Genomic DNA, 139,090 nt, shown 5'->3' with positions numbered 1-139,090 from the left:
TCTGATGTAAAAAGTAAATTAGAGTACTTTTGCAACTAGTATATGTTCCATTAGAGTAATTGAACAAATGCTTCATACACATAAATATGAAGGAAATCTATCAGAACAATCCACTCATTCAGAATGCTGGATAATTGCCCAAGTTTAAAAAAGGTACTCCCACAAAATGCTCATAAGTCTTGATAGAACAATCACATATTCTAATAAAGCAGTCATGTGTGTGTTATAAAGTTACAGAAAAGTTCTTGCACAAAAAAGTTTTTTTTTGCACTAGCTACATCTTTGAATTACTAGCCAGCAATCACTTAGTGGCTCACTACTTTAATACTGTAGCTATTGGCTATCAACTAATTGAATATATTTTTGCACAAAAATAAAACAAATTATGGTATTATGCTTCCTAACTAGTGATGCACCCCTCCCAACCAAACTTTTCAGTGCTTCCTGGCACAAAAAGGTGATCAATGTGTAAACAATATGTACACCATGCAATAGTGTATACAATCAAACTTCCCCAAACTTTATTAAGAAGTAATGCAGTGGCTTCATAATCTGAATACATCAATGACAAAAGTGTTCATTCGAATAAATTTTTGGTTGGATATATAAATTCCATTCATTAAATCACACTAATAGATATACTTACATGTACTCTAACAGAATGTAGGCCAATTGACAAAACACTCTAGTAAAAAGGTCACTTCCACTCTGGTGACTGTTTGTTAATGTGTCCATGAGAAACTCTTATTGTTTGATTGGCCGCTATACTGTAGTAAGCTACTTACCAAGCTCTGGGTTCCTTAAACACATCAGTATGAATGTGCATCATCAGATCACCACCTGGTGCATACTCCATCACAAAACCAACATGAGACTGTGATCATTAGAAAATAAATAAAAAACATTTTTGATAGCAACCGTCTACCTCTGTCTGGAAACAAGAGTGGAGGTTAACCAAAAATGGATGCCTAACTGAATTGACAGTCTCAAAAATTCTCTTTTCTTGCATCAAACTACATAATACGAAACATCATTTACTATAATCTAAATTTAAAGGTCGTAATACCTGTCAACTTCATCTCGTCCAATGATGTCCACTTTCTTTAGTACTTTGATTGCCACTAGGTCTTTTGTCTTTTTATCTTCAGCTAATAACACCTACAATACAAATATCACCATGTTAATATACATATAGTATTAGTTTACATATAGTATTAGTTTAGAATAAAAATGATATTGCAGCTACAAAATGTAGTGTCTGGTACTAACAGGAGTACATCAAATCCTATAGACAAGGGGATGGCCGCAGGATCAAGGCTCCCTACAAGGATTTTTCTCCTTTCTGCAACTTTTCAATATAAGCAGGCTGTACGGCCTGGTGTCCCTACAGACATTCACAGCACGTGTGCTGCAAACTATAAAACAATCCAACACAAAAGTATAGGTAGCAAATGCAGCTGGGATTATAACTCGGCCATCCCCTTGGATTATAACCCAAGCTACGGATGGGGCTCCTCCTTCCAGTTACTCTGCTATACAGGTAAACGATTCTATTGCTCTGGAGAAATTCTTGCAATTGTTCTATTTTCTGTGATTTGAACTTTCTATAATACATTTGTTCACTGTTGTAGCATGTGAAATTTTATTTTTTTAATTTATTTATTAAGGCTTTACATCACAAGTGCTGAAGGTCTGTAGGACACCTGGTCCTACAGCCTGTTTAAAATGTCATGGATCACTTATTTATTAGAAGTTTTTGGTAGTAAAATAATATTATCTCTATTGTATCTGGTGGCTACTAGGCATACTAGACTTCTCAGATTGACATACCATAGTCTTTTACAAACGCACGACTGCTTTACCAGAGTTTTTGGCTCCTCTATAAGTGATAAAATGTGACTGGACGTTCTTGACAGTCCAGTCAGCAATCAAATGGTCAAATGGCTGAGGCATATGATCATCATTTGCCTACCCTACCTATATATGCTACAGGTATATTATGATGAAAACTATGAACTAAAATTGCCAACAAAAACAGTGCATCAAATAAGTAAAAACTTGAAATTCTTCTCACTAACTGGTGGTAGCTGGCACATGGAGAGACACACAACTAAAACATCCATCTTATTTCCCACTTTGCAGGTGATGAAAATTGCTTAACTAGTTGAGCTTGATTACGGTTTGTAAATTTGTACGAATACTTAAAATTACAAGAACACAATATCATAACTTCATGCTATGTAGCCTATTCACCTTTCCAAAGTGTCCTCTTCCCAACACAGCAATGTATGAGTAGTCTTCCATCCCCTTGATATGCGGTAACAAGCTGTGAAACAATAAATGAAATTTATAACATGTCTAAGTGAAACCTAAAACCTGGTCGAACACGCACGCACGCACGCACACACAAACACATGCGCATGCACAAACGAACACACGCACGCACGCACACACAATACACAACCAAGAGTCCATTCAACATGTGCTGTGATACCACTCTAGGCATCATTCATTTGTGTGGCTGGAAAGTTACAAACCTGTAGATCTAGTTAACACCAATACTATGTAGATGAGCCTTTGCTAAAGTACCTTTCACGAACTTAATTCTTAACACAGATGTAACACTGAAACCCGCAAAGAACTGGAAAGTGTGTTTACACAATATATATATAGACACGCATGGCAACATTAGGTGGGATAACTTAATTCTTGTAAAACTACACATTGATCGAAATTCTGTTCACTGAAGAAGGTAGACCAAAACTAGCCATGTAAAAACTTTTTGGTAAGGAAACACGCAAACCCTTTATAAAATGATCCGTAACTCAGATGGTGGTTCTTTCCACACGTTCCATTCACTTTGCCATTAAACTTTGTATCAGACCATATATGACTCACGTGAGTAAGCCCACAATCAAAATTAAACACATGGCAAGAATTTCAAAACATGGAGACGTGACTCTCTGTTGTTCATTACTTCATGACAAGTAAGACACTATAGTCAGAAACATTAAACAGTATATCATTACAGTGATATCATAACTATTGCACAAGTATCAGCGTTAACATCACTATGTATGGAGATTTCTATGATGTTTTCTAGATAGTGTCTTGCATAGGCAAATCATGAATTAAATTAAGAAAGTTTAGGGGAAGAGTCTAGTTTCACAACATTAAAACCATCTTAAAATTCATCCTTCATTGCTACAGTGTATATGAGTTGAAACAAAATTGTACACTGTATGCTAATACCTTCATTGTTGCTTTATACAAAAATGCATCTAGAATTTGTAATTTTATTAACCTGACTTACAGTGTATACAGTAGAAGTAGAGATGTCCTTCACAAATGGTTTCTACATGCATGCATGCACAAACACACGCAGCACGCACACACACTATATGCACACAGGTATGATACAGACAACGCAATACAGACCTGACTGGCACTGAAGGGAATATTTGCTCCTTTGAATAAGGAATGTGAGGAGCATGTTTGCCTGTTGGTGATGAAGCACTGGACACTTCAGTAATCTTCTCAAGGTCCATTTGACCTTCAACTGCCAGCTTGTATGAGGTAGATATTTGCGATGGTCTAAATTATAAAACAACAGATATTTAAACAAAGCAGTGTTGAAGGTTAATTACAAGGGAAGTCAACTCTCTCAGTATAGTGTATATATATGTTTGTGAGCTTCATTGACCTTTACAACAAAGTCATTAAAAGTATTAAGTTAGCTGCTTGACAATAAATCAGTGATACAAAACCACAAAACACCTGTAAATAATGTCACCCTACATCAAGGATATGACAAAAACTGGAAAACAGAATTGCTAGTGGATTGTACAAACCTAAGATGTTCCAATATAGCTTGCAGTACAGCAGTCCAGAAACAATAGTTCTGAGCACGATTACTGTATGATAGGAATTTTGATGAAAGGAAAAGCTGACAAATCCATGTTCATTTTAAATGTTAACAAAAACCACGATATCATACATGTAGATCTAAACACCCACTTTTGAAGAACTAATCTACTTACAATTGTTCGTTGATTACGAAGTTAACTTGTTTGTCAAATTTGTCAACTTAAAAAAAAAACACTTTCCTGTTGTATAGTACAATTAAAGCATGTTCGAGTCGATATCAAGCCATGTTTTTTTTTATAAAACACAAGTTGTCACCAATAGTAATATAATAGGTAAAAGTCATGAGATCACATGAATTTTATTTTCTATTTGTAGCAGTCAGCCTTGACAGCTGAGTCTGCTGTCATCAGCCCATCACCAGGAGGATGCAAGCATAAGACCCTACTTGTAGCGAATAATCTGAGGATCTTGAAGCTTGTACCTTAGCTTGTTCACAGTCATAATGTGATACGTGTACTTTTAATTGACTAGGAAAAGTATACTACAGTGCTTAGTATCAACTCAAGCACACTTTAGATTGTGTGCAGAGGTTAAAGGCTATTGTAGTAATAATTTTTTTTTGGGCAGCTATACAATAAGCTACTATGGTAAACAGACTTAAGCAAGTTTCTCCCAGTGTGTATGTGAGAGTGTTTTCCAGTTCGTTCCATTTTGTAATCATGTTCAGAGACTTTGCAATGCCTATGTTGCATGTAATATTGTTTTCGAGCTGCTATATGTATACTGTAAGCCATACTGGTAATTGACAGTTTCAGCTTGTCTGACCCAGTCTATTAGTGAGTCCATTTGTACATTAGTCACATCCACAAGAACAAAGCTTTTGTTTATCAATAATACCCTGCAAGCATACATGTACCTGTATAGAGGGAAACTTTGGCGGTTGGCAAATTTGGTGATTTGCTACAAATTCACTAAAGTTTAACCCTTTATTATCGAATGGCTAATATATTGCCATAACGAGTGCCCTTTATAGACGGAGCCATAACTCCTTTTTCCTAGGGGCTACGAAGCTGAAATTGCTACCAAACTGCTCAGAAGGACCGGGCGCTTCTAATGAAGTTTACCGTTCGGCGATAAGAAGAAGCATGGGCAAGTTATGGCACTTGTCAATATAAAATAGCGTATACAGAACAATAATACCTGTTTAAAACTCCATGTTCGCCTTCTCCCTGCTACTAGGAGGCTTTACTTAGAATTACTCCATTCCCCACGTGATAAGGATTCTAAAAATAAATAGTATGATGTCATCGCGTTGATTAGTAAGATGGCGGCGCCCATCTTTCAATGCCATGGCGATACGGAGAAGATACGCTTTCTTCGCTTCATAGCGCATGAGTTGTGTGTGTAATCTGTAAGTATTCTAGCTGTGTTGGTAGAAGAGAGATGGCTATCAAACGGTATATAGCTTGATGGGTTAATTAATAGGTGGGGTCCACTCGTACTGCACACAGTTCACACAAGCCATAAAAGTTTTCACACTTGCGGTTTTGTAAAAAAAACTTCGGTAATAAAGGGTTAACCCGTAGCGTCTGAGATTACAGTAGCATCTTTATAGCTAAAGATTGAGACTGAATTTGCCAAAGTTCATTATTCACCAAAGTTTCCCTCTATATGGTAATGCAACCAACACGTATATCCTTGTGACTTAGGTACAGGTAAAACAGTTATCTTCTAACCTCGGAGAAAACCTCTTGGGCGTTGTTTCAGTGCTAGAGTTGTTTCCTGATGTTTCAGGAAGTTCAAGAGATCCACTTAATGCATCCTAATAAAATACAACATATCACATAAATAAATTAAAAAAGAAAAGAAGTCATAGGAAGCATCACTTTACGTCTAAACAAGTTGATATTGTGTTACACGGATACACATGCATGCACATTTATCCCAAAACAATTTAAGCAGGAAATACTTATAGGGATTACATAAGGGAATGCATGCCCCTGATCCATTGAAAATGAACTCTATTAATGGACTGATTTAAAACACCAAGGGTACAAAAGCTGAAAAGGAGATACATGAAGATACCTATATACAATTAACACAGTAGGAAAGCCCCACACTGTGTTTGTTACATGAAGACCCCCAATGAACATCTATCATCTTAGAGTTTTTGTATACAGTTACAATACATCATTGATCACATTTATTATTAATTCCATAGCCACAACTATAACTGCATGAACACACTCTATTTTGAAGCATACTACAATTTCAACCAACATGTATCACATCGAAGCAATGAATCCTAGCCATGTACAAAACATTATAAGCTACCAGTTAAAAGCCATAGACACAGAAACCAACCAAGTATCCCACATGGAGCATTTTGAATGGCTATCTATTGGTGTGAAGCAAGTTCTAGCAAAACAAATGTTAAAATGGAATTTAAGGGAAAAAGGGATATACTTACTCCGGAAAATGTCTTAAGTACCTATTTACACCTCTACTTGATTTTTAGCTATCTGATTAGTAAAAACTGTCTTGCTGTTCCATTTAATGCACTCCATGTACACAAAACATCCCTAAGAGAACAATGTTATATACCTACACCTGTACTTCTTGCATGCTAAACACCTACCATTGCAGGACTCACGACTCACCTTTCCTCCAATACATACGGTGAATAATAAATAAGATGTACCCAAAACAAATTAAATAATGTAATGAAATCAAAATGGATCCAGACAGCAGTAATACGAATGTGCCTGATTTTAAAACAATTTTTAGTGGAAAACTTTGTTTGGACCAGGACAACCCCACTAACCATAGAAGTTACATATCGAAAACCACTTCCGCTATTTATAATTCTGTCAAGTATGGCTAGGTCTAAGGGTTGGAGGTTACTAGTGGTGAAATGGGATAGTCTACACTGTTAATGGCATCACACTGAAACCCTTTAAAGTCAATGCCCAATCACTGTATACAGGAATAACACATGTAAATGTATGCAAGACACCATAGACCCACTCACAGTGTGCATGCATACTTCAGTAAGGGCTCAAATAATGGATACCCGTTTATATATACAGGTACACATTAAGGCCAACAAAAGAAATTGTCACAAAACAAGTACAACAACAACAAAAACCAAAGTACATAAGTGGCATCAAAGTAGTAGTATACAGTAGTTCGTTTGTAATTATGTGCTTGGAGGAGATATTTGTGAACAGTTGAAGTATGCATAGCATGTGCAGGGTCACATAAGTTTTAAGCTGGATTTTTACTTCTAAAACAGATTTCTCTATACAACACCATACTGTACATGTACAGGAGTGGAGCATACATGCATCTAAGACAGTCACTACTGGGCCTATAGGGTTTCAATTGTTGGTATAGAGAGGCATCATTTGTAGGCATTACAACAAGTATACAGTACAACTGTGTATCAAAACCATACAAATACTATATACATGTATATGTAGCCATTCAATATAAGCTCATTAAGCTTACCTTAACATCATCAATTAATGAAGGACCAATTGAAGGAGGTGGCTGAGAATAATAATTATTAACAAACGTAGTTGTTTTAAGGTCCACTTCATCTGTATTCACATCCAGATCCTCAAGTCGGTATTGGTCATTCAATGGTGACATGCTCTGGTGGCTCAAATGGTTTGACAACTCTAAGTCGCCCGATGAATAATCTCTAGCATCGCCTGAAAAATCAGGTGGTGGTGGAATGATTATATCAGGGTCCACATTGAACTCTGGATTATCACTTAACATTTTTTCAGGTGTAAGCAATTCACCTGTGTCCATTTTTAGTGGGCCAGTAGATCTCCTTTTGCTGGACTCCAAATAACCCTGAATATTGGAGCCACTTAACTCATTCTCAATTGTAGGATCTTTATACAATGAACTGCGTGACGTCCGTTTATCATAAGGAATATCATCTCCATTAAGCACTTTGGGCAGGGAATGTGTTTGTGAAATGTTGGGCCCTGATTTTGATGAAGGTGATAGTGGCCTATTAGCATCAGATGAAAATCCGTGGTGCATATCATTTAAACTGTATCTTCGGGCCTTTCCATTTTCTTCTGCCCTCACAGAAGATTCAGACTGCAGTGGCATTGGTGAGAGTGTATCAGGGTGGTGAGGAGCTGCCTGTCGTACTAGTCTAGCCCATGTTACCACATCTGTCTGTATTTCAGTTGGTCTAAGAAAGTTACGTCCTATGTGACAGAAAAGAAAGTTATAACCAAGTGATCGCATTAAAAGCATTAAAGAGATGGCCATGGAGTTTTAGTCCTCTTCAACATCATAAAACTCACAAGTAAAGAACACAGTAATGTTACACAAAAGTGGACTATAATCTATAATGATAGTCTTACTTTTAAAGATTTTCTTTTGTCTTTTCAATTTGATCTTTGTGTTCCTGCGATCTGTTCGTGGCTTCTCATAAGACACCTAAGTGTGAACAAAACCATACCAATGCCATCCATTAGAAGACATATAATCCACCAGACAGACAGTGCCTTCAAATAGCCACTAAATCTAGTTTAACAATTAGTACCTCAAGTATCAATATTCCTTGTGGATCTAGTGGCAGACATAGTGTCTGCAATGCAACATCAAAGAAGTCTTCAACCTTTAGATAAAGCAAGCCACATAAAGTGTTATTTTCTTTCCAATGTATCCCTATTTCCAGCTCACGACTCTAAAAAATCAACACAGAATTATGGAAGCAGCTATGATATATATTTGACAATATAATCAATATTAAACTAAGTAAAAATGAATAAATTTTAATAGAAGATGCAAATTAAAACAAACTCATTTAAATAGATCACAGTGTAGCTGTTGTCAATGAGAGAAAAGGGAGTCAGCAAAAATAGTAGGAAGTTTGGTACATGAGATATTATGGCTTAAAAATAATAAAATTACAAGGATACACATATGCTTAATAACTGTTGCTTGTCAGGCATTCGTTCTGAGATTGATGGCTATGTAGCTGACTATGCCATGTAGTAGAACAGAAGATACTACAGATTTAAAGTACACTGCTTGCTTGCAACCATCTTGCTTTTCAATCATTGCCTTGAACTTGATAATTAAATCAGTTACCTGGCTACACCATAAGAGGTGCATTATATAGAATTAAACATATCATAATGGACTATTGAGTACTAGTGTGGACTACTATTTTATGCATACAGTATACAAAAGCAAAGCTGTTTACACTGCATATATTGGCAGCTATACCCACACGTACAGTATTGTAGATTAAAGTACACATGTATGTGTGGAACTATAGCATGTAGCTCATACTTGATGGCTAACATTACAGGTTCTAGGTCACTTGGGCCCAGCATTTGTCATCTGTTGTACGGAAGGAAATACAGTACCATCGGACTAACTTCGTCCTTTGTGTCCTCGCTTCTACCACAAAGGTACTGATTTGTGGGTAGCACAACAATGGCTCTGTGTGTTTGGTTGTATGATTGACAAGGGAATTGCACTATATCTCCTAAAAGTGAGGAGATACCATTCTGTGATGAACAAAACACAGCTGAAAATGAAACAAAATGGCTGCTTTGCTTGCTAATATTTGAGTAGTTGCATAATTTATATGGCTAGTGTTGCATCTCTGGTACTACTGTATTAGAGTGGTTTACTTTCAAAACTGAAAAAAAATGCAGAAAGAGCAAAATCTTAATTTCAGAAATTGTAATTCAAAGAGTGCCTATATTAGTCCAGGTGGATTCAAATATAGAACTTTATGCCAAAATTACTGAGACAGTATGTGAGCAATTTACCAAAAACTGACTTAGTATTAGATTATGGACAATGTACAATCATTATAGGTAACTTAAAGTTAATAGGCCGAGGGCCTTTCAGTCTGTCCATATCCAATTAGACTTACATGTACTAATGGAGTAATCCCTAACTCCTATGCACTGAAAAGAAGCTTAGTCTCGAGTGAAGCAAATTCTTATTAGCCGCCAGCTCAGTTATATCTCTGCTAGAATAGGCTATTCTGAATCAGCTGACTATTGATGATACAGTACTGTTTAACCTATGCAATCACTAATGCTGAGTTAAATTCAAAGCAACTATGAGCGAATATACGTCCATGCCAAATATTTGATCATGTGAAGGCTCATTACATTTAATTATGGAAATTATTATGAGCAGCAGATCTTGGGAATTCATTTTTGGTAAGGGACTTTTTCAAAATATCCAAAATAAAAGTTAACTGTTATACAGTACAGTGTACGAGTTCACTAATGATGATACTATGTTACAAAAAGTAAACAAATTATATAAGTGTAAAAACTTTACAGGAACCTGGGGTCATTAAAAATAAGGCTATTGACACTGATCAGCCAACAAACAAACAAACAAAAAAAAAAAAAAAAAAAAACTAATACAAAAACGTACATGGAAAACAAACTAAATCAGATCCACCATCATTAGTCCAGGATCTCTACCACCTAGCTGCCGCTGCCAGCTATCCAGCTTCCCTTTTATAAAAGTGAGTGAAGTACCAACTTTCCCCCACTGTCCCTCATTTTCTACCCATGTGAATGTGAGTCAAGAAGGTGTTATAAAAAAAGAGAACCATATGAAGAAGAAAACACGGTTAAACCTGACCCTGAGGTTTGCTTGCTAATCATAACTAAGGCTGCAGCACATGTTGCTGTCAGACCTTCAGTGCTTGCCACTGTAAAGTGTTACTAATAAAAAAATAATATTTCACTGTCTGTATGAAGGTGAGCTTTAGGCAAGTTTGGTTTAAGGGGTACAGGAGGGCCGATTACCAAAACCTTTCCTTACTAGTGTGCTTGATATGAGTTGTGAATAGCTGTGGTGCTTATTGATGATGGTCAGTGTCATTTACTACATTAAAATGAAGAGTGCTGAAACAAGGGAGATCATCACAGGGTGTGCCCCTACTTTAGTCAACATGGCTATGTCAGGAGATATTAATTATTTTATAATCCCAATTGAGCAGACTTATCTGGAATTACATGTACGCCACACAACAAAAAAAATCGATTGATGTTGCGTTTTGCTTTGATAATGTTATAAAATCCAAAGGATGCATCACTGCCTACGATCATTACTGGGGGGCATACAGAAACATAGCTCACTAGTATTGTAACAACTGTGCCAGAGCCACCACAAGAGTTTCAACCTTTCTAGTTCTTTCAGCTCCACAGAAACAAACAAACAATGCAGGCAAATGTCAGCAATCCCCAACACAAAGAAACCAAGAGCGATGTGTACGCTAATATCACGCTCAGTCCTGTGTCACTAAAACACAGAAACATATACATGAACAGGTTACTGCAGGCACTAGTTTGCACTTTTGACTCGGGTAACAATGCAACAGTTGGGTTATATGAAAACCAGCCTCTAACAAGTACGATTGTGTGTAAGGCACATTAAATGCAAACACATGTCATCTCTGTGTACACAGTGTGTACACTGTACATCTAGAATTTTTACGTTCGGTTTAGCCGACAGTACATTTACTATCTCCATTATGTAATTACTACTGTACAGGTTGCAGAAGCTGCACACCAATAGTTCACTATAGGAAACTCAAACTCCTCCCCTCACTGTAATGGCCAACTATGACATCACATTTGTAATTGCACATTAGGCTATAAAATTCTTACATTTGTGAACATTTCTTAATGCACTAAGTATAATTCCTAAGACAACAAGTTGAGTTGAGGTTGTGCTACTTCTAAAAACCAGGTGTCCAGTAAATACTATCCCTTGAATTAACTCTTTGTAAATTAAATTAACCACACAGCATGCTACAGCTTTGTTTCTCACCTTGCTTTGTAACAAAACATGCAGTACAGTAAATAAATGCATTTCATAATTCACCAAATATTTTGTAATTCATTAAGTTGCTATGCATCACTAAGGAAGCGTAACTCGAGCAAACCTACAAATTACGCACAGAAATATCTTCATAACTGTTTTATAGTTTATCTTTAGTGTTTTCATACGTAAATTCTCTACACAAAGCCCATATTTTTGTTTGAGTACAAAGGAGATACGTCCCCTTTTAATTCTAGAAGATATGTCATTCCTGGTAGCTTACCAGGTCTGTTACATTGTTTTTCAGTCATTATATGCCTTTACAAGCACGTAGGCTAGCCCCAATAGACTGTTCAACTGGTTTCATTACCAACCATACCCCTTCAAGTAAACACGATGAAAAAAGAAAGTTGGGCTTTAATATTCATTGAATGAAGGTTTGCTCAAAGCCTGTTTGCTCACGTGCTGGACAGACACGCACACACACGGTTTTTGCCAAACCAATTTCAGTAAACCAGCCGTGCACCTAGTTAAAAATAATTTTTGACCTTCATCCAGTATTAAAAAAACAACAACACTTACTGGAAATACAATACACAAATTTACCAATGTAAATACTATAATTTAAATGAGTCAACGATTACATCAAATGCCAGATCTTACATCACCTACCCCACCATAACTTACACCATGTTGTGAATACAGAAAAGGTCTTGTCATGTAAATAATAATTGGTTATAGTGGGGTGACCACTTTTTTCGTCATTTAGGCTTCCATATACTTGATAACATGATTCACAAATGAGGTTGGTCAAAGCATCATTAAACATCTTAAAAAAAGTTAGCCCATTTAGTTTCAACACCTCAGTGTTGATAGAGTATTCTAATTTACAAATTACAGGTTGTATGGCAGCCCATTATTGTCTGTCACCCAACACTTTGCATGGCTTTCCTAGCTAAGAAACAAAAGCCACATCATGGATGTGACAAGCACTTCAAAATATCAATACCAAGTCTACTTGGATTCACAATCACACATATCTATATGTCAGAGTGACAAATATGTTTATTGGAACAACATTTTAAAAATTCATGGATAAAAATTAATAAAGTATAGTTGCCTATGGAATTCATAATTCTGAGTTATGCAGTTGCATCATGGTAGTACATAGCTACTTATGTGCTTGGTTTGATGATATGGGTAATCCTCAAAGTAGGTTTGGCATATGCGACTAAACCTGCCACATTCACAAATTTTACTCATTATTTAAAAACTATTGATACACAGAGTAAAAAAGAACAACATGTACCATTTCAATATGCAGTGAAACAAAGCTCAAATCAATAAAACTAGCTATATCAGAGTCACCAGTTTGTGCAGAGAGTCTATACAGTAAAGGGAACAACACTCTTGCTTACAACGTGAAAGAAAATAAAAGTTTGAAACTGTCATTTCTGCAATTTGTGCACACGAAAGGATATATGTAGGAAAAGCACTAAATACTTTGATGGATTCTCCTGTTCAATACACTGAGTCAATTACTGTCTTCACACCCTATTTCAGTAGTGAGTAAGACTGATTAATTAAGCACCTGTAATTAATATATTTACAGTATAGTTGCTGTACAAATCAAATTTTAATTAGCACAAAACTAAGACTTCGTATATGGATGGAATGATTGCTCAAGCTCATTCAGACTACACAATCTCAACATACATATATCTTCATACATCATTAGTTAATGGACTATATGCACGTATGCTTACTGTATATTACCAGTACTATCAACCCATTGTAAAGATTAATCAACCAGATAAAATCACTTAAGCTCATTAGAACCATTTAAATCAATGCACATAGAAATTACAAACACATACAGTAGCTAGTACATTACAGATTGACAGGATGTGTTGGTATTTTGCATACCTTGTCAAGATCTATTTTGAACTGCTGTTCCCAAGCTGCATTACTGGGTGGCTTCCAATCAGTATTGGCAACTTTTTTCTTATCTAGGCAGAGCACTGCACAAACCTCACCAGCATTTCCAGCTACAAACAAACATTATGAAATGTAATAGTTTTAAATTGCAAGTAAAAGTACATACACAGTACTGATTCATCTAATGACTCTTGCTTCACTAAACTACCGCTGCTACGTCCCTGTCTACTGTTTTTTCTTGACCCAATGGTATGACTAGTATAAGCCTGTGGGCTAAAGTCCCCACCGCTTTGGTGCCGATGAGACGATGGTAATGTCATAAAATTTTTAGCCACTCCAATAAATCCTATAGTTGCAGCACGTGGTCTAATGTCATGGTTAGGCGAAAGAGGATGATCAAAAGATGGTGAACCTGGTGGTAATCTTAGGTGTTGCAACTCTAGCAATCCTTCAACTCCAATTAGCTTCACATATAGAGCCCCAGTTAGAGCAGCAGGTCGTGGCATGACTGGCGGAGGTGGAATGGAAGACTCAGTAGGCTCCTCTTCTATATGATGGAACTCATTTAGCCGATTGTCTAATGACATCTGAAGTAACTTCAGCTTTTGCATAGAATCATCCATAGATTTCTGAGCCTATAAGAACACAAATAAAATACTTCACAGGTATAATAAACTAACCGTTTGCCAGCCTTTAGGATTGACCTTCATTATGTTCTTAGCTCCTTGTATTACACTAGATTCAACACTGATTCGATATCGTAGTGCATTTACTCGTGCTTCAGGAGACAAAATGCCGCTACCTTTATTTTCATTTTCACTTTCACCCTGCTCTGAAGCTGACTGAGTAACAGCCTGCCGAGCCTTTAATATTTGCATTCTTAAGACTTCTACTTTAATCTTGGAGTCACCCAACATCTTCTGGGCTTCGTTGTACAGCTTTCGGTCCCTAGAACTGTGAGTATACATTCTGATCATATTCTCAGCCCCTGCTTTAACTTTCATTTCAATGCTCAGCTGTTTCTCAAGTTGGTCAAGCTTAATCTGACTCACTCCCCTTCTCATAACTGGAGGAGACCCAGGACTCATTTCCATATCCTCATCTACAGCATCCAGAAAGAAAACATACGTACATTAGTGCAGTAATAATTTAAACAGTCTATTAGGCAAAGAATCTGCTATGCATATACACATATCAATAGGTAAGGGCAATACCATAGCAAATTATATAAATTGAATACAGCAAATCGGAGCCAAACCCATTTACAAAATACACATCTGGTCTTTAGAAATCTACAAATACAGTGCCTTGTAAACAAAGATAGTTAATACTATAAATATTGACATATCATACTTGACAGTGTGTGCAACATTAATTAGAACAATCTAATAACTATGGAAGCAGTTTTAACATATATGCAGAATTCCAACACAATACCTTCATCATCTGGTACTTGAGCTATTAGGTCTTGTAGCTTCAATCTCAAAAACTCTATCTTATCACTGCTCTCTTTAACTATATGCTCAGCCTGGGACTTGGATTTACGATCTTTAGCAGCCTTCAACAAGTTCTCTGCACCCTCTTTAATCTTCAGTTCACGACGTATCTCATGTTTGACACTGTCCTTAAGTGCTTCGATGTTAACATCAGTTGGCAATCCTTCTGCCATACTGCACTAGCCCGTCCCTAATACAAGACATCAATTGCACTATTACATCAACTATTCACTGGTACAAATATATGTAGCTTGATTCAAATCATTCACATTCTATCTATGGCAACCATCTAGCAACCACTTCATGAAATTATGAAAGGAAATCACATGAAAATTGATGATAACAGGAAGTATACTTATAAGGGAATCATCTAGCACAAAATTATTTACATATTTGTCTTATCAGGAAGTATACCATGGTGAAGTATGCAATAAGAATAATCCCATTAGAAAATTATTCCATTAAAACAATACACATTCCAATAAAGCCAGTGATATACAGGAACACTTAGTTTAGTAACTGAAGGATACTGATACAGCTGATTATAAAATGCTAATAGACAGTGCAAGGGGATTACTGCATTTGTATGCCACCATCATAGCAACCAATAAACACAGTGCTCCTAAAATGGTTGGATGATTTCTGACAAGGATTCTAACAAAATGTCTACGACTTTTACAAGTTCTCTTTCACACCAAAAATAAATAGATGCCATTACAATAAAATCACCCATAAATAAACTAAATCTATAGTAATTACCCTTCCAAATAATTGTCTATGTCGTACACCACCTCATCAACAGGATGCAATAAAAGCTTTGAGTTCAATCACACAACTGAACTACCATTTTGTACACAACCTTCTTTGCAGAAACAATATAAAAGTAAGATCAGTAAGAACATGTTACACCTTCACAAAGGAAGCCCACCAATCACATAATGACATTTTGATTGAACACCCCATATGATTCTACACTGGTGATTATACTGGTTATCAATAACATAGTATATTGTTAAAAGTCAAACACAATACAATTGAATTACTATTGTTAGTAGTGCCTGTTTGATTGCAGACACTTAAGGAGCCAAGCAATAGAGAAGAGCTTCCTTTAATTCAAGTCCTTTATAAGCCATAGGGGGCATGCTAAGCGCTTAACTACAAAGAAAAAAAAGCCATTCAACTTCTGATTTCCATAAATAAAACATTCGATGGCGACAGAAAATCGGTAATTTTAGACGCTGTGGTACGCTAGATTACACGTAAGCGACAGGTTGACAAATATTTATAGTCGCACCTTCACAGTTACTAAGCATTCAAATTAGTTCATGAGCTTGCATTACAGTAAGGAGATAAAAACCCACTTAGATCTTTGACAACAAATGCTGTGTATGATATAGTGAATGAACTGTATCGAACAACTCCCCCATGCCGCACACCAAACACACACAGACGCGATAAATGGCTACTTTCCCCCATACGCCTAACGTAATGTGCAATACATGTGTACCAAATTACTACCATTACTCACCGATTAGGGCAATGCCAGTAGATGAAACGAAAAACGGCGGCCAGTTGGCGAATAAATTCGGTTACACAACAATAACGAAATTAAATCACTCCTCTATCTAGAATGCCTTAGTTGAGACAGCTAATTAGCATAAAAACTTGACTTCCAGTCGTTTCACCTAATAAAACAGATGACACCTACTGAGATACACTCCATTAAAAGAACTGTCGACCGCCCGTTCTTAAAAAATATAAGATTCAGAGTATACGATGATATACGATTTGTAATTTATTGGGTAAAAATGGGCGTTTTATTTACAGAAGAGCAGTGTTAGAAGAAGAGGTTGGATGCTCGCTAGAAGAAGTATTTTATCCTGTTTGTTATATTTGTATTTATAGTATAGTAAGCCTTATTAGAGGGGCGTTACAAAGAGTAACAATATGTGATAATTCTAAACAATGCACTCCGAGTTGCACCCTGTTGTTGATTGGAGTGAAATGTACTATTGATATTTTTCTTGTAGATGCTTGGTTGTCTTAAGAGACACGTGCTATTCAGACTATTTATAATGTTTATATCTTTATTTGTGGTCTCCCTTGTGGTAGTCTGGCATAGTACACCAGTTGCTGATGCCAGTATGGTAGGTGAACCACATGGTATTAGCCAAGAGACTATTGATGAGTTGACTACACTCAGAGAAAAAGTGAAAAACTTGGAGTTGAAGTACAATGCTCTTAAACAAGAAACACTACTAAAGAAGCCAGAAGTGATAGAGAAACACACTAGCCTCATCAGTAAATTGCAGAATGAAACACCTGAGGTTTTGCCACCCAATAAGGTGGTGTCTGATATGGATTTAAATCAGCCAGATACAAACGTTGTAGATGATTCACACACTCTACAAGATCAAGAAAAAGATGTTGGAATTACTGTGTCAAATACTAAATTTAAAAGAGGTCCACCACTAAAACTACAGCACACAGAACGCCAGAAGGCAGTTGTTGCAGCTTTTAAACATGCTTGGAAGGGATATAAAGATTATGCTTGGGGTTATGATGAATTGAAACCATTGAGTAAGAGAGAAAGTACTTGGTTCAATCTTGGACTAACGTTAGTTGATTCTTTGGATACAATGTGGCTGATGGGTTTAGAGACAGAGTTTAAAGAGGCCAGAGACTGGGTAGCCAAGGATTTAATCATAGAACAAGATCGTGATGTGAACCTTTTTGAGACCACCATCCGAGTACTGGGTGGATTACTAAGTGCTTATCACTTAACAGAAGATCAAGTCTTCTTGGATAAAGCTGTGTGTTATGAGAATATATCTACTTGTGCATTTCATATTGCATTGGTTGTATTTGTTATAGAAGCTACTTGGTGATCGTCTCCTTCCTGCATTTCAGTCTCAATCAGGTGTACCTTTCTCTGATGTCAATCCTCGCACTGGAAGAGCTCATCCGCCACGGTGGGGCTCAGATAGTTCAGTCTCTGAAGTGACCACTATACAACTAGAATTTCGTGACCTAACTCATATCACTGGAGATGCCAAATATCAAGTGAATTATGTAATAGTGTTAACATAATGACTGTAATGATTTAATTGGTGCCCAGGAAACTGTGGATAAGGTGTTGAAAAAAGTACAAGAACAGCCCAAGACAGACAATCTGGTACCACTCTATATTAATGCACAGTCTGGACGTTTGAGGCCAGGAGTTCTAACATTTGGTGCTAGGGCTGATAGTTATTATGAGTACCTTCTGAAGCAATGGCTACAGTCAGGAAAGAAGGAAAACAAGTACATAGATGGCATTGCTTGAAATATTGATCACTAGTTGTTTTGTATGTCTTAGATTCCGTGACTGGTATTTGTCATCTATGGATGGAATGAAAAGACACCTGCTCCGCCAATCTGAACCAAGCAAGCTTAGTTTTGTTGGAGAAGAAGTAAATGGACGTTTTAATCCAAAAATGGTAGGTTTCCAATTATATATGTCCAGCTTTTTCATTGTTCTTTATCAGGATCACTTAGTATGTTACCTTGCTGGTACTTTGGCAATAGGAGCTCACAATGGGGCACCTGAAGACCATCTTAAGATAGCCAAGGACTTGGCCTATACTTGTTATCAGATGTACGAACGAATGGCAACTGGTTTGAGCCCAGAAATAGTCTACTTTAACATGATCCCTGGCTTAGGTGGTCAAGATATAACTGTTAAGGTAAACTTTTTGTTAAATGTATTTTCTTTTTATTCTGTGGTTTTAGCCAGCAGATACTCATAATTTACTACGACCAGAGACAGTAGAGTCACTATTTATTTTGAACTGCTTAACCAATGATTCCATCTACAAGGAATGGGGTTGGAATATATTTGAAGCATTTGAAAAATATACCAAGGTGTCTTATGGAGGCTATTCTTCCATAGGAAATGTTCAGGACACTTCTAACACACGAATGAGAGACAAAATGGAAAGCTTCTTCTTAGGTGAAACTTTAAAATATTTATTTCTACTTTTTTCAGATGACTGCTCTATTTTACCTTTGGATCAATGGGTGTTCAATACTGAAGCACATCCATTACCCATTTGGACTACTAAATGATTATACATGTTTATTTAGTAATTCAATTAACATTTAATGAAAAAATCAACACATGGTAGCAAAAAATAATCAAAAATATCAGTTAATTCACAATCTCTGGCATGGCATCCCTTGTACTAGAGCCAAATGTCTTAGCAAACTTGAACTTTTGTCCTGGAATTTGGGTGCTAAGTAAAAATATATGAGACATTTGGTTACCTTACCTGGTATGTGTCCAGTGTAATGTGGTATCAGTCCAGTACTTTTGGGATATATTGCATACTGATCCATCGGTGCTGTTTTCTCTCTTTCAGGAGGTTCCAGGGTGAATGATTTCTGCTGTGTTTCTTGCATACGCATCCCATCTTCAGCAAATTCAATAAGGGCTCTCTTTGTATTGATAGGATATCCTTGCCCAAAGTATTTCTCTGATCTAGGCACAAATCCCATATACCCTGACATGAAATATTTGTTAGGGTGCCCATGAGGCAGTGCAAACGGTGATACTGAGTGCTTTTTGGCATAGGCAGGTAGGAATGGTGCTGCCTTATTAGCAATTGGTATCAAGGGTGTTGTGTTTTGGGCTGTGGTGAAATTTTGCCTATCAGAATCATTTGTCTGATGACGTGACAGAGTCTGCAATTCGTTGATCTTTGATTGATACAATTGTTGATCATTTTCAAAACTACTAATTGCGTATCTTGATGACTCAGCATATCTGTCTCCAAAATAATTTTGTCCTTTAGGAATGAAACCTGTTGGCATGATTTTATGGTTATACACTTGACAACAACCAAACTTTACAAATGCGAACCTGTGTATCCAGGCATCATCTGAAGTGTGTACTTTTGGTCTCCCCAGCTACGATTGCTTTGCAGCAAAGCACTGGCTTCTGCGAATCCATCTGGTGGCTGGTGAGATTGCAGATGTCTTGGTGGCCACGTATCACTTAACACAGGTTTAACAGATTTTCGGACTGTGTCGTCACAGAGCAGGTCGTGTGTATGACGACCAAACGTGTTACCAATGCGATATTTGAACTGTGGAACATAACCAGCGTACCTGTACAAAATGTAAAGTATTTAAATACAGCATTTAGCTACTATGAACAGTATTGATCACACTATGGAAAGTGTTAATCTTACCCTGGGGTGTGGTAGGGATCGGGCGTCATTAAAAACGATTTTCTTGGCTTCTCCATGCTTCGGATAACTAGTTAAGGGGATGTGATTCACAGTTGCTATATCCCAGCTAAAGTGAAATAAACAGAAGCCGCCCAAAGCCGAAGTGACCGAGATCACTGTTACTAAGGGTAACTGGCTTGCGTCACGTGATCGAAAACGTGATTACGCGCAATAGACGTTTCGCCGTCGTACAGTAGATTCCGAGATAGATTCAAAACACTACAATTTCTTGATTTTCCTATTCGCTATTTCCTCCTTGTGCAGTGTTGATAAAACCAAGGCCGAGGATGATTGAAGAGTGTAATTTAGGACTAGTCTAGCAGGGCCTCGAGCAGGTTGGATCTAGGGGTGAAAAATAGATGCTAAAATACTGCAATTTGGCATATTTCTATAATTTTATATACTAGCTGTAAAAGCCGATGTTTTAAATAACAATTTCTCATCCGTTTTTACAAGGGAAGATATAACAGAATTTCCTCGCATTGAAGGGGAACTTGTACCAGATATTCCACTATTAACTGACATTGAAGTTGATGGTGTTAAAAACCTGTTAGAAAATCTTGATCCCCATAAATCACTTGGACCAGATAACATATCCTCAAGGTTTTTGAAAGAAACTGCCGTTCATATTGTCCTCTCACTCACTTTTATCTTTCAAGCCTCGATCAGTCAAGGTATTGTTCCTTCCGAGTGGAAAAAAGCCAATGTTGTACCTGTTTATAAGAAAGGCAGTCACACAAACCCAGGAAACTATCGACCCATATCCTTGACAAGTATTTGTTGCAAGACACTTGAGCACATAATTTACTCATCAATTTTCTCCCACCTTCGACAAATATAATGTATTGTGTGAAACCAACATGGATTTCGATCCAAGCGATCATGTGAATCACAATTACTGGGGGTAGTGAATGACTTTAGCAAGGCCTTGGATGCCGGGGAGCAAGTTGATGCACTATTCATCGACTTTGCTAAAGCCTTTGACAAGGTGCCACATGAACGACTCTGTCAGAAACTTTTGCACTATGGCATTACAGGAAAGCTATTAGATTGGATTAAAAATTTCTTGTTTGATCGATCTCGTGGTTAATGGATACTGTAGTGATCCTTGTCCTGTTTTATCTGGAGTACCACAAGGTACTGTTTTAGCACCCCTGCTGTTTCTACTGTTTATTAATGACATTGCACAAAACATCAACTGTACCATTAGGCTCTATGCAGATGACATCTTGATATACACAACCATATACTCTCTGTCTGACTGTCAACGTTTACAAGGAGATTTACACACTCTACAAAACTGGGCAAAGATATAGCAGATGAAGTTTAACCCTTCCAAATGCTCCCATCTTATCATTTCCAATAAACATCACATTCTTCACTATAACTATCATCTTTGTGACCAACCAATTCAAAGAGTTTCACAAGCCAAATACTTAGGTGTAACATTTGATGAACATCTAAATTGGAAACATCACATTGCCAGTATTTGTAATAAAGCTAATGCAGCCAAGTCCTTCCTGAAGAGAAACGTTAATTATTGCCCAACAAATTTCAAAGCTAATTGTTATAAGTCCTTTGTAAGACCAATCCTAGAGTACGCATCCACTGTATGGTCACCACACCTACAATGTGATATTCAACAATTAGATAAGATCCAACGTAGTTATGTATTTAATGATTATTCTTGGAATAGTAGTGTTACTAATATGCTTTCTAATCTCAAATGGCCTACTCTAGATCAACGTCGTACCTACAACAAACTAGTGATGTTTTTTAAACTTGTTGAAGGAATTATAGAGATCCCAACCCTACAACTTACACCACACTCACATCAATCACCAAGGGACACCACAAATGATACAGAATTCCACAAGCCAGAACTAACCTATTCCTACACTCCCTTCTACCATCAACAATCAAATTTTGGAACAATCTACCCAATCATTTAGTAACTATATCATCCTTAGACATTTTAAAAGAGCAATTGACTGATTATTTAATGATGTAATTATACCTAATATATCTGTGTGTTTGTACTCTAATTGAGTTTACACAGTAATAAATATAATATAATAATAATATACTGCCTTTACTATAGGTATGGCTCTCTGCAGCATTTGTTAATGGAAAGGTTTGTGTAGCTAGGTTCAGACAACCAAGTACATGATGCACCTGACCCTCTTACAATTGCACACTAAACAATAGGTGCATGTTAGAATAATAATGTTGAAACTGGAAAATTTGAATGATACGAGATTGAATCTGAGCCATCCATAATAACTACACAAGTAGATAAATCAAGCCTAGTAAACACACAGTTTCATTGTATGTATAGGTACAGGTAGATTTGAAAAAATCCATAACAGAATAAACTTATGCTTCCATTGAATGTTCTATTAGAGTAGTTAGGTGACTGCTCTATTAGAGTATCTCGGTCTTGTACAACTTCCATGCTGATCCGTGTCCTTGTTGCATAACTGGGCCCTTAACATAAATCCACTGATCATAATACCTTGGAAAAATGTTTATAAGGTGGATTTAGGAGCATTTGTATTATTAATGATCATATAATTATGCTAAGACAAAATTTCATTATAATACTCAGCATAATTATTGATTAAGTAAAGCCTAAAAGTGAAGGGGGAGGGGGAGCTTCAGCCTCCCCCCACTGGATCCGCCCCTGTCTAGCAAGGGCGAGAAAAACTAAGGTGTGTGGACTATTATGATATTAAAATGCACTTGTCAATGTCAAGCCACACTCCTGTGGGGTCCCAACCGGGGATTACCCCCCACCCCTAAGGCTGGTAAGGCAAATTATAAAGCCCGTATCTCATGTGCATATTTGACAAACTTCTTCCAGAATGGTCAGTGGCAGATCTAGGCTTTTTAAAAGGGGATTTCTGAAAGTTGATATAGCTGAATAAAGCAATAATGACATTTCTCCAGAGACTCTGAGATCAGATTTTAGGCTACTTTTAGTTAGCAATTATAATAAATCCAATGCTTTAAGCTGTAAATACTATAGCTAACTATAGGGCAAAGATGGTGACTACAATTGCAAGCTATAGCTTTGATTGCTCTATTACAGTAGTTACTTGACTGCTCTATTAGAGCATATTATCAATCGTTTTTAATACAGTGGGAAATGAAAAGTGAAGTGTTGCTGGCGGTTTAATGGATATAAATGGTGTTAGTTAAGTACAACATGTATGCTACTGAAATACAGTGGTATAGCTATAGTTGTTTGCCATGACATATTGTCAGTGTACAACCGACAATGTTTATGTATTTAGATTGCCACTAAGCTAAATTTAAAAGGGGTTCTGTCGAAATCCCAGAAACCCATCTAGATCTGCCACTGATGGTATAACATTGATAGATGCATAATCATTCTACCATAGATATACTAACCCCAGGTACTAGTACATGCTATGAGTGACATATGCAACAAATTGGTCAACCCACATTGGTCATGACAGCGCAGATGTTTCTGCTTGAGACCATAAAAAAATATATACCCCAGGTACCTGCTCTGTGATGATGTGTTAGGCATGAATTATGTATTGCAGAACTTGCAGTTTACCGTATTTCATTGATGCTAAAGATGCTCACTATGTATGTCATGCTTGCATGTCTGATAGCAATTTTGGATTACATGCATGGTTTGCATTATAGTTAGGCTATTATTGGAGACTCACTGAAGTATTTGCAAGTGTAGCATAATTTACAATTATGATTTGGAAATCCCAGGCCTGGGTGCAGCAGCATTGCTTGCTCCTCAGCCACTCCACTCCATCATAAAACCAGAATTCATATATTACTTTAGAATTACTTGTACACTATAGAGTTAGCTAATCTCCCCCCTGGATCCTTCCTAAACCATTGAACGTGAACAACCCACATCAACTGCAACATTACAAACTGTATGCAAAGGAGAGCAAAACTGATGTCTGGGATGCATTGCCTATACATCCACACTGGAACAGTTAGTACACAGTTAAGGAACTGTGCCTGCTTGCTACAGTGCTTTTGGATGCTACATAATTAGTAATGGATAGGAGGTTGGCTACCTGAACAAAATCGGATAGCCATAAAACTTATCACAAGATATGACTGCTATATTGGGATATTCAGCATCTTCTTGATTGTATTATTAGGATATCTGACTGCTCTATTAAGGTAAATTGGTAACGCAATATTATATTTTCCATGTTTTAATAGAATTTATCACGGGAAACTATACAAGCAATCATTTCTCCTCCTGCATACCTGCTTCCTCTCAAGTACTACTACTGAACGCCATCTACACGTGGCAATTGTCATGAGAGCAGACCACTCTTTTTCTTATGTATGTAATGATAACCTTTGACAGGTTTTCAATTCCCACTGAGGTACCAGGAATTGAAGCAGCTCAGGCATCAGAAGTGGGCGCAGGCATGTTATGTCAAGTATATACCACCAGACTTAATAGGTCATACAAAATTATTCATTAAATACCATCTATCAAAATTGTTTTTATAGTGACTATGAAATTCCCAAAATAAATTTTAAGAGTATGTTTGATACCGTTTCTTCAAAATTCCGGAACCAGCAAACCACACTGTTGGACTTGATGACCCAATTTAATTTCCAGCCAATCTGTGAACAATGGGGTGGTGTGATAGCTAACTCAGCAAAATCGTAGTTGAAACAACATATAAAAATTGTTTCTTTATTTTCTGACCTATCAACCCCATCAATTATTAGCTAATTGGCTAAAAACCTGAGCCAGCCAAAAGCTAATAATAATAATGGGATCAATCACTGTACTGTAATCATGCTAGGGACCTGTGAGAAGAGTTAATGCAGAGAGTCACTATGTGCACACAAAACTGATTACCAGACCCATTTGATCCTACAGGAACGCAGTGTAGCTAAGCATGCACCTTGGCAATTTCAAAGGAGCCACTAAAGTTAGCTGGGATCTGCATACAAGTTAGGTGTTTTGCTTTAGTAGAGTCCAAGTGTCAGATTAGCAACAAGGAATGGTATACTTTAGCTAGTGGAAAGCTATAGCTTTCAATGAAATTTGAGTCTATATAGCTAGCACTGAATTCGAAAAAGTTACAATCACAATGTATGGCCGCTACTCGAGCTTATATATATATATATATATATCTTTATGATTGTAAAACTCACAAATTTGAGTATAAAAACAATGTCTTTAGCTTTTACAGGCATTTTCTTTAATCATTTCTACTGTTCTCAAAATAGTCTCTTCCTCTGTTAGTTTGGTAGTAGGTTTTCCGTTACCAATTTTCTCCCGAAGAGTAGCCAGTAATAACTTCTTTTCCGCATTTCGTCTTCTTTCTTTTAAATTCTTGATCGCTTTGACAACCCCTGCTAAAGTGGAAATGCAGAACGTGCATTAATTGCAGCTAGCTAATACGTTACTGATACTTTTATTATCTTTATACTCCGGCTCAGCGGTCTCCGTCATCCTCGCCGCCATCACATTCACCAAATTGATCTAAATTTTGACCCCAAATTATTCTCGGGTGATCTTTTTTTGTACGTAGTTCGGTAGGCAGAGGGAAAAAAGACACCTCCCACAAAAAAAATTGAATATTCAAAATCCGTCTGAATCGATGAGCATGATGAGGGGCTCATCAGACTTACATCAGAGGTTAAATTTATTTAGGCTATTTTTCTTATTGTCAATCTGAGCGGCGTGGTGCCCTAGGTGGTGCGAACTCGCTCGGGAAGGCTACGATCAACGGAGGCTACTCGGGCTGCTACACGTAGCCGAGCATGTCGCGGCCTCAAATAAGTCATGGTTAGCTATTTGTGTGCGGCTGTGAAATATGCTGCAAAATTCAGTTTGGTAATCGCCCGCGAAAATGACGCCATACTTAGCTCACGTGGATATCCAGAGAGCACTAATTAAAAGACTATGACGATCGAGATGACAATGCGAAACTTAATCTGAATTCATTGCCATGGGTTATGTTACTATCGAAGAAGGCGAACAGGCGCTGCTGTATAATGCGCAAGGGCAAGGACAGTTGATATTGGGGCCGAGAAGAGTAAGTAAATATTGCCGTATTTTTAATACAGTATTTATAAATAGAGTAGCTAGTGGCTCGAGTAGTGGTGGTAGTTATAAAACACTTCAACAAAGCGTTGCTGTCGGAACTGCAACTCTGGTATTTCACACTACTAATAGGGAAAGGTGTACCCATAAACTACCCTACCTTGTGGTGGTATGTACAGTATGATCTTTTTTTTGTGTGTGTAGGTGTGTGTATAGAGCGTTTGTATACCCATGGTAACGTAATTGATGCCATGTTCTTGTACCAAGCTGGAACTTTTATCAGCTGATTCGGGCCAGAAACTAAGGCCAGACAAACTTGATTAATGAGCGATATCCGCAATGACGTTATGATTACAAAATTTGGTGTCATAATTGACAAAATGGCCGTGTTAGTGTGGGGGCTTTAGAGACTAGCACACAGTATTCGAAATGAATGTTGTCTGTAGTGTTTTTACACATGGAACCATGAGATAATAAAGGTAAGAAGTAGTATACATACCATGACAGTACAAAACGCGCTTCAATTAGGAAAGCATGCCAAAAATTTTTAGATTCGGACACGACTAGGCTTATTTGTATTGCATTATATACTATATGCCTCACCTTCGCCCTTTTTCGAATTTTATAAACGCTATCATAGGGAAACACTATCTTGCCCAATACATCCCTGTACAAAATTCCCACACTACAGCAGCCGTTTTGTTTTGTGACATCATACATATACATGAAACGTCATTGCGGATATCGCTCATTGTTTCTCATCCCCGCCCTCACCCCTTTTTACCCTACCTCCTCTAATTTCATTATTACTGTCATCAATCACGTGCACACGTACTTTGATGCTAAGAAGGCTGGCTATCATTTAGTAGCACAGCAAATGTCATTTGCACCTTAGAAACAGTGGTAAAACGTAAGAAGTACAGCATAGTTCTTAAAAGGCTTTAGCTAAACTTTATAGTAACAGACAGATTGATTTGGGATATTTTCTTTAATGAATAATGAAAAATGACCCCGCCTGCATGGAAATCCAAATTTTTGTGGATGAGAAATAAGTAATCAAGTTTGCCTGGCCTAAGTCAATTATCAATAAGTAGGTGTAGATGACAAGAATGATACTTAGAAAAGATACCAGGCATAGGAGATCCATACTGTATCTGCAGTTTCATAGGGAAGGAAAATGCGTATTGATTCAATAGGCCGGGTTACGGGCTCCAAACTGGCTAAAACGACAGGAAATATATAGTACAGGATTATACCTACCACCACAGAACCGTACAGCCATTCCAACTTCAGCCAGAGCTCCATTAAAGTCTCAGTACCCCTCGTATGGCTTGCCACTCAACGTACAAAACAGAGCCAGCAAAAGCAGACCACTTGACTTTTGACAATAAATATGGTACATTCGAACTTCATGTATAAAAACCAACCAGAGTTCAGTGGTTTGGTTTCACTAGCTGCTTTTCCAAGCTGAGTGGTAAGCTAGACATACGAGTGGTATGGGACAGTGATGGAGCTCTGGCTCAAGTTGAATGTTAGTGGATGTGGCTGTATGGTTCTGTGGTGGTGGATATAATCCTGTACTATAGGTTTACTGTCGTTTTAACCAGTTTGGAGTCGTGAATAGCCCGTAACCTGGCCTAATCGATCAATACGTATTTCCCTTCCCTACAAAACTACCCTTTTGGGATACAGTACGGATCTTCTACGCCTGGTATCTTTTCTAAATATCTTTCCTGTCACCTATACCTAAATCACTCACTTATTGACTTAGTTTCTGGTCTGATTTAGCTGATAGAAGTTCCAGCTTGGTACAAGAACATGGCATCGATTATGTTACCATGGATATGCAAATGCACTATTATGAGACATGGAGTATTATGAGACGCTATACTATAGTATGTACAAGTTGAGCTGGATTCTGAAAAATGGATTTTTTCTCAAGAGAGTTAACATTTCAGCCAATCAGATGAGTAGTGGTGACAGCAAAGGTGTCAACGACAGACACGTATGGTTTGGTTTGGTTTTAGCACTATTTCTGAGGTGCAAGTGACAGTAAAATGATATAGCCAGCCTTCTTAGCATCTAAATATGTGTGCACGTAATTGATAACAGCAATAATGAAATCAGAGGTGGTGGGGTAAAAAAGGGATACTGGCGGGGATGAGAAATAATTAAGTTTGCCTGGCTTAAGTGGAAAGGGTAGCAGGAACACTGTAGACAGCTAATCTGAATAGCTCCTCAATATACTGTAACTAAATCCAGCTGCAGACGTATTTTTATCAGTTTCTCCTTCTAGAAGAATCTTCTTGGCAAGAGATAGCCCGGGGAATGTTAAACGTTGATCTTCTTTATTTAATAGTATGTATGTAGTTAATTTTTTTTAAACTGTATTTCCTTGCCATACCCACTTGTGGGGTAATTTCACCCAATCTGTGGCTGTGTGTGTGTGCCCGAGGACTTTACGGAGTTATATTATCCCCTTATTAGATTTGTGGTTGACTATCTATGATAGGTATTATCATCCTTTACTCCTAAATCTCCAGGATTTAACCTTTTTAAGCCATGTGACTCATATACAGAGATGAAGCTTATATGATTGGTATTTCCCTCATGTGGCTGCATACCATCTTTTTTTTATTGCATACCTCACACTATAAAATCCTTTGGCTTTCTAAGCTGCTTTATTGCTCATTTTAAGATGTCTTGATAGCTTGATTCGATTTTTATCACGCAAAATGGTTCTACGTACAGTATAGGACCATTAGTAGTGGCTACCTCTTGACCAAGTAAGACATGACATTTTGTATAGGGCAAAGTGTGTAATAATTCTTCCGGTATGGTGTGGTAAAGGACTGTCATTGTTAACGCACCTCTACCTACGTTCTCCAGGTACAAAAGTTCCCACCCCTGGGGACAACGTAGAGTCCAAATCCCTACTATCATGGGATCATGAACAGTTTCCCACAAAAAGTATTGCCCAGAAACCAGCCTTACACTTCATGGTACCTTGGCAGTATTGGAGAGGTATAACTAGTACCTTCTGTGCAATCTGAAATGCTTCTACAGTGAAACCTAACTTAGTGGCCACCTCAGTAATGAGGCCACCTCATTATAGTAGCCAGGTCCAGCAAGTCCAAACGTATTTTCCATTATGTTACGTTTATTTAATTTTCATTAATAGGGCCACCTCATTATAAAGGCCAGTGGCCACATACCACTGGACCAAACTGGTAAAACTAATACAATGTTCCCTCAGTAAAGAGGCCAGCTGAGCAGGCAGTCAAGGTATCACTGCAAAAGTTGCTGCTCTTACAGTAAGTGCACATTTTAACTACTGAAAGCAGTACCCATTATTCTGGCAGTATACTTCATGCTTTTCCAGCCATTATGTCTCAAGCATTGCTGGAATGATTGGTACATCGTATGCTCCTACCTTTCTCTGTGATAAACTCTACTTAGTGTGTTTAGTTAGATCAATTGTATACTGATGTTACAGTTGCTGGTTTGTTGAAAACCTCAATAATAAGGCCATTTTGTTTTATGGCTGCATTAATAAGGTTTTCGGTAATAGAGCCACCTCAGTAATAGGGCCACTTATCATGGGTCCCATAGGTGGCCCTATTAACGAAGTTTTACTGTAATAGGTTGTGCTACAATTTATAAATAAATAAAAAACTTATTATTGAGTGGACAGGTACACTAGTGGATATTTATAAAAACTAAATTTCCACTAGTGTATCCATCAGCAACCTCATTAAAAAAAAAAGTCATTAGGCTTTTCTTGTATATACTCACCTGGGCCTAAATATATAGTAATATCAAAGAGGTGAACATGTGTTCATCCCCCAATGGTTATGTACTACTGGAAAAGCAAGTTAATACATTGTAAACATATTTGCATGCCTGGCCAGTCCTGGCATGCTAAATGTATGGAATATTTTTATTAAAGCCTCATAACTCGTTCTTACTCTATCAAAGCTCTTTTTTGATAAACAGGTATCAAAGTGCTTTCAGTTCCACTGTTTAAAGAGCTTCACAGTAATACCAACTAAGGCTCAGGGATCACCAGCAATATGGCCATGCTAGTTGAAAATGCTCCTACCCTAGCAGTGACTTATTTTTGGTGCCACCTGCTGCCCGACCTGGGATAGGTGGGGTGTGATATAGGCTCACATGGTTGCTTGTTAACATGTGGTACTGACATACCTAAAGGGTTGCCACATGATTGCATGCATCCATTAATCCCCCTGATATAATTGTATGATCTGTCAGTATTATAGGGTTGAAGCAAATACTGCAAATGCTCGGGTAATCGTTACAGATTTTGGTACTCGATTAGTACAATTGGTACTCGAGTACTCGTTATATCACATGACATGATATATTTGTCATTGTGTCATGACACCCTTGCATGAAGACTAGAGTTTGGTGTGCTCATTAGTTGTTTTTTAATATACAGTGCAGTGACCATCAACTGTAAAAACATGTTACATAGGTATGACTACAAGTAGCTACTACTAGCTAGTATTTGTGAGTACTTGTTCAAGAGGGTACTCATATGCTAAAAATTCATGATTGTTTCAGCCCTAATATTAACCACTTTCAAACAGGGTTTTCGTAATATGGCTTGCCAAATAATGTTAATTAATGAACTTTTTAGATCATTGTCATATGTGTGTAATCATGATCACTGTATGTTTATGATGCATAACAATGGTATTGAGGAGTGCCACTGTAATTCACAGGTGTACGTGTGGGGCAATCAAAGGCTTGAACGACTACACCGCTATGTTGCCAGCCAGATGGAGTACTTGGTTGTTAAGGATCGTAATGGCCAAGTGGAGCATGTTCCAGGGTATGTTACAGTTGTGATGTGTACATGATTATTACTGTATAGTAGGGATCATTGAGGTTTGGGCTTTCCTGGCCAAAAATATCACCCTAAAACCAGTCTTACTTTCCTTCTTGACAGCTTGCCAGTATTAATGGTTAGGTACGGTATAATCAAAATCAAACTCATAAATAATTCCCAACAGTTCCATCCAGTTGCTATGGATTATTATATATAACTAATTTTCTACGACTAACTATAACTGATACCTCCAGCCAAGCATAACTCGACTATGCTTAATGCTACAGGATCACTACTGTATTTGACATTGTATGTCCTTATCATCGCCTGCTGCAGCAGCTACAATGGATGCATCATGGACTTACTTTTGTCCTCCTTTGTGTCCCATTTCTTTCTCCATTGCTGTGATTTGTGGGCAGTTAGTGCACAATGGTTTTTTTTGTGACTAGAGTAGCATGGAAATCATCCTTTGTGTCCATAGTGACTGGATTGATTAGGTCCTTCTCACACTGTTCTTCGTTTGGCTGGAACATAGTTGAAACAAAGCAGAATGGCCACTTCACTTTCAGTAATTGATAGTTAGTACGGTGCATGTTTAGGCTGAAAAAGCTTTTTAATACTACTGCTACAACAACAGCAAAAAACCCTGTCCTCAGTAATAGCAATCAGCCATTTGTGCATCCTATAGTCGGTTCAATTCCTCTGAATCATGTGAAACCAGTAATGTCAAAATGATGTTCTCCCAACAGTTTTTGTAGTAAACAAGCAGGCTTCATGTAAACCTTGTCTAGCTACTGTATATTGTGTGCCAGATCTTATATGCATTGGGATAAATAGTTTTTAAAAGCATCGATCATAGCTCTCTTGCTCTCTTCCTTGTATTAAAAATGCCAAGTGACAAGCAGCTGAAGTGGATGGGAACTGAGTATAGCAAAAATTGCAAAGGTTTGAAATAACCAAACCTTGATATTTTTCCCTTGAAAATTCCGATTGTGGCAATGATAGGCTCAAAACAATGTGAAAACGACTTTTACTAGAGTTAATAATGTTCAGCGAATAATTCTAGTTCCAGGTCCCTAGAACAGAACTTAGAAATTCATTCAAAGGAAATGACATTTCCAAGATCTGCAGCAAAAAAATGCTTTTCACCATGAAAGCACAGTCCTTGACTTCCCGCTTTTAAGTAAGGAAATGTTCAAGGAAGCACCAACAAAAGATATGTAAAGAATTTTGTTTGCCTGCCTGTCATTCCTGACTAGAGGCTAAATGACACACACAACCTCCATTTTATGAAACAATAACAGACTCACTCGTGGCATTTTAAGGTTCTGATATTCACCACATTTTTAGCACATGGATGATCTGTCTGTGAATACATGTACTGTTCTGCTTTAGGCCTCATGAGTTGTATCTCAATCCAATGGAGGTAGAGTCTATTTCAGTGAAACAAGCTACCCAACTTGATGCCAATCACTCGCTGGTTGTCTACAAACAACACGATGAGCATATTGAGAGGAGGATAGTGAATGGACCCACTGTGTTTATACCTGGACCACATGAATGGTATAGTTTGGTACACTTATGCTAAGAAAACTCAGATCTTAACTTACACATTTTTAAAGATTGTGCCTTCTGAATTTTATAAAGGTTTTAATAATAATGGGAAAGTCAAAATAATCTTGTGGTATGTAAGTTGTTGTGTTGTTCATAGGTTACATGAATTCATCTGGCATGGTTCTGATATAGCTGATCCAGCACACTGGACACCCAGGGCAAACAAGTTCACCAAGTTACCTCATGTGCCTAGCCAGTTTTACTACAATGTAAGTCATCATATGTTCATGTATATGTTTTTCATGGTCTTATGTAGGTAAAAGATGTCCGTACCAATGACGATACGCTTATTACAGTAAAACTGATGGTATTTTATGAATTATGTGATATTGAAACTATGGTAGGTGCATGCTGTAATACAACCATTTTATTGTGTTATGTGTAGCTAAACTACACGCATGATCCCATCGCTGATTTTCTTAAGTAAGTGTGTAGGTAATTCTATCAGTATATACTATACAAATTGTCTTGCTTCAGTGCTGCAACATCTGATATGATTGCATTTGCTTCCCAAATGACGTATCAGGAATTTCTCAACCAGTCACATCAACTGAGTAAACTTGAGTCTTACCCACAATTGACATCACGCTCTGAGAGGATTGGCTTTAAGGCGTCCAAAGTTGTCTACAGAGGATACCAGGCATCCAGTGCATTACAGGTGGGTAATAGGTGATGGACAGTTTGAAAATAGACATACCACATGTTTCCAATTTCAATTTTTCTACAAACTTTTAAAATTTTGTTCTCGTATCACAGGGTAAAGTGACGTATACAATTTGGAGGTGAATAGTATTGCTATTTTATATATCATTCACTGTGTCTTGTGTAAGGATGTTGACCTTGTTAACCTATACTAGGCAGTTTACTAAAATTGTTTCATTAACATAGGCTGTTCTTGTCATGTTCCACCTGACAACTTTACTGTCTTGTAGTGTAGCAAATTGAATGTGTTGTGTACATGTATAGGTACAATCACAGCATAACAATAGTGCAGCTGGAACTTGGAGACAGTTTTGCAAAGTGCTTTGGTGATAGTAGAGACCTTGTACAGGAAGTGTTTCAGCCTCATTAGTAACACAAAATTAAAAATACACTGTACAGTATATCATTAGTAGTAACAAAACTTGTTACTGGATTTACTAAAACACAACTAGTTATTTAACTTATCAGATATACAGTATATTTACTGTGTACAATATTAGAAATACACTTGCTGTAAATGGTGAAGTTAATATACAGAGCAATGGGAATCTTTACTAAACATAGCCACAACCAATTACTCTTGCAGCTGCCTCCTGTTTTGTTTTTTGTTGGGCCAGGTGCAAACAATTAAATTTAGGTGTAGAGAGATTAATTTTGTCACAATATGTGTTGTGAGGTGACCCCATTTTGTAATGTGAAGAACAATTGAATTTTCTCTAATAGAACACACATATACATTAAAGAACCAAATAATCTAATTGAGCAGTCACCTTCGCGGTAGATGAAACAAGTACAAAGGAAAATTAGGAATTTTAAGTTCAATTAGGGATCATAGAAGTGAAACAAGAGAGCTTTATCTACACCTAAAGTTATACTAGTGGACATTTGATCATACGTAGTTATGACTGGTGAATCCATGCATACACCTGTACCACATCAAAAGAAAGAATATCTTATTGATTAGTCTAAATGCATGCCCAAACTATCAATTGCTGAATAATTGAAGTGGCTATTGCACTTCGTTTTCAGCTTGTTATGCCTGTTACGCAACATTACAAAACAAAGAACAGCACGGGAAGTACCTCTGCAATCAACCCAGTCACTACAGAAAATATGGACAATTCCTGTTACAAACATAGGGAAGCCATCCTATACTATGGCAAATTGATTGACACCTTGAGCTAGAAATGGGACACAAAGGAGGGCAAAGGTAAGTTGATGATGAGTGCATTGTACATACTGTGGTATGCCAAAAAGCATCTGTTGGGCTAAATCAAGTCTGTAGCTTTAGTGGTTATTGAGTTACACTTGTCTGAAGAAAGATAAACTTCATAGCAACCTATTGGAAGCTGTACTGAAGACACTTTTGGGCTTGGTTATTCCTAACCAATACACTATGAAGGTATTGTGAAGCTGGTTTCTGGTCATTTTTTTTGTGAGAAAGTGCAAAACTAATATACAGTACCACTGTACTGTGTGGTGCTACACAACAATTAATTCTTTTATAAGTGCTACAATAATTCAGTAGATACTTCAGAAGATAAGGTCTATTTGTGTTGATCCATTTACTTATGCTCAATGTAATGCACAGAACACTCATGATGGTGCGATCATGAAGCGTATACAACTAAAACTAAGTGCTGAGACTGAAGAGCAGGAACAGATGTTAGCAGAATTTAAACTCAAGAGGGAAATGCAGAGGGGAAAACTTAGTAAGAATACTTGATTTAGTAATTATATACACTATATAAATTAATTCTACAGAGCAGGAAGCAGAGCGTAAGATACAGGAGTATAGTCAGAAGATAGAAGAGTTAAGTCGAGGTCATGATCTTGAGCTGGAGTCCATAGTCCATGAATCACAGTTAAAGCAAGATGATGCAGAGGTGAGTTGGGCATTTTCATTATTTGAATACGGTGCCACCACTTCCACAACAAGTGATATGGCCGAGCCATTGGGGATTTTGCTGGAATAAATTAACTCCATTGTAACTATTATCTCCTTGCATCAGGTTTACAAGCTTGTAGCATATCACATCACCAGCTTCAAGATTAACAGCTTACTGTATCCACTGTCTTAACACATTGCTAGGAGATTTTGGGCATGTCTATAGATAACAGAATACAGTTTGGAAATACTAATTATTATTGTGGTCTAGACAAGCTAGGTGACTGATATCATGATGGTGTTTGTAGGGTACTAGTTGTCAAATTAATAGTCACACATGGTCTTTTGTTGAATTCACCTCTAAACTCACATATAAATACTCTAATAGAACAACCACATACTCTTAGAACATTAATATTTTACTTGTTTATACACTACACAAAAAGCATAGATTTGCTGATTTAGGGGCACTTGGCATTTGCATTGGATTCCAAATACTACTGTAACTGAAATTCCATTTATTATTTATTCAGAAAAATCCCCATGAATCTGTGATATTGTTTTGCTGCACCTACCATTAAAGCCTGCAGTATGTCAAGTAAAATACACACTATATGTAGCTGTACTAGTGTATATGCAACTACTGGGCATCTAAAGAGTGTGTAAGGCCAGTATATGTAAACCACCATCTGTTCTCAAAACTCTAATCCCTTTCATGGTACTGTACAAAATGACATCAACTTTTTCAAATAAATAGTCAAATCCTTTCGCTAGCACGGAAGGTATGGAAATTGAAAAAATGATTTTCTGTACCCTGGAGACATTATGTACAGTAACTGTGCAAGCCCATAATATTGCATTACCAATGCACTTGTGTTCAGTACCTGTGACTTGGAAAGTACAGTAATACGGATTTGTTGTGAACTGTGATTTCATTTTTAGACTGAAATTGAGCTACAGTCTAAGAAAGCTGAAAATGAACACACTGTGGATTATTTCAAGCACTTGAAGAATCAACTAGATGTGGACATGACCCGATATCTTGTACACCTTCAGCCAGTCTATAAGCCACAAAAGGAAATTTATGTGGGGCCACTACAAGACATGAATAACTAATGCACTGCTCAACACTCCAGTGTGTCAGTATGTACATGTATGTGTGTGGGTGAAATACCAGAACTGCAAGTTTACATAAATTTATTTTTATAGTAAAGTGTAATTTCACACAAAATTTTTTTGCACACACTGAATTTATCTGTTCTCAGTGTTTCTTTTTTTCATTAAATTTGTCATGTATTTCATCAATGTTGGTATCAACAGTACACAGCTGTTGGTATGGCTTGTACCAAGCTGTAGAGAACCTCAGGATACACTGCAGATGAGTGCCTCGTAGAGTGTTTAAGACACTTGCAATTCTAGGTTTGCTGACTCTTCTTGAGTTGTTCTTACCAGTCGCCAGGTAGATGGTGACTTTAAATGAAGTACTGCCCTCTTGGAAACTTGTGAACTCAACCAAGTCTGGAGTCAATTTGTAAGGTAGAAATATTGACCTAAACATTACAACAAATTATGCAATTAAAATTGATTTAGTGTTCAGATAACCAAAATGTTCAGGCCCTGTTCAAATACTCTAATAGAACATACATCTTAGACAAAAAAATACTCTAATAGAGCAATCAACTCTTCTGTTTGGATAATCGAGGGAGCGCTGTACTTTTAAATTGTCATTATAATTAAAAGTTGTTTCTTAAGATGCAGAGGAGGTTGGACATGCACACGTGAGCGCATACATATTGTATTGAAAGTTTAACCAAGTGTTCACGAAAGTTTTCACAAATACCATTCGAGAGTACTTCAAGTTTAGTCTATTCAGCCGGTCAACCCCACTACTCCAGGCGCGTAAATCGCTCTTGAAATCTATGGGGATCACGTGTGTAGCGTTTGCTGGGTGGAATCCATGTGTAATACTATAGGGACGCCTTATGTACGTGTATTTAAGCACAATAATTGTTGAAGAAAGCAATGTGCATGCTAACAAAACCTCTCAGGATATTGAAAAAGATTAGCGGACACCACTAGTTTAGCCTCACAGAGAATCGAAAGAGAATAAGAAAGTCGCACACCCGCCTTGCAATAAGAATTTGCTGTTCATCTTAAGAAGCACAAGGTAATGTGGTGTGGATATTGCTAAACATTTCTTCTATCACTAACTCCTCGTCACATATTAGAAATATGCAATTAACAGTAATAAATTTCAGAAGCGCTTGTATTGTGTCCAACCTCCTCTGATGCACATGTATAGCAAAAATAGGGAAAACTGGCCTTATCACCTGGGACAGCAGGTTTCATTTGATGAATTTTCAATGCCAAAATCAACCAGAAATTAATAGTCTGCAGCTGCTTTTGCTGGCTGCATTTTCCAGGCCCAGTAGCTAAGATAGCAGTCTAAGGCATGGGGTTGACTGGATCTGGCTGTATAGCTGTGGTGTTGGATATCAGTACTGGTGGTTTTGAGCCCTAGTATACAACTTGGTCAATATGATATCCATCTCACTTCTATTTTAAAACCAACCATTTCCCCACCATTTTATACATTTAACCCCATGAAAAAGCTATCTAAAATGGCAGGAAACTAGGCTGTTCGCTACTTTTGCAGTGGATATGCTGGAAGGTAAGGATAGTTTGAAAATTTGGTACATGTAGCTTGATCAACCACTGGAAAGCTACACAACTATGAAAACACATAATATTACAAAGAGGCAATAAAATACCCAGGGACAGACACAAAATAATGATCTGAGGCCTCTGATTTACAAGGATGTACATGAATCATTCATTACTCAACCCTTACCTGGCTAGGGAAACTGGGAATGATCCAAAATTTCTCTCAACTTTCTCCCAGAATGAACCACCTCCAACATCCATTTGTAGATAAGATGGCTTTTGCATTTCTTCAGGCTTAGTTCCAACAACAGAAATTATTAAACCGTGGTCTTCAAACTCTTTTCCACCACCTTTGATTGTGAAAGAATTAACCTAGATGAAAAGTTTATGTAATTCTAAAAGTAACCTCACACTACAAATGAAACAGTTCTATTCAGATACCTTTTGATAGTGAAAGCAACTGATGCACAATACGATATCTATATATGTATTGTCTATAGTATGTTCACGTTGAGCTGAATCCTGAAAAACGGCTAAAAATTAAAAGTGGATTTTTTCTCAACAGAGTTAACATTTCAGCCAACCAGATGATTATTGGTAACAGCAAAGGTGTCAACAACAGACATGTACGGTTTGGCTCCATTACAAGTTCGGGAAAGGGCTGTATTGGACACTGTACTTATATGGCTTCCCATAGGAAATGTATTGTGAAAATTTTGATTGACCGTAAATACTATGTCTAACATTTGAACAAGATTTTGAAATATTTTTAGCGGGTCAAGCAGTACTACAAATGAGCCAAATTTCAAGATTGTGTGTAATTGCATCCATGAGTTATTAAATGTTTTTGAGGGTTCAGCTCAACGTGAACATACTATAATGGTAGAATGAATTCACAATGAGATTCATACAACCAAATTTAGTCCTAGTATAAACATGAGAAGTCCATAAAAATGGCATCAATGTGTGTGAATATACATGACTATTAGACAATGTTACATAAATACCTTCACTTTTCCAACTGATTGTTTATCAAACGCCTCCAGTATATTTGTTACTATATATAACATCATCAACAATACAATAACAACTAAGGTGAGACCTATTAACACTGGACCAGAAAGTGCAATGAAGCCACTCACTGCAGCTGATGACCAAAACACATAGTTAAAAACAACAGTGACAGTAGAACTGGACAGTTGAGGTGATATTTTGTACTTATGAACAAATTCCCAATGTGTATAATCACTCAGAACATGATGGACAATATCTGGTGTTAGCTGATTGAAAAGGTTGTTAATAGACATTTCATATTGCTGATACTGCACAGCTAGAAATATTACCCCTAGTCCCATTGCTACAAGAACAACTGGAAACATTAGTGAATGTTTGAACACTCTATAAGCCAACCAAGTAAGGTAGAAGAAAAAGTACAACACACAAATTGTGAGTAAAGATTTTGACTGTAGTGGAATAGATATTAGTACCAGAATCATGACCACTAGGACACCAACATTTCGTGATTTAGAATATAACCAGTGCAGCAACCACACACATATTATGCAACAACAATAGTAAATTAGCTGTGAGTGAAGCATGGAACTAAAGGCAATGCCAAATACTGAAGCTGCCGTCAACAGTAAAAGAAGTGGGAGCGAATGATTTATGTTGTACAAGTATTTCTGTGGTACATAACATAAAATGACAGGGATGCCAGCTAATCCAGCCATGACAAACAGTCCTTCTTGCAGTAACAGGAGGAACAGGGAAAGGAACACGCTGATTATGAATCGGTAGCAAAAGAAGTAAGGGTTATCTGAAAGTGGTATGTGTAGATGGAAACAGGCTACACCAGCAGAACAAACGAGGGCAAATAAGTTTCTCAAGTCAAACGATACAAACCACACTTCCACAAAATTGGGGCTGAGTAGTTTAGCCAAGCTAATTAGATACCCAAGATTTGTGAATAGTTGAATTAGAAAATATATTTCTCCACGCTGGTAAAATTTTGCAGCATTGATGTTGAAAGCTACAACACCAACTATAGCACCGATAACTTGTAACCAAGTAGCAGTCTTCAGTGACTGTGATAACAGGACACAAGCCAGTACAGCCTTTAGCATCCACAAAGATGTTGACTGTGCACTTTTGGTATAAAATACCCCAGCTGTGGATAAGCACATTCCAATCACTCCAAACCACTGAAAGGTCATTCTATCAAGTTCACCTCCTACTATAACCAAGCAAGCATTTACTATCAGTTGAACTGAATGGAGTATCTCTTCATTTGGAAATTCAAGCATTAGTGGAAACCAGAATGGAATTATCCCAAATATATACAACCAGAAACCAAAGTCCGGGTGGCTTCCCAGAGTAAGTTCTGTTACAAACCCTGCAATGATCGTAGCCAATCCAAACAACAAAGAAACCCAGCGTCTAGTTTGGTACAAATTTGAGATATATTGTGGAAGTAAGGGAGTTAAATCCATTGACAGAAACCACAAACTGAATGATACAGGAGCAAGTATAAATGGAAATCGAACAAATTTAATATACGCTAATCCAACAATAACTGTAGCAACTTCCATTAATACCCAGCCAGCCCGAACGTATACTCTGAAGTCTTGAAACACCCCTGGGTCTTTTCCTTTTGGCCACCAGCCAAGTCCTCTCTCAAAACTATAAACTGCAAACGGAACTAGTGAAACACTGATACAGCACAACCTAGAATGTCAAAAAACACTTTTCATAAACAATTTAAACCACTTATGTCAAACTCACAGTCCTCCAGCCATTTCATACTCTTCATTATTCCACAGCAAAACACCAGTACCACCAGCACTAGCTGACATGATGCCTATTATTAAAAACAAGGTAATTCCAGATAGTTTCTCCCATGCCAATGTCATGAACAAGGTTGCAGCTCCCATCACCAATAACCCACCACCAAAATAGAGAACATTCAACAAAGTCAGACGATTGTAGAGTTTCATAAACACCCCAGGTTTAGCAGCAGAAATATCTTTAGGAGGCTCTCTTGGTGCCACATCGTCCAAAGGTAAACCTAAACTGACGGCTAAATCTTGTAGCTTCACTAATTGTTGCTTTGATATTATTCCATCCGCTTTCGCTATCTGTAAATACTCCCGCAGCGAAGTGTTGGCTTTGTCTCTTTCTGGTTCATTCTGTGCAATCACAGCACTTGCGCACAAAATGAAGAGAATTAACACAAACAGCATCTTCATCTCAAGTTGAGACGGAACTGCGGAAGCACTGAACTCTGACCTATACCATAGTTCTGTGACCAACCGCACGAAATAGCGGCGCGCCTCTGAATAGCTGTGTCTGAGCGCATAGACCGGTGTCTATAATCTATGGTCAGCAGTAACTGAGGGATATGCTGGCCCCGATTAAAGTCTTCTATAACTACACATTACTAGCTAAATACCCATGAAAATTATTACATATCACTGATGAATTTCAAGGCCCATTAAAATGGCCGGTGTAATGCCCATTTTTTGGCCATACCACTGAACAGATAGAAATATAGGAAATATTTACACATTACTGAGAACCTTCCTGGACATCTTTAAATGACAAGTTGTGGTGCATGCAATAGACTCATGGTACTGAAACTTGTGCTAAGATTGATCAGACATGTGGTACTGGTGTTCTTGTAAAAGCATAGGTGAAGTCCTACCAAAGCATTTAAATTAGCTGTTTTTATTTGAAGGCATATAGCTACATGACATGTAGCACTTTGCATGGGGAGATCAAAGGAATTTACATATTTGATCAGGGGGTTATAATAACCACTAGCATATTATGATTATGATTAAAGTATCTGGTAAAGGCACAGCCTGTATACCAGAAGGCCTTATAAAGGCCTAAGATGTTTATATTAACTGCACTAAGTATGTTTGAAAAGTAGGAGAAAGAAGAAAAAATCCATGACTGGACCTGGGCAGCCTCGAACCTGCAGCCATCCGATTATGGCTGACAAGAAGACTGCACAAAAGCTTGTTGTGTACACAGTACACACAAACAGTTGATGTTGACTCATTAGATTACCACATGCACAATGTGACAGATCTAACATTCAGCCATTGTATTTGCAAATGCCTATAATTGGCTACTCAACTATGATGGTCAGTTTGGCCATTGATATTAAAAATCTTATAGTTTGGGAGAACATCAAAATCCATCATGATTATACCAACTTATTGAATTTCTCAACTCATAACAACAGGCTGGTTCAAGAAATTTGAGTATTCATAATTCATCTTGTAGGAAAGTGGTGATGGATCAAGAAACCGGAATTGTATATATAGTTGCAAATCAGTAGCTAGCTGACAAGAAAAGTAGCTCTATGGTATGCTAAACTTGTATTGCTTTACTAATTCCCTGTATGGATATTGGTAAAATGCATGGGTACTGTGATTATATAGTGTGCATGAGGGTGTGTGTGCGCGCGCGCGTGTGTGTGTGTGTGTGTGTGTGTGTGTGTGTGTGTGTGTGTGCGTGCGTGCGTGCATGCGTGTGTGTGTGTGTGTGTGTGTGTGTGTGTGTGTGTGAATTTGAGTTATAATGTGTGTGAGGATATGTGATGGAAAGTATATAACTCGAACGTGTGTGAGATGCTAAGTATTGTCAATATCAAAAGATATGCTACATGCATGCAGGTATGATTAAACAAATCATAACTCATTTGTATGAAAGCAGTTCACCTAATGTAACACACATCTCTATCTCCCAAATTATCGCAATGGAACACTTTGGGACCAAGAGTTGTAGACTTTTTACCAGAAAATTTAGTGAGAATTTTTTTGTACATAAGTGCATGAGGCACAAGAGTAGAGTGACTAGCTCTAATTAAATTTGACTCTTCTAATATCTCAGTTTTGCAGTTCTAAGTCCTTCTCAATGCCTTCCTTTAACAGGGATAGTTCCTTAGTTGCTTCGAAACATGGGTGATTAACAAGGTAAGTCTGCATGTGATTAACAGACCCCATAATTAGCTGTTAAATGCAAAAAAAATGGTTGCCATGGTTTATAAATTACTGCTGACAATGTCATGGTACGTATCTCTGGGGTTAAATTGCATCTGTGTAAGTCAGTAGTAGAACAGTCATCAGATTTTCTTGCTTACCAAATGTAACCACTAATATAATTCATCAAGTTTTCTTTCTACACAAAATGGAAATGTTATACATGCACCATCATGTCTGGACTGTCAGCAAGTACTAGAAACCCAGGGAGAAATGCAATTCAAGATTCCTGCAATACTGCAAGTGACTTGCAAGAATCTCGCAAGAAAAGGAACATTTTCTGTGCAAGTGCAAACTTGTAAGTCTTGCACATCATTTCTCCCTGCATGTGAAAGATTCTTACCAATGTGGTAACGTCTTCAACTTTTCTTGCCTCAAGATGTGTTGCCTTCTCTTCAGCAGTTTCCAATTCTAATTTCTATGGGACAAAAGCACTTGTCATGCATATTGTATCACATTATCTGTGTATAAATGGGATCCATGATGCATCTGTGCACTAATGGACTGTCACAAAAATATTGTAATTAGCTATATGAGATTTTTATATTAAATCTAAAGAGAGCATACACACATAATAATAGCAATGATAAACACTGCATCTGTAGCAGGCCATCCTGCTTCAGCACCTCTCACTCTGATGTCTAATGGGTTATAGACGACCCTACATCAGTAAAGACACCAAAAAAAATCCAGAAAGATAACCATGTTGGAAGATTAGCTTTGACAATTAGTTTCAAGTATCTGCAGTCTATATACGTAGTACTATTGAATGCCACAGTTGCTCTTACTACCTCAAAGTACTGAGCACATCATAACGGTAACCAAGAATATAATATAATATCAAAGTGCATGCATGGTGTAACTGCATGATAACCTACGTACAAGCTTTTCAATTTGTGTATCTCTTTGGATAAGTAGCTTACGGAGATCTTGGATAGTCTGTTGTAATACTGCAGTCTCTGAAGTACTGAGTGTAGGTGGCTTTTCTACAGTACAAATGACATTAAAACATGTGGTATACACAGTAATGAGTACACATGCACTAACAGTGGATAAGGTGTAAAACTGTAACAGAATGATCTGCTTTGCATGTAAAGATAGTATGTGATCCATGGCATCACTTACGCTACTGGAGTTAAACCTATGAAAGACCCCGTAAAAAGTGAAGGTTTGCTTTCATTGGTGGTCATGAAAATGCAGTGAAAAGTATTTTCACATATGTTTTCTTTGACTTTCTATTGCATGGCTTTCATTCAAAGCATTTTCATCAAGTTTTCATCCATTTTCATGATGAATATCCTTTGAAGATGCACATTTTTATGACCATGCACCAATGAAAGTTTACATAGGATTTTTGTTGGTTTAGTGCAAAGGGTTAACATTGCGTTTAGTGCATTCCAGAAAATAGCGCTTTGTTTTTGATTTTGTACCCTGGACAACACTGAAGTCAATATTTCACTCAATGTCCAGTATTATAATAAAATAAACAAAATTTCAGCCAGGAAATAGTAAGCTAAGTATTATCCATGGAAGAATACTTTTAGATGGCTTTATTACAGTGTGTGCAACAAATGAAATTTGACTGTTTTCTTATTACAAATCTGATTATCTCAACTCTTAGCAAATCTTTTTACATACATGTGTGTGTATGTGTGTGTGTGTGTTTGTGTGTGTGTGTGTTTGTGTGTGTGTGTGTGCGTGTGTGTGTGTTTGTGTGTGTGTGTGTTTGTGTGTGTGTGTGTGCGTGTGTGTGTATGTGTGTGTGTGTGCGGTGTTTGTGTGTGTGTGCACTGATAGGGTATGAAGATCTTTTTTTTTTTTCAAAAACCCCAAGTGAACTGGGGTTTTTCAAAATACGAAGATCTGGTCTCTAACTGGCTTAGCTAATGGGGGAATTTTATAGGGTTTATAGATGGTTCATTTTGAGATTGGATATTACATTGTTGTCACATAATGTTAAAGTTAGTGCGGAAGACTGTACATGTCTTTATTGAATAGCTGAAGAAATCAAAGCTCACACTGCATCTCCTTACCTAAAGTTAAACTTGGACCACAGTGGGAAAACATGCAGCGATTTCCCATGAGAACTATTAATCCCGAATACCACAGCCATCCATCTTATTACATATACAAAAGATGAATACGACCTGACATTCTGAAAAATTTAAAAGTTGAAATACCACACGCAAGCAAGTTTTAACATAACAAAAAAATGATGAATTCACACTTCAGATTTGACAAGTTGATGAAAGTCAAGAAATTGTAGATAAAACATGTACTTTTAATTAAGATGCTTATGGGTATTTGACAAATTTATTTAGCTAAGTCAAATTCATCAAATTTTTCTTACATCAAAATTTCCTTGCGTAGATGGTAGCTAACAGAATTACAATAACACTTATGGAATTTTATGAAGGAAGAGTGAAAGATATTAAAGGGAAAAATGTTGAACCATCTTTCAAATTCCATGCACAATAATGATTTATATCATATTGCCTACCCCTTGGTACACAAACTCTGCATAAATAACAAGTAACTTTCAAGGTATGTATATATCTACACTTAATTGATTTAATGATTTTTAACACTGAAATAATAAACACTATAATTATGTACAGTAAGTAAAAAGTTCATTCTGCAAAAAAGCTTGCATGAAACATAATGTATTGAGCGTATTCTTGATCACTGGATATATATGCATAATAGCCTACATGTCTGGCTTTTCAATAAAATTTGGACGGACACAATGTCCTCACAACAAAAGAAGGTTGGACATAATTAATTTATTCAATTTCTTGCAAAGTATCAGTTATATGTGAGCTTTTGAGAATTAATTATATGCATAACCATCTACAGTGATAGACCATTGTACAAAGTTGCACACTAGAGACAATTTTGACAAACTGACTACTTACCCGTTCAATGGATTGTTGTGATGAGCTACATATATAGTAGTAAAAAATATGTACACTGTAAGATAATTTCTTTGAGCATCTTACAATCACACTTCATGCACATTAGCACACACACACACACACACACACACACACACACTTGCACAAGTAAGCAGTTATTGGTTAATGCTAATTTCTGCAGTCAGTACCCTTACTTCATCATCGGGTATCCAAAAACCATCACTGGTCACTTGTGCCTAACATTACTTTCTTGACCGAACCGAGTTCAAAGTCAAGTGTTACAAGAACATTTGTACCAGAAGGATAAATATCACTCAATGGATATGGTAGGAACTAAGGAAAAAACAATAGTTCTTCTTAAATCAGGGGTAGATAAGTACTGAGAATGCTTCTGTGTAAATGTTTATTTGAGTCCAAATAGAGATCCTTAACATGCTGGCTTGTTAAACTCTCGTTTCCTTACTTTTTCCAGCGATCTGTATTCCTTCCATGTTTTAATTTTTAAAAATGATTTTTACACTAGTTTGTTTCCTTTTTATGCTAACATCTCTAAATTTACCATCCTTGCAATACAGAGGTGACATGATTTTTACCTACTAACTTTTACACAATTGCAATCAGTTTGACATAGACGCATCCACCCTTGTCCATCCAGCAACATATAACAGCACAAGGGGCCACAACTTTAAATTATATAAACCGTTTTCAGTATACATACTCAGCCACAGTGGATACATGTGCATAATATCAATGCAATTGTGATGTAGATCACAGTAAGGGGGCACAATTTCATTATTAATTTTTGCATAATTTTGGCAAGGCTAAAATACCATTCTCCTATTAGTGAGCAATTAAGTATCGTAATTAGCTTTTTTTTTCATCATAAAATAACTTTTTGCATGCAAAATTTGTATGAAAATTTCTTGCACAAAATTTTTTTATAAAAGATTGAACTACTCTAATAGAGCAGTCATTTACATAAACCATACAAAAATATTTACACAAAAAGTTTTTGCATGAAAATACAGTAGTGTCTGGGATAGTTTCAGAAGTTCTTTCTTGATTCCTGAAAGAGTACTTCTATAGCAAATTAAGATGATATGTATCTTTTGCAAATGACATGCCACACATCATACTGGTGTCCAATCTCATGGTATCCCATCATATTAGATTTGCTTGAAATTATCAGTCAGTAGTGTAACAAGTGTGCCGGCATCCACTGAACTGTTCTCCAAAACTGTAAGAGCATTTACCAAGCCCTGAAGGTCTAACTAGACTTTAAACCTCTTTACTCTATAGATGGCACATCATGAGAATCATCATTATTAGTTCAATGTATTTTGCCTCGTCCTGTAGTGTTTCTGCTAAATAAACAGGATGGATACTGTCAGAAGAATGTTTTCCTGCCAGCATTTACCAAGCCCTGATGATCTAACTAGACTTTATACCTCTTTACTCTATAGATAGGTACATCATGAGAAACATCATTACTAGTTCAATGTGTTTTGCCTCTTCCTGTAGCGCTTCTGCTAAATAAACAGGATGGATACTGACAGAAGAATGTTTTCCTGCCAGCATTTACCAAGCCCTGATGGTCTAACTAGACTTTATACCTCCTTACTGTAGCACTTCTGCTAAATAAATAAGATGGATACTGACAGAAGAATGTTTCCTGCCAGTGTATCTTTAATAAAAGCATTGATACTGATGACCACAAACAATGGACATGCACAGACCCAGCTGTATATGCTACTGGAAATCCTGTTTTAAAAATCCTGGCTATATACATCTCTGAGGAAGGTTCCATAGCTACAGTATAAAATAGTTGTCAAAGCATGTATTATTGTGTATCAACACCCTGCACTCATATTATGATTTTGATGGTATAGCTGGTTTACCTCCTGGGTATATACTAGGCACATATATGGCCCTGCAACCATATAATTTCTTGACCACAGATTTATTGCTGAGAGAATTCTAGGAAATACTAATATGGAAACCCATCTGTCTTTCAGGAATGCGGTCATTAATAAGAACCAGGAATTGTAATTGCAAATGGCTGACAAGAAGAGTAAGTCTTAAGTTAAGAGTTAAATAATACTGTACAGTATATAAAAAAATTGTGATCAAATCTATATATTTACTAAACTTGTATTGTTTTTGCCATACAGCAAGCACACCAAATTCCCTGGTAGGACATTGGTATAATGAACTAGGTTCTGTAATGGAAATTTATGATAGTAGTGATGAGGGTGTGTTAGAAGGCAGATACAATTCAAATGTGGGAGATGCTAAGTGTTGGTATACATTAAGAGGTAAGCATTGAAATTTGTGTTGTTTTGATTACAATTAACTGAACATAAAATTGTGGTAGTTGGCAGTTCACATGATATATATAGGATTGTGCTCCCACTTTGAAACCCTACCACAATATATATGTTACTTCTTTATAGGCACATATGACAAAAACGGTTCAGAGAGTGGTGGAACTATAGGCTGGGCTGTTACATATAACAACTTGGAAAAAGGAAATTCTTATTCTACTTGTACTTGGTCTGGTCAGAGGCAACTTGATAACAACAATCCAGTCATCCTTACCACATGGCTGTTAACCAAACAGACTGAGGCTACTAAGAACTGGGAGTCTACCTATGTCAACCAAGATTTCTTTCATAGGTGGCTGCCGAGGGATGAAAAGATACGGGCAACACTAACTGCTCAGAATTTCAAGGAATATACTTGTACAAAATCAGACTAATTTTGGAATTGATTCATTTGTAAAATTTATTCATTAGGTATAAAATTTATTCATTAAGCCATATACGTTTGTATAGTGCTAGGGACTTTCAACTGATCTACATAATATGACTGTATTTAAATTGCTATAATCTGTAACCAGTCAATGTACACAGAAATGTAATGCATCATGAGCTTTCTATCTGTAGGTAAGGTTCCAGTGCTAATCTTCCCTCAGTTATCAGTGCTTCAGTGGTGACTAACAATGGATGAGATAGCCCATGGGAGACCATCAAGTATCTCTTTGCCTGCAAGCATAGTAATAATTACATATATGTGTATATACATATAAACATTAAGTATAAGGAAAATTAGAAATTTAATATTTGAATAGGGATCATAGAAATAAAAAAACAAAAACAAGCAAGAACCTGCAGCTATACAAGTGGACACTTACCATATAATGGGGAATTTTCAAACGGTTAAATTTTCATTTAATAAAAAATTATCAGAAATAGCTAGCTAGCTAGAACAATGTTACATCTTAGAAATGATTTATAATCAAGGAAGTATAAATAAAGTTTGAGTGTGTTTGTTTTAATTAACTAGCTATAGACCTCAGTATAAATAGGCATTGCATGGCTACAGGAAGGCAAACACAATTCAACTTTGTGATCGTGAGTAACACCATGAGTCATGAAGCCTTACCTAGCTCAGAGAAAATAGTCCCTAGCCTGAGTGAAAACAGCTGGAAAGGATAAGAAAGCCAACTAGTCGTGGCTCTATCTGCAGACCATTTGGATTAACATTAAGTCCAAACAACACGGTTCAAGCTAGCTATATGTACGAAGGAGGAAGGGTAACTAGACGTGATTCTACCAAAGCCAGATGGGCATTTATCAATACTTAACTGAACAATCAAAGTAACATACAATCAAAACACTAAGGTGTGGTGTGGTAAAGAGAATCCATTAAACAATTTTTTTCGAAATTTACAATCAAGCTATCTTTTTCAAAAATTTAATCTTTCGCTATACGGTAATTCCTACTTCAGTCAAAGTAGGACACCAGCATAGTTGCAGGTGTAGATGACCTCCCTTATCAGTTTCTTTGCTTTATTTCCATGCAAATAGTGTAAGACTCATGAAATATGAATTATATAGCTATATACTGTATTTATAATTACAAGTGTTCTGATGCAAATCTGTACAGCATGTAGTAACATTAGAAGCTTAAGTCACTATGGAAATTGCAACTAGCCATGCACCTTGACTATCAATTATTGAGAAGTGCAGCCATTTTGCTGTATTTTCAGGTACGTTCTACTTTTTATTCAGTGTTACAAACAAACAAGAAGGACTTCTGCAGTCAATCCAGTCACTATGGAGACAATAGCACAAATGCACGTCTTGGGCCAAAGCAATGTTGAACAGTGAATAGTCAAGTCCCATAGTTATGATTGACTGAAGGCATCACTTAGCTAAGTTTCCATACAAACTTGTTGAAAAGTTTGGGGTTGTTCTAAAGGCATTTTGGGCTTCAATACTGTCAAGCTGTTGTAAAAGGCTGTTTTTTGGATGGGAAAGAAGTATAAACCTCTGTGATCCCTATAATGTACGATGATTTGTAGAAATTTACACACTAGGGTTAAAACTTGGTCAGCATTGCTGACCCGCTGACCAGGATGGCAATACATATCAGCTAAAACAGAGGCATATGTCAGGAACATAACTTTTGTGAGTACAACTACCAAGGAATTCAGTCTATACTACTTTTTATTCCTTTTATCCCTGAAATAGGGATTTAATGTCTACTAGAATAAAATTCCTTGTATTTATTTGTTTACTTTTTTGTGGTGAACCCATGCATACAGTATTACAAATGAAGAACACTACGAGAAGGACATCTACAATCAATCCAGTCACAATGGAAAACTAGGAAGAATTACAAACATAGCACAGGGAAGCCATCATACAGTGCCTTGTGCTATCAGCCAAGATAAATGGGACAAAAAGGAGGACACAGATATAGCCTATGAAGCATGCATTGTACACACTGCAGTAAGCCAAGGCATCCATCAGGCTGAAGTGATATCGAACAGTGAAAAATCAAGCCTGTACAGTACAATAGTACTGTTTGTATATTTAATCATGAAGGTATGGAATTTTCTGGACAAAAATATTCAGCCTTACATGGCACTATTGCAGTTTGTTTGAAGGTGTCCATCACACAGTCAGTAGTAAATTCCACTAAATATTTAAAACTGTCAAGCTGTTATGATTAAAAAAAGTGAGGCTGGTTTCTGGGTAATATTTTTGGGCAAGAAAGCCCAAACCTCACTGGACAGGACTGATGCTCCAGTAAAGGAACTGTAGTAACCTAGATGACTGCATACTTGTCAAGTAAAGTAATACCACATTTCTAGCTGGAGTAAGCAAGAAAATTTCTTGTTCAGCTGAGAATGATCAATGCTGGCTCCATCCTAGTATATACTTTTTGGTACACACATCCTAACCTGATAGAGTGTTTCAATTGCTCCTCTTGGTTTTTCAGTTATAAGCAGCTGTATTTTACCAACTTTCATCAGATGTACACCCTTCAATGGATGATATGTTGGAAGGTACATGCTAAAATGAATCAATAAACACACTTGAAACTCAGTTATAGTATAATATTCAAGAAAGATTATCAGAAACTAAACTACATAGTTATAATGGGTGGCATGTAGTAACAGAGTTAGAGCATTTTAAACACAGCGCACACAATTCAAAATTGTTACTTACTCATATGCTTCTGTCAGTACTTTACTGTAGTCAACTGCATCCTGCCAACACCGAGACTCTGTGAAACAGAACTGTATCCTATTAATGAAGTAAGAAATGGTCCTTACCAATACAGGAATCCATAAGATATTCCAATGTTTTCACTGTAGCAATATTCAGCCTGTATAACACAGGATTTTGCATGCTAAGTGATTCTTTACACAACTTCTTCATTGTCTCCCAGTGTATAACTCCTAGTTAAGGACACACCACTACTATCTGTACTTAACCAAGGAGCCCAACACACTACAAGAAACTCTTAAGTACACAGAAAATTAGATAGAGGGAAGTTGCTTTAGTGAAGAAATACTACTTTTATCTGGGAATTGATCTATTCTGAATGCTATGTAATCTGCTCCATATTATAGGATATGTTCTGCTCTTGACGGTAATTTGCCATCTTGTGTAAGTCCCTACAAGCAGACTGGTATTTCTCATCAGCTAGAGCACTATCTGTCAACTCATGACAGGAACAATCCTTGTGGATAATCCCTTGAGATGGCAGTATAGGTTGTGAACAGTTTGGACAGGTATAACTTTCCAACAAATCATCCAAGGACTCCTGAAAATAAATAGCATTCTTCGGTTTACACAAGTAAAGCTTCACCTGGCTGTTATTGTCAGATTGACACCTAGTACATGAGCATCTAAAACCATAAGGGTGAATTAAAGAGTCTCTTCGCGCTTGTCTGGTGTCCAATAAGTCTATATAGCTGATCAGCAACTAAGGAAAAATATACTATAAGGTTAAAAGGGAACAGGACATTTATTACAAGCACACAAAGCATATGTTGTACATGTACTGTACCTTTATCTCCTAAATTTCATTACAGAATGTTCAGGAAACAAGATTTTTGGCCTATTTTTGCTACAATAAAGAAGCTGAGGTCTCCATTACATCCTCTCTTTGAAGAGTTTACTAAAGAGGTTTTAATGTAAGAGTATTGCTTTCCATATGCACATGTGTCCTCATTCATGTGTCTCCACTAGTGTGCTGGTATTAGGCTTACCTCTTGACCATCAAAAATGTCTTCTATGACCCTGACATACAGTGTACAGCCATCATAGCAGATTGTACAGTTTGGTACACAGGAATGATTCAGTAATGATGGTCTGTAATAAAGATAGAGGTATTTTACAAATATTTCTTGCTTTTAAATTACGGTAAAGTTTAAGTAACAAACATTGAATGATACTGTATCTCTAACTTTGAACATTAACTCACACCAAGTACATGGCTGCTCCTATTGATTTTAACTCTCCATTGTGTACAGTGAAGGTATTACAAGAGATCTAAAATTAGTTGGTTAAATATAGCACTTCACACATGTACAGTGACTTACCTTGCAGAAGACATCCATTGCAAAGCTGAATGGAAAGTCTATTGGCTCTCCTAGTAATAAATGTGCACCCTTAACCATGTAAGAGTGACTCTCAAGTTTGGTAACGTCAGAGTCTGAAATGTGAACTCGTTATAAGGAGCATACAATACACAGAATAGACTGACAAGCACACAGTGTCTATACCTGACCACAATTTTGGTATCGTCTGTATGTTAAAACTGCAATATGGCAACAATTTAAAAAATCCATTGTAAAGGATCACAAGATGCAAGCAGGGATACGTGACCGAAGAAAGGTTCAGAATGCATTGGAACATTTAGAGGGTGTGGCTTGTGACTGTGTTCGTATGTTTAATGGCTGTATTGACTTTAAATGTTATTCTTTAAATCAATATAAACAGAGTGAAAACGTGTTCTCAACAAGGGTCACTTAATGGAGAGTGTTGAGCCAGTTCTTCCCCAGCTGGCGATGACAACCCTTACAACTTTGGAGGTCACACCGAGATATTCTGTGAGCTGTGGAGTACCAGGAGAATCACTGGATGGCAGTTATCACTGGATTCCAGAGAAACTGAATGGCAAACAAAGTGCTTGCGTCATGTGCGGTGGAGAGCTGAAGGACGAAGCACTTCAGTGTGACCTCTGCAATGTGTGGGAACATTTGAGATGCATTAAGGTATGCAACAGACTCTTTCATGAATGTTACAGTGCATTAACACAGTCGGTGAGCATGTCACTACTTTTTGCGTGCATGAAGTGTAGGTACAAGAGTATCCTAGCTACACCCATGCATACAACTGTAGTTGACAATTTGACAAGTGGCAAGCGCAAGTTGCCTCAGGAATAAGGACAGAAGATGATTTGTTACCAAAGAGTGTCAGCACAGTTACTAGTGGGAACAGTGAAGTTCTAAGGGGCCGATTGTTTGGACCCACCAGTGAGCCCCTGTTCACAGATAATACTGTTCCCACGCATTTTTCTGCAGCATGTCTGTACCCCACATTAGTATTAGCAATGTTTCCAATCGTAACCACGTGTGGAACAGTATTGTGGCCAGTTACAGGAGTCACTATGGGATTCATATGGAGCCAAGAACAGCCTACCTCTGCTGCCACGAGTTACAATATGGTGATTTTTACTCAGTACAAGGTTTGTTGGAAGCTATGAAAGACTACCAACAAATAGCTCCAGACCAGTTATCAAATAACAACATGATTTTCATTCTCTGGAATAAGAGCTCCAAAAGGAGGTTGGTGAGATCAATAATTGGTCATTGCAAGAATTACTACATTGTCTGTTGAGAGCGGAGACAAGAGTAGCTGAACATGAGTACCGCAATACTCAAATTGTACAAAAGATGATGGTATATTACAGTAAAGGACAGACTGAGACTCAAGGCAACTGAAACGCTAAGACCCAGGAGAAGAGTCAGGCTGAATCTGAGAACAGAAGGGTGAACGTAAATCTAACAAGAAATGAGGATTAAGTGCTACAAATGTCACAAAGAAGGTCAGACTCACACACTTGTAGCAAGGCTATGAAGCTAATATCATAGGCATAGGAAGTGGTTTAGGTTCACTCCGTGAGGAGTGGTCGTCTGACTCAATTCCGTGGATTAGAAATTCTTGACAGTTTTAGGTACAGCCACTGTAGGTGAGACACCACTGTAGGTGAGAAGGTTGGAGCTAAGCTATCTGGACCAACATAATAAGATAGACATTGAAGTAGAGGGAGTAAATACTTGGGCTTTGTTGGACAGTGGGTCTCTGAATTGTTATCTTTGACAGAGTAACACAATGGAGCAATTGGAAAGAAAGAGACTGTGATGTGGAAGCCCAGCCTGTGGGTGCCTCTGGTTAAGAACTTGGAGCAGGGTCCATTGTGGCAGTTCATATTATTGTTGAGCAAATGGGGCAGGGAATTGTTATTCCATGATTTATGTTGAAGTCATCTAAGCCAATTAGGCAAGGTATGGTTTATGATTGTGTGGTGGTTATAGATACAAATGCCATGGTGAAGAATGGACTACAAACAGTATATTGTGATGGGTTCCACCTATCAATCCAGTTGAATCGATATAGAACAGCAGGGAGTTCATTGTCCAAAGAGTGCTACTCAGTGAAAGAGCTCTGGAAAGTCATGGTGGGTAAAGGGAACGGTACAGTGTACAGGAGAGTAGTCCTGATGAAGTGGGGGTTATCACCCCAGTAGAGAGTATCTTGGCTGGTCAGGCATGCGAGTGTTTGTGGTGTGGAGAAGCAAATGCTAGTGTGGTGCTGAACAACTGGGGCACAGAGGGACTCAGTTTTCAGAGGGATCAACAGTTGGGTATTATTGTGCAAAGTTGCATTGTTGCCAAGGATAACCCAGAGTGGGAGGAGGAGTTTGATACTCAAGTTTGGCTATGTGAGGCTGAAAGTCTTGAGATACGTAGCAACTAGTTGGTCTAAAGCAGTTGGTACTTGGAGAGACAGCACTTGGAGGAGTTGCACAATAAACATTTGCTCTCACAGACTATGAGCTTGGGGAGACTGACCTAGTCACATACAGCATAGATACAGGTAATTCTGCACCTGTTAGGGCTCTTCCACGTAGGTTGCCCTATGTTTCGCAGCAAGAGTTGGAAGCAGAAATGCAGAAGTTGATGGATTTGGGGTGTATAGAACCAAGTAATAGTCCTATGCCTCACCGTTAGTCCTAATGAGGAAGAAGGAAGACTTAGAGTTTGTGTAGACTATCGTAATGTGAATAAGGACACCACCACTGATCACTTTTTGATGCCTCAGATTGGCGAGCTTGTTGATAATGGTTGGATGCACCCAACCTACAGTAAAGTGCTCACTTGTCGACGGGATGTCATATCAGGTTAAAATGTCCAAGGACTCAAAGCAATCTTTAGATGTCACTTAGGGCTTTATCAACACAGATGAATGCCGGTTGGGCCCCAGCAACTTTTCAAAGGTTGATGTCCCAATTGTTTTCAGGACCAGAGTAGGAAAATGTGTCTGTGTATCTTGATGACATTATAATTGCTTCCTGTAGCATGGAGGAACACCTAATTCATGTGGAATTACTGGTGGAGTCAAGCCAAATGAGTCTAAGATGGTTGCTGTCAAAGAGTCTTCCAAGCCTCAGTCTGTGTCAAGGAGGTACGGACTTACTTGGGTTTAGTCAATTTTACAGAAGGCATGTCCGCAACATGGCTACCATTTTGTAGGCCATTGACAGCTTTGACTAAGAAAGAGAGAAATGAATTTGTGTGGAGTTCTGAGTGTGACGAAGCCTTTCAAAAGATCAAGCACCTCTTAGTTATAGCTCCCCTTTTACACCCTCCAATATGGAGAGTTTTTTTCTCTGGACAGATGCTAGTGGGAAGGGATTTGGTGCAGTTTTAGAGCAGGAGGGGTCAGATAAGGTGAAATATCCAGTAGTATATGCCAGTAGGCCGACAAATAGTGCAGAGATGAAATATGCTCCAACTTAATTAGAGGTTGCCACCCTGGCATACGCTCTGGAGCATTTTCAGGTTTACCTCTTGGGGAATAAAGTGACTGTCTATATGGATCATTAGGCTCTAGTGTCATCCTCCTTACCTTATCTGAAAGGAAATCCTGGCAAGATGGTACCTAAGAGTGTCTCCCTTTCTGATACTACAACACAAGCTTGGCAGTGCAGACAGGGAGGTTGATGTCCTTTTACATTCTCCTGTAGAAAGCATGCAAGTTTTACATGTGGAAATGGAGATTGCTAAATTAACTACGAGGAGTGCTCAAGAGGATCAGAGAGAGGACCCTGAGCTGTTACAGTTAATTATGTATTTAGGGATAACACTTTGCCAGAGGATGGAGTGGTGGCTAAGTTAAACACAAAAGTAGTGATGGATGGAATTTTGTACCATGAAGATGGTGTAGTCCCAAATTGTTGAAGATTTGTGGTTCTGCCAAGGATGAACGTCGGTGTTTAAGGTATGTGAGTCATGTGTTGCCTGCTTACCTACACAGGGACAGCAGAGACAGCCACGACTACCTATGCAGTGTATACCAGTGGGAGAGTGTGTTGGGATGGACTTTAAAGAGTTGGACATCAGCCAACAAAGTTGCCGGAAGTGTTTTCTGTTGTTGACAGAAGTCCCAGAACTATAACAACTTGTTTAGTTAAGCTGGTGTGTCCCAATAAAGATAATACAACACCGAGCTCCAGAGTTTCTGTCAGATATCTTCCAGCCATCCTAGGTGTACAAGGGAACATCCCCAAATGGATGATCTATATAGTTAACAGTACTTTCAAAGTATGTTATCTAAGCTGGTGGAGAAAAATGAAAGGAGTTTGGATGAGTTACTTGATCTGGTATTAATGGCCTACTGAACTACTCTACTGGGGAGTTGCCATGTTTTTTTACCATCTGTGTTAGAATTCTACAGCTCTAGATTAAAATCGTTGATTTTGGAGTCAGAGAATTATTGAAGAAAATCAGAGAATTAGCCAAACAGAAATCAGTAAAAGTTGGCCCACAGTTTAAATTGGACAGGATTTTTCGTGAACCATATTGTGTACAAGGAGTGAACTCAACTAGTGTCAGGATCCATCCCATTAATAATCCTGATGCTGAGGTAATTTGTATCTCCTTACAATGTTTGTCTTGTTATACAGGTCCACATCTGGATTTAGTCAAGTCATGGTTGGGCCATGGAAATGTTGGAAAACATCAAAAACTGCAGAGGAAAGTGGCTCCAGTGTCCAAAGAACATAGTCAGCAAAGCAACAAGCCAATAGCAGAGATCAAAAGGAGTGTACTTGTAACAGGTCTGGACGAGTGGTTAAGAAACCCAGTTGCTACTGTCTGCAGCACAGCTTCCCAGCTTCTTCGGGAGGGGAAGTTGTACCAGATGCAAGGAGGACATGTAACCGAAGAAAAGTTCAGAATGCGTTAGAACATTTAGATAGTGTGGCTTATGACTGTGTTCTTATGTTTAATGGCTGTGTTGACTTTAAATGTTCTTTTAATGATTCAAATATTAAACTAACATGCAATCTAAACAACTAAACAAGGGTCGCTTCACGGAGAGTGTTGAGCCAGTTCTTTCCCAGCTGGTGACGACCCTTACACATAATTACAGTGTAACTTTTACCAATGAATCGTGGCATTTCTAATTGATCATATTCTTTGTAACTTGTTTCAAGTAAGGGTTTACACAAATAAAAGGTGCCAAATTACCCAATTTACATTAATCTAATAAGACAGTAACATCAATAGTGAACAGTATTTTTTCTCTCCAATGTGTTTATATTGCAACAGCTCATATTTATGCTGGGTAAAAAGTAGCATTCTAACTCAAATTGGGTAATTGATGATAACAAAGTTAGATCCTAGTTAAGAGTCTGGGAATTATGCTCGCATAATTTTGAGCATATAATCTACATTATAAATTGGGAAAGTCGAGTTTGTTATTTTGAAAACTTGGAATATTATTGAATACATTTTGGGATAATAGGAGCATAATGAGAATTTTCTTGGAGAAATTGGGAATAGAATAATGAAACTGGAGAATTAATGGCATTGCTATCATTGACGTAACTTTGGTAAAAAAGAGAATAATCTAACTTTGTACCAAAAGAATGTAGTCCTGCAAGAGATGGAGACACTCTAATAGAGCAGTCAATTTGACAACCTCTTTACAATTGTTAGGGGCTGATTCATTGGGATGGTGGTACACCAGGGTAGTGGGTATATGGAGCTTGAGCTTGGGGGGAGGGGGTGTATCGGGTATCTGATATCTATATATAATTATGTGACTGGATCTGGGAAAACTGGTCTTATTACCCATGGCAGCAGGTGTATTTTTATTACACAAGGCTACATGAATATGCTATCAAATTTCACTATTAAAATCAGCCAGGCAAGTAGTCTGTTTTTGTTGGCTGTCTTTCCCAAGCCCAGTGGTAAGCCACATGAACAGTCTGGGCCTTAACGGGCCTGTGGCTCACCCGGGTATGGCTGCATGTGACGCCACAGTTTTGAGACATGAATCACAATTTGGCCTAATTTATTCCTACACATTCCTCTTTTATTTTGTAAACAACCTATTGTCCTCTCTTCCACCCCCTGCCTTTATTGAGAGTTCACCTGAGACAGTCAACTCTGAATTATAAACCATCTAAGATTGCAGGAAACTTAGCTGTTGGTTACTTGTTCAGTGGATTTTATGGAAGATAAGGAGTGGTGTAAAGCATGCAAATTATACCAATCACAACTTAAATACACTGAAGTATCTTTTCAACTGTTTTATAGTTTGTCTACCATGTTTTCATATGCAAATTCTCTGGGTCCACCACTGAATAGATCAATACTAAGGTTTAAATATGCAGTTTAAAATCTAGCAAAAACATGCACCCGTTAACAAGATGATGAAATAAACAGAATGTTTATTTAAACAAAACAATTAACTGATATGCAGAATTGTGGTATCTCGTGGGTATTAATGTATTGGAAGGTACCCTACACTGAGTTATAGGACTGTGAGAACTTGGGAGTGTTATCTACTAACAGGCCTAAGCATAGGATTATATTTTACAAATTTATTTATTTTTAGGCAGAAAATCAACATGCTTCAAAAATACCCTAATAGAGCAGTCAAATACTCAAAAAAAACTTTACAACTACGAAAAAAATACTGCAAGATATTCCGGATCCTTGACTATGTTCTGCCCATTATACAGCTCAGTAAGTTAGCCTACAACCAATTTGTTTATAGGAGGTGTGGCACACTTTAACTGACAAATAATGTGCTACTGCAAATTGACACCTTGCGCTGTCAGCAAAAGGAAAATAGATGCAAAAGAGGACAAAGGAAAGCCCATGATACGTGCATTGTATGTAGTGTAGCATGCCAAAAGGCACCTGTTGGACTGAAGCGACACCTGGCCAACAGTGAAAAAATCAAGTGCATATAGCCTTAGTCACTATTGAGTTACACTTGTCAGAAGGCATTAGTAAGTAAGTAGATCAGTTAGTCAGTCAATAGAAAATCCTGCTATTTAAAAAAACTTATTGGAAGCATTTCGAGGCACTTTGGGTTTGACCAATACTGCCAAGGGACCATGGAAGCATTGAATTTCTATTTTACTTTTTTTGTGGGAAAGTGCAAGCTATTGTACTGTACTATCAAGAGTCCATAATATAGACTCTTGGTACTCTGATACTTACAAGAACATAGCAATTCCATCTCCCACTTGGCACCTGTCGGCAGAGATATTGGCTAGAAAAAAGTAAAATCAAATTATTCTCAACATTAACTCTGGGTGGCTATAACTGTACCTTTTGGATCCTTTGTTGATGTACTAATAGACACCTGAGCAGTAGCCTCATGCTGTCTGTTGGTAAATTAGGTGATATCCTACAAATACCAGCACACTCCTCCTTGTGTACCAACCAGTCTTGCTTCTGTAATATATTAGGACACTTCATAGCCTGGACAGGTGCTGTAGTCATTTACCTGACATCGATGAGAACAATAGTGGATGTATTTGCACTGAGTACACCTCAATAAACCAGCATCACATGAGCTAAAAATACATGAACAAAGGAGACATTTACCAGCAGTTGTATCATTAGTTTCTGGATACACTAACCTTTTCTCCTTCAGGCAATGATGACAATATTGTGTTATTTCATCTTTGCTCACTACCAGAGCAATAGGAGTAGCAGTTAGTACGCTGTCTCCAACTTTAAAACTCTTTCCGCTAGCTAATAATCCTCTTCCTTTGGTAGCAGTCTGCTGCACAGCTAGACCTCCTGGCAAAATTGGCTTCCATTCATCCATCTGAACATATTAATTGTGGGTTTACATTTCGTGACTACTAATTGTTTCAATCGATTGTGGGTTTCACGATATGGCCACCATCCCCTTTTCAGCAAAGGAAGCGTGGAAGAAAATAGAGAAATATTCTAAGAATGCAGTAGTGTATTTAGACGCGCCATCGGCTGAATTGTTGCACTGGGCAGGTGGCATGGCACTCATTTCTTCTTGTTTCTGCGTACTGGACTTGTTTGGTGACGGTACAAGTAGAAACAGTGTGGTGAGTACGTAGTTGTTGTAGTACAGGATGGACTGTGTGTGTAAATGAAAATATTTCTAAACCTGGCGCGCGCCCACAGCCCGCGCATGGTTTACCGAAATTGTTTTTGTGAAAGTGTGTGTGTACCTACCTACCTACCTACCTACCTACCTACCTACCTACCTACCTACCTACCTACCTACCTACCTACCTACCTACCTATCTATCTATCTATATGTGACCGGATCTGCAAAAACCCGACAATGGTGCATTTTTCAAATTCTTTATTATTGAATATTTATAATTTACTTAGCTGAGTGCAATTTCTGGCCAAGTTTCAGCCTTGTATGCCAACAACTTTTGGAGTTACAGCCCTACAAAGTAGCAGCAACAGAAAGATCGATTTGTACAGCAAGTATTGGGAAAATAAATTACAGGTGCTTATAAAAACGACTGTAACTTACAAACGCAATGTAGTACAGAGTTGCAACTTGCACCATCATGTTCGCCATGAATAGGGGGTTTCTCCTACCACCTTTCTTCACTACATACAGAGAAGAAATCAGTGAAGAAAAATCAATTGCATACGACCACTTCAACATGATGTAAACAAACACCCATAACTCACATATCCTTTAGGCTACTGCTACAAAACAAAGATTTTTGAACTCTTCTTGAGTAGGCAAATAAAATGGTACCCATGTTTTTATCATTGCACCCTTTCTTCATAAAGAACAAAGCATTTAAAAATTTTACGAATATTTTTTCATTTACGCAAATATTTTACACATTGCAATCAATAGCCTGTACTGAAAATTTAGGCTTGCACCATTATGTCAGGTTTTTGCAGATCTGGTCACATATATTGTGCGGATTGCGTGACTGTTGTCAATAAGTTTTTTTAGGTCAATAATATCATGTGAAAAGTAACCAATCGAAATCCATTGTAGACTGAATTTAAAATTAAGTTACAGCCAATCTATCTGATTCACATGCAAGTAGTTACTCATGCCTGTATATTATTCAGTAGACTCGAGGTTGCGATGGATGGTTCGAATAGCATACACGCTACCAGCTTCTTCGGCAGGCTTTGCTATTAAAGATGATGTGTTGCCAAACAATTCGCCACCTCAGGTCTACTGATACAGGCATGAGTAACTGTGAATCCGGCTGTAACTTAATTTTAAACTGAGTCTATAATGGCTCATGTGATATCATTGACTTTAAATTTTTTTTTGACAACGGTTGCACAATCTACAGTACCTGTCTACCTATGTTTGTCCATACGCACCCACGTGAGCAAAATCATTAAATGGAAAAGCAGCTTTTACATAAGAAGAAAATGTTAAATGTAAACTTCTGCACAGGTAAACTTTGCTTTGAGGTGGTTTCTTTTTGGCGGTCTGAAATACGGGTGTGGCGACTCTCCTCAGACTTTGTGAATTACTTTCCCTTCGGGTTTTACAGGCGTTTAACAACTGATAAACAACTGTGCAGGCCTTGTAGACTCCCAGGAATAGCCTATCTCTTCCAAGTTGGAAAGGGAGCACATCCCCTACGTACGCAAATGAAAATGAAGAGCAGCTTTGAGGCTTTGTCGAGAGAATTTGAAAAAAAACACGATAGTCAAACTATAAAACAGTTTAGAAGATATTTCTGTGCGTAATGTGTTGGTAAAAGCAGTTTGTTTAACAAGCGCTTCCTTAGCAGCGCATAGCAACATAATTTAAAAAATTACGAAAGTTTTGTGAATTACAATAAATTAATTATCACAACCAAAACACCTATATAGTTGGTTAATTCAGATGAGTTAGCTAGCTGCATGGTGCCTGGTTTTAGAAGTAGCACAACATCAACTTGTTTCCAGTCAAAAAAATTTTTATTGTGAAGGTTTGTACGAAATTGACAAGAAATTGAAGCAAATTACAGTATGCTTGTCTTTTACACTGACACAGTAGATTTATGGTTACTCAGTATGTAACTAGACAATAAAGTTGGTAAAACAAAATACAGGTGTAGAAACTATTCAATTAACTGACTTGCAAAAGCTAGCCTTAAGTACAGGTAATATAAACATTTTTAGGTCATTGTGTTTATGTCTAGCTTGAATTGAGAGGTCACCCAGTGGTTATGGTGGTGTGTGGTGTTCTCTCCACTGGACACCGATCAAAGATGTCAACCGTTTTATCCAGCTTACAACCAATAGAATGTCATCTGTTTTGTTCCATTCCTGATGTTACTCAAACAAGACTGACCCCACCAGTCAACAACGAATCTCACTTATCATATTCTGAGTTAAATTCACTTTTCAAGAGATGGATTAATAGAGAAGTACTGTGGCATTTTATTTGTTAGTATGTTAAGAGAAGTGTTCGATCTGTAGGATTTATTAAAACTTACAGTGCAGCATGTACCTCTGTTTCATGCGTCAGTTTGTTCTGGATTGTTCATCACTCCTTCATGTTGCAAGCTGCATCCACTGATTCCCTCAGATCTTGAGATGATCAACAATCTAGCTACTTCTAATGAGGTGAGACCCCACAGATGAGCTATGACAGTAATGGCAATAGTTTTGATGTGATTGAATTTTAAAAATTGGTACCAAATTCACCTTTTATGGTATGTAAGGCCGCTCCAAGTAAGACTGTAGTTCCCCGTCCTCCACCTGCATCACGCCTGGGCACCCGCATTGCATGTCATTTTGTCAAAGCCACTTTCTGTGCTGCTTCCCATGTTGTCTTCCATAATGAAATTCTGGTGGTGGTAGGGCTAATTACATTGTAGCTTACAAAGGAGCCAGTTTCATGACCTTGAAATCCTCTCGAGATCGTGATACTCTAATGATAATAAGCCTCCTGCCTGCACTGAATATTGAAAACATCAGGATGGGAAACTAGTCTCATTTGGAGTGGTCTAACACTTGGCTTAGAGGAATAAGAAAACTTTCTAATAGAACATGTGTATGTTAACACTTTAAAAGAACAACTGATTGAACAAGCTAATTACGACTGTTATAAAATTTTATACTGGCTGTTAATTGAAAGGTAAAAATGTATGACATCCCATGGTGAAATGTTTCATAAAAAAATTATTTTTGATCATTACAGACTGAAGATGGGTACAGTGCTGAAGACTTGAATTCACTTACATTTGATATGCTGCCACAGCATATGCAAGAGAATATTGCGGTATGAACTATTACACCACATGCACTCTAATGTATTAAAGGGGCTCTCCCTTACAGGTGTTTGTATCTGGTTTAAGTAATCTGTTGAGTGAACTCGAAATGAGTGAGGATCTCTTTTCATTTGGACCAACATCTAGACTGGTTGCTAGTAGACTTGCTTCATTGGAAAGCTCACATGAAAGGCAAAAGGTACAGGATTTTTCAAGGGGAAAATTATTTTTGTGGATTGCAAAATTTCGCGGGGGCAAAGTTTCACTTCTTCAAGATCTTTTATGCATTCAAACAATGCCATTTTTACAGAGCTGCAAACTACATTAGGGAAAAATTTCATGGATAGCTGCCAATCTGCAAAGATTGCAAACATTTTCACCCTTGAAAAAATCCACTAAATGCTAATTCAATTAATCGATGCACCTTCTGTATAGTCACGGGCAATCATTCAAAATTTTGAATGCCTATCGATACTTTTTGAGAAGCCCATAAAACCAGTCTAGCAGCGTGAAAAGTTTTAAATGAAGGTGAAGCCCTTCATATTTAACGTTTTTATGTAGCTACGGTGTAGTTTGAGGCAGGTGGAACACTACAATTTGTTGTAGTAACACAAGTAAGCTGTCACTACCATGTTTTTCCGCCGCCAAATACAGCAAAAGCTGTAGGCTCTATTGGCTTTTCTGGGGCATAGTGATACTGTATATTAAATTTGTTAGGTCCTGTAGAAGCGTTTTTGGTGTGTTTCTCCCCAGTGACTCGGATACAAGCCTTCAAAGAGCTTGTTTCACCTACTAAAAGTTCAATAAAATGTCTACTACCACAGGCCTGCCAACCTGGAAAGTAAAAAAATCTTGAGGTTTCTGTACCTTTATTGTAGTATTGCAGTGTGTAGTAAAAAAAAAACTGGTAGATGCTATGCTGAGACCAAAAAAAAAAAAAAAAAAAAGGTCTCGACTTTTTAAACTGAAATCCGTGACATTCACGCTACAAACCGTGAAATTCTATCCAACGAAGGTTAGTGAAACCGTGAGAGTTAGCAGGCCTCAAAAACCGTGAGATTCGATCTGCTGCCCTTGAGCAGGGTAGTGAACCCGTGAGAGTTGGCAGGCCTGCTACCAGTAACTTAAAAAATCGCTTCCACAGGACCTAGATATTTTAGTTGTTTAGCCACTTGTGTTGAAATTATAAGGATTCAGCAATCTGTTAGTCTGGTTTTTGGTGGCGCGTTTTTATAAAACATCGCTCTATTGTAGACCACACACCCAAGAACAGTCGTTGTTCTGTAGTAAAAACAAACAAGCACAATAAATTAGTTGTATTGCTAACACAACACAGTTGTTGAAATTATTTATCCCTGCTTGGTTTAAACAAGAGTTCATAATAATATATACTGAGGAGAGTATCCTACTCTCATATACCCCTGTAGAAGGATGTATCGTGAAGTTATGACGTAACGACAAGATGTTGTGGTTTATGACGTACGAGCCGCCGTAAAAGTGCAAGAATCGTTAGCACCATTTCATACTCGCGATGTTCAGGATAGCCGTATTCGTGAATGGCCTAGCAAGAAACGCCTACGAAGCGGTATTAACTTAACCCATGAAGGAACGATTGTAGTTTGGTGAGAAATGCTTAGAGCTGGAGTTAATTTGGTTGCTAGCGGCGTTGTTAGGCACGCATTCAATCGATACCATGTTCAACTAATGACATCATTAATTATACAAAGAAAAACGGGCGAACTCAGAAGTGTTACGTCATAACTTCACGATACGCCCTTCTACAGGGGTATATGAGAGTAGGATACTCTCCTCAGTATATATATTATGAACTCTTGGTTTAAAGCAGGTTTTGTAATTTGTTCCGCCCACGCATTTTAAACTATTCCGTAACCTTAAAGTAAAGCTGTTATTTTACCTGTGTTTACGTTCAGGCTGCATCCAGCAAGTGTTCACTGATTCTTGTTGACCGAACTCTTGATCTTGTTTCGGCAACAAGTCAAGGGTGTCAGACACTAGCAGATAAGATAATTGGACTGTTACCTCGCCTACCACAACACAGTGTTGATGTGGCAGTTGACATGAGATTGCTAAGTAGTGTACAAGATGTGTACGTGAACATCATAATGTACAAGCATGATATTTTGTGTTTGTTGTGTAGGGAGGCATTAGCTCCAGGTAATCTAGCTCAGCAGTATAATGATCATAAAGGAAAGGCATTGTTAAACTCTTTCATTACCATGAAGCCTAAGGTACTGTAGTCTATAATTATGCGTATGTCAGTGCCCACATATTAGACATAACATGTTTGCCAAAAGCCACATCTTTCTGTGTAGGAAGCTATAATGGAAGTATCGAGGACATTATTGGATTCTTTAAAAGTTGAAAAAATATTGGCTCAGCCAAAACCTGGTAAAAAGGCAGCTGCTCAAGTGAAGGACTTCATTGAACTATTCAAGTAAGACCTTTTATCTTGAGTGTATAAGTAGATGGTTATTCATCTTCAAGAGGTCGTTCTGATGCAATATGTTCACAACTGGGTGCCCTTCAGTTAGCATGTGCTGCATTAGAAGCAGAAAACCACAATGATAATATTCATCGGGATAAAATATTTGCAACTCAAAAGGTCAGTGTATTTTTAAAAATATATATTATATTTGGCATTCTATATACAGTGTGTATTTTTTAGGTGCTGGTCAAAAGTATGGAGAGCAGTAGTTCTCTTAGTCCCATAAAACAGTTAACTGAATTAATATCACAAGAGAAGATTGAAGACAATGGGTACACTATATTCATATACTGTACATATGTACTACCGTGATTATTTTCTTGATTTGTAAGTTTAAGAATGACCATGGCAGATGTTATTTGTCTTGCGATCCACCTCTACTCATTGGTTGGAAAGCAATGTACTTCTGGTATAAGTGAAGATATGAGATTCCAGGTAATCACTTATATGATCGCTATAGAATTGTGGAACTGTACTGTTAACACTGTTTGTATTATGGTTGATGTCACATGTCAAGTTGTATGTACATGAATGTACTGTACACTAGCTGATTTGAGTGTATTTTCTAGGGAGCTTTGGAGGAGTTTGCATTAAAGGAAGACAAGTCACTGATGCAACAGCTAGGACTAGGTGTGCAGTGCTGTTGTAATGACTATATACTGTACATGTGCACACAGCCACACACATCTATGTATCTGTGTACATATGTACGTCATCATATCTGTGTCAACAGAGGGATCACTGACACCACAAAATGTGCACAAATGGGCAATAGAGATGGTGACCCGTCTTCGTAGCTTGGCACAGATCAGAGATGAGATGAAGCAATTCAAGTAATACATGTAGTGTGATGTTAGAATAGTAGTAATGATGGTGTACCATTAGCTGCAACCTACAAGATATTATTCCTTTGTAAGATGCCCTGGTTCTCTACAGTAAAATTTTTATGCACTACATAGGCTATGCACACTGGGATATTTATAGCTCCACGTTAATACTTATTACAGTATTATAAGCACCTTGGTAATACATATGTCCATTACCTGGCTATAGTCACTACAACATATATCAGGTGTCATAGTTCAGTGAACTCGAATTAAACAACAAACTGTGGTGTTAGAATTATGAATTATGAGAAGCCACTATTACTTATATTATAAACTGTAAATGTTGAATTGATCAATGAAAGTATGTCAAGTTTAAGTTTAAGCTAAGTAGACTGGTATCTGTGGGTCAATTGTCATGGTTACAATATAACATATTATATTGTTACTCAGGACACTGTACAAAGTGGGAGCTGCTACAGGAGACAGTTACCATCCTATACTAACACAGGTGTAGGACAGACAAGATATACACATTTTCATATATGGATTTACAGTTAGTTGAGGCAATATTTAATCCTCAACGACCGGACTTGACAGATCTACAATATCATGCTGAAGGGCTTACCAGCAGACTAAAAGCAACTTTTAGGTAACTCTTGTAATTATTTACATTAAACATGTTATGCAGTTGTTTGACAGTTTATTCATGAGCTCAGCTCTCCCACGGCCAGCCAATAATGATTGCATCATCTTGTTTGTTATTGGTGGAATCACTAGTGCTGAAGTTAAACAGATTAGGGAGACCATGGCCAAATACAAAGCCACCCAACAAGTAAGCTATAAATTCAGTTACTTTAATTCAGTTACATATATCATATTCATACAAGGTACTGGTTGGAACCACATCATTACTGACACCCATGGACAGTGTAAAAAAATTTTGCATCAGACAATTATGATAAATTAATTTATACATATTGAAGAACATGTTAATAATCCACCTGCCTTGGCCATCTCACTGTTTGGCACCTCAATCTTAGGATACCTGTTGTAATCATACCATACATGGTAACTACGTGGATACTCTTCTGGTGTAGCATGTAATACAACTCCATTGATGAATAAACAGTTCGCTGCTCCGTCATCTGGGAAAATGAGATAATCATATTTGTAGTGTGCCTTCTGTTCTATTTCATACTGAGCTTGTCGTCCAGCTGGAGTGCTACTAATTGCTATCACTCCAACACCAACCATGGAACACATACTTTTGAGATGAAGTGTTTCTGACTGAACTGCTGCAACTGGATAATCATGGAATACTTCAGCAAATGCCTCAATGCCCTCCTGTGGAGTGTATTTAGTAAACAAATCACATAGTTATCCAATGTATACCCTTAATTTACAACCAAGGTTAATTATGCATAATAATATGCTTTTATCTTTGGAAGATAATGAGGTCTTTAAAATCACTAAGAGACTTGCTAGCAGTCCTTGAAATGGTTAGAGAAAGACCTCAAGCAATGCAAATCTCACTTGATCATTAGAGTTGCTATGCTCTTCCAAGCATATTGCAACTAATAGCCCGACCAGTCAATTTCTAAATCTATAAAAAACAGTCTGGGTTCCTTACCTACACTAAGATCACATGATTGACATGAACTGAAAGTCAACCTTTCCAGAACATGCATATAACATTCACTGCAAGTGTGCACACTGCAAAGCAAGTTTTGTGGTGTGTAGGACTACATATACATAGAAGATAGGATGATGCAAGTGGCTGCATGGCACAAAGGCAGAAATGCTTTGGTTATTTTTTTAAATTCAGAGAGATGCATTGTGTAAGGAGTTAGCTACTTACCCTTGGTTAGGAAGGTAAAGTAGACTATTCTGTAGTAATGGCCAAGCAGTACAAGTGGTTCACAACATCAAGGATAGGTGTGTCATCCAAAAGTTACACAATGTCAGTAACACATATTAATGATGCTAAGCAAGTACTTATACATACAGATCAGACCATGTATGATGAGGAAACGCTAAAACGACGTGCACACAATAGACTTTTGAGGGGGAAACATACATTCTATATGGGGAAAATCTATACACATATATAAAGCTGTCTGTCTGCCCGTCATACTGATTACTTGCCAGTTCCTGTGCCTATAAACACATTACGTGCTCAAAACAAAGTACTCATCATTCGGTTACTTCAAGATTTATCATGAGCTTACGTTAGTCCTGAGTAGCGTGTAAGAGGTTGTGGGTTCAAATTCACATGGTGGCACATTCTAAAAAGTACCTTTTTGTGCAAAGCATGTATTGATATGGGATTTTAGTAAAATTATATGCCGGTCATCTGGCAACTCAAATATTCTGATAGCTAATCAATACGTGCTTTTGTTGTTTTTTTTTATAGAGCGATGAAAGTACTAGTGTAGGGAAGAATCACTGAAAATTTAAGCCACCTATTTACCATTCTAGAAATACAGAAACTCGCTTTTCATCATAATGCATTGTTTAGAATAGTTCAACACAATCACATGCATCTGATGTCATTACTATATTGACATAGCAATGGAATTTCAAGGTGAGTTTTTGTAAATTCATATTATATGTGACCAGATTTTACAGAACCGATCCAAATCGCACATCAGGCAAAATCAAACTAACACCACCAGTGGATAGCTACACTATCGTACTACAAGTTTTGACCCTCAGCACTACTCAAACTACACGAGGCTGGTTTTTACACACGTCTTGTCTGGGTGGTGTGGAGTGCTCAAATGGCGGTTTCAGGCCTTGTGAAGGACCAGGCTTGGCAAGAGTCAGTGGTTTACTGGTGGACAGCCTTATAATGTTGGCCAGACGTGTTCTCTGTTGATTTTGCTACATATCAGCCACTAAGGAGCCAGCACAGCCCTGTAATCTCGTGTCTGGACTCCAATCGTGGTCTGCCTCCATTTTGAGGTCTATCTCTTGCCCTCTCCGCCACCCCCCAGCCTCCACCCCTTTGTGAGCACTCGTGATACTACTTCGCTCGTCCAACTGCTCAGATTTTCTATCTTATTTGGCGGGAAACTGTACAAGCAGCTACAAGTACTGGAAGTGGCTTGAAAGGTAACAGATTGATGCATCTTTTGTGTAAATTTCATACGTGTGCTTGCTATCCTTGGAGAGTTATGCTGGCTTCAATTCTTTAAAACTGTTTATCTCGGAACTTCTAATGTGCGATTTGGATCGTTTTTCCAAAATCCAGTCACATATTATACCTTCAATTTTCCTTTCTTTTGCTGAATTGTAAGGTTAGCTCATTAGTTGTAGGCATGAATTCCACCATAGGTATACAATTTGGGGTAGAGAGTAGGTTTGTAGAGTTTGAAGTTAATTACGGATGAAATGTGGGCATGGCATGTATCAGAAAATGTTGAAGATTTCTTTTCCATAGTGAAATCCTAGTGGTAGAAATTGCCGTGTAACTACCACCAAGGGGTGTTCATTATAATGTAGATCAACGGTGTTGTCATTCCATGTAGCGAGCGGGAAGTAGCTGAGCTCAAAAACCTGTTTATGAACTTGCGGTAATGACGGTTTTTTGGCACTGTACAGCACATGGGGCATGCTAGAAATTTCTATTAGTAAACTCCCTGGTGCCAGCTTGATGCCGATTAAAATGCATCAAATCCGGGGTCAATCAGTGCTCCTGTTCAGGAGTTACCTGGATCATGGACAGACAGACATCATTTCAGCTTTACATAGTAGATAGATGGTACTATATATGGAACCATAAATTCCCAATGTGTAGTTCCCATAACAATTTGGGCCTTGTTTTACATATAATTAAGTAATTAAAGGTAAATAAAAGTAAGTAACATCATGAAACCTGAAGCCACGGCAGAACATGTTGCACATGGTCTGTACCAGGAGCTTTCAGATATGAGCACCAAAGGCATTGTCTGTACCAATATGCATGGTAATACAACTACATAATGCTACCTTATTGGTACGTGCCGATAACCCAATCAGAAATTCTTTGCCAGTGAAAAGTACATCTCCACCATCCATTGTAGCTGTTGGAGAGAGTTTGCTCAGTTCCACTATGTGTAAATCTAAACTCTCCAACACACACTTCATGTTCTGTGACTCTCCAACCCGTGATGGGTGACCAAGTTTCATTATCAGTGCCGTACCATTGAACACAACCGCTGGATCTTCCACAAACACACAATCTGGATAATTTTCATCCTCTTGCACATACACAATATCTTTTACAAGTTGGTTGATTTGCCAAACGTAATTTGCATGTTCATAACGAGCCTTTACTAAATCAATAGGCTCACTGGGTTCATTCTTTCTTATTGACTTGCTGGCAAATGATGTTGGTACACCAGACACAATCAATTTACTGTAGTAAAAGTGTTCTAAAGCATCACCTTTTAGCCTTCCGGATGTTCCAAAGCGGCATCTTCTAAACGACAAGGCGGTCGCTCTCACGATTCGCCTTGACGACAATAGCATTATTTCACTATAATAGCATTAAGATCTACTATCTTGTATCTATGCCTGTACTAGTACGTAGGGCTCGACATACGGTGAACTTATGTGTGCTTCTAATACTTTCGGACGATCACTCACGTGAGCTACATACATTTACTGCACTCAAAGAGTTCATAATTTATATACATGTACATAGTATGAACTCTTGGTAGTATTCGAGGTATGCTAGTCTCGTTTATGGACATTAAAGGGGAGAATAATATCTATCTCTCATTCCAGCCCAGTGGCCACTCTCTAATGGTACTCCGGTAGCTATCTGTGAATGGATCAATCATGAACTACAAAACGCAGTTTAAAACCCATGTGTTTGAAGAAGACCAGGCATATTGGAAATCTGGTACTGTGGTACCATCATAGAACCAGTCTCCGAGCTGTTATAATCTTTGGGAGATGAAGTCCTGGATAAAATGCTGACTAGTGACCTCCTATATATAGCAGATATGATCTACATCACTCAAAGGGGAGCCAACACACTGCAAATCTCACAAATGGTCAGATAAGCAGTGCACATCTCCAGAGTCAACACACAGCACACTTCACTGATGTGCTAAGTAGCAAAATGTTAGTGATCACTTATGACCTTGTTGATTTTACTGTCCATTTTGGTAACTGGGTAAGTCTATTTGAAGATTGATCATATTATCAGTACAATTAAACCAAGATGACAGTGTAGCTAATTAACATGCAACCACTTTCATGTAACTAGATTATGTTGATTCTCATGCATTTTATGCTCTAGGCAATATATATACCACATCTTTACATGAATATCATACTTAGGAAGCCCTGCATCACAGAATATTCTGATGGATCAGGTTACCTCTAATAGGTGGTACATGATAAACAGTTTCAATTTTGCACTTCAAAGGATAAGAGGGCTAGCTGTGTTAATTATCAATTTAAAAATAATTAATATTGATATATACTGAACTTTTTTTTATTACCATATACTTTGCCAATAAATTTACTAAATATCATACCATCAAGAGTTAATACCATGATCTCATAATAAACCTGTACATAAGTCCAAAACATTGAGTTGCAATAAATAATATGTGACATTCAGCATAAAAGGAAAATAAGTCTGTGAAACTTAATTGATGCGTATGGAAGTACAAGTTAATGACCCATCTGCTTTAGAAAATTCACTGTTTGGTAGCTCAACTTTAGGATATCTGTTATAATTTTCCCACACGTGATAGCTATTTGGATATTCCTCTTGTGGAACATGGAAAATAGTACCATTGATGAACAAGCAGTTGGCAGCATTTTCATCTGGAAATGATAGTCGGTCATATTTGTAATGTGCCTTCCTTTCTATTTCATCCCAAGCTTGTCGTCCAGCTGGAGTGTCACCAATTGCAATCACTCCCACACCAGCCATGGAACTCATGCTCTTGAGGTGAAGTACTTCTGATTGAATTGTAATGGCTGTGACTGGGTAATCACGAAACACTTGGGCAAAGGCTTCAATGGCTTCCTGTAGAATGTATTATACACTAAAAATAAGTTTTACAGTTTACAGAATTACACAGTGGTAGTAATTTGAACAGAGTATATTGATTTTAGGATATTCATGCACAATTTGAATGCTGGTTACTATAACAACCAAGAGTGAGAGGGTGGCTTCTGATGCGTGACTTTGCAACAATAGCAGTGTTTATTAAGAATGATAAACTTTCTTCAATACTTCCACCTGGCTTAAAACATGTAACTCTTATTCAAAGGGGGTCATTACTATGGTACGTGGTAACGCATTACAAATTCTACAGTGATATCCTTAGTGATGTTGGCAATTTTCACAAACAACAAAAGGTTGACAAGTAAATAAATAAATAACTCGTTAATAAAAATTTTATACTGACCAGCATGCAGAGGTCATGCTCATTTCATCATTGTAGTCTAGTTACTAATTGCAGGTGGCTTATATAGTTAACCAGCAATCCATTAGCAACCAATTAAATTACCAACAAACCACAAACCACATCACAAAAGAGTGTTAAAAGTTTTGATTAGGTTGGATTGAACAGCTACACAATTACACCTCTACATGGGTATAAATTTAACACTTTGGGTTGTCTACTAGTGTAAGGTATTTTATTTCTGACACATGGACTAATTGCCTCACAAATGTTGGCAATTTGAAACTCAAAAAGGGTATAATACCTTATTTGTACGCCGTGATAATCCAATTAGAAATTCTTTGCCAGTAAACAGTACATCTCCACCATCCATTGTAGCTGTTGGAGACAGTTTGCTTAGTTCCACTATGTGTAAATCCAAAGACTCTAGCACGCCCCTTATGTTTTGTGGCTCCCCTATCCGTGACGGATGACCAATTTTTGTCAGCAGTGCTGTGCCATCGAATACAACTGCCGGGTCTTCCACAAACACGCTATCGGGATAATTTTCATCTTCTGGAGTGTACACAATGTCTTGTACAAGTTGCTTGACTTTCCAAGCGTAGTTCGCGTGTTGATAGCGTGCCTTCACCAAACTTATTGGCTCATCGGGTTCATGTACTCTCAATGAATTTTTAACAAAGGAAGAGGGCACACCAGAAACAATTACTTTGTCGTAGTAAAAATGTTCTAAAGGGTCCTCTTGCATCAACCTACCAGTAGAAGTTCCAGAACGGCATCTTTTGAAAGACAACTGCAACGTGGTTGTCCTCAGAATTCGCCTTGACAACGTAGATAACATGTTGTTCAAATATCGAACACTATCAAAGTAAATCAGTTAACAGCAGTTATATTTCAACACCTCAATAAACTGGGGTGTGTCAGAGGTCTGATCTAACATCTCCCTTACTGCTCGGACTGTTTTTATACTCACACAATCACGTGATCTGATGACAAATGGCGCGCCCGACCTCTGGTATCACATGAAAATGAAGGTGAGACCTTTGGGATTACGTAGAACCCACATGACATAACCTCAAGTAACGAGCCAACTCAGGAATCTAATTATACCACCAGATTACCTTGACAAAAACCATTGACTAAAATATAGCTTGAATGCCTGGTGTAGCAGTAAAGTCTTGTTTTGCTTGCCGTTACTATAAAAACTACTGAGTGGTTCAGCCATCACGCTTCAGTGGTAGCTAGAGGAAACAAGGACATCATTGATTAAGGCCAAATTATTAGTTTCTCATCCTCCTCATATTACAGTGGAACCTCTCTATTCAGTGTGGACTTTTTGGGACCCAGAATTCTACTTTTTGGTAAAAAATCTACTAATCAGACCTGTTGGGACCAAAATTTTTGTCCTTATTATGGAGGTTTTTTCTATTGTGTCCTTAATTTGGGGAGTTTGTTAAGAGAGGTTCCACTGTAAGGTGTTTTCGTACAATCCTGTTGTTTTGTCCTTGTAGTCCTAGTGGTTTTCATTGTTTTTGTGTTGGAGTATGGTTGTAGGCTTGTGCTTTGGCAACCTGGTCTTTTGACAAAAAATGATAATGCATAAATAGCTACTCAGTGCTGGAGGGCGGATCATTAATTTAACGGGATAGCTACTGAGGTGAATTAGTTCATGTAACTCATACTATGTCTATGGTTAACTAAAATGACCCAAAAAGCAATTTTCTTGGACTGCTTTTGCTAGATACCAACTTTAAAAGGTGCTGGATGGCTGCAGTTCAGCCACCAGTTGTGCAAAAATTCCTTGATGTGGCGAGAAAAATGACAGTGTGCGTGGGAGGGGACTATGAAAATAGTAAGGCTTAAAGGCGGGTTAAAGCTGGTGATTATACAGATTCTTGACACTAGATATGATTACAGACACATTTATTGTGATATGTGTACATTGTATCATGCATGTGCAGGGCTTAAATTCCCTGCGTCATATCTCTCTATAATCTATGCTGTACAGATTAATCTGTTAGTCTCGCGGTGCGCCGCGAGACTTCTAATTAGTGCACAAATAATTTTTGTTACGCGCTATTGCTTATTTGATTCTAAAGAAGTTTTGTTAAGAATTTGATTCTATGATAGTTGCAGGATCGTAAATCGTTGTGATTATATAGAATGGCTGCAGTATTTTTTAGAGGAAATGTGAAGTTCTTCCATTTTCTTTCCGGATACGTAAAATTTACTTCCGGTTACCGAAGTGTTAGCTATGATATAGGTCAGCCTACCTCATACTCACATCCACACTTACTGAAAGATGGAGAAGGTACTATAGATGCAAACCCTTTGATTGTAGGTAATTTAATATGTAATTGTAGTAACTCCAAGAATCACCAAAGCAGAATTTGCTGAAAGAAGAAGTAGATTTGCAGAGTATGTGTGGCTTTGAATTACATGAAATTTGTTTTGATAGTTGTGATGTAGGGAATTATACAAGACTCATCATGGAATGACCAATACCAAGCATGTTGTACTAATAAGTGGAGCTCCTATCCGCTATATGTGCAATGATATACCGTATGTGGTTTTTGCAAGTGTTAACTTTCATAGCATCTCCCCACAGGTACAAGTTTCACCAGAATCCTAACTTGAATTACCTGTGTGGGTTTGGGGAGCCAGACTGTGTTCTGTTACTAGGTAACTGGTTGTTAAAGTACATCTGATTATGTACACTCACCTGTTTTAGAGTCTAGCAGTAAAGGCCTTCCAAGCCACAAAGCTATTCTGTATGTGCAGCCAAAGGATCAATTTCAGTAGGTTTGAAAATGTTATTATGTTAGGTATTTTCTATCGTAATTGGTTGCATATAAATACAGCTTATTTGTATTTTATGTTGGAGTGACATTAACAATTGTATAGAGAGTGATTATCAAAGGTCCTAGTACATAATATCAAATAGTTATTCATAGTTTGCTTGATTACCTTAACGGTACATGTACCTGTTAACATAAAATCCTACTTGAACATACAATCATTTTGCATTCAGATAATTGACTTTCTACTGTAACTGTCAACTACTGAATAACATTAACATTTACATATATGGCCATCTGATCTGGGAGCCACATGTTTCATCCACTCTGCACTATTAATCATGAAGTGTAATTAAAAGCCTCTAGTATGTAAATTTTTTTCTCAACATTTGTGGGTATTGTGCACCTTGAATTTATTTAGATTGTAAGAACGAAATTACATAATAGCTGTGCTCCATATTTACTTAGTTAAACGCCGCACCTTCAATAGTAGCTGCACTTGAGTGGTGTCACGATTGATTTGTGACTGGATTTTGGAAAATTAGTCTTATTGTCACATGTGAAATACTAGAAATCCACTCTTATAATTATGTGTCACCACTAAAGCACTTATGCACCTGTTAAATATTTCACAGAATTTCTTGTAATTCAGGGTACTGACTACTGATCTAATCACTGTAGAGCTGAGTAGAAGTTTATAGTGCCTTAATTTTATTTTAATCATATATAGTCCAGTTGTGAAAATGTGACATTAAGGCTGATTTTCCAAAAATCTGGTCACGTTTTGAAAATAAGGGCCTTCAACATCATTTTCAAACATCGAGTGGTGGTGAAATTCGAATATATGATCGCCACATCGATTTTATGAACTAAAGTAATAAATGCCACAGTGTTTAACCAAGTAAATACGTTAGTTAGTTGATTTGTCTATGCATTTAGTATAATATATTTGTAGCGAGCTGTGGAATGGTGTGAGATGTGGGCCTGTTGGTGCTGTAGAGCATTTTGGAGTAGATGAAGTTGAGTCATTTTTTCTATTCGAATGACTTAAACCATTTTGACAGGCATATGAAATATCCCAACTGAAAGATGACCTACAGTCTAAGTGAGTTAGTCATTTGTGATATTTTTGTGCTGATAAAAAATACAGTATTCACTGTTGTGTTTCTCAATAATTTTAGTATCAACTTGCAAATCATGAGTAAACGCTGTGTATATGAAAACCAAGCATGTGTGACAATTTGTTTGAGACTTTCTAATAAAACAGTCATACTCTATTAGAACTTTCAGCACCTTTGTATAACTGACCAGCCAAGCTGCACAAAAGGTATAGCTTTTTAAAAAGCCACAATTGTGGATTCAAAGCTGGTGGCCAAGAAATCATTACAATATTGTTGTAAATGTTGAGTACAGATGTGCAGATGCTGTTCTTTTTCCAACGGCTTGTGTTTGTTGTACGTAGTTAATAATGTTATTCATGCTCATGACGTTTGTGAAAATTTGTCCCTTCAAAAATTGTATGTGAATGTGAAATGACTGAAAACTTCAGTTTTAATCATGATGCTCATTTTGTAGGTATGCTAGCAACGCCTATTCTGTATGGTACGATGCACCTGACTGTGTCAACCATGACTTACACTCTGACATCCATGATGGATTGATGACTCAAGACTCTAACATCATCAGTTAGTGATTATGTGTGACTGAATTTCAGATAATCCAGCTTCCACGCCCAAAAATCTAACTCATGTTTTTACCAGTACAATCAATCGTTGGCTGAGTAATCTGTCATATCTTCCACTCTAACTTTTTTCATATCTAGTGAATCTGGTTTCTGTGGCAGCTTTTCTCAGACCCTGTGAAAGCCACTAGTAAAAGTTTGGCACCATTCAATGGAGTGGCTTTGTTGGAATGGTGTGCAATGAGCTGGAAAAGCCTCAAACGGCTGGTCAGTTTTGTTGTTCTTGTACGATTTGAGTGCAGGGAGGGTCCATGCATGGAGAGTCCAAATTGGACTTCTGGATTTCACTCATCTTCTTACTCCATTTGTAATACTATTACCCTGTTTGAAATGTTGCTCATGTTACATGCATGTTCAGTGAAACATACATGTCACATGTGTGTTAGTGTTAGGTGCATGTATCAAGCAACATACATGTTGCAGTAAGGGCTACATGCATGTAACTTGCATGGACATGCTTGTTATGTTGCATGTTGAATCCCACAATAAAAACTGACACTTGGTCTTTAGATTACTACATGCTGTAGGTGTTCCCAAGTAACCAGTAATGCTGCAAACATCACAGTGGATATAGCAGTAACCATAGCAACTGCTAACAGTATGCGTGTCTGCTTTTGACAAGCACATGTAACCTACATGTAGGGAAAACTCAAATCCATGCATGTTTCATTTGTAGAGGATATGCACATCAAAAAATGATCAATATAGGCATACCCAAGAATTTTGACAGTGAGCTACTATTGTGAACAATATACAAAAGTATGGGTAGCAAATGCGGCTCATACTATAACTCGCCACATGAACTACAGATGGGGCTCCTTGTTCCAGTTACTCTGTTATACACATAAAGAATCTATCGCTCTGGAGAAGCTCTTGTCTACTTTTTGCAATTCGCACTTTCTATGCATACCAACAATACATTCGTTCACTGTCGTGATGTAAGAAAACATCTACTTTTTATTAGAATGTTTTCAGTTGTGCAGTTGTGCATATCCTCTATTCTGCATGAAACATGCATGTACATTGATACTTATGATCATGTTTAGGGAGTCGTGTAACTTGCTCAACATGCATTTTACATGCGCAATATTTCAAGCAGGGTACCTACAAAAATTGGCACATTTTGGGCATCTAAAAACTTATGCATCCACACAGTGATAGCATAGATTAATAATACTCAGTGTGAATTTTATTTCCACAGCTTTAGGTACTATGAAATTTCAACACAATGATCATGTAGTATCTACTAACAAAGCTTTGTGCACTGAAACTGGGTTTTGTCAATTTTAGTCACATACACATATGTGTGTAGGTGTTAATTCTCCAACTGAACATATTCACAAGTTAAGAACAATAAAATCTGAGGCTGAAGTAGATTTGATGCGCACAGCTGGGATCATTGCATCAAAAGCATTCCAAGATGTAAGTTATTTATTAGCACTTGCTTATTAATGAAATTTGACCAGGTAGACTCCTGCAGTGACTACTTTGTAACAAAGACACTTTAAGAAAACATAGTTAGTTGCCTGCCACAAGTGGCCATGCATGCAGTTAATATAAGTGAGCCAAGAATGGTGTCTGACACCTAACGATGCTCTTATGAAAGATGATGCAAGCTTGGTTACTACAGTGTTGTTGTCATATACTTGTAGTAGTCTTATCTAGTAGTGGCAGAGTATGAAATTACAGCCAGAATTTCAAACCATTTAGCATTATTGCTTTTGTTGTAAGAGCAGCCATGTAATAGTTGGCCCAAGTGATTTACCCTGAAAGCTGGCTTAAATGTGACCATTGTAAAATATTTGGTCTTGTACACTCACTGTACGTATTACAAAAACTTATATCTATATATGTAAAGCAATACTGTGACACATACATGTGTTTTACAGATGGTAGCTATTACATATGTTGAAAAACTGGTGTCAGCATTGCAAACATTCTGAGTTAGTTATGTGTGACTGCTCTATTAGAATATTTTGCAGTATTGTCAGGACTAGAGTGTCTTGATCTTTTTCGTTGTACTCAGTAGTTAACAAACAAGCCCTGCATGTACCTGTGTGCAATTTCCAGCCAGTGATGCAAAAAAATGTAGCTAGCATAGAATTTATGATGGTCATTATAATGATAATGGGGTGTGAGTAGTTATTATTTGGTACTAGAGTAGCTTAATAACTGATACCAACTAATGCTGAAGCAAATGTCAGATTATTGGTGGGACACCTACTATCTGATACTTTCAGGGCATCTAATTCTAACTTCATGCATACCCGTCACCTCAATGTATCTTAGGCAATGAGGAACACCACTCCTAGCATGACAGAGACACAATTGGAGTCAGTATTTGAGCACAGATGCAAGATGGATGGGGCACAATGGCTGTCATTTCCACCTGTAGTTGCTGGAGGAGAGAGAGCTCTCAGCTTACACTACATCAAGAACGACCAATTGCTACAGTTTGTAATATACTCTAATAATGCAGTTAGGTATATATCATTTGTAGGGAAAGTCAGTTAGTACTGATGGACGCAGGTTGTGAATATCATGGCTATGTCAGTGACATAACCCGAACTTGGCCAGTCAATGGTCACTTTACCCCTGCTCAGCGTGCACTATATGAAGCCATCCTAGATGTACAAAATAAGATCATCAAAGTACTGTACCATTTGTAATGCTTTATTAGATTTTACTGTGTTGGTTATGTAGGTGACAAAGGCTGGTGAAACTTTAGACCATCTTCATCATATTGCTTCAAACCTGCTGACAGAAGCACTAAAATGTAATCAATATAATATGATTCACAATATTTAGTATGTCTCTTGCTAGCTCTTGGGATTATTTCCAACAGAACAGGACAGCACACAGTTGGGAGGCTGTTTCCTCATCATGTCAGCCACTACCTTGGTCTGGATGTACATGATACTATGCTAATAGATAGGACTAATAAATTGCTTCCTAATATGGTCATCACCTGTGAACCTGCTATTTATATCCCAAAAGACTTTCCCGTGGATCAGCCACAAATAGCCAATGAGTATGTTATGAAGTATTCTGTGTGTTAGTGACTTGTAATTTGTCTAGATTTAGAGGAATTGGCATCAGGATAGAAGATAATTTACTAATTACACATGACAGTGTAGAAGTTATTAACAAAGATTGTCCTAAAGATGTCAAAGAAATTGAGTCTTTGGTGGGTACTAAATGTAATCACTGAAAGGAGTACAAAATTTTTAATTCTGTATAGTGTGTGAATATTAGTTTATGTATACAAAATAAAAATATAAAATAAACTGTGCAACATCTCTGGAAATATCATGCATGTATGTACACTAAAAATTTTAGTTCTTGTGTGCAAGCTTAGCTAGCCGTATTGCTTCCATCGTGGCATCTTCCACTTTAGAAAACACAGGCCGACCTTTTCTGGATGCTGCATCCTTTAAGTAGGTTCGTCCACGGTTGTAATCACGTACTGCCCTGCTACTTAGCTACACAAAGTTGCATACGATATTATATGCATATCTAAGATACTCTTACATGTTGAAGGCAATGTTCATTACCATCAATATCCTGAATACATATTACAACTAGCTGAGTAGTACCAAGGTAATATGATGCCTGTAAAAGAAGTACTACTGTTGGTACATGGGTGCATGTATACGTGGCATCACTGGTGTGTACGTATTCAGTAAGAGCTAGGATTTGTTATCAAAGATTTTGGAAGTCTCCATTTTTGTTTCCCAGAACATACGTATTCTATAGCAAACAAATAACCATGCAATATTATACCAACTACACATATAATGGTTACTAGAACACTTTAATATCGAAGATTCTTTCAGCCCAGCTACTATGTGTGTGTGGTACTATCTAACACCACATGGCCATTCAAGCGATGAAGCAGTCACATCTGCTAAATCAAACATTAGGGGACATACCTCAACCAATGATCCCACTGATGTAGAGTGTCCAGTTATCACATAAAGGAGGATACAACACTTCTCCTTTGCTCTAGACTCATATGGAATAAGTGCTTCACTCCAGCAGGTGACGTGTGGATTAAAAAATGAAACTTGATGTTCTCTAAAATGAAACAAGCAAACAGTGTACAGCATCATGTTTAAGCTGTTTATTTGAATTATCCAGCTAGAGTGTTTATGAACAATACAATTATGCAACCTTTGACAATACATAGAGACACTGTACCATGGTGCATGTCAGGGACTGATCTAGTGGGTTCTGAGGTTTTCAGAAACTGGTCAAGTATATTTTCCTCAGGAAATTAACAAGGTATCAAAGAGATTCAATACTCTAATAGAGCAGTCAACTAAGTCATTAAAAAAAAAAAAAAATTACTTAGTCTACCTGTACCAACACAGTAAAAATAGTACCTCTAAGAAATTTTTTCTGGGGGAATCCCCCAGAATGGCATCCATGTGACCATGTATGTTTCACCTCTAACTGCTGATACTGTGCTAGCAAGATAAAATGGTATATCAATCAATTTCTAATATATGTTCAGCTTTAAAGATTCTTTTGGTGAAAATTGTTACCGGGATTTCAGTCTCAATACATAATTTTCAAAAATTTTCTGAGGGAGCATACCCCAAATTTAAGTGTGCATGCAACAGAACATTCGGATACCTGTCACCAAAATTCCTGGAGCCACCCTTACATGTAAAATATTGTACTAAATGTACTGTATTAAAGTGCACATGGATAAAGAGATTATGAATTCTTGCTTGCAGTTGTACACACATTCTTACTTTAGCAATGGAACTGTAATATCCTGCCTCCAAGTTGAGCTAGCACATGTTCCTCCAAGGAATACATCATACCAAATGTCATTATCAAGGCCACTAGCTTTACTTGGTTGTGACAGTTCTTGTGAGGACCAAAATACTGTTGTAATGATAGCAATAGTATAAGATCATCTCAGTTTCTGTAATACTGGAACTCACTGTTTGTTAGAAAATTAAATGGCCACCATAATACCCTTGTAAGCAGTGACCACAGCCATGGTAGTTGTATTGTTGGAGTAGTGATATTTGTTGATGCTGATTTAAGTTCTTGGTAAAGTTTACAAAATTTGTTACAATCCACATGTAGATCATCATGGTTCATGGGGGCTGAGTCTCTTAAGGTATCAGTGTGTAGTACAGATTTGGGAAGTTTTGAAAGACCCAAAGAAATTATAAGTGCTCTCTCCACCTATTTATTACATTAGGGTGTAATGTTATTACTATACATTCAAATACGAACTACGAACAACCTCTTGAAGAGATAATACTCCCTTGCCATCTGAATCGTACATGTCAAATACACATTCAATAATGCTACATAAAAGTGGTAACACACAATACATTGATATACACAAAATACCTTGTTTCGTTTGGAACTAAGCTAACTGGAATAACAATACAATTGTCTGGAGAACATCCTGTGCGATTGTTGGTGGAACCAGAATTAGCTATCTGAGAGTGAACAATTGGTTACAGATCATTATTGTGTTCTTTTTAACCTGTACAGTGACATCTAGGGCGTGATCAAGAGATTTGAAATGAGGGATTCCTTTCAAATGGAAAATGTTGCTAACAAACAGACGGCCTCTATTGAGATCTTTAACTTCCCTATGTATAAGTACATATCTACTGTAGGTGACTAAACATCAGTGACATACATCTCTGACAAAACATCACCAGCAATGGTTGGGTTAGTTGTATCAAAAAAGTGAACTACCATCACAACATTTCTGCCACAAGCTATAATGAAAGATAAAAGTAGTACAATGTAACCAAGTGGGTACGATACCGTTAAAAAAGATCCCCTATGTACCCATTAGTCTCAAGACTTTGTGGTCTGGTTACTATGTATGATAATTGGTTCAGACTGTACCTGCAAGATAAGATGCCTCTACCATTGAAGCTACTGCTCTTGTACAGCTATCAATTACAAACAACAAAACAGTAGCTCTCTATAGACAAAGAAATAATGATTTCCTGTAGATAGTTGCCACATTTATACTACACCTGTTTGGCCTTTTCTTCTATTTCCATCAGTTCTGGATACCACTCATCCACTTGCTGGCCCATATACACGATAAGTAGACACGTACCACCTGTGATTACTTACTGGATTGTAGTATGATAATGCATTCTTTTCCAGATGAGGAATGGCTGTACATTTCCTCCATGTTGTGGGGTTACACGACCCACCAAGAAACACTGGAATACGAAATAGCAACGTAGCCTTCATGAATCACAACAATAATACCTTTGCCTTTTGGAATGCATTCCTCGTTCATTGTGACTGTGTGCTTTCTCTAATTTCGATTGTGGTTTTGAATATTTAACTGTTTGACGATGGCGCTTCAGCTACGGCTAAACGAGTTGTTTTCTTCTTTGCAGTCTACTTCAGAGCCTTTGGTTGGTTTAAATGAAATATCAGAAATAGCTAGCGTACCAGGAATATCTCAGGTTGTGCAACAAAACGTGAAGTCAATTCCACTTGTGTTCATGTTTGGTTTGCTCAACACAGCTGACCAAGAACTGATTTTAGCGTGTTGTAATGCTCTAGATAAAATCTTTTCTCTTTTACCAGTTGAAATGTATAGGGAATATGGCAATTTCATTGAGTTAGGGTTACAGCATCCATCAGTGACTGTGAAATTGCTGTGTCTTAGGTTCATTGGTAGATGTGCTGAAGTAGAGTCTCAAAATGACTTTGTGTTGGCACCCACAATGTTTCATCTTGTGGTACAGTTGCTGGGCCACTCTGACGTGAACTGTGCTATGGAAACATGTCGTGTTATACATCAAATGTCTACCAATCCGAGCTCACTGGAGATCATGTTTGCCAAGAGAAAAGGCTCATTAGTTGGTGACTTGGATCAAATATTGCTTGGAAATGAAGCAGTTCGATTCCGTGTGTATGAGCTAATGTTCAACATAGCTACCACATCCAGCCAGACATTTGGTTTAGTGTCGTCAACAGGTATTTTTCTTAGGCTGATCAAGGAATTAGATCAAGATGATGTGCTGGTTCAACTAAATGGTGTGGAGATGTTGACTAGGTTTGTGCAAAGCCGTGATGGAGTTGACTTTTTGGAACAGCAGCAAGTGATCAAAAAACTACACATAATAATGTTAAGCTCTGTGCAGCCAGATTTCTTGAGTAACCTTCTCATTCCAGGTAAAATATGCATTTGCTAGTTAGATTTTTAACACTATTTCAATAGGGATACTGAAGTTCTTTGTTCACCTTGTGATGCAAGATCGAGTAGATGTGGCAACCATCTGTAAGCAATTTCCAGCCTTCATGGATGTTGTGTACTCCACAATGGAACAAGTTGATAGCAATTTATGGGCCAATGTAGTGCAGACTTTTGCTGCTCTTGGTTCAACATTGTGTAGCAGACGGGCATTGTTGTGTACTGAATCTAGAACTATGGCTGCTCTTGGAACACTTGGTTCCCTTATGGTTTCATCTCCATCTGAAGTTAGAGTAACATGTATGGATGCTGTGAGTGTTTTGATAGCTTGTCCTGAAGGATGTCTCAGAGATGCTGTGCTAGTTTCATCATATGAAAAAATGTTCACTGCCATTGGTGAGGACTTTGTCTCAACTCTTTACTCAGTTGGAAAGCAACCGTTTTCAGATCTAAGATGTGCAATGCTGAAGGTACTTGCTAGTATAGCAACATGGAAATGGGGTCAAGAAAGGATTAAAAATGTTCCTGGTTTTGTTGAGTTTTTGTTAGATCGTAGTACTGAGGTGGACAAGGAGGCCAAAGAGCTTCGATACACTGTCATCCGTATACTGGCCACTTCTGACACTGCCGAAGTTGTTTTGGGAGCACTTACATATCGTAGGATAAAGGAATATGAACAAGAAGGACCATTCTATGTTCAATCAGAAAACATTGTAGCCATGGAGGAAGCATAACTAACTTGTATGGATTCTGTGATTTTATTTCATATAAAAAAATTATGTTCTCTAGAAATAAACATTAAGCGCGCGAAGTTTAAGCGATTTGTTTTTCCTCCTTTTTTCACTCACCGCTTCGCTCACCGCAGGACTGCTGAAGTTTCGTTTTATTGTTTATCAATTTGTTAAGTTGCTGTATCGAAGTTATGGCGGAGTCGAAGGCAAAACTCGAAAAGAGATTGACCAATCCTGAATTGAGATGCAAGAATGGGTTCGACACTCAAGTATTATTGTATGTGTGTATCGTTTTACTGGAGTTATGATGACAGATGTGGATTCTACGGCAATGCCATATACATGGGCTACTGTTCTAAGTGTTACAAAGAGCTAGTAAGGGATGTATCTTTAACTAGGTCCATGACAGACTCACCAAATGACCGGGATGAAGAAATTGGTTAGAAACATCACATCTTAGCCTGTTGGATAATTTTATGTTTCTTTAATAGAAGAAGAAGGTGACCTAGATTTAGGACTTGGCAAGCTCATATCTCGACGTACCCTTCTAGCAGCAGCCAAACGGTACAAATTTTTGTACTGAGTAAACATGCATTTATTTAAAGTGTAATGCAGTCGTGGTAAGCTGTTAAGAGGCAAAGGATCAAACTCAAAATTAAGTAGTGGCAGTTATTCTGCTAGTGGAATGCAAACAGAGTCAAAAAAACCTGCTGAAGTGAAGCCAGCCAAGTCTCCTACCAGCAGTGCTGCTGACTTTGCGGAGTTCTTGAACACCTTAAAAAAACCAGCAGCCAAAGATATTGTTGACCAGCTACAGGCGTAAGTCTTGTGCATTCATCAGATTGTATTCCCATACTAGTAACACCTGTGTAATGTGGTCGTCACATTGCTGTACTTTTCTGTAGTTTTAACAAACAAGTCAAAGAGAAGCCTGACATGGATGCTGATAATCTCAGTCAGCTAGTTCAGGACTTTTATCAGGTGCATAAATTATCAGTACCATTCATAAATCCAGATGTTTGTATTTTTGTGAGCATGAAAGCTTCATTCCCTATTGAACGCGGTTGACATGTGAATTGTTAAAGTTTCCGTGGTGTGCGTCAATCACATGCACACAAGTATCCAAAGTTTTCATGCCTGGATTGTCTTATTGAGACTTTGTTGCATGGATTATTTCCACTGTTTTTCTTAGATTCAACATCCAACACTTTGGGTAAATTGGTCCAAGTTGTCATCATATCACATTTTGTGTTTTTACTGTAGTTTATGATGAACCGTATTGAGACCTATTCAGTGTACAAGGGTGTGACTGAAGATCAACAGGCCATAATAATGAATGGTTGTGAAAAACACATTATGGCCAGATTATTCAAGAAGTGTGCATGTGTATATGTACGTCCAGTTTAAAGAGATGTTTTCAAAATAGGACATTTAACCCAGCCAATTGTGACAGTGGAAGTAAAGATGTCATCCTTGCCCATCGCATGAAACAATTAGAATGGGTTCAACCAGTTCACTTAGAAATGGAATCACTTGATTTGGCAAATGAAACTGTTGTGACTGCAATTCACAAAGCAAGACAAGGTGACACATTTACAATTATAGTGTGAATGATAACATGGTCTGTGTTCTTTCAGAATTGCTTGATATAGACACAAAGAAATCACCATTGGAAAAACTGCAGTGTATTGTAAAATGCTGTAACAGCATATTTGGTATCCTTAGCGACAAAATGTTTCATGAAAGAAAGTATAGGTGGTAATTCTTAATCCATGAATCAGATGCTCTGAGACACCTTTCTTCCTTGGGTGCAGACCACTTTGTTCCCTCATTAATATACACTATTATCATAAGCCGACCACCCAAGTTACAGTCAAACATAACGTGAGCCATTGTGCATCAAAAAAATAATTAATGTACTTGTGTAAATAATTATATTACTTTTGAAGGTACATATCTAGATTTGCAATTCCCCATCATGTCATGTCTGGAGAAACGGGATACTGTTTCACTAATTTAGTAAGCCAGTGTTTCTCTTACATGCATGTAGAAGGCAGTAAATTATTTATGTAGTGTGGTGCTGTTGCTTTTATTGAGCGTTGTTCAGCACGAAAGTTTAACATTACGGTGGAAGAATACAAGAAGTATGTCAAATTTATAGTACTATAATTTTATTAGTTAGTGGATGTTTGCAGAAAAATGGGTTACGTTGATGGTAAAACTGACCTTGATTTGATCTTAGATGGGGATGCTTCAGATGATGAAAATGAACTTTTGTCAACTACACAGGTATTCTGTATAAAACATTTGTACAAAGTTTTTTTTCTCCTTTTAATGCAGTCCTGCCTTGATGCAATGAAGGATTTACGACGTAGGCAGCAGTTGATGATTGTTGAGAGCAGAGAAATGGCAGAGGCATTACAGGAGTTTAGTACTGGCTTAAGACAACAGGTAGTCCATGTTTACCATTTAAAATGTTTATTACACTGTGTAGGTTGATTCTATCCTTTCAGCACCACCTCCCAAGAGTTACTTTGCTCGACGGTTTGATCGTATTCAAAGTGGTGATGATTCTCTCAATGAGAATGAAGCTTTTGCCACATCACAAATACCTTTGGATGGCAGCAAGATAACCATTAACCCTCTGCTTGGGGATGAATCTGATTTACTAATAGACCTTACATCACCAACAGAGACACAACCAAGCGGTACCACAAACTTAACATCTGATGAACAAAGATAGCATTTTGCGTCAAACGTATGCAGATGGAAATAATACTTATACCACCAGGCCTGTACATGGTCACAATTGGTGCTCAAAATGCAGTTACTGTAACAACATACAGTTACACAATATGAATGAATCCAACACATTTGAGAGGTCCAAAGGACATCCACATTGGAGGCTAGCTATTTTCCCACTATTAGAAAACATTTTATACACAGATAGATGGTGGGACCAAAGAATGCGCCACAGTTCATTCTAGGCTTAAGGGGGCACGCTACTAGTTCTTATGGCTTCACATGCAAAATCTTGGTTTTCATTGATCTGTGCTTGCTTTCCATCCCCTTTTGCATCAGTTGTGTTTGTGGTAATTAAAAATCACCATCTCCAGTTAGAAGTACTGACTTTATGACTCAATTTAGTATTTTAGACCTAAAGAATGAGAATTGTGCAAATTTTGGATCTAGCCTCAGTTTTAATTCTACGCTTCTTAAACTTTGTCATCTGCTACCTAACTATGTATGTAACAAGTATGGAAGTAATTTTTTGAAGTATTTTATTAATTGAGCTATTGAACTCTTCATATTTTCTATTATCTCCTCTTTCGAAGCCATAGTAGTCATACCTAAAAACCTGTTTCCATACTTTCAAAGATTATGTTATTACAAGCCACTGCAAGAATTTTTTGGGAGTTTCACAGTTGGCTGTAGGAGAATCAATTTTAGTGTTAAAATTAGTGTTTTGTAACCACACCATAAATTGTACATACTTCAAAGGATTTCACTCAGATTTGCACTATAAAGAAGTTCAATGTCTTAACTACAACAGTGTTATTCATCAGGTGGAGAACAGTATCACTGTTGGTTTTACAGCTTCATATAACACATAATTTTATTCACGGAAGCCATAGGACACAGTTGCTAGTCTTTGCACACACATATATAGCCCACTACCAATAGACCAGGTCAGACATTATAATTCCAACATGACTTGGAAATATAACAATAGCATCAAAATTGAGTCAATTCTACTTCTTCTTTGAGACACCCACTGTACGTCCTTTTCTGCCAGTGGTCTTTGTATGCTGCCCACGTACCCGGAGGCTACAAAATCAAAACCAATAATAAGTAACTAGATTGGTAGCATCTCACCCCCAGTAATGACGTAGACCTCGATGTGCCCTTATCTTCTTAAGTCTCTCTAGATCTTCACGTAGCTTGTGGTCTAGCTGATTTGCTATTACCTAAGGGGCATGTACCTGTAAGTACTTTTAGTTTATTAGTTTATCAACCTGTGAGTATCTTCCATCTCTGATATCTTTCTGTCTATTTAGGAACCAGTCTGGAATCTTGTACTGTCGCGGGTTCTGCATGATGGTGATTAGACGTTCAACCTATAATAAAGGCACAATGCAAGGTAGTACATATGCATGCAAAGCTACTCACCTCTTCTTCACTTAATTCACCAGCCCTTTTGTTCATATCCACATCAGCTTTCTTGCACACTACATTAGCGTACCTACGCCCAACACCCTGTGGTGTGGATTAAATAGAAGTAACATTGAAAACAATTGTGAGAAGATGACTACACACTTGAAATGAAAATATCATTAACTTTTATACTATACCTTGATAGCTGTAAGGGCAAACATAGTTTTCTGCTTTCCATCAATGTTAGTACCCAACACACGCAAAATGTGCTGGAACCCCTCCGGAATTACCATCGCCTATAAAAGAAAGCTACACTCACGATATTCATGTTAGTTACAACTGCTGCTACAATCAAACAAGATTGTGATGGACGGATAAAATAAAGGACACTTACCATCGCGACAAACACGTGAAAGAATAGGAAGTGAAATCACGTGACGGATTCTTTTAAGAGGTAAAAATGGACGAGACTGGACAAGCACCGACGTTTGATGAAGCTCCCATTGATGACCCAGCGGCAGCGTTTCTTCAAAGAGAGCAGGATGAATTAGGTGATCTCGGAGAAGATTCGTTAGGATTTACTCCCGGTAGTGTGAACGTAAGCATTAAATAGAACCACCCTTCATGCACTTTTATACTTTGTAACCATCTATGTTTTTAGGCGGTAAGTGGATTTACCGGAGAAGTTGGTTACAAAATGGGTGGTGGTTTACCTGATACCGGCGAACTTCTTGGAGAGACCGTGAGGAAATGCCAAGTTCTTCAAAAAATAATTATAATTTTCTGCTATAGAACATAGATTCAGCAGAGCCTATAGAACTTGAAGAGAGTGATCCTTATGCAGCAATTACACAAGCTGATACTTTTAATGCTGAACCAGAATGTATACAGTACGGTAATTGTGCTGTATTTCAAGGGGTGGTACCATTGGTTTGGGTCACTTTGACCTTTTGACAATCAGTTGATTTTCTGAGATGCTTGATTTCCTCTTTTACTGGCCACCAGATTGTGTGACTTGAGTGCAGAATAATCTTACCAATTCTATATAATCCCTAGCCATTGTTACTTTATGTGGCTACCCCTTTATCATGTGTTTGTGTGAATAGAATTACAAGAGGAACCTGTTAATGTTGACAAATTGAAAATGAGGACGCATGCATAATCTGGATACTTGGTAATGGTCCCAAAGTCCCTCTGACCAGGGAAAGTCAAATAATCAGTAGACTTGATTGTTGTCCTTGATACACAGGGTGTTTCACTGAGTAAGTTGTACTTTTGCACCATAGCATAGTCCTACAGTATTGTTGTGGCTGTAGTGATTTTAACAGTGGTGCAAAATTAACAGTACTTGATAACTACCTCAATTGGTAGCATTTATTGTGTCTAATATGAGGCTTTAACTTGTGCTAACAATATAAACTTGCCTATTATATTCTTTATACAGTGGAACCTCACACTCGTTGTTGCCCAAAATTTGTGTTGGGTCATGGATAAATATACGTTGTACATGGATTGGAAATGTATATATAAAATGTATTTACAATTGGCATACAGTCCTTGTAATAGAATGTCAATGCTTTACAGAGTTTGTAGTGGATACCATTGTAGAAGAACACTATTCTCTTACATTTGACTAGTTCTTTTACCATGGAATCATGATTTAGGATAATCCAATGACGAAAAATATCTGGTGGATAATGCATGAATGTTTGTGTAGGCAAATCATAGTGTGTACACAGACACACGAAGGAGTAGTTACTGTTGTTGTTATGCAGCAAATTAGCATCATGTGAAGCATACCAGGTTGGATTATTAAGGTAGTTTACTCTTAGAAAAAAAATCAATGGCACAGTCGGGTTTGTAGGGTTTCACTGTATCTCTACAGTTGATTTTGGGTTGGTTGACCAGGGAAACAAATTCACAAAAAAAGTCTTATGCTTGAAAATTAGCCCATGGGATCAGTAGCCTTGAAGTTTAAACCACCCCTGGCAGTGTGATTTTTGCATTTGGATTTACACAGACAACCAACTGGAAATTGACTGTAACTTGTATTTGCCATATTAAAAATGCAACCCTTGATTAATTTTGGGTGTGCATTATTTAGGAAGTGGAGGGCAGAGCATACAGCCATGTTGGCTAAGAAAGATTCAGAAGAAACTACTGCTATTGAAGAATTGGGGGAACAAGCTAAGAAAGAATTAGCTGACTGGTATAAACATAGTGATGAACAACTTCAAGCAACTAAAGCTACAAATAGGTACAGTATTACCATCCTACTGTGTCAGGTACTTTAGGAATTGCATCAGGCATTAACACCAGATGCCAATTTATGCAAAGTATTTTATGAATGAATTGTGTATCTGGGCCATGTGCCACACTACACGGTGCACCTGATCATAAACCCATGAGCTCCTTATCAGTTTATACTTATCTATTTAAAAAGTCAAGTGGTGGGTGTTCCATTAATTGATCTGCTTCAATACAGGCTTAATCATTGCACCAAATCATTGCATTGCAATAGTGTAATCAGCACAAGAACTATTTTTCAAATGATCTTGTATTGTACAAGCATATAGATGATTGATTTATTTGATTACACCTCTGCTATTGTTTATTTGTGGTGTTTGGTATTAGTTCATGTTGTGTAGAAGATATGTACACGTCTTTTTTTTTTTAACTTAGAGCTGCTGAAGAAGCTTTTATCGAAGAAAGAGATGAGGATATACCTGGACATGAGTGGGAGAGGGTAGCTCGCTTGTGTGACTTTAATCCCAAGAATAGCAAAGCAACGAAAGATGTGTCTCGTATGCGAAGTATTTTCCTCCAGCTTAAACAACATCCACTGAAACGCAATGAATAAATTAAAGAACTCTATTCTTCTAGTCAGGTTTCTGTAAGTACTAGCACATTTATACAATACATTGTTGTTATTTGAACTTTGTGATGTTATTTTAAAGCAAGTAATGTTAAACATCGTGGTGATTTTATTGGGTCAAATAGGCATTCTACCCACGCAGTCCGCACAGCTGGCTATATAATATAAAAGGCATATGTGATTGCAGAAAGACAGTGTACTTGTGTGTACCTGTTCTTTCAAGTACATCAATCGGTCAAGTGCAATCAAAGATTCAATACAAGGAGCCATGACTGCTCTCAACTGCAAAAAAAAAAAAAATCTTGAGCTATTGATTCATTATAATTTCATGCTCACCTGATGAAAGGCAACTAAGTGTTTTTTATCATTCTCATATTGTGACAAATATGAGTTTATTTCTGAATCTGTGAGCTGTGTACATTGATCTTTTTACACCATCAATTATGAATGCACTGCTAACCTGTTCATCAGGAAGTGACAGCTTTCTCAATGCCTGTCTTGTATACTCTACAAAATTCTGGTCCTTTTGAAAAACTTTACCAATGCTACAATCCCTATTAAATACATTAATAACATACAGCTTACCCCATGTTAACATACCTCAAGTTATGAACTTTAAACTTATGATATAAAATTACCTGGCATGGTGTCATAAAACATACATACAGAAGCAAGTGAAATTACTTGGAGGACTGTCCTGTAGAAGATCGACTTCATTGACTCTTCAAACTGTTTAATATTAGTTGACTGACGCTCTAGGCTCTGATAAACCAATAAAAAAAATTGAATGTACAACTCTAAAAAGATTTTGACTGACCTGACAAGCTAACATCCTAGCATTCCGGCCTAGTTTACAGCAGTGCTTCTGTAGATAAGAACTTAATGGAAACCCAACAGTATCAAAAGCTGTACCTACAAGTAATCAAATTTATTGGTAAGAAAGGCATTACTCACTGGCAGTATCCCCTGCTTCAGTGATGTGATGGTAGCAACATCCTACACAACACATACCTCTAATCCGATCACTTGAGCAGAAAAGTCTCAGCAAATTACTACACAAATCACCACAAGTGTGCAGTCCAATGACCATAGAATCCTAAACCACAAATGTATTTTAGGAAACAAAATGAAAACAGTGGAACCCATGGACCATTAGACAGGTAATTACTGTCAAAGTAGTATCTCACTTGTAAAATTAAAATAAAGTTGGCCACTAGGTAGGTTCCACTGTGTTAAAATTGACCTTTGCAGACATGAAAAGTCCACCAGACAGTTGTTCCACTTCAGTTAATAAGATGTCCACATTGTCGACATGTACACATTTTGTTATAGGGAGGTAATTCTGTTTAGCTCCCTTTGGTGGGTTGCTAGGGGCTGAAACGTCATTTGAAATGACACCAGTAGTTGTATTATCGTGTACACAATCCTCTTGGTTAATATTTTGTGCAACCTTAAAGATCTTTTGTATCTTTGAATTTCTTCTATGTGCACCTTCAGCATTGCTCACTACTGCATCAATACCAACAACTTGTAGGCCTGAAGTCATTGACAGGTACTCACTAAGATAACCCTTTCCACTGCCAAAGTCCAATACCTGGTGAAACTACATATAGGATGATCACAGTAACAGATAGGTAACTACCTGGTCAATACCATTAACTCTACACATGTCAGTGATTGTACAAGACATATTCTGCACTTCATAACTCTTTTTAGATGTCATTGCAAATGAAGCTAATCTCTTGTGCTCGCTGTCTGAGCATGAACGTTCTCTGCATTGTTTAGCCAAACATAAACTCTTTGCTTGCAGCAAAAATTCCTCTAAACTATCCTGAGCTACAGAAGTCCTGGTACACTGCACAGCTAGTTTGCATATATCAGGTAGAGGCTGAGGGAGCAAACTGTCCCGCCATTTCTGTGGTAACTTGTTCCACACATCATCTATGAAGAAATCTACCATATGTCGAGTGCAGATCTCCTCACGTGATCTAATAAATTCGTACAAGTTCCCAGCCCATTCCTCTAATTCTCCCTTGGTACATTTATTTACTTGTCTTTCTAACTGAATAAAGTTTCCTTCAGCCATCACACAGCCAGTGCAAAGACATTTACCAATCCTAGCTTGTTTAAATGCGCACCTACTAAACACACTAGACTAACTAGCATTAATTAGAATTTGCAGGACTTTGGAGCGGAAGTCGTGTCAGATCTTGGTAGCAGAATGGGTTGCCCGTACATGTCTGGATCTAGGGCTCCATCTGGTCCTGTCAGCAACGAATATCCTTTCCAAAAGCTATATCGACCTTGGAGTTGGGGTTTCAGCTCTTTCGGTAATGTTTTTATCCTGCTGATGCTCATATGGATCACTATTCGCCTGATGAAAAACATAAGGAAGAAAGTTACAGTTGTTTACCGCAGGGTTGTTGTAAAAAAGAGTGAAGATGACGCAGAACACAAGATGAAAGCGATAGTCATTGGTGGATTAGGATTTGTCGGAAGAGGGGTGGTAAAACATCTTGTACGTGATGGCACCTACCAAGTGCATGTACTAGATCGCAGGTTACCGGATGAGGATTGTCGTGAAGAAGGAGTTCGCTCATACGTACGATGTAACTTGATGAATGTCGAAGACGTAGAGATGGGCATACGTGAAGCAGGCGCAGATGTGGTATTTCATACTGCTAGCATGGATCCTACAGCAGATGTCAAGTACTTGGTGTCAGTCAGTGAAGAGGGAACTGAGAAAGTTCTTCTAGCTAGTCAAAGAGCTGGTGTGAAACGACTGATATATACAAGCAGTGTTGCTGCAGTGATTGGAGACAGGTTTAGAAATTATGAGAACATTGATGAAACATTGCCATACCCAGATAAGCCTTGTACACGATATGCAGCAGGAATGGCAGCTGCTGAAGAGCTTTTGTTGGCGAGCGATAAACAGGATGGCTTGTTAATATGTGCACTGCGAGCTGGTGCCATCTATGGCATTGATCCCATGTTCTTTAAGTCCACCTATGGTCATTCAGCCAAGAAAGGTGATTCCAATTTAGATGCAATATCAGTAGATTATTTTTCCAAGGCACATATTGTTGCTGATAAAAAGCTTTCTACAAATGACATTTCTGGAAAAGCATATTTTATTTCTGGCGAATCCATTACTTGTTCTGATTTCTGTTCATTTAATGCTGGCAAATCAATTTCTGGGCTTGCAGTGTGGTCAAAATGGTTGCTTAATTGTGTTAACAATTTCGTATATGGTAGGTCCAATATTTTATTGGGCGAGACACTCTTAGAGTTGCCAAACTATACAATAAACGGGTCCCTAGCTATGAAAGAATTATCACTGGAAAAGCCAAGTCCTTGGAAGAAGTCTATGGAAGAGTACACAATTGAATATCATAAAACTGTGAATAAGTAATTGTCTAGCTGTATATTGAAAATATTGTAACCTACAGTACTAGTAATGCTGTAACTGTGTTGTACAGATTATAGTGTAAAATATAACCAGCTTGCAATTGCTCGAGTTCCCATCCTTACGTATAGTTACAAATTCTATGTGCACATATAAAGAAGTTGTACAGTAAATTTAGCCACTGTAAATTGCAAATGAATTATACATTATGACAATTATCGTAATTTACATGTCACACTACTGGCCATTAGAGCCAGCCTAAGTTGTGACTGCATACTAGCAGCCTCTGGTTTACTGAGTCCAGTGGAAATACCCACATACACTACTCTATAACAAAGTGAAATGACCTCATCTGTCCCTAGTTTCTGGCATACTTCTCCAGGCATTATAGGTGGATGCCAGACGTTGATGCATGTTAAAGAGATGACTGCTTCACCACACACCCTACGCACTAAAGCTGTTAATCTTTGCTCAATGTGTTTATCAATGCCTGGAGCAGTGTAAGGCACCCAGAAACAAATATCATGTGAATAGTTTGGTGCAGAAAGTGAAAAGTTTTTGAACTGGATCTGATGAGCGGTAGCAGAACACTGAAACTGATGTAAAAACCTTTTATCTTTGCTCCACAACATCCTAGGGTCTTCTATTCCAAAGTATGCACAAGCCAGTGCATCCAAATGTACAATAAAAACTCCATAATCTCCTTCATTGCAATGATACAATCCCTTGGTAACTAAAGGTACACTGATCATGACATCTCTGGATAATAAATATTGTGACACAGCTTTCATGTTCACAAGGTCACTACAGTTCTTCCATGTAAAAGTGTCACCTATTCTCTCCAATCTTCTACTGATCCATTCTACAAATCTCGTGCATACACTGGCAGATGCTGAAGGTGATGTATGAATTACACCCATCAATTCATGAGTAACTGGTTGGTTATGAATTTCAAGAGATATTGAGGTGTTTCTGTATACCTGACCAGTATACAAAGTAATACGAATGCTGTTATCTGCACACAACTGCATCGCATTATCTAAACTGGATACTGTCTGTATGTGAAAGGAGTTGATAATATTTGGCAAGTGTAGTTCTAAACTGGGGGGTAATATCTCTGCAGTATGGTGTTCTGGGCTGTTTGATATGTTGCTATGCCGGGATAAGTGTTCAAGTGGAAATGCTTCTATACTACCGTCAATATACTTGGCATAACAAGGGTATGTTGTTATTACATGCTGTAAACAATCTCTTGATACAGCAGTCAAGATTGGCCTCCCTGTAAAGTCTTCTACAGGTATTGATGTAAAGTAGTCAGTTACAAGTAGCTGTTTAATTAGAGAAACAGGGTGCCATGGTAACAGGTGCAACAAAGGTCTTTTTGCACACATGAAAATTTTCCCAACAGCTTCACTATGCATACAATCTCTCCAGTTTATCTCACTGGCTTCCTGGGGTAGTGTAAACTCGTGTGTTAAGCCTCCTTCAGTAATAAATGACTTTAACTGGCTACGCAAACCAGAGGAAATATAGCCAGGATAGTCACTAGCATGAAATGGTATAATGTCAGACAGCATTAAACCACTATAAGCAGCCATCTCTGTGATTTTCCAAGTGTCATCATATCTTTTAGGAATATCTGCTGATGTACCTCCTTGACCTCTACACAGGCTCACCAATATTCTTCCTCTGCGTGTAATGAAGTTTGTTGCAGAAGTGAAAAAGTCCTTTAACAATTGTCGGTTGTATTTAAGATTGCTTTTTCCTCCATAGTGTGGGAAATTAAATATAATGGTGTCAAATCTTTTGTCTTTTAATTCAACAATATCATGAAGATGTGTTGCATCAACAGAGTACAAAACTGTCACTGATCGCCTTAATAACTGTTTGATGTTTTCGTCGGTAAAAGCATCAGCCAAAAGCTTATCACGTGGCTCCAGCGAGGATGCTATAAGCACCCGTGACGGATATTTGTTACAATATGCCAAGGAAAATGAAAAATTGCCATCACCAACAATTAAACAGCTTTGACCCTAGAGTTAAAAAGTTTGATATGTACACAGAGATGCCTTTATACTTACATTTTCACTACACGTTTCAGACATCTTGGTGAGAGTGAATGAGGTACGGGCGAGGGTACGGGTAGACCCGACCTCATATATAGGAGAAAAACCACAATCGATCTGCATGCATTATTAAAGTAATAAAATTTGTGATTGTGGGACTTTTGCTAGGAAATTTCTGTCTTCGCTGCTCAACTTCCTTGGCGGATACGAGACGATGCCACCCAAGTTTAAACGTAGTACAGACCAAGAAGACAGAGTGAGGATATTAAATTTTAGTATTTATGGTTCAATATTGACAATTTTTTTGTCATGACCAGTGCAGTCGTACCATAGTATACTAAGTATAGGAAAGTATGCTGTATCTATGGTCGTATGTGGTCACCAATGAACAGACTTATTAAGACAATAGAAAAGAGTGTGTGTTATGTAATATAGGTGTTAGTCTCGCGGTGCCCGACCCTAAAAGAGGGTCTGATGAAACTCTGTACAAAAAGTTTCAGTTCTGGAATGTTTATTGGATGACGTTTATGTGTTACGTAAGTGCACTGTTTACGTCACAGCATCCATTCAACCAGATCCGCTTACAGCATCACCAGACTAATGGCGCTACTTTATTTAGGCCCCTATTTGGTGATTATTAGTTTCTCATCCACCGCCCGCATCCTTCTTAAGCTACCGCATGGAAAGCCATTATTTACTCTGCATGCTCAGAAGAACACGTGATACCAAACTTATAAATTTTTTTGTTGATCAACGCTACAATGCACTATATATCGCCAGGAGAACTGTTGTTTTCCTTAGCAAATTGCTGCAGTACCAGTTGCAATCGTGCTCTATCCACTTCATCAAAGCAGGCTTTCAGTTGACTGTCGAAAAACAGTTGGCAATCACGAAAAGTAGAATCAGCTGATGAAGGAATGTTTGTAGTAAGAAAGAAAGACAATTTGGACAAGGTCTGTACATTAGTGTGTTAATATTATAAAATAATGGCATAATGGTAATACCCTCACGCCCGCATCATAATAATTAGAAAGGCTGGATGAGAAACTGATAATCACCGAATAGGGGCCTTATTCAACATTATAACAAACCCAACGGAATTGTACGGCCATTTTCTCAACGATTTTAAGCAGCAAAGTAACCGGATGTAATTAATCATAAGCTGCAAATCTTTTGAAATGTACGCATTACATAATCAATTTGAAATAGAGCGATCTGATTGGAGCTCCCAACATTCCAGCTGCGCCAAACTTTTTGTACACAGTTTCACCAGACCCTCTTTTTAGGGTTGGGCGCCGTGAGATTATATAGGTGTTGGCATAAATCATGTAGTAAACTGCAAAAACATTCATTTTCTTCTATTTAGTGCTTCCTTAGTGCGAAGAAAGTAATCTTATGGTAATCTTAATCTTTCTAATTTTACTTTCTTTTTTCTTCTATTTAGTACTTGCTTAGTGTTCTCCTTTTACGGAAGAACGGCTATCTTTAGCCGAGAACAGGAGGTTAATAAATAATCCAGCAATCCTTACAACCTTTGTACCACATTATTCTCTATTGATGTTACAATGGTTTAGGTACTGCAAATGGTGAATATCGGCGAACAACTTCACAACGGATTATACAGTAAGCACTATCTCTGGGTCCTTCATTGTGTACTTGAGTCCATTGAGTCCAGAAATTCTGTAAGAGCAAGGCTTGTATCGTAGCTCTCCTTGTTAGCTCAGATTGAGAGGAATCCTCGTAATTAGGATCATCTACTTCTCCTTCCTCCACTGGTGCATGTGGTAATGTGATGATTAGTCTTCCATAGAGAAGATGTACTGGAGTAAGATCGTCAATCTCTGATGATACATAAGTCAGAGGCCAATTGTTAAGATGAGCCTTTATCTCTACTGCCATAGTCTGCAGAGTGGGGAGGCTGATAAATTCCCATCCCAAAACCTTCTTGATTGCAGCTTTCGTAAGACAAATAAGGCGTTCCCAAAAGCCTCCATACCAAGGCGCACGTTTGGGAATAAACTGCCAAAGTACACCTTGCCTTTGTAAGGCCTCCTTGAGAGATATAGATCTAAACAGTTTCTTAAGTTCTTCTGCTGCAGATTGATATGTTGAGGCATTATCGGATATCATTGTACAAGGTAGAGATTTGCAACTAACAAATCTCCTGAATGCCTGGAGAAAACTGGCCTCTGTCAAATCCACCACTACTTCAAGGTGTACAGCCCTTGTCACAGCACAGATGAAGAGGCAAATATACACCTTATTCTCCCTTCCATTGCCCTTCACATACAGAGCTCCAGTGAAATCAACTCCAGTAGTTGTAAAGGGGGGAGATTCCTGCACCCTTGATAGTGGTAATGGTGGAGGATCTGGTGCCTTATAAGGCGCTCCTGAATGTTTTCTGCAGATGACGCATTGTCTAATAACCTTCTTAGTGGATTGTCTTGCTGCAGGTATCCAATATGTCTGCAGAGATAGTGCTGTTTATTCCAACATGGTATTGTTTGACATGGGTATCTTGAATTATGAGTGTAGTAAATGGATGGTGTTGAAATAGTAGGTACAGAAACTTCATTAGCTCAGTAACTGGAGCATTGTGTATCCTGCCACCACAGCAAATGAAGTGACTGTTGTCTAGAAACAAGCGTAGCTGACGAACCAAAGGCAGACAGTTAGCTGATTTTGAAGTAAGGTTGACAATCTCCTTGCTAAAACTCTGCTGTTAACAGTACCTATCCATGCTAACTTGGACTTATTCAGCTCCTGGGGTGATAATGGACCTGACCTTCTTGCCGATAAAGGCTTCGCATTGGAGACAAAGTGCAACACATATGCTGTGACTCCAAGCAACTTATACAAACTATTGTATGCAGAAATGTCAATGATACAGTGCAACCCAGTTTGTGGTTGTACACCTCTGAGTTCTGTATCAGCTTCTAGCAGTTCACCTTCTGTGTCTGATACGTGTAAGTGTAGCACTTCAGTACTGTTCCAAACTGGCCATTAGGAGTGATTAATCAGCCAAAGGGGACCATGTCTCCAAACTGTTGAAGTAGCAAGTGAACCTGCACTGATGCCCCTGGTAAGCAAATCAGCAGGATTATCAGCAGTGGGAACATATCTCCAGGTAGTAGCAGGGAATTCTTCTGTAATTTCTTGTACACGACTTGCAACAAATGGTTTCAACTTCTTTTGACTATTCAACCAATGGAGAACAATTTGGCTATCACTCCACAACTGTACTGATAAACATTCATAAGGTACAGTCAGTGATGACTGGATAAATTTGGCTAATCTTTTAGCTATGGTAGCTGCCATGAGTTCCAATCTTGGAAGAGTTTGGGTTTTCAGTGGTGCTACACGTGTTCTTGCCATCATGAATGAAGAATTTTCAGCATCACAAAGATAAGCTACAGCTCCATAGGCCTTAATGCTTGCATCAGCAAAGACATGTAATACTGGCTTGGTGGTTGCAGTAAAGTATTGTCGCGGTAATGCTATCTTGATGGACTCTTCTATGTCTCGAGCAAGATCTTGCCATCTCATACTGTAAGAATCACTCAGTGGCTCATCCCATTTGATCTTCAGCTGCCAGAGTTCTTGTAGCAAAATTTTGGCCTGTACTGTTACAGGAGCAAGAAATCCAAGAAGGTCATATACACACTGTAGTCTTGATGACTGTTGCAGCCCTTCTCACTCTGTGATGATTGATCCATCATCTGGAGCAAAGGTAATAGTGTCAGTTGAAGTATTCCATCGTAATCCCAGTATGTTACCAGTTGTGTCCTTATCAGTGACATTATCCTTAATGGCTAAGGCTTGAACTTGTAAACTGTTGGAGGCCCAAGCTCTCAGGTTAAAGTTAGCTTGCTTCATAATTGACCTGGCCTCTTTGTAATAATTAGTGGCTAGTACTTCCTCTGAAACTCCTGAAATGATGTTGTCAACATACAAGTTGCTCTTCATATCTGAAGTTACTGTTGATTTAAAACCATCAAGATGATGATGCAATGTTGCATTCAACATAAATGGAGAACTTGCTGACCCAAATAAAACTGATTTGAAACGATATGACTGGAAGTCACTTTCTGAATTGCTTGGGTTTGACAACCATAAAACGTGGTATAATCTCTGTCAACTTCGTCCAGTCTCACATGTAGAAATACCTTTCGATGTCAGTTGACAGACCAATCGCATGACAATGGAAGCGTAACATAATTGCACAAATGTCATTCTGTTGTGGTGGTCCAACCGTTAAACAATCATTTAAACTTGGGTGACACTCAGACTGGCGACATGAACAATCCTTACTGTATAGGAGTTGTTGAAGAAGCCTTATGAACTGCATGATGAGGAATATAACAAACATTTCCACTAACATAAGTAGGAGGTACCTTCTCAACAAATCCTCGTTTGTCTTGTTCAGCTTTGATGCTCCCATACATTTCTAACAATTCTGGTGTTTGTTTGAGCCTATGTGCCAGTGATCTGGTCCTTCTTTCACTATTGGCATAATTAGTGGGAAAAGGAGCATGGTCCTGTTTCCAGCGAAATTTTACTGTGTATCCCCCATCCCTTTCTCGTGTTATACATGACTCCTGAAACTTGGCTGTAAAATCAGCTCTAGGGTTCACATGGCCTTCAATGCCAGTTGTTTCTATACTCCAGAAACTCATTCATCTTCCCTACCTTGAATGCTAACATGGATTAACTGGTTATCGGTCTCCATAACAGTTGTAAGTATGATGGGTATATGGGAAGTTTTGGTGTTATTGCCATAGGGTTGGAGACCTGTTTAATCACATGACTTTGCTTATAGTCTGCATTGATGTTATACCTCTTGACAGGTCACGTGATACCACAGAAACCATAAACAGGGATACCAGTCAGATGCTGTAATGGAAAAAAAAACTAAGACGCAATGACTTCCCATGTCACCTTAGCTGGCCTAAGGGAGTGACCTGTCCCTAGAGCTAAGGGAGTCTTTAGAGGGAGGTGGGATATGGGAGAGACACGAACTTTTGAACTTCTTGCACTTGCCAAGTAACATAATGGAGTGAGAGATGCTTTATATCCTGTCTAGGAATGTGTTTACCTTAGCAACCCGACACCTTCTCTGGGGTCCAAACCCCGCCTATAACTTGTTTACCTTCCCAACCAAGCTGTCCTCTCTGCATTAAGGAATGTGCAATATTGAATGCTGCCATAGTAACCAGATGGACACCTCATAAGGGAATGTGCTGTGTTAGCAGGGATGGATGTCTAGTGCTGTTGACCTGCCAGTTAACCTGCTGTTAAACTTGTAATACATTGCCATCACATAGTGGTGTTTGACAAACAGGAAGGGGTCCCGAAAGGAGATAACCAAGCTTGGATTGCATAGCTGTCAGGCCATCACCTCAACAATATGATTCCCAACAAAGTTCCAATAGTGATCGGCATCGATTAATAATGATATTTCAAAATGCTCATCTCCTGTGATTGGATGTGCCAACATTAGACCTTGCAGGTGGGGAACCCTTGTGATACAAGCATGAGATGAGTTGTGTAGAGGTGTCGATGTGTTTGGGACAATGAGCCCTGATGCAGGAATCCTTTCTCCAGTTAATGTCTCCACATTTACAACTGCTACACTTAATTGTTTATTGGCTACAGATTCTGCCCCAAATGATGAAATATAGATGTTCTCTTCGTGATTGGGACACAACCTTAATGGCTAGCCCTTGAGAGATAAAGGATCTCTGGGCACCTTCATCGAACAGGATATTTGCTTTTGCACAATGATCATTTATGCTAACTGTGGCTATAGCTGTCTTCAATAAACATTTGCTTGTGTGTGAATCAGTGGTACTCAATAGTGAGTGCTTAGTCTCAGACGTAGAGTTTGCAATGGTACCAATGTCTTTTTTTGTGTCCATTTGGGTAACTTGTATTATCTTTATTTCTTAAGCTAGTACGACAGAGGCTGGTGTGGTGTCTCTGTCCACACAACTTGCAGCCTTGTCTGGATTCACATTCAGACACCCTATGATGTGCCAGACAATTGAAACATAGCCTTTTTCTTTTAACTATTTCCAAGCACCTATCATAATCCTTGACAGCATCACAATTATTAGCTGTGTGTGCACCCTTACAGTATGTACACATTGATTTCTTAGCTGTATACACAGATTTCTTAACTGTGGTACCTTTGTTTCCTTTAGTATAACCACCTTTGAAACGTCCACCTTTATGATATCCATCCTGTGTACCAGTGAAGAAAGAAGCAGCTGTCATTGGTGGTGGTTGAGTATCTGGGAAAGAGGGGACTGGTGTGAACAGACCCTGTTCAAGAACACGTATTTCTTTTAATATGGCTAAGCTCATCGATTTTCCATTCTGCATGCCTGTGTTCTCTTGCTAAATTTTGTCTAATTTCCACTGGCATCCTCCTTAGAATTATAGGTATTAATAGGTCTCCATATGTTTCTTTAGTTTTCCCAAGAGATGACAAGCCTCTGATGTGGCTTGCTGGGTCTTTAAATAATTAAACTTCTGCACTCCAGACAATGTAGGGTTTGAATCAACAGCTGCACGAAAAGAGTCCCAGAAGGTCTGCCATGCCAGTAAAAGTTGGGAGGCGACTTGCACTTTGGCTTGCATTCAACCCACCATGGCTGCTTGAACTCTGTTCCAATAGTAAACTGTCCGCAGATTGACTCTGGGAAGGGTGGGGCACCTGACTGTCTTCAAGTGAACCCGTTTGTTCCATGCTTCGTGGCTGAAAGGGTTGTGCAGTTGCACTGAGGTTTGAAGAAACCGTCGGCTCAGTTTGTGTGGAACGAGGTGGGGCTGCTGAAAGCTTAGCTTGCTGTGAAAGAAATTGTGTAAATTCGTCCACTATCTCCAGGATGCTGTCTTGAATCTCCTCTGCTTCTAAGACATCGCCCTCTAGCTCTTCTGGGTCCTGAATTGCCTCGGAAATTTTTCTGTCGAGGTCTTGCAAGACTTGCTTCTTTCGTTGAAGTTTCTCAAGGGCTGTATTGAGCGTAGCCAGTTGAGACTCGTTTTGTGCCTCTTCTGACTCCATTATATCCTTCACCTTTGAATAAGCTCTTGTCAAGTGTGAGCGGTGTGCCTTGTGAGATGATTGGTAACATTGTAAACTCTCCATCCGTTAGCCGTTTAATTACTCTAAAGAAAATAATCGCACAAAAACGAAGCTCTTCAAATAGACTCACTTGCCTTATGGGGTACCATTAAATTCACAATGCCACGGTACTACAGCTTCTGCATGACTGGTTAGAAAAGTAGACGTAGCTCCACGGTGTAATTAGCTTTAAGTAGCTGTAAGGCAAAACGAATCTATCCTGGTCACAGCACCAGAAAATGTTGTGATAGTATCGAGGAACGCAATTCAGTATTTGAGGAACGCAATTCAAGCACACCCAAAGGAGATAATATAACTACAACTAAGCAATGAAGAATACAACTCATTTACAACCAATGCAAACACTGCGCGTGACCAGTACGTAATATAACGTAATAATGCTAAATACAATAACTGAATTCTAAATACAAATATAATTACAATTACCGAAATCTGTTACTGGGTTTCTTTGACAGTCATCAAGTCAGCTAAATTAGGTGATGTGCTTTCCATAGTTGATACATAGCTGCAGCTGTGCAATGTTGAACAAGTTGGCATCACACCTTTCTTTTACATGTGTGTGTGTGGGTTTCTTTATGTGCGGGAAGCGGTCTAACTACAGGGTACATGAGAAAAGCATACTTACAACCAGTTGCCCAAAAGTTGAGTCCAGTAGTCCAGTCCACTAATCCAGTCCAGTGATTGTATATAACCCTTCACACACTCCTTATACTTACATAGTCAATAAACTGGTGTGTAGTATTACATGTACGGCATTGTCTCCTAAATTATAGTAACTACTATGTGCATTTCTATTATGTTTTGTTGTCACTGTGATACATTATAAAGTCTCCGAACACTATATTTGTGAGTATCCGTAACAGTAGAACCTGAGACCCTATAATTTGTTTCTTTTGCACAATGAGAGGGGTGTATCCGTTCACTGGACTGGACTACTGGACTGGACTACTGGACTGGACTATCATTGCTAGGCAAATTATACACTGAGGTTTTAGTGATTTTATTTTCTGAATAATGTGCAAGTTTTATATGTCTTGTGTGCAAGTTTTAGAATGGTGTGATTTCTAAAGTACTTCTGTGGTAAAGTCTAGCTATAAAGGCAAGAAAACAAAAAAAGTTTGAGTCCAGTAGTCCAGTCCAGTGAATGGATACACCCCAATAAGAGAGTATATGTAAGTACTTTGATATATAGTATAGTGTCAGGGGTATATTATTGCCACCCTCAAATATGATAGCAGCCACATCTACTTCCCACAGACTTTCAGTCATGAAGTACCCAATGCCAAAATAATGTTGTAGACAATTAATTTACCAGTATCTTAGCAATCTATTTTTACTACTGAATATGACTCCCAGCATCATACTGTAAGTATGTCACTACTTCCTTGTTTAGGAACTAGTAGTGTTTGATGCTGCCCTAGTTCTCCAAAGTAAACATTAACAGCTGTGGTAATACGGTAGTATAGTTTCATCTCTGTTATAGCAGAAATTTGAATGATGCATTTAAGGATGACATGTACTTTACTGTATTTTAAATGTGGTTGTGGTGTAGGTTTTATTGCTTGGATCAGATGGTGAGAGTGATGGCAATGGACCCACCACAGAGTAAGTAACCAGTAAAGTCTTTTGCATTTGTTTTGTACTTTTGCTGACCAAGAAACCATATGCCATGGTCGGTTTTACATGTTTTCTATGACCATTATTATTATTTTCAAGCAAAACTACCAGTTATTGTTATTACAACAATAGTCAAACCAACTGAAAATTGTAACCCAGCATTAGACAATAGAATTTTATACCCTTATAACCTACCATATCTGTTATTTAGGTTGATATCTTCCAGAATTGAATAGCCAATCGAATCTTGTTAAACTTCACACTCGGATATATTAGAATCCCCGAATAGAGCATCCATTTGCAATCCATGATGTCATTTAGGATTAGGCTGATAGAAAATTTTTCCCAATATGAATACCATAACTGTAAAAAATGGCTGTAGCACTAAATTCCATTAAACTACTCTAATAGAACATACAATTGTTCACTAATAGAACAGTCATTTCTGTAATTTGTATAATCAAGGTCTTAAAATGCTAGTACATGTACAGTGGGACTTTCTTTATTTAAAATACACCATAAAAGTACAGTATGTATTCTCTAACAGAGCACACTTAGTACATCAGAAGTATCCAAGGGGGTACATGTATTATCTAACAGTACAGATTAAATTTTGGAAATCTCCATTTCCATTTTAACATGTAATGAACATAATTACTAGATGCAGTACAACAGCCTTTTTGAAGTTCACATGATTATAGGGCATCGTAGTCCAAATAAATACTCCGCAGACAGACACACGCACACACACACACACACACACACACACACACACACACACACACACACACACACACACACACACACACACACACGCACACACACACACACACACACACACACATATATATACTTGCTCGGGTTTTACTTGGCTGTAACAGCAAACTTTTGGCTACATTTGTCTTGCATCATCATGAGCAGTGCAGGAGAAGACAATACAGCGAAGGCTCTTGCTCAGTTGCAAGTTAATATGAACTCTTTCATAAAGAACTAAAGGTGTTCAAGAGTGAGTCCATTAGTATGGGTTCTAATCTGCCAGTCTTTCCAGCCACCAGGCGTGCCAAGAGACATAGGAATCTAGCCTATGCTCAGGTGAGTCAGCACAGAGAAAGTTTGTTCAAACTTCAAAGAGGATCACAACGCAAGACATGTTGACTCAAAAACATTTAATAACTCAGCTGCTAAGAGCTTCTTACAACCTTGGGGTGACTTGAACCATTGCAAAGTCAACCTTGGAGCCACAGGGGTGGCCTGTACCACTGAAAAGTTAGTGCATTAAGGCCAGCCTAAAACGACTAGTTAGTTGAAGAACCAGAGGAGGTTGGACGCTCTCTAAATGCCACATAAATATATTGCCCTTAATTGCTGTTTTATTTGGTATTTCACGTAACCGTCAATAGTCGCAATACAAATTTGAAAAATGATGGGGTTGATTAGATATTCGGATGATGCTTCATGTAAGCTTCAAGGTGATGTACTTTGTTTTGTAAAACACAAAAGCGCTTAGTGATTGGGATGAAATTAATAAGTTGCTGTTTGATGTGTAGAAGTTCTCCAGAATTGTCACGTACATATTCTATATAATCAGAACAATGATACTTTACCAAATTAAACTGAGATCGATGTATAAACCTCTTCAATAAAACGAGTTTCGCATAATTTGTTTTAGGGGTGCTGTTGGAGAACATACAGAATGCATCAATCAAATGTTTTAAAATTAACACAATCCTTCTAGTTAGAGACACCTTTGCATGGGCTTCAGCCATAATAGTCAGGCCTTCCTCAATCACAGGTGGCAGAGGAGATAGCAGAATTATTGAGCAATGGGACAATAGAGGAAGCCAGTCTAACTATTAAAAAGAAGGATGGGGATTCGAAGAAGGGTGCATATCTTTAGGTACCTGTAACAATCACCCTCTAACTACCGCCAGTTCATATAATTTCATATGACAAGGGAGCACTTACCAGTTCAAGTGCCTCCCATTTATCAGACTGATATTATGTCTAGATTAGGCATGAGGCTATTATGCTCCAAATATTGAGCATTATGCTTTTGAGCAGTGCTCAAAAAATCACCTATTATGCTTTTGAGAAATGCCCATTATTCCCTGCCACCATAATTGGTCAATAATACCAGTTTATTGCTGTATCACACCTTTTTTATTGATGTTTAAGCTTCAAATAGTCTTCAATTCTTTAGCTACATGGTTGCTGTATTAGAGTATTTTATTTCAATGTGACTGCCTTAACAATGATATTCAGTGACTGTTCTATTAGAGTTTTTGACTGCTCTATTAGAGTATCAATCTGCAGATTTTAATTTCCTACTGTTAAAGCTTTATAATCACCTCAAAATGCTAGCATAATTCCCTGATTCCCACACATGCCTATTATTCCCGAAATTATGCCGGCATAATCGCCGCATCTCTAGTAGCCTAGATGATATCCTGATTCTCCACCAGTCCAAGCAATGCTGGAGGCTCTTGTGGGCCAATATATTCAAGGCAATAGTGTGAAACATGAAGAAGTCCCTACTCAACACCTGGAATTCTTGTGCTTCCAAGTGTAGATACAGCAGGATGCACATGCACACACCTCTTGCCATAAATTTCTGTCCCTACAATAGGCCTTGTGAAACAGGAAGAAAAGCCCCTACTCAACACCTGGAATTCTTGTGCTTCCAACAGCAGGATGCACATGCACACTCCTCTTGCCATAAATTACTGTCCCTACATTTAACGGGGTCAATCATGTATATGCACACACGCACACTTCAATGGTATACTCTACTTGTTGCACAACTTCCATGACAAACAAAGACTAATTACTATGGAGAGTGCTTACAGTAGTGGAAAGCAAGTAAAAGTGATACAGGGACAATTAATTCTTTTAACAAACAGCCAAGTTGTTCGTGACCTTCAAAATCCAAGGCATAAGAAACATTCATGTGATCCCCACGATGGCATAATAGTTCTTTTGAGTCATCATCATAGAAGCAGTTCTACTCTATTATGGAGTCTTGGTAAAAGTGAGATGGGCTCTTATGACCTGTACTCTGCAATCATGACCTGGGTCACTTTTTGTCTATGTAGGTCAAGTGTGGTTCTCATCTATATCTAGATCATGTTGCATGGGCTCCAACATTACTGTGCCCTATGACATGTACAGTGTACCTGTATAACTCAATTCTATTGATTACTTCTAGACCACGTCATGTCCGGAAGCCGCAATACTCTACAAGGACATATGAAGATGCAGATACTCCTATGAAAAGGTTTAGCGATATTATTAGTGATGTGTGTTACAATGGCGGATCCAGGATAGGGCATTTGGGGCAATGCCCCCCTCCCTTTGTGGAGTAGCTATAGCCACGCAATATAGCTATTTCTTTTGATTAAAAATTTGAAATGCTAAACCTACAGTATGTCAGGCGAAAATCTCATGAAAAAGATGCCTATTTATTGCAAACTCACCTGAAACCAAAGTCAAATCATTGTCAAGCACTTTTGCCATACTAAGCGCCTCTAAAATAATTATACTTTGCGGGTGTTTGTGATTTGAGACACTCATAGCCTTTTAAACAGCTTTTAGGCTCCACAGCCAACTCAAGGGTCAAACTGGCAAAAATCATACTATAAGAGGTGATCATTTGGTTTTTCAGCAATTAACAAGAGAACCTACCATATAGCCTGAATATTTTGAGGGCAAATATTTCAAGGTTGAGCAATGTTGCTAAAATAAAAATTTCACGGATTTGCAAGCACTCTCAAAATGTATTAGACTATATGGAGGTCTAGGCTAAAATTTTCACTGATAAACCCCAAAACCGCAAAAATCCTCCCCCCCCCCTTGAAATAATTAGGCCATACAGTATTCTCCCCCAGCCACCTACTGTTTGTGCCCCTCCCCTTGCCAGCTCCTGGATCCACCCCTGTGTTACTGGAAATCCAACAAGAGCTGTATTGCATCATTCATAGAATTTGTTAAGTATATGTTTTCAATTAAGGATCTGCTGAACACTGGTAATCGTAGGTAGTGTTCCCAGATAACAAATCTCAAACTATTTGTAATCATACATATATTATGTGTGGTCTAGGGTACAGAACCAGGTAACTGAAGTGATTGATGTAATGAAGGATAACATTGGTAAGGTGTTAGATCGTGGAGAAAAGTTATCAGAGCTAGAAAGCAAATCAGGTAAGAACCTAAGCCACAAATGTGTTGCAAATATTATTAATGCTTCTCTACATGTAGAAGATCTTGCAGACAGTGCTACTCAGTTTAAGTTTCACTCCACAAGACTACAAAAGAAAATGTGGTGGCAAAATTGCAAGGTATACTCTGGTGTAGTGAATAGTTTAGTGTAGCAACTTTTTGTAGCTAAAGCTGATACTATGCATAGTCATTGTAGCAGTAATGATTATAATCATCAGTAAGTTGCATGATAATATGACATAAACTGTGTTTCATTGTTCTTGTTGTTTCTTCTGATTTTAGCTCCATTGGCTTTTCGCTACATCAAACACCACAGTGACTAATGTAATTAAATTGTTTATTCATTATTGTAATATTGTAAATTAAGCTATGAATGTACCATTGTTGATCTCACAAAACAAATAAAAGCTTTGCAAATGGCGACTCACAAACGTTTTGACAGTTTCACTTGTTACTTGAAACTATTTCATGAAATTGTTGTACTGTAAACAGAATATTCACTTCGCTATAACTGAAATTTATAAATTTGTTGTACTGTATTGCTTATACTATATTTGCTTGATTAAATGCCGCACCTTCTGTATATAGCTGCACCTAAGAATGCTGCCACAATTGAATAATAGCATCAATAATTCCACTGTCTGCTACAAGATTACAGACACAATATCAGTATCGGTACAGCCCTAGAGATCAAGTAACGCTTAAGTTTGGATAGTCGCTGCATCAATTTTTTAACTAAGGTAATAAATGCGGCAGCATTTCACCAAGTATATATGGTATGTACTTATTTTAATTTTATTGCACTGGTAAAAGTCGAACAATGTTAAGATGGTCCACTCTGAGCTCTTTCTAGAAGCACATACACAAAAGATAAATTCAACAAACAGTGTAGTATGGCTTTTACCTGTAATGATACCAGGTCAGCAGGTTTTTGTGATTCACTATCATCAAGTTCCAGTGTCAGCTTTCCACTTGTAATTTCTGAAACCACATAAATGCAACATGAACATGCATGTATCTGTACATAATCGTGAAAGTACAAAATATCTACAGAAGGTAGTAAAACAGTGTAATAAATAAATTTTATCCTTTGAAGTTTTACTAGTTGTAATATATATACCAAAGTGAAAACACAGTGTTTCCCTTGTAACAACTTTGCATGGCGTACTATGGTGATGCAGTTGGATAGTCAACCAAGGCACTACAAACTCCAATGTGACTATAACTAGACAGATGCTAAAAGCATTGTGGGGCGAGCCTGATCTCGAAGTAAATAGCTATTTAATTCAACCACTGAACATACAATGACAGTTAAATGAAATGAATGGTTCTGATCAAATCATTAAACTATTAAATGAAACATAGCAGAAGCTGCGTAAATTGAGGCATGATGATCCATACTCTTGTAGATGTGGCAGTTCTTGATTATTGGTAAAGTGCTGTTAGATTCGAAGTTATCTTCTTGTTCTATAAGTGCTTGTATTCATTGAGAACTCCACGAGTATCTGGTGTCTTCGTCAAAAGCCATTATTGTACGATAGCTACTGTATGTTGTGGGCATAAAATGCCATCTTCCTCGCAAATTGTAGTGGGAAAATCGAAGCATTAGGTATTTGCATGCGCTTACAAACCTTGCTTGTCTTTCAATTCTTCATTGCGAATCAGTTCCTGTTCTCTTCTAAGTCTTCACCACTTCTTGGCCATTGCATGAGAACATACCACATGTGCAAGCCAAAAGCACAAGAACGTGCCATGTGCATGAGAACGTGTGGCGTGCACTTTTGTGCAGGTGGCAGTTGATATTCTTTGTGTAAACTTTAGGTTTCGTGATGGTCCATGGTCAAATCGACTACCCCCAGTGTGGGGCTCGCCAGGCTTGCCCCAATAAATTAAATGTGTCAATGTGTCTAAATACAGGTCAGCCAGTTGGCACTATCCATCCCCTTCTTTTTATGTAGGCACAGTGCCAGACTATAGCTAATTCGTGTACAAATAGCAGAATCAGTTATAAATTTTATCATTAAAATGTTTAGCATAGGAATTACAATGGGAGAAAATCTTGACCATTTGGAAGGATCCAACAGTGCTGTAAAGATGTAAATCCAACCATTGATATGATGACCTTCATTAGCCCATTTACACTTTCTAGAACTCATGATCACATGCCATGCAGAGTTGGTACCAGGCAAAAGGTAATCACTATACAATCCCCATTCTGCATTTTATAAAGTCCTGCTAATAATGTGTCAATATAATAGCTATAAACATGTAACAGCTGTAATCCATTGTTACAAAACAAGGTAAGGTACTTACCTTTTGCAAACTCAGCTCTAAAGGATGTACTACTCAACTGAACAGTAACAACACGAGTTTCAGAATTAATATCTGTTACTTTGCACACCTAAACAAGATAAGGTATATCACAAGACATCAAAATTTGAGTACCTTATAATCAGATATAACAGGAGTATAATCAGAAGACATTTCCAGTTCCTATAAGTAAGAAATGTACTGTAATTTATTTTAGTTAACAAATAACCATAATCTTACTTTGTATACCAATACATCTCCAATACGTGGCATTCCTGATAACTCTGGATAAGAATCAAAATTAACTTTGAAATCAACTCCAAAATCATCATTGATAACTGTTTCTTCCCTAACATCACTTTCATCGACACAAGACTTATTATTTGGTGGGATTTCAATTTCATCTTTTGATCTAGTCTCCTTTTCTTCAGGATATGACTTAGCATTTACTGGCTCATCTTTTGACATGGTCACCTCTTCTGCTGCAGGATTTTCAAATATTTTACTGATAGCTACAAGGGTATCATCTTCACCGCCAATAGAATGCTGTTGTTGCTTTTGTGCATTCTTGTTTTTATTCTTTCTCCTTCTTCTTCTGGCAGTTCTTGATTTTTTACCAACTATCACATTGCTGTTAGGATCAAACATGGGCACAGTTTTAGGGGGTTCTACTGGTGTGTTATTAGTGCTTAGAAGCTCGTTATCTGAATCCTTAAACACAGTGTGAGTTGCTCCAGTCTGCAAAACCTTAGTGTTACTTACAAGGACAGGCTCCACATCTGTAAAATAAGAGTAGGTAGTAGCAACAAGAGTAAAATCAAGAGTAAATAATGGAAGAGAGAGTATCCAACTGCCATATACTGCATCAAAAATGAGCAAGTCAAGTAGAGAAGCCAACCTGTAGTGCTTTCAAAGACAGTGTTGAATGAAGTAATAAACACCTGCTAGCTCAGACTGTTTGAAGTGTCCAGGCATGATTTGAAGTCAAACAGTCTGAGCTAGCAGGTGTTTATTACTTTATTCAACACTTACTTTGACAGTACTACAGGATGGCTTCTCTACTTGACATGCTCATTTTTGATGCAGTATATGGCAGTTGGATACTCTGTCTTCCATTATTTGTGACCGGATTTGCGAAAAGGTACCTTTTTCACACACAAAATTTCACCCATTTTTTGAACTTTAAAGCTTCATAACGTTTTGATAATGGAATATATTTGCTTGAAATTTTCATTGAATGTAGCTACAATATCTGGCTACATTTTGATACTAAGAGCAAGTTAATCAGTCTACGGAGTCAAGTGTTACATCATTTTGTTTGCTGGCATGTCAAATGTGTGGAAAAGGTACCTTTTCGCAAATCCGGTCACAATCCGGTCTCTTGGTAAAATTAATAGCTAATAGGCTAAAATATTTTTATATACCATATTTCCTTGGTTAAACACTGCTAAACACTGCACCTTCAATAGGTGCTGCCATTCAATAGTAGCCACATTGATTTTTGACACTAGGCTAACAGTAACCACCATGGCGTTCAAATATAGTAAATGGTCACGTTTAATTGTCCAAAGATTAAAGATGTTTTCTGAGGTACTTTTAATTGTAACAAGTGTAAGGGAATTTTGCATATGAGTAGACAAAAAAGCAAGGCAAAAAGCAGCTATACTGGCTGACATTTAATTCCTACTTCAGCCTGTATAGCTATGGCTAGATTATTAGCTGCATGAAGGTGTCCTTTGTTTCATTGCTATATTATTTGTGATTCCTACTCAATGTAAAATGTCTAATTTTATTTTGGTAACAATTCATTACCATCACATACTGCATCAAAAGAAAGGGTGGAGTTTGATGCATGCAACTGAATGCGTGCCCCAACTATCAACGATTGAAATACTAAGTCACCATTCTGCTTCCATTTCAGCTATGTTCCATCCATTATAATGGTGTTAGAAATCAAGAACAGTAAAAGAGGTGCCTTTGCAATCAATCCAGTCATACTATGGAAAACAAAATGCCACAAGTTACTGCCAATCAACACCTTGCATTAGTGGAGAAAGAAATGGGTAAGAAATCAAACCCATAGCCTTTGTCGAGAATTGACTAACTGTTATTGTTTGTAATGTATTATGTAATGCTGTATCACGTGTACTGTCGTATGCGTTTGAAGGCTTTAATTAGGATGTTAGTAGTGGGATCCGTGCGCGGTCGATCAATCACGAGCAGTTGCTACCAGGAGCGAACCGTATCACCCCCGACATGACATTTTGGTGCTGTGACCAGGATTTTCACCTTGTAGCCGCTGAAACTTCGCAACCCCAGGCGTAAACGCTGTGGTACCGTGGCAAGCTGTAGTTCTACTCTGAACGGTACCCGGAGAGGCAAGCACCAATGGAACATAAACAGTTGTTTGCCGTTGCATTTTTTTTCAGTGCACTACCAGCGATGGAGCAGCTGACTCGCCTACAGACTTCTCGTAGAGCGTATCGTTCACATGTCACGCGAATCCTCAACAAGGTAGATGAAACCCTCGACAAGGAGATTGATGAACTAGCCCTTACCTACCTTACCACTGCCGTCTCGCAACTAGAAAAGAAGCATGAACAGATTACCAAGCTGGATGAACAGATCGCAGAACTGATTCAGGATCCAGGCGAGCTAGAAGAGGCAATCATGGACTCTGAGGAGGGGCAAGATCTTATTATTGAGAACATCAATAAGCTGAAGAAGCAAGTGGAGCTTTTGTCAAAGCAGCCTCGTCCTGCTACACCATCATCCCAACAAGAGACAATTGAAGATGACAATGATGCAACCCAGGAATCACACCAGGACATTGTGAGTAGTGTAGCTAGCTCCCAATCAACAAGTATGCATGACAGTAATGTTGTTAATGAATCTTCAGTCACAAGTGTTGATAACCAATCAGTTTCAAATGTTGATATTGAATTACCAAAAGTGTGTGGTAGCCCTCCAACCAGTAACATCTCTTCAACACTTACATTTTCAATGCTCAATTCAACCTCAGTTTCTGTTTCATCAATTTCTTACCCATCAGTGAGCTATGTCCACAGTTTGGGGCCTCCTCCATTAATTCCAAGAAGTACTGAAGCAGTTAGCCCCCATCCACTAGCTCCCTTATATTCTATACCGTCAGTTTTACCGACATTGTCTCATCTCAACCTGGACACTAGTCAACCCTCCAGCAGACTCCCCATAGTGAGTACTAGAAGTATTGAACCCCTGATGATAACACCTATTACTACCGCACCAGAAGTTCCCAATCATACTCCACAGTTTGCTGCGAGCAGGTTACCTAAGTTAACTCTACCGATGTTTTCTGGACACCCCTTAGAATGGCTAACTTTTTGGGATTCCTTCCGAGCTGCCATCCACTCCAATCCCAATCTAAGTGGTGTGCAGAAATTCAATTATTTGAAAGCCCAACTGCAAGGGGATGCAGCTAAGGTTATTGCAGGGTTTCCTCTCAGTGATCACAATTACCTACATGCAGTGGCTATTCTACAAGAACGTTTTGGCCAAACTGAACAGTTAATTGATACACACATGCAAGCTCTGTTGGAACTGCCGAGGCCCACAAACTCACTGCACAGTTTATGCAACTTTCACGACACTGTGGAAAGTCATACTCGTGGCTTATCTTCCCTTGGGAAATCTGGAGAGACATATGGAGACCTACTAGTCACTGTTATTCGTGAAAAGCTTCCTAAAGAGGTCAAATTGAACATAGCTAGATCGAAGACCACCCCAGAATGGTCATTACCTCAGTTAATGTCAGCTGTCCTTAAAGAGATTCGGATATTAGAGTGTGGGACCCACAATTCACCTTTGGGTTCATCCCAATCTACAGCTGCATTCCTAATTGGCTCTAAACCCAATCATATTCACAAAAAACAAGATAAAGGGCCACCATCATGTATTTTCTGTAAAGGGCCTCATGTCACATACCAATGTACTGTCATAACTGACCAGCAGAGACGTCTAGAGATTGTAAAGCAAAACCATCTATGCTATAACTGTTTGGCCAGACATAAGGTGTCTCAATGCACCTCAAGGTTTCGATGTCGGCATTGTAAACGCAAACACCACACAAGCCTGTGCAATGGAGGTCAAGATCATACTACTACTGTACCAATGAGCAATCCTCAGAGTACACAGCCAACAACCACACAACTTCAACCTGCTACGTCTGTACCTAGTGCTACTCCAGTATCATCATTTGTAATTCCGGCTTCACATAACACTCCAAAGGTTTCCCCTATATGTTTGTTGAAGACTGCTGTAGCCCCAGTTGTTAATGGTCACATGAGAATGAATGCCAATATTCTATTTGATGAGGGAGCCAGGCGCTCTTTTATGTCCGTACAATTAGCCACTGAACTACAAGTCAAGCCAACCTCTAGTACGCAAGTAGCTTTATCATCCTTTGGAGCAGAATCACAATCCCTTCAAACTCTTGATGTTGCCACTGTCCAGGTAGAAACACTAGCGGGTGAACTTATACCAATTTCAGTTTTAATTGTACCGACAATTGCTACACCTATTTCCAACTCTTATCATCTAGCTCTGAACACTTTACCACATTTGAAAGGTTTGAAACTTGCAACTCCTATTACTATCAATAAAGAATTCATCATTTCTATCCTCATTGGCACTGATCATTACTGGTCATTTGTACAAGATCGGATTATCCGAGGAGATGGTCCCACTGCCCAGCAGTCTAAACTGGGATACCTACTCTCTGGCCCAATGCCACAAGTTGCCACTCAATTATCAACTTCAATATTGTTACAGCTGACGACCATTGCAGATCACAATCAGGAACCCAACTTAGAACAACTGTGGTCAGTAGAAGCCATTGGAACATGTCCTCAACAATCCAGTTCTTCATTCCTCAGTACGTACCAAGCTTCTAGCATTTCCCAATTACCAAATGATACATACTGTGCTAAGTTCCCATGGAAGGATGACAAACCTTATTTGCCATCAAACTTCAACATCTGTCAACGTAGAACTAAGACTCTTCTCACCAAACTGATGCTAACTCCTGAATTGCTCAATCTGTATCACAACATCATTCAAGAGCAAGAACGTCGTGGATTCATTGAACGTGTCGACAATACCTTTACTACACCTGTTCACTATCTATCCCATCACCCAGTCAAAAAGGATTCCCTGACAACACCCATCAGGATTGTTTACGACTGTAGTTGCCGTGAAAACTCATATGCTGCCAGTTTAAATGATTGTCTACAAGTTGGACCACCATTCTTGAATGATTTGTGTGCTATTTTGTTACGCTTCCGCCTGCACAACTATGCGTTGTCCACCGACATAGAGAAGGCATTCCTCCATGTGAGATTAGATCAATCAGATAGAGACTTCACACGTTTTCTGTGGCCTATCCAACCAGAAAACCCTGACAGCACTCTTCAAGTTTTCCGTTTTACTTCTGTTCCCTTTGGTACTGCCAGCTCACCATTTATGCTGCATGCAACGATTGACTTACACTTGCGTAAGTACCAGTCACCGATCTCAGAAGACATCCGAAGGAACATCTATGTTGACAACATCATATCTGGATGTGACACAGACACTCAATTATTTCAGTATTATTCACAAGCAAGACATATCATGAGCCAAGCAAATTTTAACCTTCGATCATGGGCTACTAACAGCACAACTTTGCAACAGACTGCCACTGCCGACAAGTCCATTGATAGCAACACAACTGTACATGTGCTAGGTCTTCTCTGGAATACTTTGACTGACACCCTGTCACTAGTTCCCAAGCCATTACCACCAAGCAACATAGTGTCAAAACGAAATATTTTGCAAGATTCCTCGCAGCTTTACGATCCTTTAGGTTGGGCCACTCCAGTCACTATCCGTGCTAAGATTTTACTTCAAGAAGTGTGGCAAAAGAAATGCACATGGGACACACCACTTGACGACAACATTACCGACAGATGGCTGAACATACGAGGTGACATTCTTGCTCTTCCCACCCTGACTCTTCCAAGAGCATACTTCCCCAGTCTGCCAGATAGAAAGATTGACCATATCTATGTATTTGCAGATGCTAGCACTAAAGCGTATGGTGCGATTGTTTATCTACATAGCAAGGACAACCTCTCTTTCGTCATGTCCAAAAGTCGAGTCGCTCCAATCAAAGCATTAACGCTACCTAAACTGGAGCTAATGGCTGCTGTTACTGCCACTAGAGTAGCAAAATTTGTACAATCATCTCTGTCAACTGACTTTCAGCCAATTCCAGTCCATCTCTGGACAGATAGCCAAATAGTGCTACACTGGATTCACCATAGAGGCCAATCAAATTCCTTTGTCAAGCCAAGAGTAGCAGAAATAGTTAAGGATTTTTCATCAGAGAAGTGGTCATTCACACCCTCAGGCGACAATCCTGCTGACCTACTAACACGAGGCATATCTACTGAACAGTTACGTTCCTCTCAGTTATGGATTCATGGCCCCAACTGGCTATTGGATAGAACTAAGTGGCCACAATGGACACCAACCAGTGTCTTGGATGTGCAAATTACAGAACAATCCACACCTGTGGTAAGTACAACCCTCAAGCAGAGTCGAACAGACATACTTACAACTGTTGATCCATCACGCTACAGCAATCTTTACTGTTTGACAGCTGTAACTGCTTATGTCTACCGGTTTTTACACAATCTTCAGAAACAGACACCTTTACAATCTGGACCTCTTACCAACACAGAACTATCTGAGGCTCGTAGAGAATTAATCACTGGAGTTCAACACTCAGTTTATTCAGAAGAGTTTGCCTTCTTGTGTAAGAAAACATCCAAGTGTCCTCCATTAGTGAAGCAACTTCGTCTATTCCTTGATGATAAGAAACTCATACGTTGTGGAGGAAGAATACATAATGCACCAACCACTGATGTCAGCAAATTTCCTTACCTTCTCTCCAGCAAACATACAGTGACTAGGATGATTGTTACTGATACACATGAGAAACTTCATCACGGAGGAGTAAACATTACAGTCACTGCACTCCGTCAGGTATACTGGATTCCGTGTATTAGACAATGCGTTAAGAGTGTGTTAAGACGATGTGTGCCATGTAAGAAATTAATAGGGAAACCATTCAAGTCACCAGATCCACCACCACTGCCTAAGATTTGTGTCATGGAAGCTCCACCATTTACAGTTACTGGAGTTGATTTCACTGGGGCATGTATGTTAAGGAGCGAGAGGAGATGAAAGTGTACATCTGTTTATTCTCATGTGCGATTACAAGAGCAGTACATTTAGAAGTTGTGACTGACCTCACAGTAGAGACATTTCTGTTGGCATTTCGTCGATTCTGCAGTCGCAAATCATTACCAAAGAAGATGATATCTGACAATGCCTCTACGTACTTGGCGGCGGCGGAGGAATTACAGAGGATGTTTAGTTCAGAAGCATTGAAGGAAGCTCTAGAATCCCAGAATGTCACCTGGCATTTCATTCCCAAGCGTGCCCCATGGTACGGAGGATTCTGGGAACGTATCATTGGATTAACCAAGCAGGCGGTGAAGAAGACACTTGGCAGAACATTTGTTACCTTAAAGCAGCTTGAAACTGTTATCACAGAGATAGAAGCCATGCTGAATGATAGGCCGCTTACTTACATATCGTCAGATGTAACTGACCCAGAGCCACTTACGCCATCCCATCTGCTTTATGGTAGAAGGATACGGCCATTTCCATGTCCACTTGATGACCCAGTTGACTTGAATGATCCTGACTTTGCAGTGAATGATACTACACTCAGACGATCAGTTAACAGACAAACAAGGCTGATTCAACAGTTCTGGCAAAGATGGAAGTGTGAATATCTAACCTCATTGCGAGAATTTCACAAGGCATCAGGAAGTAATGAAAGAGTTATCAAGAAGGGAGACATAGTAATTGTGCATGATGACAAATCCAGGCTTCACTGGAGGCTTGCAGTTGTGGAAGACCTCATTGAAGGGAACGATGGCCTTGTTCGAGCTGCTCACATTAGAATGAGCAATTACAAGACAACTAGACCCATTGTGAAATTATATCCGTTGGAGATTTCAAGTAGTGATGCTGAACAATTTCGAATTCCTCAGTCAAGATCTGATTGTGATGAAACTACTCAAGAAGCAACAGCTGAGATGCCTTCAACCGGCAGACCATCTAGAAGAGCTGCAACAAGGGCACTGGAGAGAATCTCTGAGCGGGCAAACGTACTTCGCCGGGCCCCGGAGGATGTCGAGAATTGACTAACTGTTATTGTTTGTAATGTATTATGTAATGCTGTATCACGTGTAGTCGCATGCGTTTGAATGAAGGCTTTAATTAGGAAGTTAGTAGTGGGATCCGTGCGTGGTCGATCAATCACGAGCAGTTGCTACCAGGAGCGAACCGCATCACCCCCGACACGACAGCCTTATCCATAGTTGAGTTATGCTTGGCTGGAGGCATCAGTTAGACAGTCAGTCAGCTAGCAGCAATTTCAGTTAAATAAGTCTCATAGAAACTTGTTGGAATGGTTTGCATTGTTCTGAAGACATTTATATACCTAACCAATACAGCCAAACTGTATAGTGAGGCTGGATTTTGGGTGATATATATTCTTGGGTAAGAATGCCCAAACCTACTATACATATCGTGGGTTTTGCTAGCGGCTACTAGTGGCTAGAGAATGCATATTAGTATACAAACATGCACACTTACTGTACCTTGTGTCACATCAGCAGCAGTAACCTCACCAACTTCTTCATCATCATTATTACTACTACTGCTACTACTACTGTTGTATGTGTTGGATTGTTTGCTAGCTCTAGCAGTACTAGCTGTGGCATCATCATAATTAAGGTTATCAACTCTTGAGGTGGCAGAAACTCTGGAAATACATAGAACTTATACATAATATAAAACTCACACACAATACTATGCCCATTCCTAGGTATAGCAAAATATGCAGGCAGGCAGGTGGTGATTATTGATTAAACACATATTATTAACTCAGCTACACCTACACTTTCACCATATGCAACCATCTCAGCAAAAATTCACCTAGCACTCACAAACATATAAGTTTTGAGAAAAACGAATTTAAAAAAAAAAATTAAAAATCGTATAATTATGCATGCAAGTTTTAATTGAACCATTACTCAAAGAAGCAAGACTCAAATTCAAATTGATTAAAACTATATACCTGCTCATGGAGATTTTGAACCCAAATGGTATGCATGTCACATCTGTTTGTTTATGGTGTAGCAGACGTATAAAAGATCATCAATATTTCTTCAATAAAACTGCCTTCATACGTATATGTACAGTGACTACAGAGCTAACACTATACCTTGGTTGATTTACTAACCCATGGTAAACCTTTTAAGCCAAATCCCAACTCTGTAAACCAATGCAAACAGAAATCATGGCTGCAAATGTAAGCGCTTGTATTTTCAGTATAGTTGCTGTACAAATTGATTTCCTTGTTCTTCCTATACTGTCAAACTACTCAACACAATAGGCTGAAACTTTGGTGGTCCGGACACTAGAGATAGCAGGGAAATTTTCTTTTAAAAAATTGGAACTCGTGGGTTTTGCTGAGACAGTAGACAGTATTAGTTTGGATAACTGACTTTCCACTGTAATTACAGTTACTGCATTAGTTGGTCAATTACAAACTTACAAACATCTTTCTACCATTTGATTGCATACAAGACTATAGCTTTTATGGCCACTAACTACTAGCAAGAGTCAAGAGATATAATATAATTCACCTTCTTTAAGTTATGGCTTGGTGTAAAACACTGTAACTCCCAACTAATATACATTGTGTTATTACACAATGTATATTGGTATGTTAGCATGAGAACAGTCAGTATGTTAGCATGAGAAAATGTTAAATGGCTTTGACTGTAGAATTTCATTATTCATACTGACTGTTCTATCAGAGATCTTCTTTCCATGGCTTACCGTATAGTGGAAATTTTCAAAAGGTTAAATTTTTTTAAATAATTTTTTTTTGAAAATATTTTTTCAGAAAGAAATACCTATAGCTAGCAATACTACATCTTTGAAGTGACAATATAGTCATAAACGAAGTTCAAGTGCATGCATGCATGTTTTCTACTTATCAGTTTGCTATAAAACACCAAGTACTCATGGCTCAATCCGCAGGCCACTGGATTAACATTGTCCAAGCTACGAAGGTAGAGTATAGGGTACGTAGATAGACGCAATTCTACCAAAGCCAAATGGACCTTTATCAATATTATTATTGTTATTATCTATACTAAACAATCAAAGCAGCAAATTCTACGTAGCTAGCTATGTACGTACAACATCAACGCAACCATTGTTAACTTTTTCCGCGAACCTTTCTAGTTAATTATCTATGGTGTGGCGTAGTAAAGAGGAACTGTTTCGAAAATATTTTTTCGAACTTCCAATCAAGCACTTTTTCCGACCTTTCAAAAACTTCCCACTATATGGTAATGCCTGCAGGCACTATATGCACCCATAGTCAGCACGTACCTAAACTCTTCAACAATATTGAGGCTGATTTCCATATAACTGCAAACCACCTGCGTCAATGCCTGTGATTACTACCAAGGTCCTGACCGGGGCACACAAATGGTATTGCAACAACTATGTCAGAGACACTGCAAGAGATTCAACCTTTCCAAGTCTTTCAAACACTGCAGGCAGGATAATTTGTAAGTTGAAAACACTGCAGACAAATGCCAGCAATGTTCAACACAAGAATCTATACTATGCCTTATCCTGTATTGCTAAAACCCTGTACTCTACCATATTGTAACAAATGAAAGCATATTTTTGCTGTAAGTTTGTTTCCAAGGTTTGTGAAACTATGGAAAAAATACTGGAGTACAAACTGTTTACCATTTCACTATTGTCAAGGCTATAGAGATTAGTTACAGACACTAGCTGGGACTTTTGACTCTGGCAACAACACAGCCTTAATTTTCCACTCACATTAGCAACCCACACTAAAGCTTTGTTACTATATCATACGATATATAAGCACACATTAGGGATCATGATGGTTTGGACATTCTTGCCCAACAAAAAAGCCTCACCTTTCTTTTATAACAGATTGGCAGTATTATATCAGTACATACTTCCATTATTTATTCTTGATACTATACACAAGACTTTTTGTGCAACAAGTAAATGCAAGTGAAACCAGAACAAGTGCACATCCTTACTTCACAATATCTCCATCCTTCAGAATTAAAGTGCTTTCTCCTGGTGGCAGCCAGTAATCATCCAAGTACAAACTGCAATTAGTTGTTAACTGGAATCTTCGTGAAATAATATGCATGAGATCAGCTATCACATGTGATTCGGATGTGTCAACTAGAAGCCAGCACTTTCTTGCAGGACTTACAGAGGATGCTAATGCATCTAATTGTAGCCGCACACGTACAAGGTTTGCCCTAGAGGAATATATATATATATATATATATATCACACTGTACGAACATCTTAGTATAGTCATGCAGAGTGCCTTTTTCCTCCGTAAGCAGGAAACAAGAAGAAAATGCTCCCTCTGACTACAATGTACATCTTTATCAGTTAGGTACAAACAGTATTGGACCTCTGGGCTGGGCTGGCACTTTTCACTTCCTACATTACACACTAGGTATATTGTTTGTTATACTTTAATTTGTCCACTTATATTCACTTGAAAGTGAGTTTGACTTATCCCTAAAGACAGTATATATCATGGCTTCAAGGAATTTGCTGATGTATATATACACTTGAAGCTGGAGGGTAAATCGTAGTAAAGTGATGTATACCACTTGGGGTGTGCACACCTAAAAGATAACTAACCCTGTTTCTTGTATACATATATACAGTGGAACCTGTTAAATCAGGACACTTGAAAGTGAGGACACCTGTGCAATCTGAACACTTAGTAATGGTTCCTAGTACCATGTAAGCTGACCTGAAAAGTATGAACACCTTGATAATGAGGACACTTCGGTTGGTCCTGAGGTGTCTTTAATACACAGGTTTCACTGCAGTAGTAACAATCGTGGGTGCACGTACAGCCACAACGAATGTACATATATTAGAGATGCAACAATACATTGATATATCGCGTATCGTATCGTTTTAATACAATATCGCTGTGTTGATACACAGTCAAACCGTATTGAAATATCGTGTATCGTGATATATCGTGGCTTGTAAACATGGCTGACAATCAAAATGTTGCACATTGTGGTCAGAGGAGGTACAACACAAATTAAGTGCTATTGAAAATAATTCACGGTAATTACATTCTTTAAATGGTAAAATCATGGAAATTTATGCATAGACGAGTTTTGACAGTCTGCTACGCTACTTAGACACTCGTGCAGATGAATTACAATAGTTTCCTCCTCTAAATTTGCTGCTTGGCTTTAGTTCATTTTGGTAAGTTATTCATCACGTGATGACGTCTCCAATTGGCTGAAACCAAACCATTGGGGTTGAATGGGGTTGACTGCACAGTTGAATTAAGCATCAGAAAAGGATTCGATCGGCAAATATTTTACATCAATAACCTCACGAAATAGCTTCTCTGTACAAAACATATGTGCTCACGAGTGCGTGTCATACCTCCTCTGCATTGTGGTTAAACTAAATAGTACGTATGTAATGCTTCTCAAAGAAAAAATTAGCGTACTTATTTCCCTTATAAAATGACATAGACCATTGTTAAGGCTCCACTTTGTATCATGCGATATATCGCTGTATCATGATACACCAGAGGCAATATATCGATACGTCTACATACTGTTTTGTTGTAACTCTAACGTATATGCTATACTAGAATTACTGTACAACAGAGAAAAGGAAAATTAATTAGCTTTGATAAATTAAAATTTGGTGAAAAGCAAGCAATCACAGATCTAAAACGACTTTTGAGGTGGTTATATTGACGTTTGATGATGAAAGTAACCAACTCAATTTTTTTTCGTCAAAATTTCCTATACGTACAATTTGTGCTGCCATAGTATACAAATGATTGTGGCTTAAATAACTAATTTTCTACATTCCTAGGATGTTTAACACTGAGGCCCACTGAGTAAGTTTATATGTAGTTACTAGCCTTTTGTTATGTAGCAATCTTGTTCCTGGTCTGCATGCTCAGTGGCTGACATGCAGACACATCTACGTATCACTATAAACACTCATTTTCAGTAAGCCTATTCCGCCTATAACACTTTAAAATTAAATCTCAAGCTTAATAAACAAATTAACTTGTATCACATTTGAACTGGCTGGACATCATAGCCATGATAAACCATTCCCCAGTATATATCGTCTTTGAATGGCCAGAGCATATTATAATTCTAAGCAAATTCAATGCAGTGGTACTATTATACATGCAGCACATAATATAGCTCACTACTCATAGCTAACATATACTGTTTTAGTGCAAATCTACCTGGCATACCTCTTTGCTATTCTAGCATTACTGAACATGCATAGACATCAAAATAATGCACATATCTATTACGTGGTAAAGCATTCAACTTTGGAACAGGTCATGCATGCAAGGGGATGGCACTCTGATCTTCACCCTCAGTCAAAGTAGTCCAAAAAATAACCCTCGACTCCAAATTCTAGTAATTAACATTCATGTTGTTATTTTAAAAGTATCAAGCGTGGTAAGTATACACACTTTTCAAACTATGTTTTCTAGTTTGACTTCCACTTTCATTGACCAAGGACTTATAAAGATTGGAGTACAGAATATTAATATTGACCCCTTGTCACACCTTGCAAAAATAGAACTCTCAGTTGCAACCAACATGCACAACCTAGTGCATTGCGCATGATAAAAAACATCAGTCCAGCAGTACAACAGTACAGTCCACCATAGATCATAAATACGGCATATGAGCCCACTGTCTATAAATTGTCCCTTCCCATCTTTTTATAAGTACCCAACATACATTAAGTGATTTGCTCAGAAATGTCACCTATACCATCGCAGCCTACTTAGCTGATTGGTGTACCATCCATTACGTTCTTCTAATGCAACACGTGGGCTAGCTGGGCTCTAATTAGGTATAATTACCTCATTGGTTGAGAGTATCTGAAATCGTGGCCTGCGAAAGCAGTCTATAAATCAGCCGTTCACTTTCCATTGTATTGTACATTTTACTAGAAGTCATCGAGATGAGCTCAGATGAAGTAAGTGGGGTAAATAGGTTATGTTTCAATGTGAAGCCACACAAGGAGACAGAGGAGACGATGTGCATTTGTTGCATACATGGAAGTAATGCATACAATGTGGTAGTGAGGGTAAAAACAATGTAAGCAGAAAGCATACGGTAGTCTCGTGTGGCCAGATCGCTTTTTCTCGGCACGGCGCTTATCGATTAGAGTTATAAGCGCCTTTTTCGAGCAGGCGCTTATAATAGACAAATTCTGCTTTATAGCACAGAAATAACCGTTGCCCCTAGCAACCTGAATTTCCCTAGGTGTCTAGAGTAACTTCTCCAAGTTTTGAAAGGATAAGATATGACATTTTGAAATTTGTGGTTTTCCCATACATATCTATGTAAGAGGGCTACAGTTGCCCCTTCAAAAATGAGGCATTTCAACGTATGCAAAAATTCAAAAGTACATATATCAATTTTACTTAATTTGTAGGTGTGAATGTCACCAATAATCTCTCCAAGTTTTAAATGGATAGTATATATAGGTCATAACAAATAATGTAAAATTTAGGTTGCTAGGGGCAATGGTTGAATTTTTCATTATGAAATCTGTCCATTCTAATCGATAAGCGTTGTGCCGAGAAAAAGCGGTTTGGGAACGAGACTATCTGAGACTTTAAATAGAATTTTCAACATAAATACAAACTGTTAACAATATATATCAGCTCACATCATGTATCTGACATTAATAAAAGACACCATGAAGGCTGTGGAGTTTATAATTTGTCGTATTTAATGTATTTTGCATGTCAGGAACATTAACATGGGTGCTATGCTAATTATATTAGGCCAACATGCACATTGTTTCCTGTCACCTTGAGAAGAAACAGGTAGTGAGGAGGAATTCTACGACCACGTCCCTAAATGTAGTGTGTGGTCCAGTTGACTGAGGCCTACTCAGGTACTCTAAGTAACCATGTTCAATATCATACAGTATATATGGTAGCCAGGGGCGGTGGAGCAGGCCAAAGAGTGAGGGGGCCAGGCCAGCTGTAAGTTGAAGATCAAAAAAAAAAAAAAAGGTCACAGCCTGCTGACAATAGCTGCTCTCCACCAATTATATCTCCTTACACATACGTAACATAGCTACAGTAAGTAACTTGCTACACTGCTCTGAATACTGTGACTGTTCTATTAGAGTATCCAGATCCTTACTGTTCTATTAGAGTATTTCGATCTTTTCTTGCAAACAGTGTTCCATAAAAGTGGGGGGCCATCCCCCCTGTCTCCACCGCCTGTGATGGTAGCGCTGTAAGGATTGTATAATTACGCACAGTCAAATGGCATACCCGATTGCTCTATTAGAGTTATTGACTGTTCTATTAGAGTATATCGATCTTTTTCTCAGTAAAGTGTTTTCACACGTAGGTTTCAGCATAGATCAGAAATTTTGCTGGTAGTTATTAGTGTTACACTTGATGCTTTTAGGCATCCACTATGCTAGTAAAATAAGCAAGTACAAACGAACATTATTTATTCTTGCACGTGACTGATGATAAGAATTGGTATCTGCAACAATATAATGGCCGATTCCGATACTTCATGAAAACAGACCGATACCGATACTAGCAGCCCTACTTGGTATAACCAAGATAAAAAATGCCTTCAGTATGACCTGAAATGCTTCCAATAGATTGCTTTATACTGAAGTAACAATTAGATTTCCACTAATATATCTTCAGGTGTCCCTTGTTGCTACTTTTTATTTCTTAATCGACCTTGTACCTATTTTAATAAAGCAGTCACATGTGCATATCCTATAACAAAAATAACTTAGCAAACTACGTGTAGTAAAAAAAAAAAATGTTGGTTTAAAGTGAAGTAGAATAAAAGCTGGTGAGACAAGATTATATGAATGATGATAGTACAACAAAGCCCTGTGGGAATAATTACTTTGACATCGAACAAATAATTACTATGACAGGGATTTTCCCACAGAGCTATGTTGTACATTCATATAATCTTACCTTGCTAGTTTTTACCCTAAAGTAATTTTTTTAACGTTAAAGGTCTATCTGAGTTTTCTTCAATACAGGCATACTCTTCAGAGTTAGAGAAATTTTTGAGTCAAGCGCAGCACCCCAAAGTTGTTGAATTGCTTCAGAGTGCTTTGGACAAGTGTAAGAAAGATGCTACTAGAAGTTCTGCACAGTCTTCTACAGTACAAGCAGTAAAGGCTAAGCCAAAGTCTGATAAACCATCGGTGTATTTTGCTCCTATCAACTCTTATGGTAAGACAACTGTTTGCAACTTGATTGTGTGTGCGTGTGTCCAATGTAGTGTACTAGCGAGTACCTGTACCAATCTATGTCTACATGCAATACTGACTTGTTGGTTGATATTTGGTTAGTTCCCTCATAGTATACTTGTATATACCATAACATCAACCTGTGTGAATTTGCAAGCCCCAAAACTTGGTTTCTTTTTTTTACATGTATAGGCTAGCAATGCCACAGGAACGCTTATATTAAAACAAGTGTTATATGGAAATCTAAATATTTCAAGGATAAAAATTTCACTGTTAACCCTCAAAACCTTGAAATCAGCAAAAAGATTTCTTGAAATGTTGGCTATATGGCACTACTGCAGAGGAGGAAGGAAACGATTTAGCGCCATTAAAATGAATTATGCAAATGGTTGTTTTTCTGGGAAGAGGCCTAAAGTGTGCATGGCATCGTCGCTAGGCTAAAGTATGGTTACCAGGCTAGTGTTAGAATGTTATGCGTGAAAAATTGTTTTATAGATTTCACCTAGAAAACCAAGTGCTTTCACGAAACAAAATGCATCACCGTAATGCTGACACGAAACACAATCCGAATATCTAACAACCCCCTGCCATCCCCCACCGTTTGCTAGTTTGTTTTGTATTGCGACTACTGAGGCTCATGTGAAACTCTAGTCAAACTGTGCAATTAACGAAATAGTTTTAAGTAGCACTTATGTGCATTTCCGACCTCCTCTGGCATTACTGTATTGTATGATGTGTATTAAACATACATTTGTATTTAACAACTGTGGTTTGAGCTAGTGTATGCCATTGTTATGATGGATAGACTATCTTCCATCTTGTTGCCATAAGTTAGTCTTGATTGCATGCTGCTATGCATGTTTAATTTTTTCAATGTATTTCTGTAGCTAGAGAGTTGAACTGTACTCAGCGAAAGTTACATGATATCATGCCAGTAAACTCTGGCTAGCTTTGAAAGCATTATTAAAATTGACATTAACATCCATATGTTAATTGACATCAACATCCATTTTTGGCCTACACCTTTGATTCACTTTTTTTTTTTTGTATACTGCACCTTTTCTTTATAGTAGTTGGGCTGTTTGGTTGGTCTAGGCATTCTGGTAGAACAAAATTGAGGAAGCTGTACTTGGTATTGGTTGAGAAGTATACGGCTATGTTGTTCAAAAAGAATACAGCAATTTAAACTTGTTGACAGCATGTATATAGATATGTGCAGTGATATGTTAATTCACGAGTTAATAATTGTGGAGTGGTCCATGCCACTAACATTACTGTAACTCATAGGGAGTCTTACATATTATGTTTGTTTTAGGGTGGGATCAGTCATCAAAGTATGTAAAAATTTATGTTAGCAGTATATCAAGTGTGGATGAGCTGAAAGAAGAAAATGTAAAAGCTAACTTTACTGAAAAGTGAGCTACATACCTAATGTGGATGTAGAACTATGCAATTTCATTTTCAGGTCATTTGAATTACAAGTTCTTAATGTAAAGGATAAGTGCTATTCATTAGAAATAAACAGTCTGTTGAAGCCCATTGTTCCTGATAAGAGTACTGTAAAGGTAAATACATACATTTATTTGCACAGATTTTTGCATTTATGGGCACTGACTAGCACATAACCATATGCCCAGAACCACTTATATATTGTGTGTTTACTGTACGTGTTACACATTTGTACTTTAAACTGAGTAAATTGGTTCCTACCCAGTGACCAAGCCAAGGAACTATTAAGGTGTTGTGGGGCTAGTTTCTGGTTGATATTTTTAACATGAAAGCAGCAAATCTATGCAGTACTACTACCTTACCATATTTGAATTTTGTACAGGTGAAAGGTAATTCAGTTGTCCTGAGTTTGTTCAAGAAGAGCCAAGACAACTGGAGCCACCTCACTGTACATGAGAAAAAGATGAAAGACTCTAAGTTAGTTGTGTGAATTTATTTAATGTGTAAGTAGAAATTACCAGTCAAAAACTGTATTGTAAGATCACATTCAATGCGTGTGAGGTTGCTAGGTACATGCACTATTACAGACAGTGAGTTAAGAAAAGCTTGTCAACAGCTTATCAAGTAATTCTAAGGCTCTTCCAAAAGGGAGGTTCCATGGAACCCTTTGAACCCCCTTGGATCCGCCCCTAGTTAGTAACTTACAGTTTAGTCCTAAGTAATTCATGTAACGTAGTAAGTAACTGTCCCAATAGTAGTAGTGTACAAAAGTAACTCAAAACCACAATCGTAACTTTGCTAGTGTTGTGCAAGCACAATGACATGTGAGCGATACATATCACAGTTGCTTTGGATTTTTACACACCTTTATCAGAAAAACTCTCACATGTACAAGGTGGTCACAGTTGGACACAGAATATCAAACTTTGGGTGTTAGTGATTGTGTGTGAAGTACAAGCATGCACATGCATACATGAATTATGTATTGAAACCATGTAGCCAGTTGCATGTCTACAATCACACCATCAACAATCACTCACACAAATGACATTGTTTACTAGGGATAGTGCTCCAAAGTATGATTCAGGCAAGGATCCTGGTGAGGGCATAATGGATATGATGAAAAAGATGTACAATGAAGGTGATGATGAAATGAAGAGAACTATAGCTAAAGCTTGGACTGAGTCTCAAGAAAGAAAAACAAAGGATTTAGATGGATTTTAGGTATAAATTTGCTGCTGTGACATGCATAGCTAACTAAAGCTTGGACAAATTGCAAGATAGGCAAGCATAATATTTATACTGATCAATTTTTTTTGTTATACAACTTTTTCATATTTTTTCCACCTTTTGATTTTGCTTTGTGCATGCAAGAGTGTTATTACACAGGGGCAGATAGTGTTGCTCATTGAACATAGCTAGACACTTTAGACATAATTCAAACATTTGTGGTGCAGTTTTTGACTTTATAATAATGTTAAATCTATCTCTAGCTAACTGTTACCCATATAGGCATACGGTACAAGGGGGTTAGAGCACCCTCTTCCTTTAGAATTTAAGATACTTTAATAGAACAGTCATTTACTCTAATAAAACCGTCAAGAGTAGCGTAATTATAAAACACTGTTTGTCATTGTAAACAACTAAAACACCTGTTCCAAATTTAGTTATTGACTCTATCCGCACCCTAGTGTATTCTCTGGAGATGAAAATCATGCAGCTGTACACCACATTCCAGGATTATCTATATGTTAATATTTTGTGATGCTTGTGTGCAGGCTCATTCTGTTTTGTAGCTTGGTAATATTTGAACCTTTTCATCAACTTAATTTCAGCCAAAATTAGCACCAAACTCAAAATGTCAATTTTTCAAAATATTACTACGGTAGCTTGATGAGGACTCAGAATAATCATTATTCAAGGGTTAAGGACTTGCAATATCCAGACGCCACAATCTCACCATATGAATTATTTGCACATGCATTATTAGGGTATAGATCCTCTACCAGCTCAGTAGCATTCACACTTCCAGCATTGAATTTTTTAACATTTACTAATTCTTTCTAGCTTGGTATTAGCATTCAGTGTTGAGCTCAGCTAATATCAGAATCTCAGAATTTTTCAAAAATTTTCTTAGGGAGCACCACAGGCCTTTACACTATACTAATTCTGGTTTTTAACTTGGCAGCTATATTGCCAGTACTTCCAGTGTTGAACTATCAACAAATTTCAGTCCTTATTTCAGTCAAAATTGCCACCCTCAGAATGTTTAATTTTCTTGGGGGGGCATGCCCCCAGGCCGCTTCCCTAGAAGGCTCATGCTTCGCATTTTACGGAGTGTGCTTTGCACACTGTGGAATGACTTCTACCTATGTGCGCCCCACCCCCCACAGCAAATTCCTGGATCCACCCCTGTTACATGTCGTACGTGACTAGATCCTATCACCATCTGTGTTTTACAGTAGTTTGCATACAATGCTGATCTTTTCACTACAGCAGCTTTTGTAAACAGAAGTCATCCCTTACTTATATTGTTACAGGCCTGTTATTCTAAGATGCATGGCTACAGGCCTGTTTTTAGATACATGGCTACAGGCCTGTATGGATCACCCAATGTGCTATAAGCCTGTTTTAACTAGTTGCAGTTTCTATGACCAACCAATACTATTATATGAATACATATGAGGCTCGTGTGGAGGAATGGGTGTACCAGGGTGGAATAGCTGAATTGTCTTGTATCGTTATTGTGTAGCTAACCATATTCCTAGTTTTGGGCATACGTGAGATGCTCACATGATCCGGGAGACAATTCAGCCACTACAAATCTTCATTACAAACTCATGTGGTAAACAACCCCACAGCTGTCCATATTTTGACACTCTGAACCCATGTCATATTAACCATACCAGGTTAGGCATGATCAATGGAGATGAATTTAGGTGAATTAAAGGTGAATTAAAGGGACGGAGGGTGGGAAAGCAGCTTTCCAGCTCACTACAACTTGTCTGTTGAACGTCACTAAGTAATCAGTTGGCGGGCGCCTCAATCTTATTCAAAACTCCCGCCCACACTATGTTGGTGCACGTGACTGCACTGTTGTTCATATTTCCAGATCAACAGTGCTAGCTATATGAATCCTTCTAGTTAACACTGTTTATCCTGTGGTTAAACTTGTAATAAATACCCTCAAATTCTATAAAATTGTTACAAGTCTGTGAAAGAATTGCATAGTCCTGTTACATTCTGTGGATAGTTTTCAATTAGTGATTAATTTTTGTATGTTAGCAGGCCTGTGACTTCCTTTAATCTGTACAACAGGCCTGTGTTGTATTAAAGACAGGCCTGTATTTGTAAACTGGTAATGAGTCTGTGAAATGTTTAAGTGCTGTGACAGGCCTGTACAAATTAATTATTTTGGGGTACGTGTGAATGTTCAGGTCCCAGTAAATGCTGCTGCATTTCAAATCCCACAAAATAATGAAACATGACACTTGTTGGTAAGGCTGTACAAAATAGGAAGATTTTGCAGTGCACATGTGATAAAGTGTATTATATTAACTGCTGTGGATCTGGGAATTGCTAAGTGGGCCATTAGCGACTAAACAATTAGAGTAACCAGTGGCAACAGTAGTCACCATTGCACACTATAAAACCGACCAAGGCATTATTTTTGGCTATTCAAATTATGTTGATGTATCTTTTGATAACAATTAAGAGTCCTGAATAATTGAAATGCTGTAGTCCTTATCAGTGGTGGAGGAAGTAGTTGATATGAGGGGGGGCTGACCATGGGCAGAAATGAACTGAGGCACTACATTGTCTCTGGTTTGGTAAGGTGAGACCAAAAAAAAGTCACAACCAGCTGACACTGAATAGCTGCCCATGCACCTCACCAGCTATGAATTTATACTGATAAACTACATAAAAATCCTTACATAGCTCCCTACACTAATACCAAGAGTTTACAATATAAAGAGGGAGGGAGAGTGTCCAACGCTGTATTACCTGGTCAAAACACACTGTGTTCAAAGATTGCATCATATCCTGAATATTTCAGTATACTTCAGTATAATTCCATACAAATTCGTCACCTGGCTTCACCTACTGAAGAGCGTTGATAGGTGCTGATTTATCAAAGGGAAGCATTCTTAGTGCTTTGCTTTAATAGAATTAACACACTTTCAGTAGTGATTTAATAACTTTTGGTGCTGATAGTCATTGCGCAATCTTTGAACGCAGTGTGTTTTGACCAGGTAATACAGTGTTGGACACTCTCCCTCCCTCTTTATATTATGAACTCTTGCTAATACTGTGATTGCTTTATTAGAGTGTGACTGCTCTACTAGAGTATCTCGATCTTGATCACGGTTTTCGGCCCCACTCCAAGAAGGATAATTTCGCGTGATATCATTCTGAGGGGAGGCTTACTCAGCAGACCGAGGGGAGCTTCAGCCCCCTAGCCCCCCACCCTTTCCGCCTATGGTCCTTATGCTTTGAGGTGCTAATGCTGGACCACTTGAATTTTGAACATATTCTAATAGAGCAGTCAATCATGCAACATACATTACTTCTAGTCACACTGCTTGGCCTAAGCCATTATACATTAATAACCATTGTCTTGTACCTTTAAAGTTAAAAGTGCCTGCTTGGCATTGCATTGGACTATATTGATCATGCAAATTTTATCTAAATCTGAAACACTTTCAGAATTTTGTGAAGAGTAAAAAGATATGAGTACAAAATTATCAGGATGTGCAATGTATCCTTAATGTTAGCAAAAAGCAGAAAGGGAATTAATAGTAGATGCCCATTTTAAAACATCTACAGTATTTTCAAAAATTTCCCTGGAAAAACTTACCCTCTAGCTTTGCAGTTGTGTAGCTGTCATATATAGCTAGTCATGAAAACAGATAATCATGATTTATTGGGGCAAGCCCTACACTGGTGGTAGTTGATTCGACTGAGGTTTGACTGCCATGTAACTGAAACTTTACACAAAGGCCCTTGACCATCACATACACAAAAGTATAGGCTCTCTACTCCTTATATGGATGCATGGAGAAATTGCAAAGTTTAACAATAGACAAATTTCATAAGGAAAACAATTAACCATTGCCCCTAGCAACCTAATTTTTACATTATTTGTAGGTGTCAATGTATAAGTAACTTCTCCAAGTTTTAAAAGGATAGCGCATATAAGTCATGATATAAAACTTTGGAGAGATTATTGTTGACATTCACACCTACAAATTATGTAAAATTGATTATGAATTATTTGAAATTTTAGTTTCTCCATATATTGAAAACACCTCATTTACGTGATTTCCCAGAAGGGGCAACTGTAGCCCCCTTACATAGATTTGTATGGGAAAACCACACATTTCAAAATGTCATCTTATGACATATACATGCTATCCTTTCAAAATTTGGAGAAGTTAATTCAAATGTTTTTATCACCGGGAAATTCAGGTTGCTAGGGGCAATGGTTATTATTATACACTATAAAGCCTTACTATGAAATCTGTCTATTCTTAATAAAAAAACTGTCGACACCAAATGTGTTAAATGCTTTGATGCAGGCCATAAAAACCATCCTTATGAACAGAGAAGCAAGGTTTGCATGTGGCTCTCATGGCGCTATGTTTCTCCATATAGTACAGAAACAAACTATATAGGTGTGATGCTATGGGTGAGGAATAACGTGAAACTGCATTTGAAGCAAGACAGGGGTATTAGAATACAAGTGGTCTGTAAACATCATTGCAGTACAAACCTTGTAACTGATCATCCAGAAATAGGCAATGTGCTATACAGTATAATGAGTATATGTAAAGTTCGGATAATTTCCTGATACACACAGCCCTGTTCAATTACTCTAATAGAACACACACCTTAAACAAAATACTCTAATTGTCTCCATAGCTACTTCCATTTAGAGCTGAGCAATAATACAACTATCACTATTCACGACTGATAGTAACTTATATATCACGATAGCGATAGTATATATATCACGATATTAGTAGCAGTTATCAAAGGCACTCAACTTCACATATATGACACATGAATAATCCAATTACACACCACGTATCTGCTTTTCTAATACTATATTGGTAAAATTCATTATGCATTAGTTGTAATCTTTGTTGTGCATGCTCTACTGGACTTTCACAGTTTAACAATATCATGTGTACTTCTTTTTTTTGACTAAGAACAGATATGCATAATTTCTCACGATAGTATGATTACATACTATCATAGTCACGATTGTTACTCACTATCATGATAATTGATAGATCACAACTATCACTCAGCTCTACTTCCATTCACAGCATAAAATATATATTCAAACAAAAGTGGTGAATAAATTAAAGACACAACATCCTTATGACTTATAGTCAATGTGGGTGCTGTTAACAGGTCTGCCATATTACCCTCATTGGCTACTCCACTACATCAGTGACGTTAGTAACTGGTACTCCTTTCCATCTGTGCATCTAGCCAGTCTTTATCTTAGTGTTGTGCTTGCTGCATAGATCAGGCTTGCCCCATGATGTTGTCAAGCATAATCTTTGACCCATCCTTACTCGCAGGGAGGACAGTGGTTAAAAAGTTATAGGTTGGTTAGACCTCACAGGAGGTGTTGGCTTGCTAATTAAGGAAGGTAAACACATTACTTGGCAGCAATTCTATTATAATAAATCTATTTGAGGAGACCAAGTATTTTTAAAAAAAGGTAATGGTTTATAAATTGCAGGTGAACACAAAAGGCAGAAGTGTTTATTTTGTCCTATATATATAT

The 139,090-nt window shown here is 38.0% G+C and overlaps 22 protein-coding genes across 25 annotated transcripts in view; 11 read left to right on the top strand and 11 right to left on the bottom strand.

The window, feature by feature from the left end:
• LOC136265507 (serine/threonine-protein kinase N2-like) overlaps positions 1–16,910 on the bottom strand; it is an 18,358-nt gene extending 1,448 nt beyond the window's left edge. The window contains exons 1-14 of the mRNA XM_066060379.1: positions 16,669–16,910; positions 15,082–15,330; positions 14,325–14,746; positions 13,811–14,279; positions 13,633–13,754; positions 8,441–8,584; positions 8,259–8,334; positions 7,378–8,099; positions 5,604–5,689; positions 3,439–3,594; positions 2,254–2,326; positions 1,067–1,158; positions 926–1,013; positions 786–874 (exon numbers count right to left, since the gene is read on the bottom strand). Of these exons, the coding sequence (XP_065916451.1) occupies positions 786–874; positions 926–1,013; positions 1,067–1,158; positions 2,254–2,326; positions 3,439–3,594; positions 5,604–5,689; positions 7,378–8,099; positions 8,259–8,334; positions 8,441–8,584; positions 13,633–13,754; positions 13,811–14,279; positions 14,325–14,746; positions 15,082–15,313 (2,771 nt within the window). The 5' untranslated portion in view covers positions 15,314–15,330; positions 16,669–16,910. The remainder of the gene's footprint in view (positions 1–785; positions 875–925; positions 1,014–1,066; positions 1,159–2,253; positions 2,327–3,438; positions 3,595–5,603; positions 5,690–7,377; positions 8,100–8,258; positions 8,335–8,440; positions 8,585–13,632; positions 13,755–13,810; positions 14,280–14,324; positions 14,747–15,081; positions 15,331–16,668) is intronic.
• Positions 16,873–19,296, top strand: LOC136265508 (endoplasmic reticulum mannosyl-oligosaccharide 1,2-alpha-mannosidase-like). Its single transcript, XM_066060380.1, has 7 exons — positions 16,873–17,010; positions 17,171–17,953; positions 18,015–18,203; positions 18,259–18,443; positions 18,499–18,619; positions 18,668–18,865; positions 18,912–19,296. Exons 2-7 carry the CDS (start codon positions 17,171–17,173, stop codon positions 19,245–19,247), a joined length of 1,812 nt encoding a protein of 603 aa, XP_065916452.1. The 5' UTR covers positions 16,873–17,010; the 3' UTR covers positions 19,248–19,296.
• Positions 19,257–20,577, bottom strand: LOC136265509 (ciliary microtubule inner protein 2B-like). Its single transcript, XM_066060381.1, has 4 exons — positions 20,372–20,577; positions 20,041–20,288; positions 19,451–19,981; positions 19,257–19,400 (listed from the first exon to the last, which is right to left on the bottom strand). The coding sequence occupies exons 1-4, from the start codon at positions 20,425–20,427 to the stop codon at positions 19,330–19,332; spliced, it is 906 nt and encodes a 301-aa protein (XP_065916453.1). The 5' UTR covers positions 20,428–20,577; the 3' UTR covers positions 19,257–19,329.
• A 5,737-nt stretch (positions 20,578–26,314) lies between these two features.
• LOC136265663 (uncharacterized) lies at positions 26,315–36,843 on the top strand. Its single transcript, XM_066060558.1, has 10 exons — positions 26,315–26,478; positions 31,232–31,341; positions 32,734–32,901; positions 33,050–33,161; positions 33,209–33,292; positions 33,338–33,375; positions 33,430–33,610; positions 35,246–35,366; positions 35,419–35,540; positions 36,485–36,843. Exons 1-10 carry the CDS (start codon positions 26,392–26,394, stop codon positions 36,656–36,658), a joined length of 1,197 nt encoding a protein of 398 aa, XP_065916630.1. The 5' UTR covers positions 26,315–26,391; the 3' UTR covers positions 36,659–36,843.
• On the bottom strand, positions 36,723–41,518 carry LOC136265662 (uncharacterized). Its single transcript, XM_066060557.1, has 4 exons — positions 40,988–41,518; positions 39,214–40,930; positions 38,394–38,578; positions 36,723–37,092 (listed from the first exon to the last, which is right to left on the bottom strand). The coding sequence occupies exons 1-4, from the start codon at positions 41,449–41,451 to the stop codon at positions 36,804–36,806; spliced, it is 2,655 nt and encodes an 884-aa protein (XP_065916629.1). The 5' UTR covers positions 41,452–41,518; the 3' UTR covers positions 36,723–36,803.
• Positions 41,519–48,133: 6,615 nt separating this feature from the next.
• On the top strand, positions 48,134–49,072 carry LOC136265763 (streptavidin-V2-like). Its single transcript, XM_066060676.1, has 3 exons — positions 48,134–48,240; positions 48,341–48,484; positions 48,623–49,072. Exons 1-3 carry the CDS (start codon positions 48,225–48,227, stop codon positions 48,925–48,927), a joined length of 465 nt encoding a protein of 154 aa, XP_065916748.1. The 5' UTR covers positions 48,134–48,224; the 3' UTR covers positions 48,928–49,072.
• Positions 49,026–61,283, bottom strand: LOC136265754 (histone-lysine N-methyltransferase SMYD3-like). Its single transcript, XM_066060668.1, has 13 exons — positions 60,699–61,283; positions 60,563–60,632; positions 60,385–60,510; positions 60,274–60,325; positions 53,071–53,183; positions 52,953–53,020; positions 52,738–52,840; positions 52,335–52,451; positions 52,103–52,289; positions 51,796–51,912; positions 51,689–51,746; positions 51,421–51,532; positions 49,026–49,213 (listed from the first exon to the last, which is right to left on the bottom strand). Exons 1-13 carry the CDS (start codon positions 60,887–60,889, stop codon positions 49,094–49,096), a joined length of 1,434 nt encoding a protein of 477 aa, XP_065916740.1. The 5' UTR covers positions 60,890–61,283; the 3' UTR covers positions 49,026–49,093.
• LOC136265748 (sec1 family domain-containing protein 2-like) lies at positions 60,914–68,668 on the top strand. The gene is made up of 17 exons (XM_066060657.1): positions 60,914–61,145; positions 63,228–63,455; positions 63,508–63,654; positions 64,232–64,312; positions 64,369–64,500; positions 66,233–66,408; positions 66,460–66,550; positions 66,635–66,756; positions 66,807–66,924; positions 66,988–67,079; positions 67,140–67,242; positions 67,377–67,437; positions 67,541–67,640; positions 68,085–68,142; positions 68,189–68,283; positions 68,334–68,466; positions 68,522–68,668. The coding sequence occupies exons 1-17, from the start codon at positions 60,960–60,962 to the stop codon at positions 68,591–68,593; spliced, it is 1,995 nt and encodes a 664-aa protein (XP_065916729.1). The 5' UTR covers positions 60,914–60,959; the 3' UTR covers positions 68,594–68,668.
• Positions 68,334–72,262, bottom strand: LOC136265760 (N(G),N(G)-dimethylarginine dimethylaminohydrolase 1-like). Its single transcript, XM_066060673.1, has 2 exons — positions 71,625–72,262; positions 68,334–68,978 (listed from the first exon to the last, which is right to left on the bottom strand). The coding sequence occupies exons 1-2, from the start codon at positions 72,144–72,146 to the stop codon at positions 68,598–68,600; spliced, it is 903 nt and encodes a 300-aa protein (XP_065916745.1). The 5' UTR covers positions 72,147–72,262; the 3' UTR covers positions 68,334–68,597.
• Positions 72,263–73,169: 907 nt separating this feature from the next.
• On the bottom strand, positions 73,170–75,046 carry LOC136265759 (N(G),N(G)-dimethylarginine dimethylaminohydrolase 1-like). The gene is made up of 2 exons (XM_066060672.1): positions 74,352–75,046; positions 73,170–73,665 (listed from the first exon to the last, which is right to left on the bottom strand). Exons 1-2 carry the CDS (start codon positions 74,886–74,888, stop codon positions 73,279–73,281), a joined length of 924 nt encoding a protein of 307 aa, XP_065916744.1. The 5' UTR covers positions 74,889–75,046; the 3' UTR covers positions 73,170–73,278.
• Positions 75,047–76,085: 1,039 nt separating this feature from the next.
• LOC136265752 (xaa-Pro aminopeptidase 3-like) lies at positions 76,086–81,873 on the top strand. Its single transcript, XM_066060663.1, has 14 exons — positions 76,086–76,358; positions 76,411–76,465; positions 76,517–76,609; positions 76,656–76,729; positions 76,779–76,845; positions 77,801–77,864; positions 77,910–77,950; positions 78,421–78,530; positions 79,899–80,008; positions 80,876–81,039; positions 81,087–81,237; positions 81,290–81,362; positions 81,410–81,617; positions 81,665–81,873. Exons 1-14 carry the CDS (start codon positions 76,211–76,213, stop codon positions 81,795–81,797), a joined length of 1,491 nt encoding a protein of 496 aa, XP_065916735.1. The 5' UTR covers positions 76,086–76,210; the 3' UTR covers positions 81,798–81,873.
• On the bottom strand, positions 81,770–84,937 carry LOC136265755 (uncharacterized). The gene is made up of 13 exons (XM_066060669.1): positions 84,854–84,937; positions 84,713–84,804; positions 84,610–84,663; positions 84,476–84,554; positions 84,261–84,342; positions 84,102–84,210; positions 83,963–84,054; positions 83,853–83,916; positions 83,542–83,791; positions 83,347–83,482; positions 82,519–82,663; positions 82,118–82,198; positions 81,770–82,068 (listed from the first exon to the last, which is right to left on the bottom strand). Exons 1-13 carry the CDS (start codon positions 84,882–84,884, stop codon positions 81,922–81,924), a joined length of 1,362 nt encoding a protein of 453 aa, XP_065916741.1. The 5' UTR covers positions 84,885–84,937; the 3' UTR covers positions 81,770–81,921.
• On the top strand, positions 84,907–86,580 carry LOC136265751 (26S proteasome non-ATPase regulatory subunit 5-like). Its single transcript, XM_066060662.1, has 2 exons — positions 84,907–85,771; positions 85,818–86,580. The coding sequence occupies exons 1-2, from the start codon at positions 84,943–84,945 to the stop codon at positions 86,522–86,524; spliced, it is 1,536 nt and encodes a 511-aa protein (XP_065916734.1). The 5' UTR covers positions 84,907–84,942; the 3' UTR covers positions 86,525–86,580.
• A 1-nt stretch (position 86,581) lies between these two features.
• On the top strand, positions 86,582–89,319 carry LOC136265750 (rab5 GDP/GTP exchange factor-like). Of its 2 annotated transcripts, none has more exons than XM_066060661.1 (14): positions 86,582–86,777; positions 86,836–86,960; positions 87,013–87,085; positions 87,137–87,340; positions 87,427–87,502; positions 87,785–87,897; positions 87,948–88,105; positions 88,159–88,236; positions 88,303–88,405; positions 88,471–88,540; positions 88,595–88,665; positions 88,717–88,810; positions 88,862–88,972; positions 89,035–89,319. In XM_066060661.1, exons 1-14 carry the CDS (start codon positions 86,713–86,715, stop codon positions 89,152–89,154), a joined length of 1,461 nt encoding a protein of 486 aa, XP_065916733.1. In that variant the 5' UTR covers positions 86,582–86,712; the 3' UTR covers positions 89,155–89,319. The 2 variants fall into 2 exon arrangements, with proteins under 2 accessions (XP_065916733.1, XP_065916731.1); XM_066060659.1 differs by having other exon boundaries at positions 89,016–89,319.
• An 887-nt stretch (positions 89,320–90,206) lies between these two features.
• LOC136265764 (small ribosomal subunit protein uS13) lies at positions 90,207–91,201 on the bottom strand. The gene is made up of 6 exons (XM_066060677.1): positions 91,071–91,201; positions 90,874–90,972; positions 90,692–90,778; positions 90,538–90,639; positions 90,398–90,489; positions 90,207–90,349 (listed from the first exon to the last, which is right to left on the bottom strand). The coding sequence occupies exons 1-6, from the start codon at positions 91,071–91,073 to the stop codon at positions 90,274–90,276; spliced, it is 459 nt and encodes a 152-aa protein (XP_065916749.1). The 5' UTR covers positions 91,074–91,201; the 3' UTR covers positions 90,207–90,273.
• On the top strand, positions 91,084–93,647 carry LOC136265762 (clathrin light chain A-like). Its single transcript, XM_066060675.1, has 5 exons — positions 91,084–91,274; positions 91,338–91,418; positions 91,469–91,566; positions 92,781–92,933; positions 93,359–93,647. The coding sequence occupies exons 1-5, from the start codon at positions 91,137–91,139 to the stop codon at positions 93,534–93,536; spliced, it is 648 nt and encodes a 215-aa protein (XP_065916747.1). The 5' UTR covers positions 91,084–91,136; the 3' UTR covers positions 93,537–93,647.
• LOC136265753 (probable methyltransferase-like protein 25) lies at positions 93,534–95,730 on the bottom strand. 3 transcript variants are annotated; one of them, XM_066060665.1, is made up of 10 exons: positions 95,194–95,730; positions 94,795–95,145; positions 94,506–94,647; positions 94,369–94,463; positions 94,236–94,313; positions 94,152–94,189; positions 94,012–94,105; positions 93,888–93,962; positions 93,762–93,833; positions 93,534–93,706 (listed from the first exon to the last, which is right to left on the bottom strand). In XM_066060665.1, the coding sequence occupies exons 1-10, from the start codon at positions 95,635–95,637 to the stop codon at positions 93,623–93,625; spliced, it is 1,473 nt and encodes a 490-aa protein (XP_065916737.1). In that variant the 5' UTR covers positions 95,638–95,730; the 3' UTR covers positions 93,534–93,622. The 3 variants fall into 3 exon arrangements, with proteins under 3 accessions (XP_065916737.1, XP_065916738.1, XP_065916739.1); XM_066060666.1 differs by having other exon boundaries at positions 94,369–94,457; XM_066060667.1 differs by having other exon boundaries at positions 94,563–94,647.
• On the top strand, positions 95,699–97,084 carry LOC136265758 (uncharacterized). The gene has a single exon (XM_066060671.1). It carries the CDS (start codon positions 95,773–95,775, stop codon positions 96,964–96,966), a length of 1,194 nt encoding a protein of 397 aa, XP_065916743.1. The 5' UTR covers positions 95,699–95,772; the 3' UTR covers positions 96,967–97,084.
• A 4-nt stretch (positions 97,085–97,088) lies between these two features.
• On the bottom strand, positions 97,089–99,146 carry LOC136265749 (ferredoxin-fold anticodon-binding domain-containing protein 1-like). The gene is made up of 2 exons (XM_066060658.1): positions 99,042–99,146; positions 97,089–98,993 (listed from the first exon to the last, which is right to left on the bottom strand). Exons 1-2 carry the CDS (start codon positions 99,063–99,065, stop codon positions 97,176–97,178), a joined length of 1,842 nt encoding a protein of 613 aa, XP_065916730.1. The 5' UTR covers positions 99,066–99,146; the 3' UTR covers positions 97,089–97,175.
• A 2-nt stretch (positions 99,147–99,148) lies between these two features.
• LOC136265765 (vesicle-associated membrane protein 3-like) lies at positions 99,149–112,428 on the top strand. The gene is made up of 7 exons (XM_066060678.1): positions 99,149–99,282; positions 107,729–107,781; positions 110,999–111,067; positions 111,890–111,990; positions 112,048–112,127; positions 112,174–112,225; positions 112,291–112,428. The coding sequence occupies exons 1-7, from the start codon at positions 99,241–99,243 to the stop codon at positions 112,329–112,331; spliced, it is 438 nt and encodes a 145-aa protein (XP_065916750.1). The 5' UTR covers positions 99,149–99,240; the 3' UTR covers positions 112,332–112,428.
• A 303-nt stretch (positions 112,429–112,731) lies between these two features.
• Positions 112,732–128,430, bottom strand: LOC136265757 (coilin-like). The gene is made up of 8 exons (XM_066060670.1): positions 128,322–128,430; positions 125,577–125,807; positions 123,075–123,238; positions 114,559–115,097; positions 114,454–114,501; positions 114,322–114,409; positions 112,913–112,989; positions 112,732–112,857 (listed from the first exon to the last, which is right to left on the bottom strand). Coding segments are annotated over exons 1-8 (1,203 nt in total). The 5' UTR covers positions 128,324–128,430; the 3' UTR covers positions 112,732–112,803.
• On the top strand, positions 128,411–133,642 carry LOC136265761 (calcyclin-binding protein-like). The gene is made up of 6 exons (XM_066060674.1): positions 128,411–128,562; positions 130,627–130,822; positions 132,155–132,254; positions 132,305–132,404; positions 132,671–132,765; positions 133,350–133,642. Exons 1-6 carry the CDS (start codon positions 128,548–128,550, stop codon positions 133,510–133,512), a joined length of 669 nt encoding a protein of 222 aa, XP_065916746.1. The 5' UTR covers positions 128,411–128,547; the 3' UTR covers positions 133,513–133,642.
• The last annotated feature ends 5,448 nt before the right edge of the window (positions 133,643–139,090 follow it).

Source organism: Dysidea avara, chromosome 9 (assembly GCF_963678975.1).
Source record: "Dysidea avara chromosome 9, odDysAvar1.4, whole genome shotgun sequence".
NCBI classification, from domain to species: Eukaryota; Metazoa; Porifera; class Demospongiae; order Dictyoceratida; family Dysideidae; genus Dysidea; species Dysidea avara.
This window is presented reverse-complemented; position numbering and strand designations above follow the sequence as displayed.

Bases quoted from the DNA above. Each gene is read 5' to 3' on its own strand.
- LOC136265753 (XM_066060665.1), bottom strand. From the start codon at position 95,637: ATGGCTGAAGGAAACTTTATTCAGTTAGAAAGACAAGTAAATAAATGT. The intron at 94,648-94,794 runs GTCAATTTTAAC...TTTGTGGTTTAG, and splicing joins GACTTTTCATGTCTGCAAAG to GATTCTATGGTCATTGGACT. The intron at 93,963-94,011 runs GTTAGCAGTGCA...CAATGTACACAG, and splicing joins TGTCACTTCCTGATGAACAG to CTCACAGATTCAGAAATAAA.
- LOC136265748 (XM_066060657.1), top strand. From the start codon at position 60,960: ATGGCCACCATCCCCTTTTCAGCAAAGGAAGCGTGGAAGAAAATAGAG. The intron at 61,146-63,227 runs GTGAGTACGTAG...GTTTATGTCTAG, and splicing joins GTACAAGTAGAAACAGTGTG to CTTGAATTGAGAGGTCACCC. The intron at 67,641-68,084 runs GTAATACATGTA...ATTGTTACTCAG, and splicing joins GATGAGATGAAGCAATTCAA to GACACTGTACAAAGTGGGAG.
- LOC136265509 (XM_066060381.1), bottom strand. From the start codon at position 20,427: ATGGAGAAGCCAAGAAAATCGTTTTTAATGACGCCCGATCCCTACCAC. The intron at 20,289-20,371 runs GTAAGATTAACA...CATTTTGTACAG, and splicing joins GATCCCTACCACACCCCAGG to GTACGCTGGTTATGTTCCAC. The intron at 19,982-20,040 runs GTTCGCATTTGT...TCATGCCAACAG, and splicing joins GATGATGCCTGGATACACAG to GTTTCATTCCTAAAGGACAA.
- LOC136265757 (XM_066060670.1), bottom strand. The intron at 123,239-125,576 runs GTAAGGATGTGC...ATGTATTTCCAG, and splicing joins AAGGATGGAGATATTGTGAA to AGTTTCTGCCACCTCAAGAG. The intron at 114,410-114,453 runs GTACTCAAATTT...TATCTTGTTTAG, and splicing joins CTGTTATATCTGATTATAAG to GTGTGCAAAGTAACAGATAT.
- LOC136265762 (XM_066060675.1), top strand. From the start codon at position 91,137: ATGGACGAGACTGGACAAGCACCGACGTTTGATGAAGCTCCCATTGAT. The intron at 91,275-91,337 runs GTAAGCATTAAA...CTATGTTTTTAG, and splicing joins TTACTCCCGGTAGTGTGAAC to GCGGTAAGTGGATTTACCGG. The intron at 91,567-92,780 runs GTACGGTAATTG...TGCATTATTTAG, and splicing joins GCTGAACCAGAATGTATACA to GAAGTGGAGGGCAGAGCATA.
- LOC136265662 (XM_066060557.1), bottom strand. From the start codon at position 41,451: ATGAAGATGCTGTTTGTGTTAATTCTCTTCATTTTGTGCGCAAGTGCT. The intron at 40,931-40,987 runs GTGAGTTTGACA...TTGACATTCTAG, and splicing joins TATGAAATGGCTGGAGGACT to GTTGTGCTGTATCAGTGTTT. The intron at 37,093-38,393 runs GTAAGGGTTGAG...TGTAATGTTTAG, and splicing joins TTCCCAGTTTCCCTAGCCAG to GTCAATATTTCTACCTTACA.
- LOC136265663 (XM_066060558.1), top strand. From the start codon at position 26,392: ATGGGTTATGTTACTATCGAAGAAGGCGAACAGGCGCTGCTGTATAAT. The intron at 32,902-33,049 runs GTATAGTTTGGT...TGTTGTTCATAG, and splicing joins ATACCTGGACCACATGAATG to GTTACATGAATTCATCTGGC. The intron at 33,611-35,245 runs GTGGGTAATAGG...TGTAATGCACAG, and splicing joins AGGCATCCAGTGCATTACAG to AACACTCATGATGGTGCGAT.
- LOC136265765 (XM_066060678.1), top strand. From the start codon at position 99,241: ATGCCACCCAAGTTTAAACGTAGTACAGACCAAGAAGACAGA. The intron at 107,782-110,998 runs GTAAGTAACCAG...GATTACTTCTAG, and splicing joins GGCAATGGACCCACCACAGA to ACCACGTCATGTCCGGAAGC. The intron at 111,991-112,047 runs GTAAGAACCTAA...CTCTACATGTAG, and splicing joins AGAGCTAGAAAGCAAATCAG to AAGATCTTGCAGACAGTGCT.
- LOC136265758 (XM_066060671.1), top strand. From the start codon at position 95,773: ATGGGTTGCCCGTACATGTCTGGATCTAGGGCTCCATCTGGTCCTGTC.
- LOC136265754 (XM_066060668.1), bottom strand. From the start codon at position 60,889: ATGGATGAATGGAAGCCAATTTTGCCAGGAGGTCTAGCTGTGCAGCAG. The intron at 60,326-60,384 runs GTACAGTTATAG...ACTTTTTTCTAG, and splicing joins ATCAACAAAGGATCCAAAAG to CCAATATCTCTGCCGACAGG. The intron at 51,913-52,102 runs ACATATCCTATA...TAGGAGTTATAC, and splicing joins AAATTACCGTCAAGAGCAGA to ACTGGGAGACAATGAAGAAG.
- LOC136265759 (XM_066060672.1), bottom strand. From the start codon at position 74,888: ATGTTATCTACGTTGTCAAGGCGAATTCTGAGGACAACCACGTTGCAG. The intron at 73,666-74,351 runs GTATTATACCCT...TACATTCTACAG, and splicing joins TATCACGGCGTACAAATAAG to GAAGCCATTGAAGCCTTTGC.
- LOC136265508 (XM_066060380.1), top strand. From the start codon at position 17,171: ATGCTTGGTTGTCTTAAGAGACACGTGCTATTCAGACTATTTATAATG. The intron at 18,204-18,258 runs GTGAATTATGTA...ATTGGTGCCCAG, and splicing joins CTGGAGATGCCAAATATCAA to GAAACTGTGGATAAGGTGTT. The intron at 18,444-18,498 runs GTACATAGATGG...TGTATGTCTTAG, and splicing joins TCAGGAAAGAAGGAAAACAA to ATTCCGTGACTGGTATTTGT.
- LOC136265760 (XM_066060673.1), bottom strand. From the start codon at position 72,146: ATGCTATTGTCGTCAAGGCGAATCGTGAGAGCGACCGCCTTGTCGTTT. The intron at 68,979-71,624 runs GTAGCATTATGT...TACACTCCACAG, and splicing joins TATCGGCACGTACCAATAAG to GAGGGCATTGAGGCATTTGC.
- LOC136265751 (XM_066060662.1), top strand. From the start codon at position 84,943: ATGGCGCTTCAGCTACGGCTAAACGAGTTGTTTTCTTCTTTGCAGTCT. The intron at 85,772-85,817 runs GTAAAATATGCA...CTATTTCAATAG, and splicing joins GAGTAACCTTCTCATTCCAG to GGATACTGAAGTTCTTTGTT.
- LOC136265755 (XM_066060669.1), bottom strand. From the start codon at position 84,884: ATGAACGAGGAATGCATTCCAAAAGGCAAAG. The intron at 84,211-84,260 runs GTATGTCACTGA...ACTTATACATAG, and splicing joins GGTGATGTTTTGTCAGAGAT to GGAAGTTAAAGATCTCAATA. The intron at 82,199-82,518 runs GTATGTCCCCTA...CTTCTTTTACAG, and splicing joins CAGTGGGATCATTGGTTGAG to GCATCATATTACCTTGGTAC.
- LOC136265764 (XM_066060677.1), bottom strand. The intron at 90,640-90,691 runs GTGAGTAGCTTT...CCTTTATTATAG, and splicing joins GTGAATTAAGTGAAGAAGAG to GTTGAACGTCTAATCACCAT. The intron at 90,490-90,537 runs GTTGATAAACTA...CATGCCCCTTAG, and splicing joins GAGATGGAAGATACTCACAG to GTAATAGCAAATCAGCTAGA.
- LOC136265763 (XM_066060676.1), top strand. The intron at 48,485-48,622 runs GTAAGCATTGAA...ACTTCTTTATAG, and splicing joins GTGTTGGTATACATTAAGAG to GCACATATGACAAAAACGGT.
- LOC136265761 (XM_066060674.1), top strand. The intron at 132,255-132,304 runs GTGAGCTACATA...TTTCATTTTCAG, and splicing joins AAAGCTAACTTTACTGAAAA to GTCATTTGAATTACAAGTTC. The intron at 132,766-133,349 runs GTTAGTTGTGTG...ATTGTTTACTAG, and splicing joins AAAAAGATGAAAGACTCTAA to GGATAGTGCTCCAAAGTATG.
- LOC136265749 (XM_066060658.1), bottom strand. From the start codon at position 99,065: ATGTCTGAAACGTGTAGTGAAAAT. The intron at 98,994-99,041 runs GTAAGTATAAAG...TTTTAACTCTAG, and splicing joins CTGAAACGTGTAGTGAAAAT to GGTCAAAGCTGTTTAATTGT.
- LOC136265750 (XM_066060659.1), top strand. From the start codon at position 86,713: ATGGCGGAGTCGAAGGCAAAACTCGAAAAGAGATTGACCAATCCTGAA. The intron at 88,666-88,716 runs GTATGTCAAATT...GGATGTTTGCAG, and splicing joins ACGGTGGAAGAATACAAGAA to AAAAATGGGTTACGTTGATG. The intron at 88,973-89,015 runs GTAGTCCATGTT...TACACTGTGTAG, and splicing joins GTACTGGCTTAAGACAACAG to GTTGATTCTATCCTTTCAGC.
- LOC136265752 (XM_066060663.1), top strand. From the start codon at position 76,211: ATGGCTGCAGTATTTTTTAGAGGAAATGTGAAGTTCTTCCATTTTCTT. The intron at 81,238-81,289 runs GTACTGTACCAT...TTGGTTATGTAG, and splicing joins TACAAAATAAGATCATCAAA to GTGACAAAGGCTGGTGAAAC. The intron at 81,363-81,409 runs GTAATCAATATA...GTCTCTTGCTAG, and splicing joins GCTGACAGAAGCACTAAAAT to CTCTTGGGATTATTTCCAAC.